The sequence below is a fragment of the Rhamphochromis sp. 'chilingali' genome (genome assembly GCF_963969265.1).
Source record: "Rhamphochromis sp. 'chilingali' genome assembly, chromosome: 6".
NCBI lineage: Eukaryota > Metazoa > Chordata > Actinopteri > Cichliformes > Cichlidae > Rhamphochromis > Rhamphochromis sp. 'chilingali'.
In genome coordinates, this window is record NC_137933.1 from 37,950,292 (window position 1) to 38,094,470 (window position 144,179).

Consider the following 144,179-nt stretch of genomic DNA (forward strand, 5'->3'; position numbering starts at 1 on the left):
TCAGAAACACTCTGCCATATCATCCTGCTGTGGAAGCTTTTATTATAATCCTTGACAGAAATTTGTATTAGACTATTAAAATAGACAGAAGCACACTATACAAAAATGCGAACTGGTTCTGTAAATGAGTGTTTATGGAGCACAGCACACTGCAGGGACAGAAGCACTTTGCATACTTAGCCAATCAGTGGACGCTCACTTCAGCTCTGCTCTACCGCTCAGCGCACCAATTCATGGCACATTCTGTCGTCAACTAAGTAATCAGTTAGCACTTCCACCTTCCACACTCCCCATGCTGCATTTGGAGATAGTGTGCCATTTAGACCAAGAAGAAAACAATTAAAATTTAAATGTGGAGTTAAACTCTTTGTGCTTTCCTATGTGTCACCCTTGTAGAAATGATCACAGTGTTAAATGTTATAATTCAGTGTGAAATCAACATTTGCCAGAGTTCCTTTTTCACATTCGGACAAAATCAAGGGATTCATCAGATTTCCTGTAAAAAGCAATCAACTGCAATTATCACAGCTTCATGTCTTGTAATTGGTGTCAGGGGAATGTTGCATGTTTCCCTTTTACTCTATTCAACCCATTAGAAATGAGATTTTTTCTTTTTAAAAATGCACAAACTAAGATGTTTTGCCCACTCAATCACAGATTCACTTCAATTTGAACTGAATAAAGGTAGCATGAAAGGGAGTTGATACATGTTCTGCTGTACAAGGAAATCCAAATAGATATGAATGGCTCTAAATGTACAAATTTTAAGCAAAAGTCAACAATTGTAGACTGCAAACACTCTCAAAGTCAATACTGAGCTTAGCTGTATTTAAATGAAAACAAAAAGCAAAACAAAACTTGATATAATGATACCATTTGCTAACAATTAACGAGGGTTGATACAGGAATATATTTAGTTCCTCACATCCATCACATGATTCTGTTTTCACTAGTCTTTTTTATTATTTATCAGTCAATGTGCATACAGCAATAAACTGATGGTGTGTCTGCAGTAAAACAAACTGACCAGGTTTCTTTATAGTTTAACATTATAGTTTATCTGAAAAAAAGTGTTGGCATTTCCATTTCTAGGGTTGCTTTCCCCCTCTTTTTCTCCCTATTTCTACAACTTTATAGGACTATAATTCACAAGTTATTAGTTCAGTTCGGCAAAACATAGTTAGTACTGGTAATGGCAAACACATGTCAGTGTGGCAGGTGGAAGAGCTCAGTTTCAAATTGACTATTGCATTGATCACTGATAGCAGTAAACACATTCTGAGCTGACTGCATGTTAGCTTATTTTAAAAATGTTGCCTTTTTTTTCACATTGGAGAATAGTTCATTGTTGCTGATGTTGTCTTGTAAGCCAAACATGACAAGCTTGAGGTCAGCAGTCATTATAATTATATCACACACAAAAAAGACCATTAATATAACCATGCAGGTTTATTACACGAGTGCAGCACTGATGCTGCAACTTAATGCTTACCATTCACTGCAAATACCTAGTTCTACTGTATTTACCTATGATGGGAAATTCCTTTATTGGTGTTGAATGTTCTGGCTGGCTGTTTGCCCGAAGGTTGATACAGAATAGATGTGAATGAGGCTTTTAGAAGATGTGGGGATTTTTGGACGAGGCTATACTGGCAGCCATCAATAGCTGCATGTTGGCACCACAGTAACTGTTATGTTTAATATTAGATTTTCTGTTTCTTTTTCTTTAATTATGTTAAAAGATTATTATTCACAATGAAAAGTCAAGGAAAGTAGCCCAAGCATCAGATAAATAGTTTGTTATTCGTCTGATACTTGTGCCACCGCTTCATTATTCCATGGTAAAGAAGCTGAGTTCATTTATTTCTACAGGAATAAATAAATATACTGATTCTTTCAAATGCTATAAACTTTGTTCAAACATGATTTTTTTCATGAAAGAGGTATTGAATGAGTAACAGTAAACCACAGTTTATTACCCCGAAGGTTTCATGTTTGTACTCAATGATTGCCATCACACTCCGATTGCTCATGATAGGATGCCAAATTGACATCTGTTGAGTGGGAGTCCTACTTCTAGAAGTTTAGAGGGGCCTGTATGCCTTTAAAGTGGCATTGAACTGTAAAGCAGAGAGCATGTTTTATTCAGATTTCAGACTGAGGTGGAATCGGGTTCCCTTCACATCCATCTGCAGCTGAGAGATAGCCAGGGATTGATGCACAATCAAGAGAAGTGGGTTTCAGTGTAGTGGAAATCATTTCTTTCTCTTTTTCTTTTTCTGTTTTTCTACTTCCCTTTCCTTTCCTTCATCTCTTTTAATACAAAAATTCTGTGCCGTTCATGGAGGTTTGGGGTTTTTTTTGTTTTGTTTTTTTAAGTTTTTTTTTTAGCTTGTCTGCCTATCCTTACCTTTATTTCTCTCTCTCATGAACACCACTGTAGACAGTTCAAGCTGACTTGGGTTATTTGGGGGGGCAGGGTATGTGAGTGTTGAAAGAAAAGGGAGTCTTGAGTGTCTATTAGATGAGAGAGAGAGAAAAGAATGGTCTAAGCAAGAAGGAAAAAAGAAAAACAAAAAAAAGAATAGAGGAGAAATAGAATAGGGAAGGAAAAAGGAGCAATGAAGACCATAGAAGGCGAGAGCAATTGTCCCCAGAGACATAATTAGGTCTAAGAAGGCTAATGATTGGACATAAAATACAACCTCTCTTCCTGTATTAACACATAACCTCTTCCCTCCACTGCCAGGGGGATGGAGGACCCTATAATCACTTATCTAGTGTCACATCTCTTCTAAAGAGGATGTGCAAAGGACTAGGACAAGATGCTTTGAGGTAAAAAGAAAGAAAAAAAGTCAGAATCAAAAGCTTCCAAGTGGCAAACATATCTATGGAAAAACTGTGGTGTTCATTTTTTCTCATCTTCAGCCGCTAGAGAGTTTATGAAACAAGTGAATTGTCAGACATATTGCCTATATGTCTGACAAATTAGTAAGCCCGCCCTGTCTTCCTATGAATGAGTTTTAAATCTGGCTGTCAGTTCAGTTCCTCTGCTCCCCTGCTGTTTTGTTGCATGGAAGGTACCAGCCATTTGCCAGCTCAGCAGGGTGCCTTTAGATCTGTCTCCCGATGGCCATATTGGAAAATACATGATCTCAGGGTGAGAACATATTTGTAATGATTAAAACATGCCACAGTTATAAAAGATTCAAATCAATTTTTTGAACTTTCAATCTGTTTCATCAATTCCTGGTTGTTAGAGGGATTTAATAGATTTTTTAATGATGCATGGATCGGAGATGAGTCAATACAGTATCTGAAACAAGCTGGTGTTGACCTGAATACTGTATGCTTTCAGGGTCAGTGGAGCAGAGAAATTGTAAACTTAAAAAAACTTGTTAATTCAGCGTTGAGTGTCTCTAGATGGCAACATTTGGCCTAAAATAACCTTAGCTCTCTTCTATTTTTTCTTAGCCTGCTATCACTTCATCTCCATGTCTGCTCTTTGTCTCGTTCTTCAAATACTTCTCTTTCTGACTATCCCTCCCACTATCTCACCTCCCGCTGACGTCGTGTCCCTTGGTCCTGTCACATCTTTCTCTCTCCCTCTCATAAAATACAATATTTATCTCAGTCTGTTTGAGTTCACTCACCCTTATCATTGGGTGTGCTCCCAGTGGCTCTGAGGTGGATTAGTCGAGGACTCATTGACATTACATTGGCCATGAAATATGCATATCACGATCAAAGGTGATGGTGTGCAAGGCAGCATTTCTACAAGAGCTCACAACCTGGAGTTTATGTGCTTCTTGAAACCCGAAGCGCCTTTGGACCATTTTGTCCAAAGCTGCAATTTTACAAATAAATTACTTATTTAAAAATAGTTTTAGTTGATGTGAAAGGGTTTGTGTGTTGTCTCTGAAGACTGAAAGAGAGAGAATGGATTAATGTACTTACCATACTCATGGAATACTGTGATCTGGAGGCTTTGGTTTTGATTTGAATATAATGGTATTGATTGCTTGTAACAGAGTCCAGCTGGAGATTAGCTGCAGTCATCTTTTTTTTTACCTGAGGCTTTGGATAGAGAGGCCTGCATGCCAACTCTTTTATTTCCCACATCAAAACAACTCACAGGATGAATAATACATTTGGAGGGAAAGAATATTACATTTGAACCAACAGGATTACAAGCTAGGGAACATCAATATATACATATAACCTGTGAAACCATTTTCAACAAAATAAATGGTCAAATAAAATGTTGGGCATGTAGAGTCAGATTAGCGTAGTAATTCATGTGGGTATCATATGTCCATGGAGTACATATATATGTATATAGTAGTTAATGGATCCAAGAGCACAGTAACCTAAGTAAGAGGCTAAAGAGGCTAAGAAAGAAAGAGTCTTGGACAGTACCAGGCCCTGACGCGATTCACACCTACTGGCTAAAGATGCTAACTACAACTACACTTCATCAATCTCTAGTAGCACAAACAAACAAGCTCCTTATGCACAATACTCACCCTGAATGGACAGTCCCGATCCACAATGATCCCCAAAAGGGACCGGGCCCATCCAACTACCTCCAAATAACCTGCCTCAGTACCACATGGTATCTCCTGGCAGGCATCATAGCATAGCACAAGTTACCATCAAGTGCAAGATTTAGCAAGGAGACGCTCTGTCCCCACTGCTGTTCTACATAGGCCTGAACCCCTTCAGTGAGATCACTGACAAGACTGGCTACAAAAACCAACTACAGAATAGGCCAGTCATTAGCTATCTCCTCTACATGGATGACTTAAGGTTGAATGCCAGGAGTTAATAAGACATCGATTCACTGATCCACTCCGCTAGGATCTACAGCATCAACATCGCAATGTTATTTGAACTGGACATTGTGGACAGTTACAGGTACCTGTGAACTCCACAGGCACCTTCCATCCCAAACACCTCCCTAAAAGTTAAACTTTTGTCTCATCAGTACACAGATTTTTTCCCCCTTACATATACACACACACACACACACACACACACACACACACACATATATACATTGGGGTGCACATAAGTGGTCCGCAGGTGCGCATTCGCTGTCAAAATAAAAGACGCGCACCAGATAAGAAGTTGCAACGCACGTTTGTGTACGTAAGATTTTCTGGAGGAGGACAGACATTTGTTTAGATCTCCTAGCAAGCAAGCAAGCTCCTTTAAGCAATTACTTCGGTGTTCCTCCACCTCCAAAGAAATGTCAGAAAGGGGTCCGAACCGCAAAAGAAGCACGTATTCTCGGAAAAGTAGTTGCAGGAGGTGAGCTGGCTTCAAACAAATGATGAACGCACAGAGATGAGGTGCAGAATATGCAGTGAAAATCCCACTCTAGCGGACAAAAACAGTGCTTTTTATATGGACGCAAACGTGCGTTGCAACTTCTTATCTGATGCGCATCTTTTATTTTGACAGCAAATTCGCACCCGCGGACCACTTATGTGCACCCCCGTATATATATATATATATATATATATATATATATATATATATATATATATATATCTGTCCATATCTGAGGCCTTGGAAACTGCCAAGCAAAGACTCACAGCCTTGGCCAGCCGCTTGAGGAGGTACACAAGAGAGATAGAAGGCAGAAGAATAAACCAGCTGTTCTCCACAGAACCAGCAAAGGTGTACTCTCAGTGGCAAGGGAACAATAAGAGAACAGCACCACCAAGGCTGGAGACGGAGCAATACTGGAAGAGCATATGGGAGAAGGACGCAACCCATAACGGCAATGCTCAGTGGCTAGAGGATCTGAGGGCAGACCACAGCGACCTCCCTGAACAGGGTCCAGTAACCATCACAGTGGCAGATATCCAAGAAAGGGTCTCCAGTATGAAGAGTTGGACAGCACCAGGGCCCGACATGGTTCACGCCTACTGGCTAAAGAAGCTGACTGCACTCCACGAGCATCTGGCAGCACAAATGAACCAGCTGCTAGTTAACGAGAGACACCCGGAATGGCTAACTGAAGGCCGGACGGTCCTGATCCCCAAGGACCCCAAGAAGGGACCGGTCCCCTCCAACTACCGACCAATAACCTGCCTCAGTACTACATGGAAGCTCCTGTCAGGCATCATATCGGCTAAGATGAACAGGCACATGGGTCAATACATGAGCGGGACACAGAAAGGAATTGGCAAGAATACCAGAGGCGCAAAACACCAGCTACTGGTAGACAGAACAATCAGCCGAGACTGCAAGACCAGACTGACCAACCTGTGCACTGCCTGGATTGATTACAAGAAGGCCTATGACTCAATGCCCCACAGCTGGATACTGGAATGCCTAGAATTGTAAAAGATCAATGGGACCCTAAGAGCCTTCATCAGGAACTCAATGGGGATGTGGCGTACAACACTAGAGGCCAACTCCAAGCCCATAGCACAAGTCACCATCAAGTGCGGGATCTACCAAGGAGATGCTCTGTCCCCACTGCTGTTCTGCATAGGCCTGAACCCCCTCAGTGAGATCATTAACATGACTGGCTACGGATACCGACTACGGAACGGAGCAGTTGTCAGCCACCTCCTGTACATGGATGACATCAAGCTGTATGCCAAGAGTGAACAAGACATCGATTCACTGATCCACACTACCAGGCTATACAGCAATGACATTGGAATGTTTTTCGGACTGGAGAAGTGTAGTCGGATGGTAACAAAGAGAGGGAAGGTAGTCAGAATACATTGGGAAGATGGCCCCAACTGACCGAGTGCTCAGTGAATACCTCAGGCAGCAGAAACCCAAGAAAGAGGAGGGAGACGAGGAACCATCATGGAAGGACAGGCCCCTGCACGGTATGTACCACCGGCAGATAGAGGAGGTGGCTGATATCCAGAAATCCTACCAGTGGCTGGACAAAGCTGGACTGAAAGACAGCACAGAGGCACTAATCATGGCAGCACAAGAACAAGCTCTGAGCACAAGATCCATAGAGGCTGGGGTCTATCACACCAGGCAAGACCCCAGGTGCAGGCTGTGTAAAGATGCCCCAGAGACAATCCAGCACATAACAGCAGGGTGCAAGATGCTAGCAGGCAAGGCATACATGGAACGCCATAACCAAGTGGCCGGCATAGTGTACAGGAACATCTGTGCCGAGTATAACCTGGAAGTCCCGAGGTCAAAATGGGAGATGCCCCCAAGGGTGGTGGAGAATGACCGAGCTAAGATCCTGTGGGACTTCCAGATACAGACGGACAAAACGGTGGTGGCTAACCAACCGGACATAGTGGTGGTAGACAAACAGAAGAAGACGGCCGTAGTGATCGATGTAGCAGTTCCGAATGACAGCAATATCAGGAAGAAGGAACACGAGAAGCTGGAGAAATACCAAGGGCTCAGAGAAGAGCTCGAAAGGATGTGGAGGGTGAAGGTAACGGTGGTCCCCGTGGTAATCGGAGCACTAGGTGCGGTGACATATATATATATATATAGTAGACCTTAATGAACCAGTGTACAATAAACCAAATTTAAAAAAACAACAATAGATGTGAAGATGTAGGTGTGAACAGCTGTAACTCTCAATAGCGCAGTGTCTAACCAGCTCTACGTGTCTGCTCATAAAACCTGAACTGTACTCCAGCAGGACCAAGTTTCTTTCATCCCAAGAGCAGCTGTGAGGGTTCCGATCTGCTCAGGAACCAATTTGGATTCCAGCAGGTTTTTGGCTGAAGCTGAGAAAACGGTGCATGACAGAAACGGCAGGACAGTTATGGTGCATTTCTGCTGGCTGTGCTATCCACCAACAGAGGTGCTAATTAATGCTAATTGCAAGAGGGGTCAATTATACACTCCATGGTGCATGATTAGGACCACCGTGTTAGCGACCAATGAATCAAAACAACAGCTATCCTCTCTGATGCTAAAACTGGAGCCCACACACAAACACACACCTAAAAAACAAACAAAAAAAGCCCCCATATTGGTGCTGAATTAAAGGTATAATAAGAGAGACTTTATGTTTTTCCAAGGAATGACCAGAATATTTTTGAAAGATAGATTACAGCTGAAAACCATAATTTAACATATACTTGGATTTGTGAATACATTTCTGACTAAAAACTACCTTCCAGGCTCTTGAACAATAAATCCACATAAAGAAAAATTTAGTTTCGTGTATGTTTGCCTGCTTGTAGCTGAGGATACTGAAAAAAAAGAAAATAAAGAGTCTGAATGAATGAATTCTCTGTTTTTTGTGGCTGGATTTCTGCTGTAGCTTTTTTTTGTTTTGCATTCTTGGAACACAAAATTTATTTATATATATTTTATTAGTTACCGTCTGACACAAATCAACAAACCAGAAGGAATGGAAGTTCCAACTGTAGCTTAACAGAATGTCAAAGTTTGCTGACTGAGATTTGGTCACACAGTCTTGCATGTCAAGAAAACTTTGAACAGTGCTAGGAGAATGAATTAGTCCAGCAGCTGGGACCATATGGTGTTTGTGTGGTTTGGCGGTTCAGTGACCAGTGGTGAAAACACAAGATTAGTTAGACCATTCTCATGATTCTTTTCCTGGTAGGATTTAATCCCTTCAAATCGCTTTCCATTCTGGAAACAAGCCTAGAGACAGTTTTTCTTTAATGTTGGGTGTTTTCTTTTCTGTTTTTTGTTTTTTGCTATTATCATTTGTGTAGAAACATCTATGTATTCCATTATCGCTGTACCTGAATCCAGTTTTTACTTTGATTTTCTTTTGTAGTGAAGATCAAAGTGGACTAAATTAGATATGTAAACACTGTTTGATGGAACATAATTAAAAAGCTACTTTTAAGGTTATCCTATCTGAATAAGTTCAATCATAATGAAGGAATAAATTCATAGACTAAAGAAGCAGGTTTGTTTGTGAATTCTGTTGGGATTTTATTGAGAGAAAAGGTAAGAAAAGTATTTAAGAGAAACTGTACAGGGCTTAGTTTTTCATACAGTAATATGTACAGTATGTATTTGGAAGGTTAATGATTTCTTTTAGCAATATCTTTATGAGCAGCTCAGTGAGTTAGATTACAAATATTTAATTTTTTGAGTTATTTTCAATCCTAAGACAGGGGATGTATGTGCTACTACTACTACTACTAATAATAATAATAACTTTATTTATAAAGTGCTTTCAAACAAAGTGCTGTACAACTAAGAGATAAATAGAATAAAAGTGATACATAGCAATACAGGTAAAAGACACAATACAAATTAAAAACAATAAAAATTTAAAAACTAAAAGCCATAGAATTAAGACATGTAGGATAGGGTGAACAAATGTGTCTTCAACTTAGTTTAAAAAACCTCCACAGAAACGGGGCACGAAAAGAAAAAGCACACTCTCCAATTGTTTTTTTTTTCTGGCTCTAGGAACCTTTAGAAGGCCAGAGTGCTGAGATCGTAGAGCATGAGATGGAACATGAAGGTGTAAAAGGTCGGAGAGGTATTATTATTATTATTATTATTATTATTATTATTATTATTATTATGTACTAAAAGGCAAATGAAAGTCCTACTAAAAGCTGCACAATTATTGTCTTTCGGTTGGTCATTGTTAATTTAACTTTGGGAACTAAATATGCAGCTAAAATGTTGAGAACATTAGGATAAATTTATATATTACTTATATTCAAATTCAAATTCAAATTTTATTTGTCACATACACAGTCGTACACAGTACGATATGCAGTGAAATGTTTAGACAACTGCTCGTGACCTAAAATAAAAGACTATAAATAGGATAGGAAATAAATATGAAAATTAAAATGAAGGGTAAATTTAACTAGGAAAGAATAAAATAAAATATAACAATTAAAGTTAAAAATAAAATAACTGTACAACAAAATACACAATACACAAAATACACAATATAGAAAATATATAAGAATATATGAAGAAATATAGAACAATAAGAGCAGCTGTACGAGTAATAAATGGTAATGAAAGAAATGTAATGTCCAGGGTTGTATCCACATATTTAAGTGTCTTGTGCAGTGCAAATATGCTTAAAAGTGATTTATTTAAGTGACTTGTGATAGAGTGATTTGATTAGATGACCACGCAGTGTAGTTGTGCAGTGGCCACTAGTGTAAACAAATGTCCAGAATGTCCAGTGTGTGTGTAAAAACCATATGTGTGGGTCAGTACTATGTGGTGGTGTGATTGAGAGACCGTATTGCCTGCGGAAAGAAGCTTCTTCTCAGTCTCTCTGTGTTGGTCTTCAGAGATGTGTTACATTTGATTTGTTAAAGTTTTTAATTGTCATTACTGAAATTCTAAACCATAACACTTTTTTAAAATAGCAATAGCTGATAGGATGAATAGTGTTCTGCAGCAGTATAGCATGTTTGAATCAAGCTTTGTTCTTTTCAAGCTCATTAGCTCTTTGGTTAATTGCTTTATCATGAAGTTTAGTGTTAGACATGATCTTGCATTAGCAAGATGATTCCTAACTCAAGACTTCAGCTCACTGAAGGAATTCCTCCCATTCAGACTGCTGGCAATCATTTGGCTACCGTACTTCTCATTCCTCTATTCTCTGACACTTTTAAAATTAGATCAGTGGAAACCACCTCCAATTTTCCCTAATCCCCCATCAGTGGTCCTCACCCGTCCCAACACTACCAGTAAATATTAATAAAGCCAAGGTGAATATGAAATAAATAAATAAAAAAAACAAACACAAAAAACTAAACACACACACAAAAACAAACAAACAAAAAAAAACACAAGAAGAAAAAAATGTGATATCTGTAGCTCAAAGCCAGAATAGAAAGCAGCTTTCTTAATTTGTATGCACCAAAGTTTGTTTATAATTGGGGGCATCTCTGCCAGGCAACAGTAATTACAGTTTCTACACCACACGAGTTGGAGCCACAGGGCTGCCATATAAAATCTGGCACATATCAGCAGGGAACAACGAGCGCAAAGTTGTCACCCGAGGGACACTTCCATTACGTGACAAAAGTGAGAAGGTAATTTGATTTACTCTTTAGTTAGGCAACTTCTGTCAAACCTGCAGCCATACACAGCAGTGGGGGAGCATGAAGATTGACTACAAATGAGTTTGCTGACCTGCCGGGGTCGCACATTCCAAAAAACAATTTGTGCTATCATTTAGCTGAAGATATCGGTTGCTAAAATGTGTTCCATGGCTGATTTTGACTAATGGTTCAGGTGCATAAAGATAGCAGCCTTCAGGCTTAACATTATATCCAAACCCAGAGGCCAATAGCATCTGAAAAACTAAGACCACTCTGGCAAGTTTGGAAAACTAAATGGTGAATAATAGTGTGTAGAATCAGATTTTTTTTTTGGTTTTTAATTTAAATGTAACTAATCACTATAGCTAGTATTTGTATTGTTTTCATTGCAGCAGTATTAGCTGTGCATGTGCACTCTTTAAATGCTGTAGGCATTTGTGCAAGCAGATTAGCATGATTTTTTTGTCTTTCAGTTCAGTGAGGCAGTGTCTGTATTTGATACTATCAAAGATTTTTTGTATTTATGAGAAACCTTGATATCAGATAAACCCGTAAAAATTCCAATCTTCCAACAAGATTAACAGAAAGAAGACATCAAGAAAAGGAAATATCGTTAAGAAATAACGCTATAAAGGCCAGGAAACAGGAGATCTTACTCCAAAAACATAAATAAATAAATAAATAAATAGCATGGTCAGATGAGCTTTACTGTAACACAATAGAATCTCTCTGGTTTATATCTGAGAGGAGTAATAAATCAGGTTTAATACACAACGGTATCTTGATATGGCACAGTTTAAATGTTAAGACTAACAAAATGTTTTAGATATTGACAAATGTGTAAAAATGCACACAGCATGTGTAATGCTTCTTGATTCTATCCTTCTTTCCCTCACTGACTCTGCAACCATAAATGACTGCTGTATTCCAATCTGCATGACAAAGCAGTACAAAGTTCAGTCCTGCTGCACTGTTGGCTACATTCTCGCAAAACTAGAACTATTCCATCTTCATAATGTCAAAATGATAAACAAAATTCTTAAGACGGCACAATTTCTTCAAGTAAGTGGCAACTTTTAAGGATGAAAGGTTACCTTCAACATGACAGCTGTTTTCAAGGAAAGTAAACTGGGAAAGGGGAAAATGATAAGCACTGACATTCTTTTTCTCTATTGATGTATTTCCCTATCTTGATGCTGCTTTTAGGATGCAGGTTTAGTCTAAGGCTGTTTTAACAGAATACTAATTCAAGTGGGTTAGAAGTCCATTTTTGCTTTCCAAAGCAACATCAACAACACAGCAAAACTGACTTTTATAGCATTCAAGCAGCGCAGGGCCAAAGTATGCTAGGTGACTAAGTGAAGAACGGTGTGGGAAATATAATGCTACAGGGCAGCTTCTGTCTTTATCATGCTGTCTGATGATGCACAATCTTGCCAGAAGCATTTTTAGAGAACCAGCACAGCCATCCCGGTGTTTGGAGAATGGGTCCACTTGTGTCTGCTGATCTTAGATTCTGTTGTTTTGTATTTGTCTGTTTCTTGAACATCCAAAACATTGCAGGAGCTATTTTGTGCTGATGTCTTGCAGTATCCCTTCTGGTGTATTTCCTTTAAATCTGAGTGTACTTTTGTGTAAAAATGTAAATGATTTTGCTTTTTTAAATAGGTCTTCTTCAACTAATTTATATACTTGAATCTTACTTTCAGGGAGTTTAGGAACTTGCAGGCACAAGGTAATGAACATAGCTTAAACAACAGTGGTATCCTAATATTTCAGTAGTCAGCCAAGTTGGCCCATTCTCAGATGTCTTACTGACATTTTGTCAAAGCTGCTTGTATCTTACAGATTGGTCTCTCACTCCCAATTTATCACATATAGAGGTTCGTGAAGGAGTCCCATTGAAAACCATAGGTGGTGGGGCTACCCCTGTAGCATACCTGACAGAGCTGCCTAGTTGTTGCTGTAGCTGCCTGGGTTTCAGTCACCCCCAGGCCATTTGCTGCATGTCATTCCCTCACTTTGTCTCCCCAGCTTTCTCTCTGTTCTACAATATCGCAATCAAATGTACGCGTTCTTGTTCTTTAAAAATGGCAAATTAGCTCTCAAAGTCCAGTGGTGGGGCAGTCCATCAGTAGTGTACAACTTGTGTCTAACGTAGCAATGCCTGTGACACCAAAGAGAATATCAGTATTTGATGGCCGTGGTCCTGTTTTGTTATGTCTGTAAAACGTGCTTTCTGCTATACTATTTGTAGTCTCCAGGCAAGGATGACCTTGAAGTAACTGGCATGATGTCATCAGGGTTACTTTTTCAAATATTTGCCCAAGGATGACTCTGTGCTTTGTGTCACTGAGCTGACCTGAAAATTATCTTCATACACAGCAAAATCTCCAGTGTTAAATTAACACTAGAGAGTGTCTACATGGGTCCACACCTCTGAGTGTTAAATACAATACTGTTGAGTGTTAAATTAACACTTTTGACAGTGTTATATGTTTAAAAGTAACCTGGTCAGTTTTGAAGATTAACAATGGCTAACACTGAGCAGTGCTGATTTTCTAACACTGGAAAATAACTCAAAATGTTAGAAATATTCCAGTGTTAGAAAATCAGCACTGCTCAGTGTTAGCCATTGTTAATCTTCAAAACTGACCAGGTTACTTTTAAACATATAACACTGTCAAAAGTGTTAATTTAACACTCAACAGTATTGTATTTAACACTCAGAGGTGTGGACCCATGTAGACACTCTCTAGTGTTAATTTAACACTGGAGATTTTGCTGTGTAGCACTGTCTTCAACGTTTTGTAGTGTTGACCTCTAGCCTGTATAAGAAAAGCACACTCATTCGGCAATATTTATAAAAATATATTTCACAAAGTAGGAAACAATACAGGGTATCTTAGATTACAGTACAGGGAGTAAATAATTGAACATACACATTTATAAGCATTAAAGCACAGTAGAAAATATGATCTGCATGTAGGACTATTCCATATATATTGTTTAGTCTACCGAGAACTGCCATAATACTGTATCAGTACAAACTGAGTATGCACGCAGCTGTAGTGCCATTGAAATTCTCATAATGTGCAAGAGCTAACGTGCAGAGACAAAACCTACCACCTCATTGAAAGCTAATGACGTTAGCAGTAACTCTATGTACAGTACAAGTCTTTTTATTGATATCATACAGTGTAAGCACAATATGCACATGGTCCTGATCCGCAAATTCATTTTTCTTGGGCTAACACAATCTGTGTTTCCTAAATGAGATTTGATGTTTAAAAAGAGTCACTTAGTTCTCAATTGGACTATTGTGCTCAGACGCTGCACCTCGGAATATATTACGAAATATATTTTACACAGAATTAGCATGTGTCAGAAAGATCCCATTTCTGAAGTCCCAATTAATGAATTCATCTGCATTGCTACAGTAACCTAGAGGTCTTGTTTGCCTGCTTAAATCTAATCTACATCATCAACTGCAATAGGTTTATGATATGGTTTGGCTGTTATGAAATAGTGTTTGAGTGGTTAGAAAAAAACTGTTGAATGTGAAATAATCTGAACACACTCACTTCAAATAGTCAGCACAGAAAAAAAAGACTTAGGAGCAGATATACAAAAACTCAGAACAATAATGAAGAATCAACACATCTCTTGTCAAAAACAGTAGATTACAATTGTATTTAATGTTGCTTCTGTAAAAAGAAGGCCTCAGAGTTTCTACATTTCTCTTTTTTGTCTTCACTTCAGTCTTTTATAGGCTAGTAACGCTTGCAACCCACACCTGTAGCATGTAAATACAAAGAGTTGTATAAAGCAAGCCTTTCTGGGCTTTAGATAGTTTATAAATGTGGCCACCAGAGAACATATCAAATGATAACAAATTCACCTTAAAGCCAATACTGGTTTGTCTTTTTGCTTTTTTTCAAATCATACATACATTCATCATTGTAATGAAGACCATATATTGCTTTGTCATTGTCTTGTTCCTTGCAATCACCATCAGCTGCGTGGCTTAGGGAGACAGGAAACCCTCTCCACCTTCTGTAGTCCAGCTTGTTGTCCATGGAGCATCGAGCATGGTGTCCGCTCAAGCTTCAGAGAACCCACAAATATCTGTTCACTGAGCAACTACCAGCAATGCCAGGGTTTTTCTGCTACTGGTAGTCACAGTAAATGACTAACACCCAAAATACTGCTAGACACTCCACAACGGAATCTAAGTTACACTCCACAAGAATCATAGATCTCCTAATAAAGACATTGTTTGGCTGAACAATTATAATGCGCTTGACATAGTAGATGACAACTGCTATACCTCACTCTAAAAAGATTACAAAAAGGTGGCCTCCCTTGTTATTAACTGTTTTTTTTTTCTTTTTAAACACCAGTTTCTAAAAGCCAACAAACCCCCTAGCGTTCAATACACAAGTATGTGGACAGAAAAAAAAAATCTTAAGTCTTTTTTTTTGTTTGTTTGTTTTTAAGAAATCAAAGGTCAGGTCTCACGGTCACTCTCACCCACAGAGTAGAGCTCCCCAAGTCTTCTGAAGCGTGGACCCCATTCTCTGAGATAGTCATAGTTCTGGTCAGAGTCTGATGACGCTGTCTCCAGTGAGCTGAGGGAGCCAGCAATGGATCCCCGGCCCTCGTATCCATAGATCTGGATGGAGTCGTAAGGTGGTGCTGTTGGATCATTGTCTGCCTCGTGGAGCCGTACGTTGATGAATTCATCTACATCCACACCATTTGGACCCGAATGTTGACCTGCCCGTGGCATAAACTGCAGGTCAGGCTTGATATCCTTGCGTGGCAGGTACCCATTGATGCCATCCGGGTTCTGCAGCGTGGCAATGTCAAATGCTTCGGTGTCCTCCTCACCTCCTCCTTCATCATCATAACGGATAATATTCTCCCTCACATCTTCGTCATCCTTGATAATCAGAGGCTCATTCTTGTGTCTCCTCAAGGTCACGAATAGTACTACTATTACTGTCAGAAAGAAAGATTGAAAAATAGGTAGAAAAATACACGGGAAACTAGGTTAGGATTGGTCAAGTGGATTTTTGTGTTAGTACAAGTACATCTTTTATGGAGGAAAAAAATCTATGATGTCTACAACATCCATTAAAACCACTTCAATGGAATGATGCACAACAGAACGGATACCTCACCTAGCAGTAGTATAATGCAGGCAAGGATGGCAATTAAAGCCCCCATACTAAGTCCAATGGGTAAGACATACGCCTCCACGTTGCAAGACTGGACAATGCCATCCTTACTGCACCCACAGACTCTGATCGTCAAGGTGTTGGTGCTGCTCATCGGCGGATTCCCATTGTCCGTCACAATGATTGGCAGGAAGTACATCTCCTGTTTCTGTCGTCGGAAGGTATCATGCTTGGCTAGGACACTGATTGAATTGTCTGTCAGAGAGATGTAAAGCCAGAGATGAATTTTTGCAAGGGCGTGAGAAAAACCCATTATTATTCATGGTGGTGACAGACTGAAGTTCTATTATTAAATTGTGTGAAGATCAGTGCAGCATGAGGGTAAACTAATTTCACATCAATCGCCATTAGGCTTTTTAGCATTCTCACATTCCAATGCTGTAGATAGATTCCAACCACCTTCCTTCGTTTCTCTACAGTCCAATTTGAGGATTCTGAAGAAAGGTGAATCTGAATTCGCCGTCCCTCTTTGAAAGTGAAGGAAATGAAGGGACCACGGCAGGCGACACTGGCTAAGAAGATGGCACATGTCGACCCAGAAAGGTGCCAGCTGCTCTTTGATGGCACTTCTGTGAAGCTGTCTGCTCATTAGCTGGCACTCCTTAGCCTCCTCACATTATCAAACACTTGCAGTCCCATAAGAACCTACTCCTGCTGATCTTATGGAAAACATACAAGATTTCTGATAGTCTAACCTTTGCCTCGCAGCTTGAGGGTGATACAGAGAGAAGGGCCAAGTTGAAACATTCGTGTTGACAGAGCAAACTTAATCATAAGATGGAAGACTTCATGATAGAATTATTTGCTTTGCACAATCTGTAATTGATGTGAACATATGCTCAGATTTATTTTCTTATGAGTGCTGCCACAAAGTGATACACTCTGCTTTGTGAGCACCGACATGTCCCTTTTTATTTAGATCATTGAGCACTGCATAGTAAGAAGTATAAACTATAGTGAAGTAAACCATTGGGGCATGTTCTGATATGCAGATGATTTGCATTTTCCTAGCAACTATTGATGGTAAAAAATAGAATTGCCAATCGACATACGGAGTTTCTACTCAAAGAGAAAGACAGCTGTGCACATAACCTTCAAACAGACTGAACTCACTAGGTTTACAACAATGCTGTTTTTATTACCTTTTATATATTAGGCCACTTGAACAGTGTTTCATCTACTGACTGTTAGCGTTCTGATGAACACTGTGTACATTGAAATATTAATTGTCACTATGACAAAAGCAAAGCCTTATTTAAATTAAGATTTGCTATAAATAACGTATTATGTGGGAGGCTACAAATGACAGCAGTGACAGCAAAAGTGACACCAACAGTCTAAACACTTTCAAATTCCCGATGCCTCTGAAGTTTCACAACCTGCATAAATTAAATGTTTTATAACCTAACATGAAAGGATCTAAGAAGTGAAAGAGGTCATATTGGTAGGACCAAATTTGCCTAGAAATAAATATACAAAATGGTTAGGGTGTCAGTTTGTGTCACAGTTGTATTGTGTCCTCATTATTGGCATGTCATTGTATGCTGTATAATCACAGACACTAATAATTAGTCCCTAAAAAAGCCTTTCCTTAAATCTGAGTGTAAGACTACATGTCTCACTGACAATCTTTCAGCATCACAACATTAACAAAATTAACATGCAGCAGTAAATGTTGTTTATAGAGCCGGAGACAATTTTGTGTTAACATGCAGTAAAGGCTCATTCAGCAGTGGTGATGAAGAATAAGGACTACAACAATTAATATTTAAACTGACTGACACTTGCAGGTAAAGTTTGAAGCTGTTCGGTGTACAGCTAATTGGCTAATTAGCCTGCAAAATTACATTAGCAAGCATTTTTCCTTTGCTAACCTTTGTCTTGTAGCTGGTTCAGCAAGTCGGGGTGAAAGACACAATTCTTTGGTGTTGTAGGAGGAAAGAGGGGGCATAATGACAAAACTTTGGGCAGTCTGAATAGTTACACTCTTATTTGAAAAGTCTGTTTATATTTAAATTTTTAAGAGACGATTTATCAGCAATGTATCATAACCAGTAACTGCGATATGGACTGTTGCAGTTACTGGACAGTGCTACTTGTCCCGCTCACAATGATGCTAAAAAAAAGTAGAGGTAAAGTGAAGGAGCAATTTTAGAGAAAATTATTCAGCATCTAACTGTCTGTCTAACTGTATTAGGTCCTGGATTACAAGGTTGCAGTTTAAATTTGGATATACTGTGTGGATTGCATATGTAGAGTGTGTGCAGCAGGCACTCTGGCAATCAAAAGCAGATAAACACATGTACGGTGCATGTATGTATGACATTTATTCATAATATATCTTGATGGTCATGGAAATAGGAGGGCACCTAGAGATGAACCTCAAATATTGGAGGCACCCAGGAAAAAAAGTGTTGCCAAGTAGGAATTAAATTTTTGATGGACCCTTTAATTTTTTTAATAAACAAGGATCACTCTGAATAGTCGCAAGTATAAAGATAATGCTAAAAGGTGATGTAGAATTGAAAGGAGATGATTCTGTTCTATTAATGACGATAAAGTAGTACCTGTCAAAGACTATTTGACATTAGCCACCAGAAACTGTAGCGGTAAAACCCTTGAGCATAATGAATTTAGCAACAGTACATTTTATTCCTAATGTGTTGAACATTGCATTTGTAAAAGGAACATTGTGTTATTTCCTCATACAAATGTTAGTGTGAAAATAATGTCTATCAGCAGAATTACATTTTTTGCATCATGGTGAGTATGTTGTCTCAGCTACCAAGGATGGGAAGCCCTGCTCTGTTGCATCCCGCCTACTGAATACTCAGTTGTGAGGACGCTCAGTATCTTCTATATAGCTGGTCAGAACCTTCGCCATTTTCCCCATGGCAGGCTACCCCTAACCTCTTCACTGTGCATTCCCTACAATTAGACTCATCATCACAAACAAAAGCAGCACACAGAGGCTCACAGGAGCCCGGCGCTCTTCACTGAAGTGTCTCCCACAGCTGCCGCCTCAGATAGAAATAGTCACTCAAGTGCAGAGGAATATGGTGCAATGGTGCTTTTTTCTGTTTAGAATTAACATTACCATAGACAAGTGGTATGTAATATATGGAACCAAACCACAACACATATTTACTTTTGTTTCAGGCATTTGAGGAAGAGAGGAGGCTTTTTGTTCACTGGTCAAACACAGAGCTGTGCTTTTAGAGGTGAATCATTTCTAGTGGAGGTTTTATCTGTTACATCATCTTAAGAAACTAATAAATCTCCTCTGCACAAAAGGACAGGATTCAGGAGCATGCATGTTTTATAAACTTTGAAGTTGATCCAGAGTTAAGACTAAATAATCTGAAGCAAGTCTGTGCTGATGCAGCCTTTTATTCATAACACGTTGGGATGTTATGCACATATCCTGCCAGTGCTGTTCAGAAGCGCAAGGTTTGTTAAAAATATTATAATAAAAAAAATGGTAGCCCACTTGACCTGATTTATACAAACTCATCTTGCATCAAAGAGAGGTAGCAGTAACTTTGCCTACAGCTTCCACATCGGAACAGAAGGGTAGTACCATATGAAGATCTTTCTGCCCCAAGCTGAAACTATTACACAACTCATGGTGAACACAGTCGGTTCAGAGTCGGTAATGAAGGAAAGGCAAGAGAAGAGGAATGGAATAAAAAACATGAGAAAATGGCAAATAAACCATTCAGAGTATTTAGCAAATAAATTTAGTACCATCTGCCACACTGCAACAGCTCCTAGGAAGTCACCCTACATTTAGCTGAAAGAATACCAGGAAAAGCCATTTGGATCCCATTCATTTAGTTTCCCTCAAAACGCGCTGGGGAGTAAAAAGAAGCTGGTGTCCAGACAATTTCACATCTGCTAATTGTGAGCTACACTGATCCACCAGATTTCATCTCCAGTATGGCTAACGTGCCGCGGGTTGGAGATTAGACTGGAAAGCCATTGAAAAAATTTGGAGAAACTTCAGTCATTCTGCCACAAAAGACTTATTTTTCTCTGATGTCACCTGCTTCTCACCTTGGTTGTTTTTGATGGTAAAATTGGGGTTGTTTAGCATCTCAGGGACTAAACGATAGTCAAAGTAATGGCCCTGGATTGGGTCATCTTTGTCCACCGCACTGACAGTCTGGATCACCTGTGTTGAAAACAGATAGAAAAGCAGATTTACAGAGGAGGGCTCAAAACCATTAGAGGAGGCAGCCTATTCATTACTCTGTTTTTGCCACCGCAGATTGCCTCAGTGTAATAGTGGCTGGATCATACCTGATGAAATATGTGCCCTATTCATTCCTGGAGTTTGAGATTATTATCAATGAGGTCCTGTCTAGTCTGGCACACTTTCAGGCTCCTGGCTCTATCTGTTAATCTGTCATCATAGGTCTTATCACACTGTATGTCTTTATGATTTATTGGAAATTAGAATTCAGGCCCGGCAGGACAGTTTCATCTTTTCTCTGTTTACTTTTTTTTCTCTCTCCTCCTTTCAATAAAACTCCCTATGGTATATACACAGGTCCCGTGAATGAGGTCGATTGATGAAAAGGAGAATGCTAAGTACTTGTCCACGATTTTTGGCTGGGGGAAGCATTGTGCCATCTGGAGGAGGACATGAAAGACAGTCTTGAATTATGATCCACTCTGATCAATCCTGACTGCTCTCATTTCCCCTTTGCTCAGCGCACACTGTGTGGAAGGAGGACTTTTGTGGAGAAAAAAGACCGTACTCCCACCTCTGTAGTTTCCCACTGAAATAAATAGCCTATAATTCACTGTGGCCAATCATTACAAAGGAGGAGAAAGAGAAAGAAAAGGACAGAGAGTAAGAAATTGATAGATAACTGCTTTGATGAATGAGCGTCTTCTTTCCTTACCTGTCCAGGCTTTCCATTTTCACATAAAAAGGCCTCGTATTCGGTGGCAAATTCGGGTGCATTGTCGTTAATGTCCATTACTCTGATGGCCACAACTGCCCTTGATATCTGACTGTGATTTCCTGATTAGATAGATAGATAGATAGATAGATAGATAGATAGATAGATAGATAGATAGATAGATAGATAGATAGATAGATAGATAGATAGATAGATAGATAGATAGATAGATAGATAGATAGATAGATAGATAGATAGATAGAATCATAAGGAATCAAAAGATGTAGAGGAAAAGTGGAGATTAATAAATAAGAAGAGCCAGTGATAGAAAAAATGTTATACTTGAAATCCCAGGTAAATTCTGTGACCTAGTTTTAATTTCCTTTATTTTCCATCTTTATTCTCCCTTCATTTCCTGGGCTGATGGGAGGACAGATGATAAGCCACATCAATCTAAATTTCAGCCAGTATCAACGATGCAAAACAGGATTCTAGGCAACAGAAATGGAAAAAAAATCCTATTCAAAGTGCTTTTGAAAATCCCCTGTACACTGTAATGTTTAAAACATGAGGGTTAAAACATGCATATTAATGAGTCATTGGTAACTGAAGTCTAAAAAGACAATAAAAGGCAGTTTAATTAGATTAGATTTTGATTGGAATTATTCATCACTGGTAATTGACAGTCGCTTTCGAGAGTCTCTGTGAATGGTGTATTTATTAATCAGTGGTGCAAATGCCAACTTTAAAAGCAATTATCTATTAATGTGGACCCAAGACGGTTGTGTCACCATGGCCAGTGACAATAGTGATTTTTGTTTAAATTATTTTTATTGATTTGGAAAATTATCAATTTAAGAGAATGCTTTGCAATGTTATTTTAGACGTACACTACATTTTTCTTGAACCGTGTGTGTGTTTTTGTAATTTCCTTTCATTTTTACAGATTAGCTACACTGAGGACATGCTTATATACAACATACTTTATGCTGTATACCAGGTACCACATCATAAAGTCAGCATATGTGATCGCATTTTCCCAGAGTTCTCAGATTTTATCTGCTAAAAACATCGGGCCATACCAGACAGAGTGAAGCTGCAGCAGCAGAAATCCTGAGTGCCGTGAAAAGTGCCAGACTGCCTTTCACTGCTTATGTTCTAGGATAAGTCCCGCCATTCCAACAGCTGTTGTCTTTAAAAGTTACACTGTCACATTTCTATGAAGAAATTAAACCACTGTCACAGAGGATTACATTAATATACATTTCTGAGCATGGAATACCAAATTATTTGCATAAAAGCATTAGGTTTTTTTCTCTTTCATAATTTCAGTAAAACCTTAAAATGAAGCAGTAGACGCAGTAGAAACTCAGGGCCTTCAGCCTTTCCAGGAGATGAATTGAAAAAGAGGTAAGCAGTGAGGTGAGTGGAAATTGACAGTCTGATAGACAGTGATAGATGGATTAGAGCAGAGGGAGGGGAGACAGTGTGCCCTCCCCTCGCAAGCGATTTCCCCCTAGTAGCAGACAGGGAATAGAATCTGATTAGTCAGATGTCAACTGGTGCGAGGCAGCAGAACGTTCCTCAGTTTGGGTGGCAAATGGCATCGGGATAGAACTGGGAACACATCTATTGCTTTTCACGCCAGAGAAGACACCGGCTTCTCCTCCCCATCCGTGAAGAATAGCAAAACTGCTGTATTTATTTTGGCAAATTCCTATTAGGTGTTCTCAGAGATGCCACTATCTCAAGCCACAGTTACTTTGCCAAGAGGCATGAAAATGTGCTTTCAATGTAAGGGTGCACGACATGACAAGGGAACCAGCTTATCAAATGAGACACATTCAGTTTCTCCAATAGGCTGCTGCGACGGTGGGATTTGTCTTTACCGCATGGCCAAAACATTGCGACAGTGTACGGACTTTTTTTTCTTTCTATTTTCTGACAATTAATATGTGTTTTCTTTGATTAAAGAAAGAAAGCGACAGATAGATGATGAGACATAGAGAGGAGGAAGAGATAGAAGAGACGAATCGGACAGAAAAAAGTTACAAGCTGTGTAAATTTCTATTCCAATAGCTTAAAGGGGTACATTAAGCTTTATCACAACATACAGCCCCCCTGAAACAATCTGTATGCAAATAAAGCCTTACATATGGTTGGAGCTGTTTGTAGCTCTGCCGGCAAGATTTTCTACATAGTCAGTGAGTTTTGCGGTTCGCAGATGTTCTCTAATCTGTAATGGATGCTGGCGTTGGAGCAATCCACTCTGGAGCATGTCTTTAAAACTGTTTATTTGATACGTCTTAATGTTCTTGCACTTTCACAAATTGACTACTGAGCTGTTTAATTCAATCAAAACTCAGCAAATTAACGTATTTAATGCCTCTGTGGATTCAAATGCTAATTGTTTGTGCCATACTCTTGGAGCGATTAAAAGTGCTGGTTTAGAAAGCAGCTCTATACTGTTGAATGGAGAACTTTGTGAAGCAGGTCAGTGATTCCTTTGACTGAGAACACCCATAAAGTTGTTCAAAGGAGTAAGATAGCATACATGTGTTTCTGCTGTTACCCATTAAAAAACAAAAAAACCCAAAGCTTTATTTTCTAAAGCTTTGGGGGTAAATCATTACGGACAGTGTGCACAGCAGGGGAGAACAGAGCCAGCAAATGTTACTTACTGACTTCTGTGGCTGTTACTGTAATATTGTGCCACATGTCTGTCTCTCTGTCCAATGGTTTGGCCAGCGTGATCCTGCCATTGTCCACATTGATGTTGAACTGCCTCTCCAGATCTGTGTGTCGATCAATGAAGTACCTACCAAGATAAACAAACACCAGAAATTTGAGCCAAAACACTGTTGCGGCAGCACCACTGAAGCATCTTTTCTAATCCTTGGGGTGTTGTGCCTAACAGGAGAAACCTGTAGATCAATATTCATTTAAAAACAATTGGAAATCAATAATTATCATCTGAGGGATAATTATTGCCTCCCCATGAACAGCAGGGGGCATTACAGCCTAGAAGCCCTCCCCCCCATCTAGGCGATGCCTCCTTCCTGCAAAAAAGACCATTAGTACATGTTATGTCAGGGTAAGAGATGTGGTGCTGTTAACCCTGTTTGGGATCTGTCAATACTCAATGGCTCCCAAAGGCTTTGCATTAATGAGTTAGGACAGCATTGTGTCACATACAACACCAACAACAGAGGGGCATGGGGGTGGGGAGGTAATGAATATTACAGGAGTTAAACAGTGACCTGCCTATTAAGAACCCTTGTCCGATTTCAGCAATTTTTTTTTTCTTTTTAAACTAGTAGAAGGAGATGCTTTATTCATTTTTTATTTACGTATTTTTGTCAAGCTGTCCTTTTTCAGATTGAAATTAATCTATGACCCTGCCCGTGACACACTGACTGAGACTTCTATAGTCTTCCAGTTTAAAAAAAAATAGTGCAACACATAAAACTCCCCACCCCAAAAAATAAAAAAAAAGCAGAAGCACTGGAATGCACATAAAAGAGAATTTTCTGATGCCACTTGAAGCTGTGAAATCGCTCTTTCATGTTGCAGCACGCACAGCGCCAATTCTTGGGACAAGCCCACACAAAACTGACTAAAAAAGAATCTGTCATTATGGGTCATCTTTGGTTTCACACATTTCATTTGCCATTATGTGTGACTGTCATAAACATCCTACTCACCCAAAACACAAGGCTGCAGTGATTCACGTAAACTAATTACATGTACTGCACAGCACAAGGGTTTCCATACCTCCAGGACACATTGTCCCTGTTACTTTCTCTCTGTTTCCTCACAGTACCCCACCTACCCACCCACAATATTGCAAAAGTATTTTTTTTTCTTCCTTTTCTATCCAGCTGGGTCACAAGCTCTTACTAATCCAATCCCCCTATCCAATTCTGAGCAAACCCCCTTCCCCACACAGACATCACGGCCATCAGGCACACTGCTCACCCTGTCTCTCCTCCTTCCTCACCCTGGGTCTCATTCTGTCTCACACTGGAACTGCTCATCCCTATCACTGTAGACCTGTTGGCAGGGAGTCTATAGTATTTATGTGAGAGAATGAATGAAAAGACAGAATGGAAAGGAATGCAGAGGAAAGGAAAGAAAAAACAGAAAAAGAGCACCAGAAAATGGCAAAGACAAAGTCACAATAACTATTTATATGAAGAAGGTTGCTGCTTATACAAGAATGGTAGGGAATGAAATAAATAAACCACTGGCCCAGATTCCAATTGTTGGGGAGATGTACCGAGCTGTGACATTTCCATTTTTGAGATGAAATGGTGTAAAATCCTCTAGACGCCAGGCTGGAAGAGGTCCATAAGGACCCCACCCCCCACTACCAACACCCCACCGCTCCTTCTCTTTCTCTCTTGGCCTGCAGACGCAAAGCACTTTCAAGACAGGCAGACAGCAGCAACCCACCTGGGAGCAGCCTCTCTCCTGCAGACTGAGTGGATCCCAGTCAAAGTCTGACAGCCTCACGTGGAAGAGAGGAGACAGACCCTGAAATGTTCTGCCACCTGTCACTCAAACTGACAATGTGATGTGAAAAGAATTAAAAGCAAATAAAAAAAATGATCTCCAACATTATACGTTCGCAGCTTTCCCGAGTGTGATGTGAGAACAGGTGCAAATGTATTCACGCGTCCGTGTATTTCTATCACATCATTTCAGCTTTCCTTTATGTTTCAGAAGATTTTTTTTTCCAAGGCTCTGGACGGGCCTAGGTCAAACAGTTATCCATCATGTTGAGGTTGTTTGTGCCAAATATTTTATAAGTGCTGCAGCTGACATCCAAAAATATTCAGAATCACTATAAACATCATCATCATACATTAGTGGAACATAAGCTCAAATAGCAAAATAGCTACAAGCTATAATTAGACTGTTTTTGTTTGTTTTTTTGTAATTAGAACTTTGATGCACTGCATTTTTCACAGAGTGTCATCTATCAAACAGTGTGGCCAGGGTGGGACTTCTCTGTTGCAGTTTATGAGGATGGCCCCTTTTTGCCATGCTAGCTATCATTGGTCATGCTTACTATGCACAGTGATGTCTCTTTTCTGTCACAAAATTTTCTTCAGTCAATAACATAGACTAGGAACAAAACCTAATTACATATTATATATTATTAAAAAAATTTCTTTATGTGTTAAAGGAACAAAAAAGTTAAGTTTGCTTTTGTTCACATTGCTGTGCAGTGGGCCTACTCATAAAGTGCAAAATGAATCATTAAGATGACACTAATGATTCTATTATAAAATGAGTATATTATGTTTTTTTCCTTTCCCAAAATTAGGCTCTAATTCAGTTTCTCTATAACCAATTTTATATGTGTGTGGAAAAAAATGTACACATAAAACAGAAGCATTTCCTAAAAAATTTAAATTAAACAATTTTACATATGGCTTTGGCAATGTTGGAGGGAGTTTTATAAAGTACGATGAATTAAAATATTCAAATACAATGAAAAACCAAGAGAAAATGTTATGATAATAATAAATGAAACATTTGTAAAGTTTTCATTAGTTCAAATCGGTTAGAGTTAAAAGTTCAAAAAAGTTATTTAGTCGTTATGGAAGAATTCTTATTACTCTTATTTCAAAATGAAAGACATACATGAATGGTTTACTGTGGCCAAACTAGGCATGATAGTGATGCCTCCCACTTAACTGTTACCGCTAATTGTTTGATGTATCATTATGGAAGCGTCCGATATATCATATAAGCATGCTACACAACATGTGCTGCAGATATGTATGTCTACCTGTGGTTATCTATTATAGGCTAAGCAGCCATGGAAAGGTTTCTATGTCCATTTGTGTTTTTTCACACCCCTGACTGGCTGGGGTTTTATCTCCATTACAGTGTGAATGTGAGTGACTGAGCGCCTGTACAAGTTGGAAGACTATAAGGTGAAAAGATTGAGAATATATATATATATTTTTGTTGGCAGCAAACAAAATGCCCCTGATAATCCTGCTTGCTATTACGTCAGTTATTCCCCTGGGAGGATCACAGGGGTAAAATTAGTTTCCCCGACTCTTAAATGCTGACCATTTATGTTTGAACACAACATCTTATTTAGTTTCATTTCCAAGTTCTTTTAATGGAGATGGTGATTTGCTTGAGAGTTAGAAATAATATATAGTATAAATAACAAAATATTAAAAATATAGGAAAATATCCCTGTGAAGTAGAAGGTGTTTTCTTTAGTGACATTACATTTCCATTTGTTTCAAAACCATCTCCTTTGCTTGACTACTTGTATTACCATACATAGTATGCCAGCTGTCAGCTGTGCCGTAACATATTGAGCCGGCATAAACAAACATTCTTTAGAATTTCATTATGCTCCTGTAAATTACTTCAAAGTGAAAGTAAAAGTAAAAAAAACAAAACAAGAATGAACAAAAAGATGAAAATCAAACATGTTTAAAATCTTTTGCCAATGCTTGTCACTGTATCAATATTTCCGATATAAACTACACATATTATATGAAATCAAACAGTTTGTGTCAGACAAACTTAGTGACTGCCAGATGTCACATTGCTTTTTATTTGTGATCAGTCAGGTAGAAAACGACAGAGCACAGGCTCCAGAGAAAAGCTGTACTAAGGAAGTATTTCATGGAGTGCACCTGAAATGTTATTGGTTGGATGCATTAAGTACAGCTAAGGGGTAGTTTGTCTCCTGAGTGCAGAGGACATGGCAGCCCACCAGAGCACTCGCCTCGAGTGGTTTTGACTCAAACTGGTTTGGTCTGGTCTGGCAGGGGGGGATTAAGACAGAAAGTGATTCTAATCAGAGGGGTCGAATCAGGAGCTTGTTCAGATGATGGCGGGAGAGCGTCTAACTAAAGCTGCTATTACTGCTGCCACTCCAAAGACATAGATCCGACTTTACTAACGACAGCTTTCTTTTGTAGGAACCTGTTCTTTTAGAAAACCGAAGAAATTAAGAGACTAAGAAGAGAAAAACAGAGAGATAAGAACAAAGGAAAACACAGATTAATAAAGTGTATATTTTAAACCAGTGTTTTAATCATATATTAACTGGCTGCCTCAAAGCTCTGGGAGACGGCTGTTACAGGTGGGGTCACAATAAGGTCCTTGCAGTAATCCCCAAATATACAGACTTCCACAGGGTCAAAGGTAATAAACATTAAGCCCTACCAATCGAAAATATTACGTTTCAAAGGAAAGTAAACAAGACTGCAAAGGCAAGAACAACAGCCAAGTATTTTTCCTCTACGCTGCACCAAACCTTTGACTGAGGCGTTCAAGTCAGTCTTAGAAGAAAGCCTCTCTTTCCAGAAGTGTGGCAGTCAGGACATGTTTACTAAAAACATCTCGCCAGCTGGACCTCACTGTAAGATGGAAGGATGACCTCTCAGTTTCTCATGTTATAAAGAAAGCACCAAAATCTACTTGAATAGGCCATCGTCAATGGATGGCATAAAGCCTCATTTGTTATCAGAGTTGACTGCTGTGGATTCAGTTCAATTCACTTCAGTTTTATTTATATTGCCCCAAATCACAGTGGCACAGTAACACAGTGGTCAGCACTGTTGCCTCACAGCAAGAAGGTCCTGAATTCAGTTCCACCATCAGGCTGGGGTCTTTCTGTGTGGATTTTGCATGTTCTCCCTGTGTTTGTGTGGGTTCTTTCCAGGTACTATGGCTTCCTCCCACATTCTAAAGACATGCAGTTAGTGGGGATAGGTTAATAGGTAAGTCTAAATTGCCCATAGGTGTGAATATGAGTGTGGATGGTTGTCTGTCCCTATGTGTTAGACTGGCAACCTGTCCAGCCTCTTGCCCTAAGACAGCTGGGACAGTCTCCAGCACACCCACCATCCTGACAAGTTGTGACAAGCCTGATAAGCGGATATGAATGGATGGATAGCCCCAAATCAAAACAACTGTTGCCTCAAGCCACTTTATATCGTAAGATAAACACCCTACAATAATACAGAGAAAACACCAACAAGAAGATGAGCCCCTATGAGCAAGAACTTGGCAACAGTGGGAAGGAAAAACTCTGTTTTGACAGGAAAAAGCTTCTGGCAGAACCAGACTCAGGGAGGGGCGGCTATCTGTCGCGAGTGGTTGGGGTGAGAGGAAGAAGACAGGCCAAAAGACAGGACAGAACTAATGATTAACTGGGCGTAATGAGTGAAAAAATGTGACTGAAGCAGAAACACTCCATGCATCATGGGAGGCCCCCAGCATGTTATGCCTATTGCAGCATTACTAAGGGAAGATTTGGAATCACGTGATCCAGACCTAACTATATGCTTTGTCAAAAAGAAACGTTTTAAACCTAATCTTGCAAGTAGAGAGGGTTTCTGTGTCAATGCCATTTCTTTGAGAAGATGAGCTTAGACTTTGAAATAATCAGGGTGACTTTGGAATTTAGATTATCCTGAACTTTTAGAATTTTCAAAAAAAAAAAGAAATTAACTTACATTTTCACCAATAAGAATAGTGTGTTTGATTGCAGTCTACTTACAGTTGGGCTGAAGCCACATTTATGAATATTTACTTAGCATATATTTGTTTTGTATTTAGTGACTGTTTCTATTTAGTGTATATTTTGTATAACTTGTACAGCACTTTGGTCAAGAGAGGTTGTTTAAAACATGCTGTATATATAACTTTTGACTTTCATGGAAACAATGGTTGTCACTTTCTGGTTGTACAACAATGTTCAACATGTTCATTAAGATTTAATTCATTCAATTTTCATTTTTAGTTCTTTTTTTATTGCTTTGACCACTCAGCTGCCCCAACTAAAAATGTGTGGGTGTATGTGTCACCAAACACAATGTGTGTTAAACCAATATATCACCCTGTTCATGAACATGATTTCTGCCTGAGGTATGACAGATTTTAATTGGCAATATTCTCACACTACTTGAAAACATCATTAAATTATCTATTTTATTATTTTGATTGAGAGGACCCCAGCAGAAGAAATTGGATACTGTGAAGAAATTGCATACTGCACATTTAATGTTTATCAATCATTCCAGTTTCAAAACATGGCTTCTGTGGTGTGTAAATGTTCTACTTTGGTTCAGTTTTCTATCATTGTGAGTCACTGAGCTTTCATTTGGTTTTATTGGACAAAGTAAATCATTTGAGAAAGAAAATATGATTTATATGATATTCTTGAGACCAAATGACGACTCAATGTTTGACTTGTTGTATGATAAGTCTTTGTTTAGATTTTCTGTACTGTAGAAAAGACTTGGGATCTCTTATGAGGCATGAAGCTATAACCTTCTGTCAGCCAATATATTTACAAGGACCAAAAACTCACTGAATTATTTTCTCAGAAAAATGCTCAGAGTCACAATACATGCTAACACCAAACTCCAGAGCTGGAAGTGAAATCCAGTGGTCTTTAGTAAGAGTGGTGCAACATACTGAGACCCCCATGACAATAATTTGCTCCATCTCACCAGACAGATCACCTTAATGTGCTAGTTTAAAGCAAATTGTTCTGGCAAAATGCAACCTGGTGTTTGTTTGTATTTTGTTTCCCATGAAGAATGGCACATAAAGTTTTTTTTTACTGCATTCTATGACCTGGTCACCATTTCTTCTGCTTTCTATTTTAGATTAAAATTAGCTTAATTAAAAAAAATAATCTTGAAGCAATGCAACCGTTTCACTGCAAAATATTAAATTAGTGATTAAGAGCTTAGAGATTTTTTCTGCAATAAGTTCAACTAATAAAGAAAGAGAAATAAATATAAATTGCAAATATAGAAATGATCTAGTCAATCACTCAATTTTCACTGTCTCATGTTCAAAATAGTTCAAATGTGCCAAGACTGTGCCAAGAATGTGTTGATATGTGGACAGTTCCATTGCAACAAATGGCCAAAGAGATCATGTCAGCAGGGTTCTGCCATCTGCAGCCACACTCATTCATTATTTAATTACTTTTTCTTTCAATAATGATCCACTGAAGAGAGCAAATAGCAAAAGTATGTGAACACAACTAGCTATTAAAGCTACACCCACTTCAGAGTAAAATGCAATTATGAGATTATTGTATTTAATTATGAAGTGGACTTTCACACACTTAGAATATAATTTCACTAATTTATAGACTACCTTGTCACTCTCCCCAACACAGACTTTCACTAAAAAACATAAGAGCACCGTGACGTAAAACTGAGTTTTAAGGCCAAGGATGTCATTATATATGAAATATCCTTCTCTATTTACCAGGGAAGCAACATGCATCTGTGGGGTTCAATTCCTCCTGGCAATCTCATCACTAAACATGAGGATGACACCAGAAAAGAAAAAAAAATAGAACGAACGGCCACTGCTCTATAACCTCAGCCAATCTATGAAACCCAGCCTGCTCTCTACCATGCAATTACACACAACCTGTTGAGTGTTGTCCCGGGAATGCGGTCAGCAAGTCACTGGAGAATTAATGAAATGCCAAGATGGAGGGAGAGAAATTGCCTGTATAACCTATCCTCAAGGTGCCCTTGTGGTATTTCCAAGACTAAGTTACACTAGAAGAGAGTACAGCAGGCCTGGTCAAACAATGAAAGATAAAGTTGTGCGGCCTTCAACTCATAATCTACTTTTTTTCTGTACATTTGTGGAAATGAGAACAATCATTGAGTCCCTTCCTCACTGCAGAAGACACTACCACATTCTCCAAAGGTCAAAGACATGAGGCGGTTTAATTGCATGGCTCACTGTCAACCATTTTATTAAAACAAGTCATTATAGCCTGAAAAGGTTCATTTTGTTAACCTTCTCTCCACTGTTTGAAGTCAACGTACTTTTTGTGTGTGTGTGCAGATTTTGCTACCATTCTGCTGTGGTCAGTTAACAGCAAATAGTTTTGAGGCAAAGGTGGAAATTCTGTCACAGGCTTAATGTTAACTGCATCTTACCTGATAGGGCTCCCAGTAGCATCCGGGTCCCTGGCAGTGACTGTGCCTATGATCTTGTTGATGGGCGCGTTCTCATCCACTTCTAATAAGTACATAGGTTTGGAGAAAACAGGAGGCTCATCTGAGTCTTCAACCACAATTTTCACTGTAGCTGTGTCCTTAAAGGGCCCATTACTCCTGGGTTCTGAGCGGATGTTGGTAGCTTCAACTTTGAGTGTGTAGTTTCTCTTGCTCTCATAGTCTAAAGGCTGTAATGAGAAGATGAAACAGAAGTTTTATTTTAATTAACTAACCCTGCACCAAAATGTAATGTACAGTCCAGGGGTAAAAAGTAGAGTGGAGTGCAAGTGTTTAAGGATTGTATATCCTTGGCATTGATAACTTTAATACTGATTGTCATTCAACGCAAAACTGAACACCCTTGACATATGATGAAGACATGTGGTGTTATATTATGTATTCAGATAATGTTTTAAGCTTTTGAAAAAAAATTTTAATTGCAGCTGGTGTTTGAAAGGTATGGATGTTCACTATGCAGTAAGGGTCCAATGAAAGACAATGGTGGGTTTTATTAGGTGACATGTAAGAGCCTGTGTTTTTGGAGCTGGAGTATAGGGAACCTACATTTACCCTTTTAATCTAATTAACTATATACAATCCAATTAATATTACCTCGAACTCTGCCAGGTTATAAAAACATAAAAAGAGTCTAAAAGTGTTTACTACAACTTTTTATGTTTGATAATTAGGTATATTTCTCTAATGGGGTGATCGTGGCTCAAAGAGTTGGCAGTTCGTCATGTAACCGGAAGGTTGCCGGTTCCTTGGGCAAGACGCTTCACCTACCGCCTACTGGTGATGGCCAGAGGGACCGATAGCGCGATATGGCAGCGTCGCTCTGTCAGTCTGTCCCAGGACAGCTGTGGCTGCAACATTATTATTAATGTTCCTAAATGTAAAATTTTAAATAATTAAATAATTTTATAATAATACATTATTTTAAAAAATCTGTTAAAATTAATAATATTATTATAATTAATAATAATGTATTTGGTGTAAGGTACCAATCAATCAATCAAAAATCTAATAATGTTATCATTAAATTGTTAAAATGTAAATAACATGGCTCGCACATATCTCATCAATCACACACAATATAAAAAAAAAACAACTATTTATCTAGCATTAAAGTGGCGAGAACCAATATATTTGTTTTTTACGTGTCCCCAAACCCCTGGCAGCATCGGTGCCAAGACCAGCAAATCACACTCAAAGTCTCAGCGTGTAAAAACTTACCGTACTCTTAACGGCACTTGCTTTAACCGGCTCTAAGCATATTCATATTGCACACAGACATTATTTTTGAAGAGATTGTGACTGCCTATGATAATGTCTAAGCTATTTGTATATTCTAGCAAGCCATTTTATTTGGCCAGAATTTATTTCAACATCACAACACATCAATTAGTCACTGTGCAATTTTCAGAGTTATATAACCTGAAAATATTTTTCAACCATTATCAACATGAAAGAACCGAAATCTCATCGCTAAAGCTTTCAGTTAGAGTAGATTATTGGCACTTTCATACTGCTATCACAACCAGCTCACAGAACGTAAATGAGACAGGTGTTTATAGAAGACTACCAATGAAAGGAGTAATTTTACAGAGGGAAATAAAAACACTTTGTACAGGAACATCTCATTGTGTGACTCGAATATCTATTTAATCTTTTTTTTTTTTCTCAATTGATGGCCCATCATTAATATTTCAAAGAAAGAGGATAGTAACAATTTTACTCTCTTGGCATCTCTGAGGGCACCCCAGACTGTCACGATTTCATTCTGAATCACCTCTGGTCGCTCTCATACTACTAGAATAATGGGATCAAGTCACTTCCACGCTCCATAACCAGGATTTATAGGAAAATCAAAACTGGGCCTTGCCGCTTGAGGGGACAAGAGCTGGCTTGGGGGAGAGAGAAGGACTTGGAAGAGAGAGATGAACAAAACGAGAAATGTATTCAGTTAGAGAAGGTAGGAGTGCGAAAGAGGAATTGCCCCTGAGCTCCTAGAGGGCCAGTGCTGAGAGATCAGGGGCCAGAATGTGCAGGTGGGTGGAGGAGTGTCTTGGGGCCCAGCTTTGAGACACCAGCAAGAGCCGGAGGGACGCTGGAAGTGACCTGAGGCTCTGACTTCCACACTTCTACATTTCTGTCATCAGGCCACTAGTAGACCAAAGGCTCTGAGGCCTCTCCACGGTCGGAGGAGCTCTTTGGAACACTCATTATTAACCTCCTCTTCTTTTCCTCCTCACCCTCCTCACTTGACACCCACCCTCTTCTGCCATCCCTTCTTTTTCTCTCTCACTGATCCTGCCTTCTGTGCTGAGAAAGTACAGAGTGTGGCTGGATCTTGAGCCAATGGATTACGCTTTAATTCAGAGGTAGTGGAGAGTAAGAGCTTTTATAATGTTTGGCTGGACACTTGAAAAATATTCTATGGAAATGGAGAAATGGGGAAGACCTAAATTTTTATATGAATTATTTTTGGAATGGCATTTCATCTGTATATCATTATCATCTCAGCAAACATTTTGGCCCATTAAAGCTGTGGTTTCATTTTGCTTTTTTAAATTTAACACAGATATATGTAATTAAATTATGTTTCAGCAAATGGCTATTCTATGCTTTAGCAGGTGTTTAGTTAATATAATTTTAGAATTTTGTTGAGGTTAAAAAAATGATATGAGTCTAACTTTGAGAAACCAATTCCATATTATAAAGATGGTGATTATTGCAGGCTTAAAAGTACTTTTCTGAGCTGCTTCTTATTTATATAGCACCAGTGGCACTTAATATTACAAGCTTATGATCCAACAAGCTTACAAAGAGATCCCAAAAATCACACAACTCTCTATGAGCAAGGACTTAGTGATAGTGGGAAGGAAAAACTCCCTTTTAAAAAGACGTCCAGCAGAAACAGGCACAAGGAGAGGCTGTTACAGTGGGGCAAAAAAGTATTTAGTCAGCCACCGATTGTGCAAGTTCCCCCACCTAAAATGATGACAGAGGTCAGTAATTTGCACCAGAGGTACACTTCAACTGTGAGAGACAGAATGTGAAAGAAAAATCCATGAATCCACATGGTAGGATTTGTAAAGAATTTATTCGTAAATCAGGGTGGAAAATAAGTATTTGGTCAATAACAAAAATACAACTCAGTACTTTGTAACATAACCTTTGTTGGCAATAACAGAGGTCAAACGTTTACTATAGGTCTTTACCAGGTTTGCACACACAGTAGCTGGTATTTTGGCCCATTCCTCCATGCAGATCTTCTCGAGAGCAGTGATGTTTTGGGGCTGTCGCCGAGCAACACGGACTTTCAACTCCCGCCACAGATTTTCTATGGGGTTGAGGTCTGGAGACTGGCTAGGCCACTCCGGGACTTTCAAATGCTTCTTACGGAGCCACTCCTTTGTTGCCCGGGCGGTGTGTTTTGGATCATTGTCATGTTGGAAGACCCAGCCTCGTTTCATCTTCAAAGTTCTCACTGATGGAAGGAGGTTTTGGCTCAAAATCTCACGATACATGGCCCCATTCATTCTGTCCTTAACACGGATCAGTCGTCCTGTCCCCTTGGCAGAAAAACAGCCCCATAGCATGATGTTTCCACCCCCATGCTTCACAGTAGGTATGGTGTTCTTGGGATGCAACTCAGTATTCTTCTTCCTCCAAACACGACGAGTTGAGTTTATACCAAAAAGTTCTACTTTGGTTTCATCTGACCACATGACATTCTCCCAATCCTCTGCTGTATCATCCATGTGCTCTCTGGCAAACTTCAGACGGGCCTGGACATGCACTGGCTTCAGCAGCGGAACACGTCTGGCACTGCGGGATTTGATTCCCTGCCGTTGTAGTGTGTTACTGATGGTGACCTTTGTTACTTTGGTCCCAGCTCTCTGCAGGTCATTCACCAGGTCCCCCCGTGTGGTTCTGGGATCTTTGCTCACCGTTCTCATGATCATTTTGACCCCACGGGATGAGATCTTGCGTGGAGCCCCAGATCGAGGGAGATTATCAGTGGTCTTGTATGTCTTCCATTTTCTGATGATTGCTCCCACAGTTGATTTTTTCACACCAAGCTGCTTGCCTATTGTAGATTCACTCTTCCCAGTCTGGTGCAGGTCTACAATACTTTTCCTGGTGTCCTTCGAAAGCTCTTTGGTCTTGGCCATGGCGGAGTTTGGAGTCTGACTGTTTGAGGCTGTGGACAGGTGTCTTTTATACAGATGATGAGTTCAAACAGGTGCCATTCATACAGGTAACGAGTGGGGGACAGAAAAGCTTCTTACAGAAGACGTTACAGGTCTGTGAGAGCCAGAGATTTTCCTTGTTTGAGGTGACCAAAAACTTATTTTCCACCCTAATTTACGAATAAATTCTTTACAAATCCTAACATGTGAATTCATGGATTTTTTTTTCACATTCTGTCTCTCACAGTTGAAGTGTACCTCTGGTGCAAATTACTGACCTCTGTCATCATTTTAAGTGGGGGAACTTGCACAATCGGTGGCTGACTAAATACTTTTTTGCCCCACTGTATCTGCCACATTATTGTAAACAATTGGGGGTGAGGGGAAAGAGGAGGTGGCAGAGAGAGAGACAGGACAAGAGGCAAATTTAGGAGAGAGAGTTTAGCAATTGCTAATGTTTAAAAAAAAGAAAAAGAAAGAAAAAATGTGTGAAAAGGAAACATCCAGTGCATTCTGGGACATAAGCATAATTAGCATAACTAAGGGAGAGTTCAGGGTTACCAGTTTTCAGACTAATCTTAATAATACAGAGGGTGTCTGCCTCCTGAATCCAAACTGGAAGCTGGTTCCACAGTATAAGGGCCTGACAGTTTATGTGTCTGCCTCTCATTCTACTTTTAATTTTGCTAGGAAACAAAAAATAAGGCTGCAGTCTGAGATTAAAGTGAACTTGGTATAAGTACAGCAATTTTCTTTCTTTACAATATAGTTACTCACTACTACTACTACTCTAAAAGTAAAGATGGCGCCGGTGTACGTGGCTGCTCGTCTGTCGCTGTCAGTTTTGTTTGTTTTTATATTGCTCCTGTCGTGTGTCACTCAAGAAATCGGGTCATTACTGGTGTACGATCGCCAATCGCTTCTGAACCTCCGAAGTTCTGGACAAAATACAGCTCCATTTTCTAACGGAGGTCAGAATTCATGGTGTCCGTTGCTGTCACATATCCCAACTTGCCCATGCCGTGCAGTCATGCTACCTCCCCGGCGTAGACGTCGGGGTAGGCGCAGTGGTCGGCTGGTTAAACTCAAGATCTCTTTAGCACACCATCCCACTACCGTCAAAGGAATACAGAGATTATTTCCTGGAGTTTTTGTGCACCGACGTTTCCTGGACCCCGTGGGTTCCTGCCTCATCCCCGTGGTCTGCCAGGATGATGCGCCGCTCCTCCGTGACCCCTGTCCCCCTCGGCTCAACGTGCGCCGGGCGAACCGCCGCAATCTGAGGCCGCTGTGTCGGACCCCCTGTGCCGCTGGGGTTTTTACCTCATCCCCGGCTCCTGTCAGGATTGGGCTGGTAAACGCCAGATCGCTGGTGAACAAATCTTTTATTCTGAATGAGTTATTCACCTCCTGGAGACTAGACTTCATGTGTGTCACGGAGACTTGGCTTAATACTGGTGAGTCCAGTACTTTATCTGAACTCTTACCAGCGGGTTGTTCCTATTTTAACACACCAAGGACATCAGGGAGAGGAGGAGGTACGGCGGTTGTTTTTAAAAAGGATTTTAAATGTAAACAGTGTGTTTTACAGCCCTCGTTTTCCAGCTTTGAGCTCACGTGTTTTGAAGTTAATCGCTCTAACTCTGTGCTCTTTGCTGTTATTTATCGTCCCCCTAAATACAATAAGAATTTCATAAATGACTTTTCAGAATTTCTAGCTGGGATTATGCCCAACTACGATCATGTTCTTATTGTGGGAGATTTTAATATCCATGTCTGCTGTCCTGATAAACCTCTGGTGAAGGAGTTTTTAAGCCTCATTGACTCTTTTAATCTGGTCCAGTCCGTACCTGGTCCCACACATGAACACGGACACACACTAGACCTGGTCTTGTCACACAGTCTACCTGTGTCTAATGTGGAAGTGACTGACACTGCTTTCTCTGACCATATGGCTGTATTATTTGATGCTGTGTTTTCACGCACTACAGCTCAAACCGGTGCTCCTGTTCGCCGCTGTCGGATTATTAACCCTTTCACTGCTGCCCAGTTCTCAACTGCTTTTAACCAGCTGTCTATCCCCGCCGATCGTACTCCCTTGGACACAGAGAACCTCAGCTCCTGGTTTCAATCTTCTTGCCTAACCATTCTGGACTCTGTGGCACCATTAAAAACCAGGAAGCCCAAGGCTGAAACCGATCCTTGGTTTAATGACGCCACTCGGACTGTGAGGAGGGAGTGTCGTAGAGCTGAACGCAGATGGAAGAGGGACAAACTGCAGGTGTCTCTTCAAATCCTAAAGGACTGCTGGCGCCTCTATCAGGATGCAATCAAAGAGGCTAAAAGAAAATACTTCTCAAAGATCATTTCCTCCAACAGTCACAATCCACGTGTGTTATTTAAATCTATTGACTTAGTCTTAAATGCTCCACAAAGTGACTGTTTGGAGGCCTCTCATAAACTGTCTAATGATTTTATGTGTTTTTTCATTGAGAAGGTTGCAACCACGTGGGCTCTCATTTCTTCTCCTGAGTCTGACCCCTCTGTCTTGATCCCTTGCTCTGCTGTTTTTAACCAGTTTGAGCCTGTGTCTCTTTCTTATTTAGAGGATGTGGTTGGCCACCTGAGGCCCTCTGGTTCCCCAAATGATCCTGTCCCACCACAATTTTTTAAGGAGATTTTTCCTAGCATAGGCCAGGCTGTTCTTAGTGTTATAAACAGCAGTTTAATATCTGGTGTAGTCCCTGCTAATTTTAAGCATGCGGTAGTACAACCCTTGCTTAAGAAACCTGCCCTGGACCACACTGTATTGGCTAACTACAGACCTATCTCCAAGTTGTCTTTTATGTCTAAAATCTTAGAGAAAATTGTACATTGCCAATTGATGGATTTTTTAAATGAGAATGGTATCCTGGAGGTCTTTCAATCAGGTTTTAAAAACTTGCATAGCACGGAGTCAGCACTCTTAAAGGTTTTTAATGATATCCTCCTTTCCTGTGACTCTGGCAATCATGTTGTTCTTGTCCTCCTTGACCTAACAGCTGCCTTTGACACTGTAGATCACAACATTTTACTGTCTCGCTTGCACCATCTTGCAGGCATTCGTGGTACTGCTTTGAAATGGTTTAGGTCTTATCTTTGCGACAGAACTTTTAGTGTTAACTTTTTAGGGTATGAGTCTTCCTCTGCCACTTTTCAGTCTGGGGTCCCGCAGGGCTCAATTTTAGGGCCTCTGCTTTTTTCATTATATTTACAGCCCCTGGGAACCATCCTCAGAAGGCATGGAATATCCTTCCACTGCTATGCTGACGACTGTCAGATCTATCTGCCTCTGAAGCAGAACGATGCCTTCTCTATTAAGCCACTTTTAGCATGTCTAGAAGACATTAAATCTTGGATGTCCCTAAACTTTCTAAGATGCAATTCCAGCAAAACTGAGGTCATTCTGTTTGGTCCTAGTGGACCTTGTGAACCCTCAGCTATTGATTTGGGACCCCTGGCAGAGTATTTTAAATCTGTTGTTACAAACCTGGGTTTTAAGATGGACAGTGATTTTAAATTAGATAGTCAAATTAGGGGTACTGTCAAGTCCAGTTTTTATCATCTAAGGCGCTTGGCAAAGATAAGACCTATTTTATCTCAGCCGCATCTTGAAACGGTAATCCATGCTTTTATTTCATGTCGTTTAGATTACTGTAATGCACTATATTGTGGAGTTAGTCAGCATCTTCTCTCTCGTCTGCAGCTGGTCCAAAATTCTGCTGCACGACTTTTAACCAGAACTCGTAAAAGAGAGCACATAACTCCCGTCCTGGCTTCACTCCATTGGCTGCCTGTATATCTTAGAGTTCACTTTAAAATTCTCATGTTTGTGTTTAAATGTTTAAATGGTCTTGCCCCAACTTACCTCTCTGAGCTTCTGCATCCTTACTCACCCCCCAGGTCTCTCAGGTCAGCTGACAAGCTGCTCCTGGAGGTACCCAGGTCCAAGAGGAAGCTCAGAGGGGACAGGGCCTTCTCTATTGCTGCTCCTAATCTGTGGAACAATCTTTCCCAGCACATTAGAGAGGCCCCTTCACTGTCCACTTTTAAAACACGTCTTAAAACTCATTTTTACTCTTTGGCTTATGACACAGTCTGACCCTGATTTTATTGTTTTAATCTAATGTGCTGATTTTATTGTTTTAAATGTGTTTATATATATATTACTTATCTTATATTATTATTACTATTTTTCTCATTTTTTTTAACATGCTCAATGTATCATGTTTGGCATGTCAAGTGTACAGCACTTTGTGTTCAGCTCGTGGCTGATCTGAAAGCGCTATATAAATAAATTGCTTGCTTGCTTGCTTGCTTACTACTCACATGGGTTTGCTTTTCTCTTGTTAACATATTTCAGTATAACTCCCATGTGATATTATGTAGAAAGAACTCATTACATTTGTTTCCAGTGTCCTAACAGCAAAGGGGAAGAGAGAGGCTTTGAGGCATATTTAATTATACCAAATCCACTTTAAGGAAAACATAGTTGTAAACAGCTTCTTTAATTACCCTTGTTACTAAGTAATTTTAATTATTTTTTGATACAAATTGCAAAATCAAATAAAGCATCTATTCAAACTTCTATTTTAAAACTATTTAATAGCATGAAAACAGAATACAAGTCATATTATGACCAGTTCAAATTATTAATTCAATAAACAAACAGAGTGCTTTCACTGAATAGTCCAGGGAGAGCCACTTTGATTTTTATTAGCATGCATGGCGGCACTGTTATGGAGCTAGTGTTGAGAGATTCATGAGTGCAAAATCAAATGAGTAGAACTACGAGACATTACGCAGCAAACTTTGCATAGTCATGCTATATTCTCCAATGTTCCCACCAAACAACATAGCTTAATTGAACATCTGCAAGTATTTAAAACAGATAAAGAAAAGGCACAAACAGCAAAAGAAGAACCGTTCCTGTTTTTTCAGTGTTAACACTATCTTTGCTGTCGTGTCCCACCCCACCGTGTCATTCTTCTTTCTCACTCAAGCGTTAGCATCAAATCAGTATGTACACACAGGCCATTTAGAGACTTCAAAGTTCAGCACTGGCTGCAGGGGTGAAAGCTCAGCATCCCACTAACATCTCTCGACAGGCCTGGGGGCTAGTAGATAAAAAGCTTAAAACTCAAACAGAAAAGAATCTCTCCCCTGGTTTGTGCCTCTCCAGCCTCAGATCAATATGATTTAACCTTGCCGCAAAGTATCTTTAATAATTTTAATTCTGCATTAGATGGGAGTTCATAGACGTGTTCCCTTGTTGACAGAGACTAGGCGTGTTTGGGAAAAAACGTTATGTTAAAGGTTTAATCTGTCACACTGGATGGTGGATAAGTGGTGAAGGTACAGAATAGAAGAAGAAAAGTGAAACAACTGCTTCGTAAATTCCTTTCAACTTGAGACACTGTCATCTGGAGGGATGAGAAAACAGTGAGTGTGCAAATGTCTTGCTACTTTCCCAGTGCATTATCATCTATCTTGCTTCAGTTATGTAGGCAGCAAACTCAGGGCCACAGAGAGAAAACTGAGTAGACATGGGAAGACTGAGTGTCTCTGTGGGACATGGAAGTGGAGGTTGCCTAAAAGACTAACACATTTGACATTTGCTTTGTCAACAGTTAGAGATTTTATGACTTTGTGTCAAGTTTGTTCTGCAGCGCTGATGTTTTCTTTAGTGGCAATGAATTGTAGTCCCAGCAGATTGCCTTAGCTCTTATACATTCCACCCCCACACAGTTCATTGTTCACACTTTGACAAAGTCACACCACATGTCCTTGGGGTAATGTCATTTTACATCACAATGCAAAAGCATTGTGCATTTGAATGATACGTAGTCCTCAGCAGACACTGAACCAACCATGACTTAAGACTTAAAACCCTCCTCCATCAATCATGTGTATGATTCAGTCTATGTAAATATCTTCTACCAAGCTGAGCTTCTGTGGACTTTGAATATATAGAATACATACATATATAATAGATTTATAAATAGCATGTGCAGTGGTATGTTTGATATTGTTGAAATCTCAGTTTGATTTTCTACAGATGTCCTTGTGATACAGGTGCATCCAGATTTTCCTGCAGGTTATTAAAATGCATTGTACTTTTCAAATTTGAATTTATTATACTTTGGTATTAAGCACGGTATGGGAGGGGGTGCTCTAAGTGTTTACTGGCAAGTGATGACATCTAAACTTCTCAAGCTCTGAACCTGGAGGAAATATTGATATTCCGTGGCTAAAAATGTATAATAATGTATAATAATGTATGAAAATTGCTGGGATTCTTGGATACTTGTTCTACTAGCAGCACGGGATGAGTCTTATATGCTGTACTGTTGGCCTGATGTACTGCCTCGAGGTGAAAGGTTACATTTTGTGACAGAAATAATATTCTTTGATTTTTCTCAAAACCATACATCTGAAAACATCTTGATGAACAATGAGCATTGCCTTTTCTTCTCTAAAATATTGCAACTGTACCTTTGAACAAGGCGATTAACAAGCAACTGTTTTACTAAAGTTACTTTAGGGCCAAACTTTCGCACTGCAGTTTTGTGTTCAGTCCATCTGCTCTTATGGTGATGATGCCAGCAAAACTGAATTTGAGCAAACTTTGAATGTGGGGAGAACAAATTTACAATATGTACCAGTTTACCTTGAGCTAAGAGAAATACAACTGAATGGACTGTAATGCAAAATAAAAGTGTCTTCTCTCAACTCTTAGTCCAACGTATTCTCCAACTTAATGTCAATTCACACACAGTCTGCATTACTTCTGGCAAAAAGAATATTGTTAAAAATTACCTTTAAACTTATTCCTACTATTTATCTTCTTTCATAGATTTTTCTGAATAAAAGAAAAGTAGGTTTTAGAAATGTATTAAAAAAAATGCTCCTTTAGCCTCCAAGCTACTCAGGGGGAAGGCTTTCAGTGTTTAATATTTGATGGTGTACTGTTGAGTACTGCCTTCTCTAAAAGCATATGAAAAAAAATCGCTAGAAGAAGTACAGAAGAACGAGACCTACTGAGAAGGGGATTTAAACATCAATCTTTATACTGTATTGACTTATATGTATGGGAAGTAAAATAACTGATTTACTTAAATTGATTATAGAAACAGAAAAGAAAGAGACAGAAAAAAAGCCAATCAGCTCTTATCCTGACATCATCTAGGTCTTACTTTTCTGAGCTGTAGAATCCCTTCCTGTGTCGTTGCGTTCGTAATAATCTCAAACACGCCTTGGTCGTCTCCTTCGATGATGCTGTACGTCGACTTGGCATTCTCACCGATGTCGCGGTCATTTGCTTTCACCTTGCCACCCTCTTTCCCTAATGGTAGGTCTTCAGGGATCACAAACTCATACAAACCTGAGGATGAACAGACACAGCTTTTTGGTTTCTAGAAACGTTGATCAAATTAAGCACAATTACCGAAGCATATTACACTACTGCATCATCATTAGACATTTCACAGTTAGAGGAATTAGTTTCTGAGGAGCATGTATGATGACATTTACAAAATAACATTTCTTTTTCCTAATTATTACCAATCAGAGAAATGCTCATTTAGAGCAGCAGTAATTTCTTTTCCCTCTTTATTCAATTTGGGATGGGTAAGGTTATGAAGTTACTTACTTTTAGAGAACTTTGGTGGATTGTCATTGATGTCTTGTAGTGTGATGCTGACAGTAGTAGTTCCAGACAAACCACCCATGTGACCTCCCATGTCTTTAGCTTGAATGACCACCTGATAATCCTCTCTCATCTCACGATCCATCCCATGCAGAGCAATTCTTATGGTTGCTGGAGGTGGAAACAGTTCATAACACATTCACCCAATTATAAATTTGACTGATATACTCTGCACATAATTGTAATGATGCTCATGTGAGTAAACGTAAGGAAGCGCAAGGAAAAAAAGGCATGCAGTCACCTTCATGCTCACATTATTCCCCAGTTTATAACATGCATTATTTTAGACCATGACCTTACCAAACATGAACCCCATACCCAGCAGGGTTAAAGATTTCCCTGCAGGCTTAGTCTCAGAAAAAGCACAGTCTGAGTGAATGTAGTAAGGTGCCCACGACTGAGCCAGTCGCAGCACTGAGAATCAGCTGTGTTTGTTTTTGAATGTGTTGTTCCACCGTCTGAAGTCATTTGTATTCTGATTGAGTGTGAATTATGCTGTCTGTCTTGTATAATCTTGAATATTGTATGCAGAATGGACCTTATTGACTCTGCCGCAGCACTGAATATAAAAAGGGCTCAGCACCGGCATATACGGATAATCCACTCAGGAAACAGAGGCCCGCAGGATCATCAAATGAATATAAAACCCCTCATAAAAGCCAGGCTTTGGCATGACACCCTGCCTTGGTCCTGAGCTGCCTCAGACAATGATAATATGCTTGGCTATGATGGGAAACATGGGAGGGGTTAGAATGTTGTCTGTGTCTGCATTTTATTCTACAGATAGATTTTTCCTCAGAGAAATTTCAGGGTCAGTTGTGCTTTTGGAGGTCACACACGACACAGACGATTTAAACAAAAAGAGAAAATGAAGGACAATAGTTGGACACCTCTTCAGTAAGACTGTACTGAAAAAAAAACAATGCCCTTGTTGTTCGAGTAATTTATTAAAGGAAGTCTTTTTCAAATATGTTATTATTATTTTCACAAGAAAAATATACATTTAGTGACTGTGGGGTGGAAAGACCAATGTGACTTGGACCAGTTGATAACACTGGGGTAATTGATTACTACTCCCATGTTCTAACTTTGAATGGGATTTTTCTGTCCACCAAATATGATGTCTTGATTTTTGCTCGTGTTTTATTAGCAGTAATTCTGCTTGACTTTTTTTCCTGCTTCTACAAACAGCTGAAAGTATAAAACTTACATTTCAAATTAACTCATTTTCTAATTAAACAATTGTATAAAATTTAGTTATTTTGTGTTGAAGGGTTTGTGGCGGAGGTGTGGTCCGGGGCGCGGCTGCACGGGAGGAGTGGTGCAGTGAGCTCGACGGGGCGGTGCTGGTAAGAACAGCTCATGGCGATTTTGGACTGATGGTGGTTTTCCTTCCCTTTATATAGTGAGGCGGAGAGGAGTGGAGGGCGCTAAGGGAAAAGAGACACACATCAGCTGGGATCGAGAGCTGTCAGTCTGTGCGTCATATTATCTGCTGTGTTAATATCAATAAATGTGGTCCTTGGCAATACGGATCTGCGTGTGTGTGCTTGGGCCTGGTATACTCCACAGGGTTCAATGTACTTTATTTTTGTTATTTATTTATTTTTGTTTAACAAAGGTTATTTTCTGACCTGGATGCACAATGTCAGTCCTTAACCAATGGGATTGTTTTTCTCGCCTTGACTGTTCCTGTTTGGTTATGCTAGTAAGGCTGCTTAGCCCACACCCGCCATAGCTGCACCTGTAAGAGGAACGTGGTTGCTGATTTGGAGACCCGAAGCTGTTTTTATGAATACACAGTGCTGTTATAGCCGCTGATCGGCTTGCTGAAATGTTGATGTTGTTCGCTTGGGAAACAAATGCTAACGGTGAAGGTCCTGCGCAAGTAGCTAGCGGGTACTATCTAAACTCACAATCCTGTTTGTTCACTGTTATCTGAGAACTTATTAGCTATTGTAGGTTAAGAAAAACAGCATGCATACCTGTTGCATTGAAATGTTTTGTTGTGTTATTTTTATTCACCATTGCTGTTAATTAACAAGGAGGAGAGTATATTGATTCTTCTGCTAGGAGCAGTGTGGATTAGATCTATGGACCTGATTAATTTTAGTTTTATGATTGGTGATAACTACATTGCCACGTAACGCAAAAAATTTTGAATTTGATAGTTGTACAACACGTTAGAAACAGAAATTTGAAACTGATTTTGTTCATGCTTTTTCCCTGAAGCAGAAATGTTTATGGATAATTGTTAGTTAAGTATGTACAATGTTCATTTGGAGTAACTCTGACCTCACTCTTAGGTCAGGTTTTTTGATTTGGAGATCAAGGAGCTGAGACTCTACAGAGAGCTTCGAATTACAGACCTTCTGGAAAATCCATAGAAGAAGAATGATCTTCCATTACAATGGATGGCAAGCCACAGCCCATATGGAACTGAATCTTGCAGTCTGGTTGCCTGAATTGTGGTAGGACAAACTGTGCAAATCATACATCGATCATCGGATTGAGCTCACACCAATAAACTGCCCAGATCACCTAACAGGCCTGAACTGGATCACACTGACAATTTAAAAGATCCGGGTCTAACTTTCTTTTCTTTATTTGTTGGGGGTCTCTGTGTCCGCACACTATTTTGGTTATTGTTGTTAGTTGTAATACAGTGCACAAAAATTTCTAATACAACTTAAGCATTGCTTCATCGTTTATATGGTTGTGTTTTCATTGTGGCGTCCTCTTGGCTCCTGACATTCCTGAAGTCTTCTGATTTGGCCATCGTCTATTATTTTTGTTACACACTGGTTACAAACATGCTATGTATAAAATTATTGAGGAAGTATCTTGGGTAAAACCAAACTTCTACATGTTTGTACATTTAGTGAACCGCATGTATTGTCACGTCAACAAAATAAGCTTGAAAACATTCGAGAATCTTTTTTTTTTCTTTTTTTTAAATCAGTGAAGTAGAATGATATGAATAGAGCTATAGATGATTACACCAAGGACACACTTGTGATATTATTTGAAAGAATACTTACAGAAAATCTATTTGAAATTGTTTTTAAAAAAGTAACACAACAACACAGCTCTTGTGTTACATGTATATACTCTCTCTTACATGGGACACCCTTAGATGGCCTCAAAGATGAAGTGTGTAAAACCAGCATTTCATCAGCATCACCAAGTCATTGCAGTTTTAATGAATAGGCAGATATTATATAGAGAAATAGGATTTTAAATTACTTCTCTCTAATTTTAGCTCTGAGCTCTGATGTGCAATAACAAGGTAGACCTACCATCCGAAATGCAAACAAACAAATCAATAAGGAAAAAGAGCTACACAAACAAGTTACTTTTCCTCCTCCACACACACACACACACACACACACTCTTCCGTCATCCTGCTACAAGCAACACCGTCATCTCTGTTGATCATTGTTAATTATTCAAATTAATTCCTAATCACTGAAAAGGGAAGATAGACAAACACTCATTTCCATAGATATTTGTTTCAACTTTTTTTTTTTCATCGACCATTAACCAAGTGATGAATTGGGGCATGATGTTTATTTATTTATTGAATGCTTTTCATTTCCAGTGTGGTGTTGTAAGTGTCAAATGCATTCTAATGGTTGTTTTCCCCTTACCTTTTATTTTTCATTAACATTCATTAAAACATCTGGCTCACTTGAATGAGCCATCTGCATGTGCACAGCGATCACACAAAGCATGAATGTTAATCCTTAAACTGTCCATTCAGCCCCTTCTCGACAGCCCAAGGTCCAGCTGTAGAGGCTTCGAGATTACGACACCTATACCAGTGAGGACAAGCCCGGTTTTTATGTGTTGAAATTATGAAAGTTCATTCTAATTATGTACATAAATTTTGAGTCCTCCTTTCTTGAAGCTTGTTTATTGTGTGTTGTTTTCCAAATTGTGAGCCGTCAATTTCCATCTCATTTCTTATTAATGTAATTTCACCATTATTTAATCATATTGCTTACAGACACATGTTAAAAAGTCAGCTGAAAAAGCAATTAAAGATCCAATCTAGAATATGTTTTGAGATAACTTTATGCACCATGACGCTGCTGAAGAGTCTGCCTTGTGAAAGGAAGAAGTAATTATTATCATTGCCATTATTTGGAATTCATAACCCAGTGATGTTATGGACCACAGCATCATAGGAGTGCTGCCCCATTAGGACTTAGGACTTGAAGTCAGCTGAGCAAAACATGCAACTCACTGATGCAAAGCTCTCATATAAATCTCATTTGGGTTTCAATAATGAATTCCACGCAACTCGTGGGGAACTGTACAGTACCGTTCACTGTTCAAATGTGTTGACGTTACTTATCCAAGTTACACTTCATTGCTTGATTTATCCACTGAAAAAAGTTGGAATTGTATCTTTAGCCACATACATTCCCACTGTGGCCAAAGCACTTGCTGATAGCGGGTCATATGATTGTTGGGGTTTTCTCTGTTTTCTTTATAATATTGTAGGATCTGTACCTTCCAACATTAAGCACCTTGAGGGAAATGTTGTTGTGATTTGGTGCTGTATAAATGAAATGAAACTGAATTGAATTGAAAATTCATGCAAATTCTATCCTTCCTTTTATAAAAGGTTATGAATGTATAAGGTCCATTTAGTATTGTTCAGTGCCATCCCGAGTGACTGAGTACAAAAGCCATGGTTAGTTAATTTATTATAAAGATCCCCCTTAATTAATACTGCCAATATACAATATTTTATTTTTATTTCATGAAAATATTTTTGCATACTTAGATAGTCTTTTTGTTAAATCAAAATGATATGTTATGCAATATATTATGAACCAGTGTGTGTGGACTATATTTGTGTTTCATTCATTTCTATCAAGTTGCTCCATTACATTCATATCTGTTGTTTCAATCAAATCTGTACACCCCTTGGAACAGTTACAATGCTCCCAGGAAAAAAACTTGTTTGCCACTGCGTATGGTATAAATATTGAAACATAAATGTACATGAATGAACAGCTGTAGAGGGGAATTGTAGCAAAAGGGAGTGAGCCAGGAAGCCACATTTAACAGCACCCCCATGCAGCAATAACCTACAAGCATAAAAAAAACAGATGGTCTGAGTTACCTGCAGAACTGATGTTTTTACACAACTTTTCAAACTATTACATTGTCAGGCTGCCTTTTTACAGACATGTAATTTTGTCCCTTACAGCTTTGTTGAATAGAGTTGAAGTTGCATGATAATGGAGACATACAGCATTTGTTATAATAGTTAAGTGTCAGACTATATCCTCTTTTAGTCCTTACAGAAGGTGTTTGCACTTTATGCATAAATGCAATGCAACAGACTGCTATCACCTCAGGTGGGCAAGCAGGTGGGGAAGCTGTTGCATCTCCACCTGTTGGAATTAGTTCAACCTGTAGCACCTGCTAGCAGTGCACATGTTAAAAGCAGGATATCACTCTCAGCTCTTCTGTTAGTATTTATTTTGTATTTGAATCCCAAGTATTGGCAGCACATAGATATGAGGTACCAGAAAGTCGACTACATTAGAAATGAGCGGTTCCAAACTAAACTAAACTTCCATTAAAATATATTTTAGAGTGGATAAGTATACAGCCTAAATAACACAATAAAGGGGAGCTTCCTCACAGTATTTCATATCATGAATGGACCTTACTGCAAAAAACTCCACTTCAAGTCAGCCACCGGTTTGCAGTGGGATCAGGATCAACTCATAGTATGCATCAGTGTTTTATTATAGTGATTTTAAATGGGAAAACAATTAAGCCTTGTGACTATAAAGGGCTTAAAAAATCCAGTCAAGTATTAATGCAATTTGTGCTGCGTAACCCTAAAACCTCTAAAATATTATCAGCTATTTAGTGAGATAACTTTCAAAATGTTTCAGTTACTGTTTAAACTTTCAATCTTTTTGATAGCTGATCAGATACAGAGTTGGGTCCATAAAGCTTAAAGCAGTCCCTATAGTTCAGGTGTGTCCTTAAAATACTTAGATTTATGCATAAGCTTGACCTTGGTAAAGTTATTCCTGTCATTTGGACATACTTAACCAGAAACTTGTCCACATAGTGATATACCACAACTTGACCTGAGATGACATTGTAAGCTCATTTATCTAGCTCAAAGCAGGTAATGAAAAAGGACAGTGTTTAAATACTAAAAGGTTCTGGCCTGATGTGCATGGCCCTGTCTAGAAGAAAAAGCCTTATGAAATAATCCTTAGATGGAATCACCATCTCTCTGTAAAACCTATTTCTTTCCTTTTTGTCCCGTTATGAACGCCGTGTTCATTCATTGCATTTTGTAATACATTATGCTCTCCACTGGTTAGAAGCAGACAAAGGACTTGCACATTGTATTAGCTCCCATTAAATTTAATGAAGCAACGTTTTGATCTCACAGAAATCTTCGTCAGGCTTTGTCAAGCAAACAATGAATAACAGCACAAAGGGCTTTGCCTGCTCCATAAAGGTGCCCTCCATTTTTTTCTCCTTATTTAAAATCACTCTGATTACACGAGACCTATAAACTATTGCATGTTTCCTTTTTTTTTCTTTTGTTTTTTACTTAATATGCAACTAAATGTCATCCTGCACAGATGGCTCCTAAAAACAAAGGAAATGTAATTAAAATAAAATAAATTCCCTAGTTTGCATGTGCAAATATTTTAAATGCATGAATTTTTAAACCCACATGATTGTTAACTCACACAAGACTTGGAATCTGAGGTTTAATCAGCTTTTCCTTCATGAACGCAATGGAGTATTTGATCAAACTAATACTTTAGCTTAAGCCTAAAATTCAGCAATTATCAAGAAATTAGACTTACCTGAGTTGGGGTCAACAGAGAAATATGGTTGTCCCTCCAGTATGCTGTAGACTAGCTTAGCGCTGTTTCCGTACACCGGATCATCGGCATCTGTAGCTGTTACTGTGATAACTGAGGTACCTGTGGTGCAGAAAGACAAATGTATAAACATCCCTACAGGAAATGATCTCCATGTCTCTGTAAACTAAAATTCTAAGTGCTGAGTGAATCCAAATGAGACTCTAGTCCCATTTATCCCATCTTGTTCCACGTAAGGCCCCAATCACACAGGCCTAGAAACCAGCCTAGTGAATGCAAGTGGTTGCCAGTGGTTGCTTTAAAATCAGTTGCTAAAGGCCCATTCGTGGAGGCCTGGAGAACAATCCTAGTAACCACCTTTTGCAAGATATAAGTGTGTATTCTGCAACCATTAGCCTAGTTGAGCCTAGTTGAGGTTGCTTGTTGTCATAAAATTGGTCATTGTAGCTGGTTTCTGAAGTGGTCATTTACATGGAAAATTTACATGAAAAACACTGACTAGTCTGCAGACACTACTGGCCAAGTATTGAAAACTGCAATACAAACTGGAAATAACATTTGTTCTGTCTTACTACTGCGACCAATACATTTTAAAGTGTGAAATTTCTGCTTTGGAAGCAAACATTCTCTTGCCGGATTGGATGAGTGTGTGCAGACATGTCAGTGTATTCCATTCAAACTATGGGTAACCGTAGCAATCTGTTAGCAGTAAAAGCAATCACAAGGAAGTGTTTGGTGCAGCACCCAATTGTGGGCGATTTCACATGGCAACAACCAGGAACCTCCAGTAACTACTTGCCGAACAGAAACATTTTTCTGTTTTGACCAGAGGTTGCCAGTGGGCAGTGTTGGGAAGGTTACTTTTAAAATGTATTCCACTACAGAATACAGAATACATGCCCCAAAATGTATTTCGTAACGTATTCCGTTACGTTACTCAATGATAGTAACGTATTCTGAATACTTTGGATTACTTAATACATTATCATGCTTTTTACAACTACATGAATGTACTATTGCTGTATGATTTATTATTTTTACTGAAGGTTATTCACCATATCAATACCAACTAGATTTTTAAATCTTAATATAAAATGAGTAACAGTAGGGTGGACATTAGGTAAGGCTGCACTTTTTGCAGCGATCTCAAATATGGCATGAAAAATGGATCTGAAGATTTTATAATGAAAGTTTCAGTTAAGTGTGCAAAGAAGTTATTTAATTGTTAATTAACTGTCCTTTCTGTGGCATCTAGTGTGTCAGTGACATATATTTGTGTGTTAGATATTAATATAGCAGGCAAAGCAATTGCAGACATGTATGGGCAAATTAGACTACTTTTTTCAAAGCTTTTGATCTTTCAGAACAGCAGACAGCATAAGTATTACTCTGTTGATGGTTATTTGATATTTGGATGTAACCACAAAGAAAACACTTCTCCTTCCATTAAAGTAGCGTGTTTATTAAGTTTAGTTTGTCAAATAAAAGTTTTTAAGTTTAAAATTAAAGGCTGTGTTGGTGTAAGTGTTGGCTCATGTATTTTTTAATTCTTATGGGATATCAAGCATTCTTTATCAATTACAGCAATTAAGAATTACCTTCACACCATCAGTATTCAAACATAAATAAACTTCTTTTTTACACCAGCTTTATAAGGTCTTTATAAGTAAAATGTATCCAAGGACTTTCATCAATATTCCAAGTCAGTCAAATGCTCAAATCAGGAAATACATTAGTGGCAATTCAATCCACCATTCACCTGTCCATCAAAAGGTATCGGGACAAAACGAGCACTGAAAATATTGATATAAAGAGGCAATTCGCGTAATTAAAATCATCCATTTTAATCCAAAGTGACCTAACTCCTCATGAGTCTCAGGGTGTGGGAGAGCATTTGAGAAGAAAAAAGAGAAAAGAACCCGACGTGCTGACAGTGAGCAACAAGCTGGCAGAAAGCTACAGATGGTATGGTAATTGTTTCTGTGAAAGATGTTTAGAGGTGTTCTGACAACAAAGTGAGATGTCCCCAGTCACAGACGGCGGAGGTCCTGCCACAGGCACCTAAATCTGTCCGCTGCAACTGAAAATGCTTGTTGCGCAAAGACCTGTGACAAGTTAAGTGCTCTGGCTCCAGAACTCTGATTCAGATGTTCGGCTATGGATTAAATAACGAAAAATAAAAAAAAAAATAAAATAAATTTGCCAGATGTAATATGAGCAGTTGTTCCATAGTTTACAAAGTGTAACCCGCAAATCAGACATCTGTATTCTGTTGGTGTATCATCTTCTGCTATTTCTACAAGCACCGAAACAATTTTCATCAAGCCTGCTCACCAGTGTGCACCACAGTAATGACTTACTACTTCTAACCAATAAGGACTCAAACAATCTGAAAATACATGTTTAATATTCACATCAAATAGCTTCAGTAGTGTTTACCAACTGCAAAATAAAATGGGTTAAAAAATTGCAAATAAGATGACTTTCGCATCCATGTGGTGCAGTTTTTGATCTTATCTCCCATTTTATGCCGTCAGCTACACGTGTCACCTGCTGATTAATAGTCACAGCCGTGTCTGCGGTCTTGTAACAGCAAAACAAAGCAAAAGCCCCTTTGCACTCTAACTGGTGTAGCAGTTTCACTGTTGCAACCCAATTATTTCACAGGGAGAGAACCTCAAGTGGTCCTCTGAGACTGAGGTGTTCCAGTAATTCATAGTCTTATGATGACCCGTGCTGTTGTGTTGCCAAGGCTTACCTTGTAAATTTCCTGAGCTTGTTACACCCCATGCCTTTTGCAGTGTTTAGATCATAGCAGATCAATGAGCTCTTTTTCTCTGTTTCTGCTCACTGCACTAGCACTGACAAAAAAAAAAAAACAGAAGAAGAAAAGAACCAAAACAAAAAAACAACAACACCCAGCGCAACTTGAGTTTCAGCTGCTAATACACTTAAATAGATGCATTGCTTTTATCTGCTGAAACTGTCATTCACATGAACTGTTCTCAGTCTACATTAAATAGAAATTTTTCACATTTCAGTATCTATTAATGTTTCAAACTCTACTCAACAGAAACTGCATGTGCACTGAAGAAAAATCAGTATGAGGGCCTCTATGTGACAGCCCTGCCAGAGCACCTGATGTAAAGTGGAAATTTCCAACAAACGTGCTACATAAGTGAATGAAGTATTACATAAATTGGTTGACAGAATTTAAGGAAACATAATTATTTGAATTATATCTCACAGATGTGTGCATTAATCCAAATTGGAGCGCTCGTACTGTATTTTCAGGAAGCAAATTATATCCTGCGTGCCATAGGTGTTTGCCAATTGTCAAATGAATAAAATGAAAGACAGCAAGGAAATTGCACCTCCCTTTTTCAGAGATACAGAGCCTTATCTGCCTTAAAGTTAAATTACTACTACTGCAGAGGGAGAAGGCAGCCATCTACACATCCCTAATTATGAAAAGTACCTTCGTACTTCTAAAAGGTGTCTGACTATTGCAAACAGGCTTTAGAAATTCAGTTACACTATGGATTGAAGTAGGGAAGTAGGGGTAGGAAAAAAATCTTCATAAAAACAGTGGAACCAGTGAGGCATGAAATAGCTCCCTCTTTCTTTCCCTCCCACAGGGGTAAAATGCTCCTCACTACCCCTGATAAAAAAAAATGAGGGATTAGGAAAGCCAGTGTTTTGGTCCTGTTTCAAATCAGTGCAGATTAGCTCGTCCTTCCCCTTGATAATGCAGAGAATTCAGGGACACTGCAGAAATGGATGCAGCTGTAGGCCAGGCAATGGGCACAGAAACTCAATTGTAGGAGGAATATTGTCTCTGGCTTTTATTTGAAGCCTGTAGCATTGTGGCGACTACAATAATAGCAACACAACACCTACAGTATAAATGTCCAGGGATGAAAAATATGAATGGTTGCTAAAAACAAAAAACATGCAGGAACGGATTAAGGATGTAAAAAGCCTACAATGGAATATGAAAACTATTCAGTAGAATGTCTTGCACACATCTTTCTTCCTCAAAAGTGTTGCATATTCTTGGTCAGACCTGTTACATACATGGAAGAAACGTGTAATTGCGCTATTTGGTGTCTAAAGGGATTTGTCTCACCTGTTTCCTACTGCTTAGCACATGCAAAGACTCAGAAAGAGTGCACAGAAGCTTCTCCCGGGAAAGCAAATCTCCCTCTATTGGTTTGGGCAGTGGCCCGCAGGGGAAAGCACATTAAGCCTGTATGAAAATACAGCCTGCGTTTACGGGTGTTTTCCCACATTAAGTGTAATCTCATTAATCATGTTCTGAAGTTCACAGGATTTAATACCACACCAATAATTTAAACACAAACTCATTCTCAAAGGACATCATTACTGTACAGTGTGTGAAAATTTACAGCCGTAGTGTTTTGGTTGAAGGGCATGTGGTGGCTAAAAGGTTCCTCGTGATAAAGACACGGGGGTCTATCCTTATGTTTTACCAAGCGACAGAAATAATAGGGCTCACACTTCCTATTTACTCTGTACACTGGCTCGGTGATAGGAAATCAATAGGAATCTTTCTTGAACCAGAGAGGGGATAAATTGGGAGATGCAGCCCAGTGTGACACACAATGGCTGTGGAAGGACGCTGCGGCTTATTTTCAATAACACATTGTACTGTAACACAGCTTGATCTGTATAGTTTGCTTATTTCCTTAGAAGAAATATAAGTATAATCAAACAGACCAAAGTAGTAAAACTTGCTGTGCAGAACAAGGAAAAAAGACAAAGTTTTAGCATTAAAATCTTCTGAAGCTTTATCTTTGAATCAAGATTTTATTTCACCTGTCAGCAGAATCTTCACTTTTAAACCACAAGATTTCTGTCAAAAAGAAAGCATTATTAAGTTCCATTATTATGCTCATTTTCCACAACTAGGATATACTGTAGGATCAGCTGCTGTACAAAAACCTTTGCCCAGTTTCTGACACTGCACTAAGTCTTCGTTATAATGTTAACTGCATACACATACTGGTTGCATTTTCTAACTGATAAACTCCTCTTTTTCCTTTATTGCCCCAAATTCACCCTCAGCATGCTTAGTACAATTCAGCAAATCGCACCGCAGGAAAGCACTCCTGAGTTCAAGTACCATCACACCTATAATCACTCCAAAGAATGTGTCATTACAGTTCATTTACTAACACTGGAATGCTACAATTCTCCTCCACATCTGTCTGTCCAACAAGCATGGCAGCTGTGTAACACCTCAGCTCTTCTCAGCTTGGACCAGCTCAGAACCGTGAAGGGTAGAAGACAGGGGGCATTCATATGTATGCAAGCACTGAGCCATGGAGAAGGGATATCACTGAGGCATGGGGAGAGCTGTGGGCTGCATGAGGCGTGGTGCTAACAGTGCCCTGCTGTGAGCCCTACCCGGGTAAAACAATACTGTTTATGTCTGACTGGCTTTACACTGTGGGTGTTGAAAGAGAGAGAGAGAAACCAGGATGGATAGACAGAAAAGAAGATGGGCGTACACATAGGTGCACAGAAGATTAAATAGCTTGTTGCTTAATATGCAGATTAGACACTGATATTACAATATTTTCTTTGAGGAAAAAAATTGATAAAACAAAATTTAATTCTATTAAAACAACCTTTTTCTGAGGAGAAAAATTAAAAAGTCGTATTTGAAAATTTAAATATTTGAATATCTTAATACGATTTTGTTAACTCCCAATGGCTATAGTGTGTTTGCTATAAAGCTGTCTGATTTTCTTTAGCTATCTGCTCAACTAACTAATTTTATCAAAATGAAACTAAATCAATCAATGAATAAATAAATCTTGCCCAGCACCAAAAAGCACAAACTCAAAGCTACCAATCAGGTGGTGACCATAGTGGAGCAAAGTAGAGCTTAAACAAGATTGAATACTGGACATGCATTCTTCTTCTCATCTGAAACACAACTGTTGATGTGTGGTTTTTGTCTATATTTTACTGTATTATATGTTTGCAGCAAGCAAAACTATCAGTCACTTCAGTGTACACGATTAAGAAAAATGTGAAAGGGATACTTCAATTCATTGAAGTGCTGTTGTATTTATCATTACACCCCGTATACTTACATCAGCAGATTGATGCCAGCTGTACCAGCACAGAATTGAATCAATGTGCTGCTCTGGACAGTGCGAAAGTAAAATTGTAATGTAAAAAGTAATGTAATCACGTAACTAAATCAGTATGTGTACAGATATATATATATATATATATATGTGTGTGTGTGTGTGTGTGTGTGTGTGTGTGTGTGTGTGTGTGTGTGTGTGTGTGTGTGTGTGTGTTTCCAAACAAGAATAAGATACTGTTTACAAAATGTTTTCTGAATCTTACATCATGTTTTAAATCCCTTTGTTTCCCTCAGCTATATGACGATGTGCTAGTTTTTCATAAATTGCAACATTATAATAGTTTTAAATAATCTGTCTGAAATCCAGAGGGACTTTTGAGTCCCTCCAACCCGTTCTCACTCCCAAAGCGTAACATTTTACGCTAGGTGACAAATCGTCACCATATTACGTTTTCGGCTACCCACCACGTTCCTAAATGACGACCTCGGAAAAAGAGGAAATATGAGAACCGTCTGGACTGAACCTACACATGTTCGCTCTTTTTCTTCAAATCGCTTAGAAACACGCTATTTAACATCATTAAAGTCCTGGTTACGGTCTGGAATAAGGTTATGGTTAGGGCTAGGGATAAGGTTAGGTTTAGGGCTGGAATACAGGGCTGGAACGTCTATTACCGCGGGAGCGTCATTGCACTGGATTCCAGCCATAACCCACCGCGTACCATAAGAACGCCGAAGGTCTCCTTTCGCGTTCCTCAGGAACGCCGCGGGACGTGACAAAACGTCGACATGTTACGCCTCGGGAGTGAGAACGCTCTGGTCCCTCTGGATTTCAGACAATTTGACAGTGTATTGGAAAACTCTTCACAGAAATTTCTTTTTTTTCCAGCTTGCTGCCAGGAATTATTTCATTACTATCAGCAATACACTTTCAGCTATGGAGTGCAGATTAAATGAATTAAAATCTATTATGAAATAGGGAAGCAACAAATGGAGTAACTGGTGACAATTGTCAACTGCATGTTTACTGTAGCTGTAAATATCTTTATTGACGCTGTCTTTTTCAGAAACTATGTTTAAAGTCTTATAAGCATGAAACTTGTGCAATTTATCCAAGCATACTGACCATGTAATAATCTTACTGGTATTTACTACATAGTATTTACTGATTAAATGAATCCAGCCCTCACTTAGCCATCCGACCTAGCCTCAACCACTGTGACCCCCACCACCATCACACACACACAAAACAACCGAACCTTTTTTCTAGGTCAAAAACGATGGTCTGCCAAATCCCTTTTTGTGAAATGGCTTGTCTATGAGGCTGGACTGTCCCCCGATAGCACCATTGCAGTGACAGGAAAGTGATTATGTATTGATCATGATCACATAGACACTGGTGTAGCTCTCCCTCCTGTCTGTGGGCAGAGAGGATAATAGCTCATGATCAGACAGGTAGACTGACAGCCCATCTCTCCAGGCAGTGCTGCAAGCACTATTTTTGGACAGTACCACCTATGCAATTGAAATTCATGTTCACGGATGGGGAGTAATGCAAGAATTAAGAGGCGATTAGCACTGTGAGGCAGAGTATTGTCAAACACAAAGTGTAGCGCGGTGCTGTAGTGTGGCAGGCCAAAGCTCTTGATAACACAGAAAACGGTTGTAACGAGGTGGAGAAAACAAGCGTGTCGAGGCATCCTTTCATCCATCCAACCATCCCCGTCCATTTATTCTCTCAGAGGAGAAGATGACATACTTGGAGCACTGCCAGTTGATTTTCTGACAGTAGTCAAAGCCACTTTGAGATTCCTGGGCTACAGATGGGCATTTATGGCAACAATGCAGATGGGCATTAAGAAAAACCCTTAAACAAATAAGCATGCTCATAAACACCTGGCATGTGAGAATCTTTCTCATTTACCAGTGCAGCCTCACAACTCCCGTGCTTTCATTTGTCACCATTTTCACTCATCTACAGCCCAGACATCTTCACTAAGATGATTTACATTAATATGAGGCAGATGTAAGTATTTTACAAGGCAGGATGGTGAGGTTAATAATTGCAAAGCAGGGGAAAAAGGGAAAAAACAAAGTCTCCTGTAACACATCAGTGTTTATAACAGAATTAATGCATACTCATGGTAAGCTGCATATTTAGGCAGGGCTTCAGCATGCAGGTGAAGAACGGGTTAAACGAATGAGGAACAGCAAGGAACAACTTGCACCAGATTTTTTCTTTAAAAAAATGTAATGGCTATAATTATTTGTCTCTCGCTCATGTTCCGCGGTAGGCTTGGGTAGCATTGGGTATCTAGTGTGCATGACCTGACTGGGATTCAAACCCTGACCTAATGTTGCAAAAACAGTGATGCTGCCACTACAGTTTCCAGCTGTATCATCATAAACTCAGCAGGACTGTGGAAGGCAACACTGGAGGCCAACTCCAAGGCAATGACACAAGTCGCCATCTTATCACTAAGAGTGAATACAGATATAGATTTAGAAATGGAGTGATCATCAACCTGTATGCCAAGAGTGAACGAGATATCATCTCACAGTGATCCATGATGAGGAAATCATGATATCACTCTGGTTTGGCTGAACGATTACAAACACAGGGGAAAGCGATTGGGACTGAACGAGTGGAGTTTCCAGAAGGCAGAATAGCAGATATACGGGACAGCTAGAAGTACCTGGGTATCCTGAAACTGGAAGAGTGGCTTCAGCAGATTCCCCTTGAGGGGTGAGATTGTTTTTTTGTTTCTTTTTTTTTCTAGATAAGATATGGTTGTCAGCATCCAAGAAATAGTTCCCCAGAGCCAATGATGGATAAGGGATGCTGCACCTTTGAAGAGTATGGGGACCGTTACACTTAAGCACTTACATTGTCATTGTTGTAGTACAATTACTAGTCTTTTATAAGACAGAGAGGGAGCCGTCACAGAGAAACCGGAGCCAGTGTTTGTGTATGTGTTTATGTGCTGGTACGTGTGTCTCTGTGTGTACATGACATCTCCTTTTCAAGTAGTCGGCTACTGAGTCTGCTGCCTTGACAAGCCATTTACAGGAACGGCAGGAACAAAATAATTAAGAGGGTCTTTTGTTCCCCACTGATGGCCCTGACATATGCCGCCATTTTAAAGGGTTGTGTCATTGATTCACTTTAATTAGTTCATAGGAAATGTGTGCAACATGCAGATAGAGTTCAGGACTGGAAGTCGAGGACGGAAAATTGGGCACTTCACATATTTAATTGCTCCCAAGGCATTTACAATGGCAAGGTAATAACAAAGAATAAGGCAAAGTATATTGTCTAATGAACAACTTTATCATGGGTAAATGAACAAAATGTTGCTTAATTTGGGAACTCTGCCACAGGGGCGAGGGTGTTTAATGTGAATTATTCTTCCTCAATGGAAGAATAAAAAAAAAACCATGTTTCAGCACAATGCAAAACTGAGGTAGGAAATGAACTTGCGGTTAATATTTTTACCACCAGCTCCTGAGTGCGGAAACCAAAGATCAAAGTTATTACTTAATATCAGAAATGAATTGCTTGTGTACATTGTGCCTAAAATACCCTTAACAGTGTATGTAGCCCTGTACTGTTCCAGCGGAGCTGCTCAGTGGTCATGAGAACACCAGGGAAGACAAATCCCTGTGTGTACGCTGATTTATTCTGTACATGCTCCCACGGACAGTATTATAAGCATCCTATCAATTGAAAGCCACAGTAGAATAACACAGTTATTGGAATATGGTATATTTATATATATATATATCTATGCATGATATTGCACAGTCTAACATCCTATTTCAAAATCCTTGTTTAAACACAAACACAAACTGTGCGGTTTCCCTACTGATCAAGTTCAAGCTCCTCACAGTGCATTAACAGCAAATGTCCTCAGGATCAAATCTTCCAGAAAAACATCAGGCCACATCAGTGGGGAGAAAAAGAGCAGCAGATAACTCAGCAAGGTTCCCTTGAAACCCAGACAAGAAAATAGACAGTACTGTGCAGACATGAAGAAGACTTGCTGATTCAATATAAGGAAAAAGCACTACCAAGCCAGAGGAACTTGAAAATGAGATTTTTTTTCCTTCAATGAGTTATGTCTCTTAATGTTCAGTTGTGGTTATGCTTAAAGGCTCTTTAACCATTTTCTTGCAAGCTTTTTATCACGGGTTTTCAAGTCCTAGTCTAGATAAACATAAAGAAGTCTGACTGTTTGGGTTATTTTCACTGAGATATTTCTGAGTGTGGGTTTGTGTGCGTGTGTCTGTGTGTGTGTGTGTGTGTGTTTCTGTCCTCTTATCTGTGTTTTGAAGCAAGTGGGGGTCAGTTATAATGATCAGAATTACAACAGATTTATTTATTTAAATGTGACTGGGATGACAGTTCACAGGTGTTTGATTATCTTACCAGGCCTCCGTCAATCACATGATGGTGAATCTTTCAAATGTTCTTAAAAGTAAGTAAAAGGCTAAATTTAATCTAAAAGCAAAAAATAAATATTTCAAAAAGTAGATTTTTATATGCATTAATACATTTTATAATGACACTCAAGTTCTTGTAAAACTGGATAGTATACTGATCGACAATAGCCTTTGCAAATGAATAGACTTAGTTTAGATTTTTCTAATGAAAAAAAATTGATTTGCCTTAGTTGCCAGCGTGAACATTGACATTCATTCAGAGTGTGTTATTTTAATATTCTAGGGAGAGCAGCAGCAGTGATAATAATATAGCATTAAAAACAAAGGACAGAACTGGGGGGGGGGGGGGGGGGCATTAAAATCCCTCCCTCCGCAACGACTCCCTCAGGCTGCCACTACTAGAGGATGTTCTCTGTCGATTACATATTTTCTATTCGTATAGCTTGCAGAGGTAAATAAAATAAAATAAAAATTCAAGCCTCTCAGAGACAGTCATAGTACACAGTTTGCAGCCCATAAGCAATTGGCCCATCTAAAAGTACACACAACTGCATTAAGACACCAAACTTAACTGAATCCAGCCATACTGTGGGTCTTTGCAGGGAGCACCTTCTAAGTAACATACACTGTCGTCTGACAGCTGTGCTGGAGCGGGAAGGGTTAAAGCATTTTCCCTGAGGAATCTTGAAACGTACTACATCTACGTGACTGGTGACTTAATGTCTCCATCAGCCGGTAAGAGCGGTGCTATGCTGGCATCTGACAAGTAATCCATCACAGAGAACACACAGACAGAAAGCTGCACGCAGCCACATAAAGTGTCCGCACATAAGACATGCTAAAATACATGCCTAGAGTGTACGCCTACTGATTCGTGCCGACAAAGATGCGCATGCAGATCTATAATGAACGTATAGGCACACAGATGTGCACTTGTTATCATGCTTGTTAACATGTCACAAGTCACAGTGACACACAGAAACCCTTTCCAAATACTGAGCAAACATCCAGCACAGCAATAAACTCTCAAAAGGACGTGGCCAACAAACAAAAAGGGGGGGGGGGGGGGGGGGGGGGGGGTGACTGAAGAAAAGAAGGTACAATGTGGATTTACAACCCCAGTAATCCCAAGGTTTGTTTACACTCCCAGAAGTGAAGTGAAATTTTAAAGGGCTATCTCTGTTGCGTGCTGGAGAGCAGATTCACCCAATTACACAGCAGCCCCCAGTGTGACATAGCAAACCTGCTGTAGGATTGACTGTGTATTTGGTTGTGCGTGTGTGTGTGTGTGTGTGCGTGTGCGTGTGCGTGTGCATACTCATGTGTACACCAGACTGTGACTGTGGTAAAACTACAAACTGACTAAATCCATACTGCAGTGTTGAGAGCAATACAGCTGCCAATGCTCCAAAACACAAAAAGGTAGAGCTCAACAAGGTTGCCTGATGCCAAAAATCAGCAGCCCGTGTGATAGTAAGACAGGAGGGTAAAACACACAGTAACACAAGTGGAAATATGAATTTTCAGGGACATATGTTTTGATGACAAACACTGCAAAGACTTACTTGATTTATTTAATGTTCTACTTTCTCGTCATTGTATCAGACAGCTGAGCCGTGGCAACGACTGTATGTGCCAAGCCAGGGCTTTAGTTAATGGGGAAAGACATCAAGAGTAAGGCCTCGCCCGCACTGGAGATTTGATCCTTTCGTCTTATCAGCTTCTTTTTCAAATGACCTTGCTGTACAGACTTTTATGCCTCTCCCCTTTATTCTCTACCAGTGATTGGATGGGACTCTCTAGTCTCAAATCTCTGCCACCTTGATGAATGTGTTCCACCCTCATTTATGTTGCATTGACCAATCCCTCTCCACTACAAGCTACAGTAGGCTGCACAAATCTTAATGCAGCCACACACACACACATGAACACTCACACACACACACAAACAGCTAATAAAGATTTTTGTTAAGACTTCCTTTTTGTCTTTCTTTATGCAGTTTCTGCTTTATTTCTTCTGCAGTTAAATTAAGTCTACGCTCTTTTGTGGGAGCAAAATGTAACTTTAAAGAGTGTTATTATGGCATTCATTGGGAAGCAATTGCTGCTTTTAATTTTAGGTACTGACTGTTGGGTGCCTGCGGGGTCCAAATAGCTATAGTTGATAGCTCAGACAATTAATAATGCAGACATGGAGGGATGAGAGTGTGGGGATTCTTTTCTTTCTTTTCATCACTGTAAAATTAGATGCAAAAAAAAAAACATGCACACACAACATCTAACTCACACACTCACACACGCATACCTGCACACGCTATGTTGAGTGGAAAACCAAGGAGCAAAATCCTTGCTGTTTTTGAAGCAACAAAAGTAAGTGGGATTGACGGACACAGTGCCAGATGCAGCAGGAAATAGACACAAAGGAGCAAAGAGGACTGAACACACCACAGGAAAATTGCACCAAAAAAAGGCCCTACAACAATACATTAAAAATCCACAACATTCTTCTTGAATAATTAAAAGGTGAGCCATGGCTGTGTACTGAAGTAGAAACCTTTCTGGCATCTCAGCAGATATGAGTAAGCATGCGCCAAGTTTAAGGTGCGATCTGGAACCATCCTCAGTTTGCATGCTATAGCAGTATTGTAGAAAAGACCTTCCACTCACCAGCATGACTTCAAACAGTCTATATCAGCTGCTATGTATCACAGGTGATAGTACACACACACACACACACTTTTTTTTAATATCTTAGTGAGGACATCTAACTGACATAATGCTTTCCCTAGCTGCTTACCCTAACACTAACAATAAAAAATGAATGCCTAACTCTAACCCTTAGCCTAAACTTAACCACAACCTAATTGTAACTCTGGCACTAAAACTGCATTTGAGCCTAAAATATGCCTTCAACCTCTTGGGGACGGGGATTTGTCCCCATAAGGACTGCTGGTCCCCACAAAGATATGTAAAAATGGTACATGCACACACACCCATACACACATTCACAAAGTGTTTAAATTTCATCAAAAATATCTGAAAATTAACTTTTGAAGTGTGATATTGAAGAAATAACAGATCTAAACTTTAAAAAGGGAAGAAAATCTACATCTACATGCTAATAATCAACTTTTCCCCACTGTGTTTATGCTTTTATAAGTGAAGAGATATCAAAACCAAAATGAACGTGTAATCTGTGTAAAATTATAAAAAAGAACATATTGTACAGTTCAGCATAGCAGAGAATGTGCAGCAAATGGTCACATCTCAGTCTGTTATCTGCAGAGCAGGGGGCCTGTAGGCAATTAGTGAGCAAGTATAGGATTGGCTGTGTAAGACAATGACTGTTTCAGCTGAGCTATACCAGATCTATTTCCAGTAAGATGTGACCTGCTTAATAAATGTAGCTGATGGTATCCACAGTAAACTTCACAGATCTCGGATGAAGATATGAATTCTAGTACTGTCAGCTACACCTGTTGATTCAAGGGTGATGCCACTGAGTTTCTTTCTATTTTCGGGGCTGGAATAGCCAGTGAGGTAGGGCCAAACTACATCCAAAAACAGTTAGCGTAGTGCAATGATTCTTTTAAGAAATTTGCTTTACATCAGTACCACAGTAGTGCAGTGGCTAGGACTGTATGTTTTCCTCATGTCTGGGTGATTTTTCTTCAGGTACTTCAGGCTTCCTTCCACAGTCCAAGCACAAGCATGTTAGGTTTATTGATGATTCTAAATTGGTTGTGGGTGTGAATGTGACAGTGAGTGTGAAAAGTTGTCCGTGTCTCTCTGTGTTAGCCCTGTAATAGATTTGCAACCTGTCTGGGTTGTACCCTGTCTCTTTTCCCATTACAGCTGGGATAGGCTGCCTAGACCACCAAAACTCTAAATAAGCTGAAGAATCTGGTTGGATGGATGGATAACTTAACATGTTGTGTGCCCAATTATTTCTCTAAACCCCTGCACATTTGGCCCATATTTTAACAGCAAAAAGACTCAGTAACAAAGTAGACATAGTCCAAAAGAGAACCAGAGAAACTGTGTTTAATGAAACATTTACCACAAATGGGTGCAAAATGACACTTGAAAATTGTCTGTTTTCAGTTCAGTTCAGTTCAGTTCAGTTCATTTTTATTTCAAACATTTCAAACATGTGCCTTCACAATCATTACAAAATATCATTCCATTATTTGTTTGAAAAGGAGTAGGCTGAAGTATTTACTTATTTGTCCCTACCCCCTCAAGTTTTACCTCTCATTCATTTAATTTTTTTTTGTCTTAAATTAAACAAACAACATATGAAACATATAAACATATGAAGTAAAACAAAACATAACATACATAAATCAAAAACAAGAAATTAGCAAGCCCCACCACAGTATAGTTTCTTTCATATGAAAAATACAGAATGTGTATATTTGCAGATACACAAGTTATGGAAAAACAACAAACCAAAACAAAACAAAAAAACAACCAAAAAAGAACCGCAACACCATTACCAGCAACATTACCGTCCTGGGTTAACCCCGTTTTCTTCATTCTTATACTTATTTAAAATTAGGTTTTTATATTTTACTTTAAACTGTTTTATGTTTTGACTGTCTTTTATTTCTTCTGTTAGACTGTTCCATAATTTAACTCCTGCAATTGAGATTGACATAGTTCTTAAAGTTGTTCTAGCACTTTGTATTTTTAAATTCCATTTCCCTCTTAAGTTATACCCACCTTCTCTTTCTATGAACAATTTACAGATTTCTTTGGGAAGCAATTTATTTCTGACTTTATACATTATTTGCGCTGTTTTAAGCTTCACCAAGTCTTGGAATTTAATAGCTTGCATTTTGACAAAGAGTGCATTTGTATGGTCCCTGTACCCTACATTATTTATTAATCTAATGGCCCTTTTCTGTATTATAGTTATTGTTTGTGTGTTACTTTTGTATGTGTTTCCCCAGACCTCTACACAGTAGCTCATATATGGCAGTAGTAAAGCACAGTATAAAATGTGCAGTGCTTTCTGATCCAACATATGCTTTGCTTTTCCCAGGACGGCAATGCCCCGTGCCAATTTCCCCCGAACATAAGTAATGTGTGGCTTCCAACAGAGCTTGTGGTCAATGATCACCCCAAGAAATTTTATTTCATTTACTCTTTCTAAATATACATTGTCAACACATATTTCTACTTCGATGTTTTTCTTTTGGTTTCCAAACAACATAAATTTGGTTTTATCGAGATTCAATGATAATTTATTTATATCAAACCACTTCTTTAATATCGTTAATTCCTGTGTGATCATTTCCAAAACCTGTGGCAATTCCCCACCTGCACACAGTATATTTGTGTCATCTGCAAATATTACAAACTTTAAAATCTCCGATACTCTGCAGATATCATTTAAGTACATAATAAACATTTTTGGACCCAGTACTGAACCTTGAGGTACTCCACAAGCTATATCCATCAAATTAGATTTATATTCATTTATTTGTACATATTGTTGCCTATTCCCTACATAGCTTTTTAACCATTCCAAAACCACTCCCCTAAACCCGTACTTTTCCAGTTTTTTTAATAGAATTTCATGATTAACAGTATCAAACGCCTTCTTTAGATCTAAGAAAACTCCGAGCGCATACCTCTTATTATCCATACATTCCGTTATCTTTTCCATTAAATCTATCAGTGCCAAAGCTGTTGATCTGTTGTTTCTGAACCCATACTGACTATCTGTCATTAATTCATATTTTTCCACAAAACTGTCAAATCTTTTTATGAAGAGTTTTTCCAGTATCTTAGAGAACTGGGAGAGTATTGACACTGGTCTATAGTTTGTAAAATTATGTCTTTCACCGGTTTTGTAAATGGGAATAACTTTAGCAACTTTCATTTTTTGTGGAAAAACTCCTTTTTGAAACGACAAGTTGAATATATATTTTAATGGTTTTACGATACCATCAATAACTGTCTTTACCGTTACCATATCAATATCATTCCAGTCTGTACTGGTTTTGTTCTTAAGTCCTCTAACCATGTCATAAATCTCTTTCTCTTCCACTGCTCTTAAAAACATTGAGCTACTATTCCTTTCAATATTTTCACCAGTGTCCCTTTCTATTCCATCAACCTTTATTTCTTCTGCCAGTTTTGGCCCTATGTTTACGAAGAATTCATTAAAGCCATTTACTATCTCCTCCATGTTATTAATACTTCTTGTCCCTTCTATAAAGTACCCAGGGTAATCATTATTCCTTGATTCATTTTTGATTATTCTGTTTAATACATTCCATATATCTCTTGTGTTATCTTTATTGTGTTCTAACCTTTTAATGTAATACTCTCTTTTACAGGATCTCATTATATTAGTTAATTTATTTTTGTAAGTTTTATACTTCATTTCAGTTTCTATTGTTCTCTTTTTTATGAATTCTCGATATAAGGTATTCTTTTTTTTGCTGGCATTTTGTAGTCCTTTTGTCATCCATGGTCTTCCTGCATAGTTGTGTTTCCTATTGATTTCAATTACTGGGCAGTTTTTATCAAGTAATGTGTTAAATGTTCTTAAAAATCCTTCGTAAGCTTTATTAACTTCTGTTTGTTCATACACAATATTCCAATCTTGCTTTAAAAGTTCATTTCTAAGACAATTTAAGGTCTTCTCTGTTCTTATTCTTTTGTAAATAATCTTATGTCCATCGTTGTTCACTTTATAATGGCAATTATACGATGCAAAGACTGGTAAATGGTCACTTATATCATTGATTAACAGCCCACTTTTTATCTTTCCTTCTATTATATTTGTAAATATATTATCTAATAGAGTTGCACAATGAGATGTTATTCTGGTCGGTCTTGTTATCAGTGGAAATAAACCTATGCTGTACATGGAATCAATAAATTCTTCTGTACTCTTATTATGATTTGGATTCAATAAGTCAATATTAAAGTCCCCACAAATAAACATACTTTTCTGATTTATATTTGTAAATAAGTCCTCCATATTATCCTTAAATATCTCAATCTTAGATCCTGGTGTTCTATATATACAACTGACAATTAGGTTTTTCCTTTTTTCTATACTTATTTCCACTGATAAACATTCCATCACTCCATCAATAACAGTTGTCATTCTTCCCATTCTTTTGTACTTTAGGTTTTTATCAATGTAAAGTGCCACCCCACCTCCTTTCTTGTTGATCCTGTCTACATGAAGGAATTCATATCCATTTATTTTAAAGTCTTCTTCTTTTCCAGGAGTTATCCAGGTCTCCGATATGGCTATCACATTGAATGGCTGTTCAAACTGTGTTATGTAGTCTTTGATGGATTGAAAGTTTGCATATAAGCTTCGACTATTAAAGTGAACCATTGTTATACCCTGTTCTACCTTGAATTCCTTTTTAAGTTGCTCATTTGTATAATAATTGCATTCATTTGTCTTATTGTTAAAGAAATTACAATCAGGATCTATGTTACTGTCATACATCAATGTCTTATTTTCAATATCTATATGAGTTGTTAGTTGAAAATTGTCAGACATCTGCGTTGGTTGTGCACTTGGACGGTCCCATCATATTTAGCACTGCTTTGCATTTATCAGTTATATTTTTCTAGTTCAGTCATCTCTTTGATGACTAGAACCTTAGCCTGCTCTGGTGTTCCATTTAACTTAATGAATATTTTACAGTCTGACGTCCAAGTTGACTGTATTTTCTTCTGTTTTCTTAATATTCTTGCTTGTCTTGCAATGTCTGCATTTTTCTTGATTAGGTGTTCATTTAAATAAACATTTGTACCTTTTAGCTTTCTTCCTTGCTTGAGCAGTTCTTTTTTCTGTTTTCTATTAACAAAACGAATGATAATGGCAGGTATTTGATTTTTTCTCGGAAGAGGATGGCATCCCTCAATATTTTTACTGTCCATTTCTATACCTTTGCTTTTAAAGAAGGCCATTACCTGCTCTTCCAAAGAGCGTAGCTCTTGCTCGGGTGGCTCCCCTCTCTCTGCTGCTGCTACCCGTGCGTATGTCTGATGCTTGGTTTCCAGTCCTGTCACTATCACATCATTTACTCTTGAATATTGTTCCAGATCTGACACCCGTCCTTCCAGCATAGCAATCTTCTTGTCCTTTTCCTCGCTCTGCCTTCTTAGTTCTTTAATATCATCCATTAAATTGAGTATCAGTTTTTGTTGTTTTGAAATTGTTGTTATTTCTTCAGACATAAAGTTTAGGGATTTCTTTATGTCCTCCAGTTCCTCCTCATTAACGTTGCTCCTCTTAGGCGGCATCTTAACGCTCCTGGGCCTGGTGGAGCAGGAGGATCCTGGGCCTAGTGGCTGCTGGAAGAGCCTGGGCCTGGTGGCTGCTGGAGGATCCTGGGCCTGGTGGAGCAGGAGGATCCTGGGCCTGGTGGCTGCTGGAGGATCCTGGGCCTGGTGGCTGCTGGAAGAGCCTGGGCCTGGTGGCTGCTGGAGGATCCTGGGCCTGGTGGAGCAGGAGGATCCTGGGCCTAGTGGCTGCTGGAAGAGCCTGGGCCTGGTGGCTGCTGGAAGAGCCTGGGCCTGGTGGCTGCTGGAAGAGCCTGGGCCTGGTGGCTGCTGCAGGATCCTGGGCCTGGTGGAGCAGGAGGATCCTGGGCCTAGTGGCTGCTGGAAGAGCCTGGGCCTGGTGGCTGCTGCAGGATCCTGGGCCTGGTGGCTGCTGGAGGATCCTGGGCCTGGTGGCTGCTGGAGGATCCTGGGCCTGGTGGCTGCTGGAAGAGCCTGGGCCTGGTGGCTGCTGGAGGATCCTGGGCCTGGTGGAGCAGGAGGATCCTGGGCCTAGTGGCTGCTGGAAGAGCCTGGGCCTGGTGGCTGCTGGAAGAGCCTGGGCCTGGTGGCTGCTGCAGGATCCTGGGCCTGGTGGAGCAGGAGGATCCTGGGCCTAGTGGCTGCTTTATTTCTATGACACTGCTGAACTGTTTTAATGTAAAAATTGTTTTTCTATGTTTATTGTTGCACAAATTTGCAGAAGCTGAGGGGAAAAGCCCCCTAATGAAGGAGCTTTCCTTTCTGATACCATTTCCCATTTGAAATCACCTCCGGCATTACTAGTAAGTCAGATAGCAGCATTTTCTGTTTGAATTATTAGTTGATTTGTTCATTGATTATGCTACAGCTCTCTGTGGGAGTCTAGCAAAAAAATCCCAAAAAGAAAAACCCAAAATGGGGCAGTCAGCTTTTTGTGTGGCTGTACAGTTTTCAATTCTATCTTTATCTAGAAGACGCTGATTATCTGATCAGTCATTTATCATACTCCTGCTATCTCTCCCATACACAGAATTCATTCAAGGTGCTTACAGGACTCATTTTGAGTTTTACAATTTATTCAGGTCTTTCTCTGAAATACACTCATCAAGTTATCAATCATTAATCAGATCTCCCTATTTTTCGCTCTCTCTTTCACACACAAAAGATGCTATTGCTTTCTTGAAGATTCATTGCTGTAAAAAGCACTATTTTGCAGTACTACTTTTTGAAGGTATAAATTTTTTAGCTTAATATTAGTTGGTTCCCTGTTACTGAGTATGAGGCATTAGTGTATTTTGTAAGAGGCTAAAATGGCCAAAAAAAAAAACCTCCATAGTTTTAAATACACTGCAATATTGTGGTACAAAAGGATAAATATAATATTCAGTATTGTAGAGGTTCCATGTCTGTGGCTACAAGTGCTTGAGTACTGTGTAAAGAAATAACACACTCAAGGCTGTGCCAAAGTCCTGTGTGGCATCGCTAGAGTTGATATGCACAATAGCAGAAGGCCACCCTCTGCAGATGTGTTGTAACAAACTTGTAAAACACATACACAAAGACCCCTTACATTAAATAGGTCACGTCCATTAAAGAGTAATTAAAGATTGATCGCCATGCTACAAATCTTCCTCGACAATCACATCTATTGCTTTCAATGCAGCATCAGTGACAACAGATTGAATATAAGCTGATACAGTAAGTAGTTGATTGATCTAAACAATGGAACTATTCCCCTTTACATTAACAGTAATTATAGTGTTATTTAAAGTGTTACTCTACCAACAGTCTACAAAAAAAACAGGCACATGCACTAACTGAAGGCTTACTTGGCCGATTCAAATTTTCCTCTTTTTGGGACAGTTATATTTTCTTTCTAAGAATATTTGATCAGATGTGTTTTTAAACATTGCTCTAATTAATGTTTTAATGTATGTGCCGAATAAAACAATGACTGGGCCCTGGTCACACAGGCCGAAACACTTTTTGTTGGCATCTGGCAATTAGTGGTTGTGAGGGGAAAAGGTGTATCCATCACTACCATTTATATTTTGTGTCATACTTTTTCAAATTTTAGTACAGCTGACAGAGTAAACAGTGTGTGCTTGCAGAGCACCAGTTGACATCTCCCATATAAGCTTCTGACAACTGTGGCAATCTGCTAGCAAAGCAATCACACTGAGGTTTTTGTATAAACACCCTCTTGATGACTGATTTAACCTGGCAGCATCCAGCAGCCTCCAGCTGGCTGCTGCCAGGTGAAGGTTGCAAGCCCATTTACAACTGGACAGGGAATACACATTTTTCCCTAGCGACCAGAAGTTGCCAGGGGGTTGCCAACTGGTCTTTAGGTGTATGTGACTGAGTGTTTACATGACTTATGTGAAATTACAAGTCATTTGCAAGGAAATTGTCATTTTCCCCACAGATATACATTAATGTGTTTCGTAATTAAACCTCCAAAAGGCTAGGAGGCAGTGATGGTTTTATAATACAGTGTTAGACTTAAGAGTGTTTCAGATGCCTTTCAAATGAACTGGATGAATCGCGTGGGATTTACAGCTAATAAATGTTGAACTTAAGCGCTGTTTTACCAAAATTACTCTAACAAAATGATGACAACAGGGAGAATGACCTTGGAAAGTATGTACATGGATTGGCATAGCTGTGAATATGACAGACTAAAGCTACTGTTTTAGCATTATTCGACCATCACACCCTATTGGATATGGTCTTTTTTTTTTTTTTTTACATGAAAGATATAGTTTTGTTAAATTAAATGAATATGTCATGTAATACTGATTTGGGATTTTATCCAGGCAGCCTGTTGAAGTCTGCACACAGTCTTGCACACATCTTCTTACATTTCTGGACATGCTCGCAACAGGATGCACTGTGGGCTACACATGATTAGCCTTGTGTACTGTAAGTGCTGATCATGCTCAAAACTAATAAAAATGTATGCATTCTATGGAGTGAGATTATGGGAGTTTTAGGATCTGGGGTTTTTGTTTCTCTTTAGACAGTATTTAGGATATTTCGCCCTCCTTCTGATTATTTTTTTATTATTTTGCTGTCTTTAAATTTCCAACTCCAGGGAAATGACAGGAAGGCCAACTACATGGCTGTAGTAGCCTTTTATAATGAGAAGTACCCATCTCAATAAGTGTTTCATTCACAGTATTAAATGAGTCTTTCATTGTGCATAAGCCGTCTCTAATGCTGGCATCAGAAGCATGCCAATTCAAAGCTGATGCATGACAAAGGCTTAACCATCCAAGTAAAGGACAGCGATGGTTAGAGTTACTACTGCAGCTAGCAATTTCATCACTGATTCATCATCTGTTTATTCTCCTAAAAAATCCATTAATCGATTAAAAATTTGTTCGTAGAATAAGGAATGGCTTAAACAATAATAAAAACTACGACTACCAGATTAGTTACTGATTCATTTTCTTCTCATTGAATAATTAACTAATATTTTTGACCCTTAGTTACTGGTGCATCAGTTTGTGTAAATTTTATTGCATTAATCTGTACAATGCAATATTCACAGTTAGTCTGCATGCCCACCAGTGGCCATTGGAAGGCATTACACTATCTTTAGATGACACACTGAACTGAATCAGCCCCTCTCCTACTCTGCACTGATGCTGAATTGAGGATGCTGCGTCCTTGTTTCTGTTCTCAGAATAATTAGCTGACCTTGAAATAATGAACAGCAGTGTGTGATAGTATGACAACCACAAATCATCCAATTTCAAAGCAACAAAACTTTCATGACTAATACTTACCGGTAATTGAAAAGCAAGAAACCTGGAAATGCGACAGGTTAGTTGTATGTGATTAAACTTTACCGCAGCCTTATAAATATTTTAAAAAAGAGCATTCAGACAAACAAATTTAAAATTTAACCTTTGATTTTCTCATGTCCCATTGTACTACTGTTGACCCTGTTGCATGAAATTCATTTAATCACATCCACTCAGTGCGACAACACAGACGGTGACACTCATGACAGCCTCAGTTATTCACATCCGTCTCCCCATCATTACAAAAAGATGCACACAAGAGCCACTGCACATGCTCTCACACATAAATAAACATGCACTCTCTCTCTCATTTACCTTCCCTTTCATGAACTTTGTTGGTTATTTATCCTCCTTGCCTTTCATTTTTCTTCTCTTTCTACTCCATAGGAAAAAGAAAAAAAAAGAAGTCAGACTTTGTTTGAGGAATGATGCTGTGGCTAAAGAGAAGGCAGCTTTTTGTCCTTATTCTCATTGAGAGCCTCTTGTTATTCATTGGGGCAAGGCAGCCAGTCCAGCAAGGGAGGCAATCTTATGCAGATCACATTGAAGGGCTTCATTACCTAGAAGCCAGCTACTTTTTGTTCTCCCTCGAGGGAAGAGTGAAGGAGAGCATTAGCTTAGCAAAGGAAAGCAATGGTGAGCAAAAGGGAGAGAGTGCGAGGGTGGCAGAGGTACAGAACAGGAGGAAAAATATGTGCGGAGGGTTGCAAATAGAGTGCATCTCTGCAGGCTACACAGGGGAGAAGGGACAAATTACACCTGAACAACACCATCTTTACATCTGCACTGTGGGTTCATGCTAACAGAGATGCATGTTAGAGATGTATCTGCGTGTGAAACACACAGTTTAGTATGTGTGTATGTGCGTGGATGCCTTTGTGCATTCTCAAAAAGAGAACATACCCCAGGGGGCTTTAAAAGGCTCATATTACTGTATCTGGACCAATGACTGATGATGTTACATGCATAATTCAGAGGTGCATTGGATAATAAACAATATTTGATGAATTAGTAATACACATTTGTAGGTAATATTGAACAGCTATATGTTTTTCTTTTTTAACTCTTGAATACCATGTGATTTGCAGCTTAGTCTGAAACAAAGAAATCTAAGTTAATAACATACAAGCGAATGTAAAAAGAATGTAGCAGTAAAAGGAAAAAAGAAGTGACTGGGCAATTAACTGGTATCACAAGTAACCAAATCAAGCATGTAAATACACTCAGATATGCAGAATGCTAGTGCCAAATGAGGTGAGATAAATAGTCGTAGCAGGTTATTTACAGACAAACTCCTCCATGTCAGTTAAATCCTTTCTGCCTCAGAGGCCTGTCCTATTCCCATTTAGCATGGCCACAAAAAGGGCAGGCTGGCATGGACGCTTCCTGGCAGTTAGACAGGCCTGAGAGAGTCAGAGCCTTGGCCAGGTTCACTGCTCTGACCCCTTCTCACCCCAGTTCAGCCTGTGAGCCACCCACCACCATCATCATGGTCCCGGTCTGCCGCATCCCTGTCCAGCCCAGGAGCCTGCTCGTCAGATGTGCCCCAGCCCGGCCCTGGCCTAGCTCTGGCCCAGCTGCCCACTATGTTAAAGGGCCAGGGGCCCCCTGCCACTCAGCCCATCTGCCAAGCTGCAGACCAGAGCCTAGGATCAGAGAAGAGAGACACAAACACCAGACACCCTCTTTCTCAGCTCAAAGCTCAACTGAGAAATGCCAGATAAAAGATGCACTATAAATGGGCTTCTTTTGCTTATGTGGGTTGCTGTGACCCTGAAATACTGTTAGGGTTTATTCAAGTTAAGCTGTTTTTAATGCATTCAGAGCCATACTTTCCAAGAGCAAGATATGTTCAAGATTTACTGCAAGATCAGCACAGAACAATGATATTTTTGGTATATCGAGAAAGAGGATTTTTATAGAACATCTGGCCCAAGTGAAGCATGAAATGGTCTGAAAATATCTCAGCTGTCCCTGTATTGATCTGACCAACTGCAATGTGCAGAAAAATTCATGAGACGAAAGAATAGATAGATAGATAGATAGATAGATAGATAGATAGATAGATAGATAGATAGATAGATAGATAGATAGATAGATAGATAGATAGATAGATAGATAGATAGATAGATAGATAGATAGATAGATAGATAGATAGATAGATATGCTCGAACACACAGAAAGGCACAAGCTATGACAAAATATACAGCAGTATTTAATATCGTTACGCTTCGTTGAGGTTATGTATCTGTGGATCACTTTGAAAACTGCAAGCATATTAAATCAGCTGTGATCACAGTGTACTCCTGTATGTTGGAAGCATGAGACGATCAGCTCTGATAAAGGTCTGCATACTGCTCATTTCCATACGTCTCCCCTTGATCAAGTCTGCTCATTTATCGTCCAAATCTGAGATGACAAGCCTTTACTTATTTTCCCAGCTGCCGATGGTGATGAGAGCGTAATCAGAAACATCATTAGGTCCTACATAGATGGCTGTGCCTGTTAGTCCTTTTATCCGCACCCATAATAACTCTGAAAATGCAAATCAACTCCAGGTAATCTATTAATGTCACTTCAATTTTATGTCTACACTCCAATTTAGCAGATCTTGACACATTTGGCAGGGATCTGTGCTCTCATACAGGTATTCATTTTGCTGAGGTTTCACAGAGCATGGCCCACGCAAAGAGGAGATGGGCCATCTGTCTACGTGCCCGTTTATTAACCCTTTAAGACCTACCATAGAACCAAGTCCGCCAGAGCTTATATTATATTTTTACATGCTTTGGAGCCATTTTTGGGAGCATTTCAAGTTGATGTACATCAATACAACCATTATAGCCCAGATTTTAATAATATGTATTCATTAAGTGCATAGTAATTACATAAATTGCAAAAAGGTGCAATAAACTACAAAAAAATTGAAAATCGTTTTTGATTTTTTAACATATATTTGTAGTTAGAGAAATTTAAGAGGCTTATCCCTCAAAACTGTAAATACAAAAAAGTTGCACAAAATAGTTTCCCACCACAGGAAATTTATTTTGAGTGTCTTCATAGTTTTATTTTTGAAATACACCAATTTTTATACACTGCAGGAAAAACGAAAATAAATATTATACTGCAAATTTGCAAAAAAGCAGCATATGCATCAAAATAAACTATTTCCAGCAGTGCAATATGAGTCCTAAGCATCCCAGAAACGACACAGAAAGTCATAAAGTCAAAGATAACTTTTAAAAAGAGCAGTATAGGCCCTGAGGCCCTGATCGCAAAAAAGACTACATTTCCGCGAAAATGACGTCACTTCCGGTTTCGGTCAGGTAATGGCGGAAATGCAAAAGTTCGCGCTGACGTCTATTCCAACGTAGGAAGTGTTTTGAACAGCTGATCGGACCGGCAAAGCGTGTTTCTGGAATATTATGTTTTTGTTCCTGCAAGCGCTTTTTATGCAGTTTTTGCAAAGCTTTATGTGGAAGGAAACCGTGACCTAGGACAAGCTGATGGCACAATATGTAAGTACAACTCCTCCGGTTTCATATGCAAAAAAAATTTTTGCGCTAGCTTACGTGGTTGCAGTGCTACCGGGATTTAAAAATAGTTATGCATAACAGAGCGTTCCCGCTCCGATCGGCTCTAAAGGGTTAATCGCCCTGATAATGAAGCGAACTCACAGCCCAACACTCCTGGGGCAACTCTCACATGAGTTCCAACCGGCAAAACAACTTTCAGCAAGTTTGTTTCGCAATGTGGCAATTATTGTCATTTGCACCCCCCTTAGCACAGGAAGGAGGGTCTAGCAACCTCCTCCTAATTACCTGTTGTGTCACTTCAAGCAGATTTTGTAATTTCCAACTACATCACAACCCCCTTGTTAGCTGCAGACGGGTGGCAGAGCCTCATAATTCCAGCATATGGTCGACAGACATACAAGGGAATTTGTCAGCTTGTACTGGCCTTAAAGTTGAAGACCCCATTAACAGGAGAACAAAATCTGTTAATCTTGTGAGCTCTTTGCAATCCATGTGAAAGAATTAAAATTCTAATCATGGACCGGCTTGCAACAATAAGCAGCTAACTCCCTCAAGTGGCACTAAAAAAGTTACAATGTAATGAAGAAACTGAAGTAGTATACCTACGTATATTGTTCATTGGATCAAATGAATGGATAATAATTTGCACCCTATTTGTCTGAGGATTAGAGGATATTATAAAAACATAAAAAACAGAATTATCCAGATTATATTTAGTATCCATTATTAAAACGGCAATTATTAACATTTTTTAAATCTATAAAATAATTTATTAGCATGAGTATTCTGGGTATGGTTTCTCATAGTGATGAACTGAGATTGCTCACAATGTTAAAGCAATAGTCCCTAAAGGAATTACAAGCAACAAGATACAGTATCAAGAAATAAACAACAATTTTGTAACATATGGCACATATGTCGAAGTAAATAAAAATGCAAAAATATAGGAAGACTACAAGTCATGCGCAAGACAACTGAATTACAATAAAGTTTTCAGGGGACACCACATAAGACAATGTTCACAGTAGGTAGAGGTGAAATTTGAGGGAGGGGGGTTTTCAGGTGCAGTCGTTTTATTGTTGACAACCGATCCCATTCAAACCAGAACGCAGAGGAACGAACAAAAGAAAAGAAAAGATGATACCGAAAGCAAATTGAGTTTTGAAAGTGGCCCATTTTTGTGATCTGCCAACTTTACCATGAGTTTAGGAAAAATCTAATTTTCAGAAAGCTGTACGTGATTTGCTCAGATATTCACTTTTTATTGTGCTTAATCATAAATCTATCAATTTTAGGTGGAGAGTTCATAGCTAGCATGAGCCACAGTAATGGGAAATGAAGTGGAATTATTCATAAAGGGTTTGAGCAGCCCAGAAAAATAAAAAATAAAAAATCAGTTAACACAGTTTTGAAGAAATTTTGTAGAAGCATTTTACCCCTAGAAAACAATTCAATGTAATGCACTCACAGAAGTTCTAGCAGCTTATGCTAATGGTTTCAAATGTGTTCTGACAGATTTGGCAGATTTAGTGAAGTTAAAACCTTTGCTTTCCCCTTCATCTTATTGTTCCACTGCACCTACAGAGACAATTCACTAAACAATTAAAATGTGAGTCACCTCCATTTTCAGCTATTCAGGAAAATGAAAGTCAGACAAAAGTCACAGAAAGCCACACGTCTTATCCGACTGGCCCTTTTTAAAGGAAGAACAAAAGGTATTTCTCCTTCATTTCCCATTAACCTCTATGCTCCTGCGCACACAGGATACATGGCGACCTCGGTGACCCGTGTCACATATCTCATGCGGCTGTGGGGACCGTTTCCTATGGGGGATGGTGACATTCAGTACGAGGATTCTCTATCTAGCCATAGTCCTTGACAGATAAAAGGTAGGTGTTGATATTTGTCCCTGGTCCCGCTGATACTGTGTGGATACACTCCCGATAAGCAAGGCGCTGCGAAGACATTGATGAAGTCTGAAGTGGAACTGACAAGCTCTGTAAGTGGATAACATCGTCAGGAGAAGCAGGCTGTTACGGTCTGGATTAGATTTTGATTATTTGACACAGGTGGGTTCACGCTAAGCAGAAATTCATCAGCATACTCAGCATTGTCTCAGCTTAGTACCAAATGTAATGCAACGTTTTTTAGCATGTGCAATATTGCATTTTAATGTTTCCCAGTTTCTTGTCACTGTGAAGATTTGCTCATACGACTTGACCATCTTCATCTCTGTTCTGCTCTCTTTCCCGTGGACTTTATTAGTTATGCGCCACTCAAAACGCAGGAATCCACCGAGTCCTGTGCAAATTCTAATTTACTGATGATTTATGAATATGAGGCGAGCAAGATGAACGACTTATTGTTTGTTTGTCCAGAGAGCTTAATTCTCCCCATAACACCACAGCACATGAAAACTTAACAAGAAGGAAACCAGTTGCTAAAAGAAAAGCCTTTCAAGCTAACAACTGAGCCTTCATGAATGTTTAATTAATCAGTAGTGACAAAAGGGAACAACAATCAACAAAGAGATGCCGATTTCCATTTCTTATGCATTATTCCCACTGGCAAATCACAGAGTGCTGTCAACTACCACTTTGCGCTCTACCCTATCACTATGGTTGTTACCGCACTCCACTGACAAAACCCTTGGAGAGCTACAGTACATTTCATTTGAGATCCAAAGCTGAGCAGCAGGGATCAAGTAACAGAGTTCAGACAAGAACAGTTCACTGTTACTTTGTGTTTACATGGATACTTTTGCATTGTGTTTTGTTCCTTTTTGCTTCCACAGCAGCAGCTAATAAGAGTCAGATACAGTTATCATGAGAAGCTGCACAGAAATATATATTTATATAGCTTTCCCTCTGAGAACCGATGCAAAGACTGCATCCTATGGGATGTACCAAATAGACTCCATTACACTCCTAACACCATATGTCCTGGCGAGTTATGTCAGCTTTGTGACAGGTAACAAGAGGAAGCTCACTGAGGAAACACAATAACAAGTGTATACCACCCAACAACGGACCCCAGCATCCTTGCTGAACTCCTGCAATGTCAACACAGCGTAAAGACACACTCTGATCTCCTTCCTGCTACTGATGGAAGCATTTTTTTCTACAAGACTCAGCTGCGCCGGGGTTAGTAGTGAGGGTCTCAAAACAGTGTAACAATCCACTTACAGGCTTCTGTCTGTCCTAGATGAGCTGCATTATCATCATGCAGTGGTCATTTAAATACATGGATGAAATAAGAAGGAGAATATATGAATATATTAGCATACAGTGCAAGGGCAAAAGTTTTGCGTACCAGTTTGAGGGGGCTTGAGGAATAGTAGCTTGCAATTGGCGTCCGTCAGTATTGTCGCGCTAACTGACAGTTTATGGGTGCACATGCAAACATGTTTCTCAACCATGATATTATTATAATGCTTAAATCTTGAAGTAACAGCCATCCATATCAAGCCTTTCCTACTTTGAGGACTGTTAGGCTTTACTGTTGTGAAAGATGGGAAAAAAAGACTAATTGTAAATGCTTTTGACACAAAATAATGCAGTCCACAGAGGTTCACCCTCTTAATCTCCTTGCCATTGCTTTCAACATCAATCAGTATTATATTCTGCACTTTTAAATCCTTGGATAAACATCTATTATAGTGTGCTATAATAATTTTACAGTAACTGACAGAAAGTGCAATACCCCCGCCCCCCACAAAAAAAAACTAACCCAAAAATGGCCCCTGACCTACACAAAGTGGAGAATAGCAGATTTATGCCCTAAGGCAATATCTACATATGCTGCTGTAGCCTGTCCGAAATGTACCACTGGTGCCTTTCAGCTTGTGCAGAATTTTGATTGTGTATGAAAATTTTAAGAACTCACCACATGCTTGCCACATGTGGTGAGTTATTTAATTTTACAATCTAATATCTGGCTCATGTTTCCATATTGTTAGTTCTTTTTAAGTGAGCTGTTTGTTGAGAGCCTTCCCTAAGTGTGTGTCGACATTGACGCTCGATGTTCAGTCACAGCACTGAGCTGTGGGTGAAGTCCTAGTGATTTGATTTGATTTATCATTCTTGTATTTTCATTTGTGGAAAAATACTCATAGCAGGCAAGCGTGTAAATAGGCATACTCATTTCCTCTTGTTCTTATTCACTCATTATTTTTATGCAATAGCCCATTAGAGATCAGCCGTCTCGGAAATCTCACAGACTGATTAGGCTGCTGTGTGAGGCAGGGAGCAGAAATGAGCTCTGTCTGTATTGTGACTTACCAACAGCAGACATTTCTTCAACAGCGGCATGATACGGGCCTTCGGTGAACTTTGGTGCATTGTCATTTATGTCCTGGACTTTGATGATGAACTCAGTCATGGGCTCCAGAAGCTGGCCTGTAATACCATTAGTGACTTTGGCGGTTAGTGTGTATTCAGCCTTCTCCTCGCGGTCCAACCTCTTCATCGCGTGGATGTCACCTGTCTTCTCATTGATGGCAAAGATGGTGCCTGCCCCCTCACCTGCAAGGCTGTATCTGGCTGTGTCATTGTCCACCTTGTCTGTGTGAAGCTGCAATTAAAAAGAGAAGAAAAATAAAGGATAAGTTCAATTTTGTTACAAAGTTCTCAGTTTTTTTCCCAGAGTGTAAAGACAAACTTAGGGAGCCGGGTGTGAAGAGCTTTTAATGAATACAAGCTGATATGCTCAGCAGATTCTACAAGTTCTCACCACATAAATGCAGTTAAGTATACAGTATGACCATAATGCGCTGTTTGCACTGCTGTACTCTGTGGAAACTAGATACTAAACGTGGCTCAGCATAGCCTACACTTTGCTAAATGAGGCCCGCTGGGGACAATAACTTTATAAGTTGCACAGGAAATGGACCTTAGTCTAGGTTGTTCCTCGTTATACATCACAAATACATCACACAAACATGTGTTATGGGGTATATTGCTCCCTACAGTATGAAATTTACCGGACAAAGACGTTAGATGTCCTTTCAATGTTCATCGTACTACACTGGAAAAATAAGAAATCCATTAAAAATTCAACAGGAAACTCTACACACAATGATGCATTCTCTCAAACTAGCCCCAAAGATACTGGACGATGGTTCATATTTCTCATTATTTTTGTAATTACCGTTTCATTAGTTCACTAGAACTGCATGCCCGGCTGAGTGGTTGGATCCCACTCATTGCACGGGCTGAGTATAACTAATGAATTTGACGATGCGGCATGAAGCTGTTCAAATATCTGCGCTGAGAAGAGCAGGCAAAATATTCTGCTGTTTCAAGTTAAAAGGGTCAACTGAAAGGGCACAGGATACAATGGTATGGACACAAAGAGGTCAGGGAAAAAGAGAAAGAGCCGCCTTTTGACTCAAAAGAAGCAAAGAATTAAATTTTTGCTCCTATAAAGAGACAGAGCATTTCCTGTACTTGAAAGTCACCTTTCATATAAGCCTCTTGAATCCTAAAGTGAGTGAGTTTCAGAAGGGAGGAGAAGCAACATTTACAAATCCAACAATATAGCTGGGACATGGCTGGCAGCACTCTTCTTTTCAGTTTGTATTTTTGTCAACTTATGCGTCTCTTAAAAACACACACACACACACACACACACACACACACACACACACACACACACACACACACACACACACACACACACACACACACACGTGACCAAGTACACAGTCATACATCAAAACATCTGTATTCAGCAGCTTTAATTTCATTCCCTGCCACGGCGTTTCAACAGAGGTTCCTGTGGGAGCACGCTTAGGGTATAGAATAGCAAGGTAGAAATGTGTTGGTGACTACAGACCCCTAAACCCCCTGCAATGTTTTCAGAACCTGGCTTTTATGCATATACTGTCTCCGAGTTGTTGTTTGCAGACACTGACAAAGCACATTCGCTTAAATTGTCACACCTTGCACTTTTGTTTTCCTAATTGTGCCATCATTTCACATGAATGATGTAGCTCATTAACACAAATGCCTCGCAACATCCTGCACACTGAGAAACTCTTTAAATGAGCTCAAATTAATGATGGTCTGTCATTGTTTTTTTTGTTTTTTTAAATCCCATGCATGACTACTTATGTGAAGTCTAAAGCCTGCAGCTCAGCATATATGACTGCATGTTGGTGCTTCCCGCAACGGGAGGCAAACTGACTATTTTAGCAGCATATTGGTTTTGGTTTATTCATTAATCATAAATATTTTTAGGTAAGCATCCTGGATTTAATCCTGGTTTGTTTCAATGTGACGCGCCACTTCTTCACTCTGTACTTATGTAAAGAAAAAAAAGAGAAAAAGAAAACCTTTTTGATCAGCTGCAGAGCAATACTGCGATTTTATAGTACTGTGATTGTGTCTGTTTCCATATGTAATGCCCACAGAGAGCTTACAGAGAGACATTTTCAACCAACGCAAACGTGCTTCTGTGCTGTCATCCAACTGCACTTTGCTCTATATAAAAGTACAGGCAGGGGCTGCAGTGGACACTGTTTTATTGTTGTTAACACTCTGTTTCACTTCAGTACTGTGTCTGCTATAATCCCACTCTTCTCTGCGGCTGGCTGATGGACCAAAAACAGTTTAAAGAAGAGTAGCCCAAAGACTGGTTGTATATTTTTGACACTTCCCCCACATATTTTAATAATACCCCATTTGCCCCACTACCTGCTCTCTCCAGATAGAAAGCTGGCAATAGCTGCTCACACACTGCTTAGGGACTTCAAATGTGCTACCACCGCTGAACCATAATTTGGCCTTGAGGCAAGCTGAATCCTGCTTGTCTGCTAGTTTTGTCTTGAGGACTGGACCACTTTTCATGTCTGTCTTCCCCTGCCTCCATCTCAGTGTCTGAGAGTCTTAAAAATAAAGCCCACTGTTGCCTGCTTGCCCCAAATAAAATTCAAATAAAATTACGGCCCATGTTTATTCCAAGCTGGAGGTTGCTCCACTGAGTCACACTGCCATGTACATCTGTGCTGTGCCTGTTCTCCTATTAAACCCAGGGGACTTGCACAGGTGTAGATAATTTTGTGGAGTTGTATTTAAGAAATTTTAAACATTTTCAAAAACAAAAATGCAATAAAAAGTGTCTAAAAATCTACTCTAAAGAACAACAACAAAACATGCAACTTATAAAGCAATCAAAATATTTTAATAAAAAAACCACACCATAAAAATCACACTGCGAAGTGCTATAATTACTACAACCTCATGACACTTAAATAGTTTGAATAAACAAGTGAATAGAACCTAAGTAAAAATAAATAAATATTTAAATAAATAAATATTTATTTAAAAATAAACAAGTTTGTATTGTATTATGGTCCCAGTACTGGCTTAATATGTGAGGAGTGTGGAGATTAATTCTTGCTCTCTGAAATGCTTATCCATGGTTGTATGCTATAAACTCATCGCATGCTGGAAACGACCTACAGTATTATCATGTGACGAAATAAGATGCTGTGGTTTTCTCACATACAGTTAAATCATAAAAGCTGATTTTAAATTAGATTTTAGATGTATGGATATTGGTGCCTGTCTGTGTTTCTCACGTACTGGTCAGGATGCGCCTTGTACAACACCTTGTACAACACCTTGTACACATGGATGCTTGAGACATGGCATGTCAGATTGTTTTTCCTCATTAATTAACCAAGAAACCAAACATAATGAAAAATATTAAAATTAAGTTGCTAAATTAAATAGACTGCGTCAAACACCTAACCCCTGTTTCCCACCCAGCAAACATAAGATAGCAAAGACAGTTTTGAAGCTGAATAATCTAAAAAGAAAAAAAAAACATTTAGAAAAAAATTAATGCCCACTAAAGATGAGTACCACTGATTAAAACACATTTTGAGCTAAGATGGGGTTAAATCTTTTTGTCTCTTCTTTTTTTTTTTAAAATGACATTAAACCATTGTATAGATTCAAGGTAGAGCAATGTTGCCTTGTCACAGAAACCTAACAAAAATTCAGAAGATGAATAAAAGCTTGATAGAAAGGCATGCTGTGTTTCTTTTGAAAAAGAAAAGTCACACATTCAGTCATTTTCCCAGAAGCTGCCACTTTTGACTTTAAATTCACGAAGGGTTGAGTTGAGCTAGCTATAACCAACAACAATCCTCAAAACTGTCTCCTCTAAATGCCCTGGGAACCCACTTCGTACACAGCCTTCACACTAGAGTGCACAAATTCTCATCAAAGAGTACAATTATGTGAAAAAAAAAAAGGTCTGTCACAGGTCCCTGTCATTAACTGAGTTGCCTGGGCAACTAAAACAGCACCAACAATCAGTGACATTGACTGTGGCATTCAGGAAACTAACAGATAATGGATAACAACACTGTAGTTGTGATGATTATGTGCTACACTGGTGTCAGAAAACAACAAGTATTCTGAGCACAGGGTGAGGAAAGCTTACACCACAATGTCTGTTGTGTCTGTGTTGATTATGTATTGGCTTAGTAAGAATGGCATTGACGATATTCGCATCTGTCTTGGCATCGAGTCAACGAGTTGCTAAAACTCAAATAATACGCAAACATACTACTGCTCTCATGTGTATGTCCAGTCTTCTCATAACTAAAGTGAGCATCGACTGCATTATTCCATGAACGTCAACTAAATCTATCACAAAGAAGAAATAACGTTGTCTGTATGTGCAGCAAGTGCATCCAGGCTCTGGAAGTTATTATATCTCTCGCTCTAGCCGCTGTAGGTCAGGTTGTTGAAAAGACAGACATCCATATGTTTTGAAGCTCCAGTTCAGAAAAAAAGACTTGGGTGACAGAAGATATTTTCCTGTGGCAATACTTGTGTGCTCTGATGTCTGCCAGTATACACACACACACACATAAACATAGAGTACTGCACACCTCCATTTGCCAACCGCAACTCCCAATCAGGGGCTGCATGGGACTGCTTATCCTGTCAGCGGAGGAGGAAACATGTCAGTCCCTGCTGAAGATGAGCTTTTATGGCAATCACTTGAACAATCACTGTGTCCTAATGAGGAAGATTCTACAGATTCTACTCCCACATATCCTCCACCCCCGCCATGGGCCTGGGCTCCTGATGCTTAAGTGTAGCCCTACAGAAGGAACTAATGATTTCCCTAGTTGTCAGGCCAAATGGTAGATAGGACATGTTCTCCTCCTATGTATGTACCAGTAGGACTGTAGAGGGAGAGAGAAAGACTGACGCAAAGAGGGAAAGGGAGGAGATACTGTCACTGTGATGCTTGTCAGCTACCGTCTGCAAGAACAGACTTCACACAGTACGTCGGATTGCTTTCTGCAAAGTCTACTTCAGTTGGAGTAAGGGTCAGAGGTTGATGAATTCGATCTGCAACTGTGTTGGTTTTTTATCAGTGGTGGAAGAAGTCAGATCCATTACTTTTGTTTACGGAAATGTACAAAAATGTAAAAATGTTCCAGGTCTGCAGTTAATATTATACATGGAATCACAGTGATCACAAAAGCAGGAAAAGTAAAATAATTTTTTCCGCCAAAAAAAGAATGAATGATATTTAACAAATTATCATATGATACAAATACTAACTACATTCTGTTACTGACAAACACACAATTTAAACTACTGGGTAGTTTAAAAAATATATATATTTATAAATATATAATTTTATTCTTTACAGCCATTAAACAGTTGCAAACAATCTGAACAGAAGATTCATGTTTTGCCGCTGCTGAAAAACAAATGTATGTAGCTACAGTTTGCTGAAAAGCTGAAAAGTAATAAGATATATAGTAACAGTTCAAATACTGTGCTATTTAAAACTACACATTCCTTTCTAAAATATCAAAGAGTGGAAACTCCAAGAATCAGAAAGAGGTACCAATACAGTACTACTACCCCAAATTGCCCACTAACTCAGGAAAAGCACTTAGATTCTTTCCACTGTTATTACATAATACAAGCATTCTGAACACATTTAATGTAGCACACTGCCAAAAGTGCAGGACAGCATGAAGAAGTGCTGTATAATGCATCACTGTGTTGACTCTAAATGTCATGTTTAGCACAATCCCGATGTGGGTTTGTTTAGCTGAGGATGCGAGGTCTGACTGGCCGATAATGTGGAGTAGAAATGCCATGTTAACCATTAAATATGGAGACGACGGCATGTTGTTATGTAAAATGTATACGAACCCCTCAAGGCCGTGCACTGCATGAACTAGTTCGCATAGCACCTTTTGTAAGAGCCAGATGTTGACCTTTTTCTATTCAGCTCAGTCAGTTAATATGGCCCAGTTCTCCTCATCTGTTCAGTGTAATGCCATCTCACAGAAGAAATCCAAAGAATTAATTTGAGAGGGCCCCATACTGCAATGAGGGATCAATAGAGGGTAATTCATTGCCACTGATAAAATTAGAGCTTTTTTGTTCCATCTGTACACCCTCAGGCAACTGTAGCCTAAATAGTTACTCCAGATAGATTCTACTCAAACATGTCGGGAATTAATTGTAGCTTCCTCCCATTTGTTGGATTTTGACTCTGTTAATTACACCTACATGAATAATCTGTAATTCTAAATATTGCAATAACATTTTGAATGTACGGAACAGATGGTGCGATGCATGATATATGATACACTTAGCTATTCTTGGAAACATTTTCCCTCCAGTCTGTCTCATGGCACGTAGCGGTTTATCAAATTGGACAGAAAAGTTCCCTTCTGGTGTGAACCACAAAAGACTTTATTGGAGGAAATCATATAGTGAAGCTCTGTGATGCTGGGGCATTGGAAATAGAAAGTTTAATTCAGAAATATCATAACGTGAAATGCTGTCAGCTCTTCAATTCTTTACACCACAAATGAGGCCAAATTTAAAGGCGTTAAGTAAATGCGTTCAGATGCTATGTGACTCAGTCATTTTTACTTCTGTGGTGAGCAAATATAGATTTTTTTACATACCCCCAATCAAGATAAACTGTTTTAAAGGATCCGTTATCTACTGCTGCTTCCTTGCACATGACACAAAGGAACTGATTCCTTTGGGATTTGTAGCCATTGGTTGCTATATAACAATAATCAATATTGCTTTTTTTCAGAGGTCAATCACAGTATTCACGGAGGCCAAAAAGAGAGAAGAGAGCCTCACATATTTTCCTCTTCATTTATTATTACTGCTGACACTCGTGCTTTATTGAGACAATGAGAGAGAGATGGTGTCATGACCCATATACAGGGAAAGGTGATGGTCTGTAATTGAAGCCAACTCCACACAGAAAAGGTAGAGTAATTACAATCAGTAAAGAGTCTCCCAGTGTTATACCCCCTTCACACACATGCACAGAACTGAATTGTCAGCAAGCTATCACCTTTTGCTTTCGTTCTGCTTTCGTTTTTTTTCCCAGACAACAATGAATTAATGAGACAAACAAAAAAGGCAACAATTTGTACTGCATTTGTGCGCAGTCTGTACCAAGGTCAATCAGGGCTAATGTGTTTCATGTCTATCCATGCACTTTGAGCAATGGCACATGTGTTCCATTCACTGCCACTGGCACTTTATTGCTTCTGGAGAATAAGTCAAAGTCAAAGCAGCTACCTTTAGTAAAAGAGGGCAACACAATTAGATTAAGCCACCCATGAAAAGCCTTTTGTTTGTGAATGTTGATACATTGGAGGATGCATTTTAATCATAGCGGGGTACAGTGTCACCGCAATGAGAATGGGAAACAGGAAAATAAAAACAATGGCGCATTATGCATTCAGGCTGTCGGCAATATTGGCTCTCAGTTCAAGAAAGACCTGTTGTATGCAAGTAATCTTCAGTATAGATTTTTACCGCCTGCTCATTATATCCTGGTGTTAGAACAAGAGAGAACTGGACAATCACTTTGTTGGTTGGTGTGTGCTTGATATAACCAGAAAACAAAGGTAAATTAAAGCAACACGACTTCTGATATAACACATTTGTCCAATTCATGGCTGCTCCACATGTGGCCCCTGAAGAGCTCAGCAGTCAGATTTAAGCCTTTGTGAGAAAAACCTGTGATTTGCAAAAAAGCAAACAAACAAAAAACGAGGAAGAAATATTGTGAACAATAAAGAGACAGTGTGTGAAAAAGTGTAAATGAGCTCAGCTACAGGGCTACGGCACACATGCCGAGTGTTAAATAGAGGGAGATTTTTTAACATTAACCTCAACTGCTGCCATTACCCTACCTGTGGGCCACAAACTTATCGGTATACACAGCATGCCGAAAATGGGTGGGTGTGGAGAGGTGCTAAACGAAACAAGCTTAATCAAGGACCACAACAGTTTTCTCTTTCTTCTGTGTGGCCGACCTAATCAAATCAAGGAATGAGATTGATTTCACGAGGTGCAGATGGATCCCGTAGCAAGTCTAATTCAATGTGCCGGCTCTCCACTATGATGTGTGTTTTCTCGGTCCAGATGGTGCTGCTCGGGTTTGTAATTCATATTTCAACATTTTACTCCCCCTTCCTCCCTCTCTCTTTCTTCCTTCCACCCTCTCTCTTTCACTCTCTTTTTTTCTGATTTTTGCTCGTCGTTTAACAACCAAGTAAATGTGTACTGATGTGGATAAGTATCATAAACTCATCTGTCAAGCTTGCGATCCTCTGATCTTGTTAAATGTCACAAACAACACATGCCGGCTGGTGAGTTTTATGGAAGAGATCTTGGAGCTCAATTGTTGGAAAGCAAAGCAGGAAAAAGCGATCTGTATAAACTGAAAATATAGCCTTCGTATAGAATTATGTTATGTGGTAAACTATTCAAAAAGATTTCTATAGAATTGTTTCTAACCCTGTAGAAACAGTTCAAATGTAACAGTGTTCAGATATCCATCATTTCAGGTAAATAACTCAAATAACAAGATGGTTTAAAAAAGAAAAACCTCAACATTTTCGTACAATCCTTTAACCAAAAACACTAAAACAAACTTACCTCTCCTAACGGTGGCAAGTCATATTCAGATTAAGGATTGTATAAGCGTGATTATGAATATTTGATAAATAAAGAAATAAATAAAGCCACAAATTGCTAGATAAATTAGTGGACAAACCTGCAATGTGCAATTATCAAAGTTTTAATTTTGAAAACATAGTTTCAAATGTGTTTCATGTATAGCATATGTAGATATGCTCAGATTTCCATAATTGGAAGGCACGCAGAGTCGGAGCCATTCTTTTGGGCTTATTCCTGTGGAAAAATGCAGATGTGCTCCACAGTGCCTGTTCGAGCTGTCAAAGTCATTGTTCTCAACCTGAGAAGTCTTGCAAATTAGCCAGTTTCAATGCCAGCTGCCACTGCTGGAAAGGCATGCATTGCTGGTGTTGAATATTCCTGCAGGTATCGTATACAATACATTTTCTTTATGTAACTTTGAATAATGGGTTCTGACAGCCTTGGCTAACCACCTTTTTGACTTGGAGCAAAATTCTGCTATATTTCATTTCATCTTCATTCTTTCTTAAAACAGACACAGACTATGGATTTATTATTTGTTAATGATGATAAATGCAAGAAATTACTCTAATCTTCTTTGAATGCCAAAAATCTTCCCATAAAGTCAGAATAGCTTTTACAAGTAACTGTTGCCAAAAAAGAAAAACTATATCATGCATGTGTAAAAAACATCTAAGGATAGGAACATCGATCTCATGTCCAGCAGGATCAATATCGCAGCTGCAACTTTTTTTTTCATATCAGTAATCTATGCCAGATTTACCAAGAGATCCACAAAGTCCAAACTCATAGAGTCACAAAAAGGCTTTGCACTTATCAGCTGTAGTTTTACCGTATTCAAAGCTAGCGTATCTCTCTATGGGATACGGCTTTAAAACTGCAGGTACTGGAAAGCAGTATTTGCACAGACCTAAGAACAAAAGGCAGTATAAATGAGGGCTTCGTTGGCTATATTAATAATCATCTGTGCCTTCTCCTTTGAGAGGCCTGTGATATCGAGTATCATTAGACATGCAAATAACAGCTCCATTTTCCCGTCCATGGGATTAGGAAGGAAAGAGAGAAAAATGAAGAAGAGGCATGGCTGTGGCAGAAACAATTAAGCCATCCTCTTCGCGGAAGCACTTGGCAGCCAGCTTCAGATTGGTAAGGGAGGACAGGAGGGGTCTTTTGGCTAGGCAGCAATGTCAACACGCTTGTCTGAGTGAATGTGCAATTGCACAGAGCATTGCTTTAAGATGTCAGATCACCTTGGAGTGGACGGCTGCTACAAGAACAAGCACTCCTTCTGTGTGTCATGATGCCACTATACGTGTTTCACACTCTGTCTGGAACACAGACCCAGAGACATAGAGTGGGGAGGGAGGGAGAGAAAGAAGAACAAAGGCACAAGGAACAGAGAAAAAGTAGACAAGAGAAAGGAGACAGAGTCATTTCTGTTGTCTTACATGGCTGATTGCAATGACATTCTTTTTATGCCTTAACTCACCTAACACGAACAACCATCGAGTGCATTGCCACATCGCTCAGGGACAAAATCCCCGAACTTAATCTGCCACAACAAACAGCTAAGGACTTTCACTTACATAATAAAATCTTTTGGCTAAAAAGGGGGCAACTTTTGCTTCTAGTTGCAACATGCCAAAAACACAAACTAGAAAGAAAAATTATATCAAAGGTTCTCCTAGAATGCTGCACTTGCATTGAAGTACAACTAAATATTTTTATACAGTGAAGTAAAAGTCAATTACTCTTCCCTTCGCTGCACACAGGATGGGAGTGGGCATGAAAATTGCCTCTCATAACCCATTTCCCTGATTCCCTTGTTGCCTTCACTTCATTTCCAAGTTATCCTCATCTTTTTACTACTTGCTATCATATAACAAAGATACCATCTCTGGAAAAAAAAAGAAAAAAAGAATCAATCTTTGTCTGTTAAAAGGTTGCCTAGCAAAAAGTAAGAAAGCAGGTTAGGCCTTAAGGGTATTATAACAGTAAGATGCAGTTGAATTAAAGAAGCTTTTTTAAGAGCCAAAAAAATGGCAGTTTCTCTCTGTCAGCTTATAAAGAGTAAGGTAAAAATCAAGATGCCAAATCACAATGCAAGATTGGGGTTGACAGCACGCAGCCTACTGAGTTCAGTCCATCATCTTGGAGACGTGGGCAAGACAGTGAGTCAAAAAGTAAGAAAGTCAAAAGTGACTCTCTGAAATGCTCACGTCTCCTCACATCTCTCTCTCCTTCGCTCCTTCCCCGTCTTTATCACTCTCTTCCTCCTCTCCTGCTCTCGCACTGTGTCTTTTTCTGGAATCGCCCGTCGGTAATGTCAACAGAGATTTCACGGCACAGTGCCGGTGCATCAGCCAGGCTCACATTTCTCCTACCTGTGATTTACATCAGAGAAGAGGCTCATGGGGGATTTTCCATGCCAGCAGAGAGATGGGAGTTGTGACGGTGATGGTGGTGGAGGGTAAGTAGGAGGTGGGGGTGAATGGAGCCAGTACCCTGGGGCTTGACGCAGTAAGGCACTCTAACAATAGTGGCGTCGACCACCCGGCTGAGAGATGCTTTTACTGCAAAGGGAACCAGCATGACTGCATTCAGGCCTTCCTCCTTAAATGTCACCATTCTCCCTATACAGCACACAGGGCTGACTGAGTTATTTCCAGCATATAATCAGTATATACTGTGTTTCCGATGGCTTAAATTTATGTTTTTACCTCATATGTAGACCATTTTTTTAGATATATTCAAAAGACAAAACAAAAAAATCTGCACAGCAATTTTTTTAATGGTTTTAGCCATATGGTGGCATGGTAAACACTCCACCAAACCAATAATACTGCGATTATTTAGCAATTAATATGTAAATTAAAAACTGAGGTAGACAGTAGTGATTATATACTGAGCACAGTTTTGGATTTCCAAACATGCCCCTTCAGTGAAAGACTTGGTATAAGGTGAGCAGAATACTAACTCACACCAGCCAGTCACAGACACTGTGGATCCTCTGGGATGAAATTAACTGTGTGTTGTGGTTTCATGCCTGCTGCGTTTTTGTGTCTGTTAAATTGGGTAAGATGAGGAACTGGATTATAGTTTGATTGTTACGTCTCAGAACTTCAATAAAAAGATGGAAAAAACATTTTGTAGAACACCTGTAATCATATCTATCAACGAAGTGGCGCCGCACTAAATCTGGGCCCCATGCTAGACGAGTCTCGATACTCCATTTACTGCACCCACTGTCATGCCTGTAAGAGTAACTGCATCATGTGCAAACCGATGCATCCAAGGTGGTTGTTAGGGGTTTCACTAACTAAGTGTAGCGCTGTCTCACATAGTTCTGCCTATTTTCTCATTGTATTCTATTTACACTTTCTTGCTTTTGCCATAAGGCTTTACAAAATTGTTTATGTCAGTTTTTTCCAGGTCTTAATTGAATCATGAAAATATAACAAAATTGGAAAGTCATATTACTTTGATTCCAATATTAAGAAAGGCTTACATAATGTTGTGTTTTATGAGCAAAAAGTAACCTCTTTACACAGATGCCTAGTTTTACTGCTAGTGCTGGTGGGGAGTTGATTCTGCTTTTGTGTGCTAAGACAGCTAGCCTGAAACTGAATGTTACATTCTATTACATGGAGTAAGCTCTGTAAAAAGAAAATCATAATGGACCTTATCTGTGGACTGCATCTGTAAGTCATTTCTGAATTTATTTCTGTTGGCCCACCAGAACCACTGGCAGGAATTTTAATTTTGCTATACCGCTATATTCTTTTTTTTTCTAGCATTTTTTGAGGGAAATCATGACATGTATAATAGACTAGGATCCATAAGTGAGTGCTACCCTCATAATATGACTTTAGGCAAAGGATTAGAGAATGCTATCTCTTTCAAAATGATTTCCTACTCTTAATGAGCTACTTTCAGCTGCTCCCTTGTTCACGAGGGGTTGTCACAGCAGGTAGCGCCACATATGTGATTTGGCAGATTTTTACGCTAGATGCCCTTCCTGACACAACACTCACGGGATTTGTGTCTCCTCCCAGGATCAAACTGGGGCTCTTTTCCTTATTAGGAAAATGTGTAGAATACAGCAGTGTGGAGCCACATTTCCTAATTTTAATACAGCTAAATAATAGTGCCATTTAAGCTGTAAGGGACTTATATTTCAGTTGCTATCACTAGGATAACCTTTTGAACCTATCATTCTAATAACTACAAAAATGTATATATTAAAAGAATGTGTACATTGTACTAAAAAATATCAGAATTGATGACTGTTATGTGAACTTCAGAATAAATATGATCTATTCCTCCTTATTTCCAGGAAAAAAAAAAAAATAACTGAATGGTGTACATTTCAGTCACATTTTATGTAATGCAACTTGGGTTCAAGACCTCTGCAATACTATCCTACATGCTATTGTCTATTAATTAACTGAAACTCCAAATAAGCTGCATATATTTCAGTGATTACATGTCGAATCCCAACATGTGTTCTGTCTGACTGCTTCAGATGTTTAACCAACAGAAGAGCGCACACAGTGAAGTGAAATGTGTTGCGATGGTTGTCATGTCCGGAGCTAACCAGTTGGGATGCGCCGTTGGTACGACATGCCATTTGTCTCCCGTAATAAGACATGAGAGCTCGCAGACATTTGAAGAAACTCAGCACTGCAAAACGACTCCTTCCTGGAAAGACACACAGTGAAGCTTGCCAGGAAGGCTTTTTTTTCCTCAGTGAGTCACAGTGAGTGTGCATGTGTGCTTAAATAAATGTGTGTACAATTTACCGTTCTTTCTTTTTGTTTGTTTTCTGTTTTTTTATGCGTGTGTGCGTGCGTGCGTGAGTGAGAGAGACAGAGACATAAGTGTGTGCATCCTTGCTTGCTAAACTGTGTGGAAAACACAGCCTGTAGTGTGCATATTAGTTTGTGTGTATTTGTATGTGTGTGTCCCTGTACAAATGCCCCCTCCCTATTACAGCTGACTAGTAGATGGATGCTGGCTGTCACACCTGCCTGACTTTGTTCCTGCCAGATGCGGTGGGGTCACAGGGAAAGCGCCCAAACACTCATCAATCTCAACCATTGTCCAACATTCTTTCGGCTCCGGCAACAGCTTCCAATATCCATTTAGTCGCTCCAGATGCTGGCAAAAATGCTTACATACACAGAAACCGGGTGGCCAAACCTATTGACCTGCACTCTCAGTACGGGTGGATGAAAAAACAAAGGATGTCACAGCATCAGGGATAATCTCTAAGAGTCTGTAATAAATAAAAGTTTAACTTTGCATTTACTCTGTGAGGTCGTCATTGTCATTAGGCTGGCAGTAAAAGAAATTGAATTTGGTGTGTTCCCAAAGGCTGCTGTCAAGTGTGATGCTGTGAGCAAGAGCCAGCATAACCACTGCTACCTGAGGTCTTTTCATGTAATGACATCAAAGCCAACCGGAAGAGCTTTAGAGTCACTTTGGAAGAAGAGATTACGGTGGACTGAAAGGTCTAAAGGACACAGGTATGAAACAAAACCAGCCACATGACAGTGTCGAGTCCCAGGTGGATTTTGGAAGGAGGCAAATATACTTGGGTAAAAAGTTTGGCAGCATATCCAAAAGTGAAATAATGTGCAGATTTTCACTAGCACACTATTACGCCTTTGTGAACGAACCAAACTCAATTACATTTGAAATACACTCCAGGCATGTTACGGTTGCCATAGAGAAAAATAGAAGCCAGGAAAGTCATTTTCATCATTCTAGTTTGTGCGGTTTTGTTGTTCCCTTGATAGGAAGCAGCACTTAAGTAGCCAATCCACTAATGGGAGGTTGGGAAATAGAGATAGAAACTATAAACCTGACAACTAAATTTTATCCTGTTGAAGTTTTTGCTTCCTACCACTCAAAGAAATGTTTTAGATGAACTTGTATTGCCTGAAATATTTATGGAAAACTGTGCAATAGCAGAGGAAAATTTGAACATGACTGAACAAAGACAAGCTACTGTGTCGTGTCTTTGAGATGGGAAATTATTCAAGTTCTGTTTATAGTTTGTTGGTCAACTGTTGTTGCTGTGGTCACACTGTTGTCTTCCAGAAAGATGTTTTTATGCAGTAGCACATCTTTTTTTGGGAGGTAGCGTAGTTTCTCAGGGTGCTAAAATGTTCTTCAAACAGTAATAGTGTGAAAATACAGCCCTCTCACATTCTCTTAGCTTTGACTGCCTCTCTTCGTCTTCCTCTCAGTTTCTCTGTGTGTCTTTTCTGCATTTTCACCCCTCAGCTCTTCCTCTCCCTTTTTAATTCTCCATCTCCTCCCCTGGGCCTCCTGAGGGTTGGGAAATAATGTACACAAACATAGCAGGCAAACGGGAGAAGCGCTTGAGTTGTTTACGATGCGATAGAGGAAATAGAAAGAGAGGGTTGAAAAAAATAAGGCGGAGGAAATCATCACAGCGTGCATTTCCATTCGTGTATACACTTTAATTGTGAAGAAATCAGAAAGTTGGGAGAATTCACTTCAGTGTGCAGATGCACTTTGATGCTGTCACTCACACGGTATGAGACTTTTGATTAGGACTTGTCTGTACACTGGAGGCTCATGACCACACTTGGCAGACAGGAGCCATTAAAATCCCAGCAACCTTGGCCCCCCTCTCAATCCCACCGTCTCTCTTTGTCTCCCTCGCTCTCCCAACTGGGTCAGCCCTGCGAGAAACGTGATACTGAAGGTAATAGGTTGTTCTTCTAAAAACATTAAATGAGTTAAAATTATTCATAGAAGAAGAATTATTTATCTTGAACCAAGCAGATCATTACTGAAAGAACAAGTGCAACTTGTATCTCTTCTGATAGATTCTAGTGTATTCAGTATTACTATTTAAATATTTGTGTATATATAATATGTGTGTGTATATGTATATACCAGATATATTTAAATTTAAATATTTTAATTCCTCAACTGCATTTTTCCACCATTACTGGTGTATTTTTTAAAGGCAGGACTTCTATTTTTAAGATTTTGTTTTGTACCTGACACTGGTCTCTCATGATTTTTAAAGACTTTTGTCTCAGCAAAAAAAGATATATCCATGACTTCAATGGTAAAGTGCATAAATAAACAAGTATTGATTTCCAAATATATGCAATGAAGGTAAGAAGAAAGCACACATAAAGTCTAAAAAGAGAAACTAAAAGTAAATAAATAAAGTAAATGCAAATAATCTTGTCGTTAGCAGTTAGTGGTGTTAAAAGTACACCTCGTGATTTAGTAGCCTGTAGAAACACCTTTAAAAGTAGTAAGGTCAAGTAATGATTTTCTGTATGACTTTATCGGCCTCTCACATTTTAAAGAACTTTGACCCACTCTTCTTTACATTACTTCAGTTCATTGGAGTTTATGTGTATTAATCTATGCACGGCTCTCTCTCCTGGCACAGCATTTCAATCAGTTCGAGGTCTGGACTTTGAAGGGGTCATTCCAAAACCACGATTCTTTTCTTTTTTTCATCCAGTCATTCTGTTGTTGATTTGGTTTCACATCTGACTCTAGAATACTTTGATACACAGAGCAGTTCATGGTCAACTCAATGACTGCAAGGTGCAAAGGTCCCGTGGCTACAAAACAAGCCCAAATCATCATCCCCCACCACTGTGCTTACAGCTGCAATGAGGTGTTTGTGTTTGTGCCGATATGTCATGACACTGTGCATTACAGCCAAACATCACCACTCTGCTCTGATCTGTCCAAAGAACATCACAAGTCTTTGTTTGTTTAGATGAAATTTTGCAAAGCTAACCTGTGCTGCCATGTTCTTTTCAGAGAAAAGAGAATTTATCCTGGCAACTTTTCCAAATAAGCTATTATTCTTCATTTAATTTCGATTTTTACTATCATGGACATTAATATTTAACATGCTAATTGAGGCCTGTAGACCCTGAGATTTAGCTCTTGTGGTTTTTTGGAGGTTGCATGCTCAGACCATGGGGTCAATTTGCTGCGTTATCCACTCCTGGGAAGATTGATAGCTGTCCTAAACATTTTCTACTTGTGAATAATCTCTCTGTAGAATGAAGGACTTGGAAATGGTGTTATAACCCTTCCCAGATTGATGAGAAGCAACAGTTGCTTTTTTGAGATCATTGCTGACATCATTTCCCATCTTTCCAAACTACTACTGCTTTTCTAGAGGCGGTCACTCTGATAATTCGTTAATGAAGTGCATGTGATTATCAGCACCTGCCTGCCACTTCCCTTCTATGGAAGTGAAAGTCATTTTTGTTAAGTAAATAATGGCACAGTGTAACATGTCATATGGTGTTGGTCATCCGAGGTTGTGCTTATAAGGTAAAAATTAGGTTGTACTTAATTTTAAGACCTATTACGGACCATGTGAGTTATTCTTTGTACTAAGGCCTAAGACTATTTTCTTCTAATCTTTTGTTGTCTTATTTGTTCTGTTAGTGATACATATATAGTGTGTTTTGGAAGCCCACGGACGTATGAGTGAACAAAAACCAAATACAAATACCCCCCTTTATAAAAAGCACATTCAATTAGTGTAAAACCTTTATTTCTATGAGCAGTGTCCTCAGATACACAGGGCAACATCCTCAACGCTTTTCCAGCATGGACCTTCATCCTTCTGTTCCTTTCCTATGTTTCTCATCTGAAAAACTAATCTATACAAGTGTTCTCAATGTGAGCTATCCTTCACTCTTCAATAGTTAGAATGATCATGTTTGTGTAGTGTTTACTGCCTCACAAGGATTCACAAGCAATTGAATACTCCCTTCAAAATGCTGCCATCATTAAAAATAAAAGTCCATTAAAAGTTCTATTTACTGAAAATGTGAATTGAGATATATTAAACTTTGTATGTCATGAAGAGCTAATTTGTTGTGGAATATATTTTCCTTAATCCAATGAAATAGAACACTTAAAAGAATTGGTTGGGTCCTCGGGAGACAGGAATCAGAATTTTGGACATATTATAAGCAAAAATATGTATATTTCCCCACAGCAAGAAAAACTGGTGTGGCAAAAGTGGTGATAGTTCCTAACATCTAAGAATAAGCAGCAAACTGGACCCTTCAGTCCTTTCATTCATAAGACTTAGTGTCACGGCTGACGATATATTTCATGGATATGTATTTCATAGGCCTGGGGAGTAGTCCAGGGTGCAGCAGGTTATAAATGTTTTTACAATAAAGTGGCTGGACATTTAGAATGTGACAGAAAATCTTAATCAGGAATATGGTGGCCATGTGTAACAGAAAGACAACGAACCAGAGACATTGACACTTACAGAGAGAATGACACTTCCTACTCTTCTGTAAGACCACACTTCCTCTGCCTTTGCCGAGTCCTGGGGACATCTCCCATGCATGCTGGGTGTCACAGCAGACGGATGACTAGCTTCACTAGCACCATGCCATTTCCCCTTCTCACACAAAACTGTCACACCCCCCTTCTCCACTCATTCCCAGCCTGCCGGGCCTTACTGTTTCTTGGCCCGGACTGAGATCGGCACAGACACACACACACACACACACACACACACACACAGGAAAGTACATGGATATTCATACATACACACTCTCACAAGAACAAGCATCCATGCCTTTCTCTTTCTCTCTGTGATTTACACTTGGTGGGAAACTGCATAGCCACACATTCATCCCACTAAACAACTCTTGGAGCCTATTTTCTCTCAGGCAAAGTGAGTAACTCTACAAGACTGGATTCACACTGAAATGCTAAAGGTCACGTCACTGGATCTTACCAAACAGCCCATATGGCAAAGAGCGGCAGCAGATGTCGGCCATCTCCTCTTTTGCATAATAAGAATAGACTTTTCCTAAAACAGCTGAAAATCCAGCAACACTGTCTAAGCATCCAGCTTGTTTTACTGACTGAACATTCCTGACCTTACATGACTGTTACTGAAGTATAAATGATGGATGATTTCAAGTTTGAGGACTGCTCTGAACGAGTCCAACACAAAGACACTGGTCCCTGGTACGTGCACACACATGTACAAACCCCTGAGCTGTGTGCCCCAGCAGCTTCCAGTACCAGTAATAATTATTAGAACAGTTGCAACCGCTGCCAGGAAATTATCATAAGTAGCCTATTGCTGTTTTTCTCTGCATTCCAATGATTGGAGAATAAACTGGAGAAAAAACAAAACCAGGCATAAAACAAACACTACCCCCAAGACATCACACAACAAACAGAATATTCACGAGTGGGGGAAACTACTGTATAGGAAGGGATAAAAATGTCTCGCTCTGAGAATTCAAGATTTGCCAATAGGAAAGCTGCACACTCTTACAAATCAAAATTTGCCACCAATTTGCTCTTGTTCAGACTTCTGGAGGGGATGTTGGCTTGTTTGTGTCCCCTGTCAGAGTCTGGAGGGTTCTGAAATTAAGCTTGTGACAAAACATGCAGTTACTGTACTAGAAAAAACCATTCTGCTAGTGCTGCATAGCAGCATTTATTCTTATCAATACTCATGCATTAAAGTTCATTTGCAAAACCACATTAACGCCTCTGGTAAAATCTACCCCGGTTCTGTCTCCCCTTTAAATCTCTCATAAATCTCGGAGCATCCCTTCTTCTACTAGCACCACTGCAGAGAGCCACACTTTTCAATTTCTGGAGTGAGAAAAGGACAGGGGGTAAAAAGCCTCTTCCAGTATTACATCTTTTCTACTTTATTACCAGTCTTCTGGGAAAATGGGGGCAGCTTTGCAGCCTGGCTATCTGTTTACATTTTCTTTACAAGACTATATTGGAATTATAATTGTGTTCTATGGCGCCTTCTTTTGGTGCCTTGCTCTGTTTAAAGGTCCTATGGACCTGGGGAGATGAAGAAAAATGGACCCCTTTTGAGGGATTTGATTACTGAGGAAGAAAATGCAGCTGCACACTGGCCCTCTTTTTTTCTTTTTCCCTCTCTGTTTTCCTCCAGGTGCCAATCTCTCGGGATGCTCGATATTAGAGCTGGAATGGCGCTGACACAAGCGCATTGAAAAAATAATTTCTTTCTGCGGCAAAGGTGGAAACAGAAAAAAGGAAATATAAATGGTCCTTATGAATTAGGTGATTAAAAAGAAGTCTGAGTTTGTCCTGCTGACCAGAGAGCCCTCCTTACTCGCTTTGTGAAGCGTTTTTTTTCCAACCAAGGTTATCAAAGGTCACAGTGTTCAAATGCTCTCTGTTGATGAATGCTTCGACGTTCCCTCAGAGCTGATATTACACTAACCTTAAAAAACAATATCAGATATATGGACATATTCATAGTTTTTGAAGCCAGTCTTTGATTTATATTTTAACAGGAGAAAATGCCCCCTGCCAAAAAAAGAGGTAGGTGTGACTAAGAGTTGAAAAGTCTCATTTTAACTTTTTCATATGCACATTCTGAGAGTTGTTATTCACTTTCAAATATTTTGCATTTCTCCAGTTTTAGCATGTTACAACAAGTAAAAAAGAAAGTGTTATCAGCAGGTAGAACACAATATGACATGCAGGGTACACAAACACAGCATAAATATTCCATCACTATATGGATAATTGCTGATATTCCTGCAGCTCAACTACATTGCGTAGTGCAGTCGAGTGAGACAGTGAATTTGTATCCTTAATAATGTTTGGAATTAATTAAAATGCAAAGCCACGAGCCCAGAGTGCAACCACAGGTGGCAGTGAAGTGAGCGCACTAAGAGCTGTGATGAGTGCAAGCCCCCATAACTCATGTCCATTTAACTGATGACTTCTAATTTTATTATTCTTATTCTTATTATTTTTGCCACCATTTCAATGAGATGAGTTTGCCATTTTATACAACAATTTCCTGTGTAATATCATTCTGTCAATAAGTAATTACTTGCTTGGCAAATTGCTGTGCAAAATGTTCATCGGAGGGGAGAAGATCCATATCAATTGTTCATTTGCATAATGCAAATGAATCCTCTGAGAGGAAAAAACAACTTTGCTGCCATCGCTGACAGTTGGATACCAGCACTGCTGCTGGAAAAACATAAGTGTCTTTACTACAGAGCAGCGCAAAGGTCTACAGCATTTCACTGTTAGAAGCAGGAAACTAAACTCTAAGACGCAGCTGATGGAATTATTTTTTTGTTGCTGTTTAGTTATTTTCAGATACAGTTTCAACTGGCAGGAGAAAAAAAACTCCAAACTGCTACCAATATTTGACAAGTGGATCGGGGGTTTCTGAGTAGCTGTCCATTTGCTGACACATTAGCAGAGGATGAGCTACCAGCAACTCCATTAAGCTTTCTCCTGATAGAGTAACACCATTTTAGCCCCCTGTTTACTTAATATGCAGGATCCGGCCCCCTCTATTTGTTTCTAATCAACTGATAAGACAGAAGGCCTTTTCTGCAGTCCCCGGAGGATGAAAACCAAACTCTTAATGGTCATTAGTAGCAATTATGTTCCGTAACTGGCACACCCCCTCTGCTTTTGCTGTGTTGGCTGCTTAGGCACATGTGGATCCGATGTGGACGCAGGGGACCCTGAATGCAGTTTTAGAGCAGGATACGCTCTGATACGCTGCGGCTGACCACAGCTTTTATTTGATGATGGATATGTTTAGTTTCCTGTCTGATTGGGACAAGTTGTTATTTGTGCTTACACATCTGCAGTATTGAGATAGTTTGTTAGCTATATTTAAAAGCATTGTTACAATGTGTAAATTGCCTCATGACCCAAAATACCCCCTAGTCTCCTCTACTTTGAAATCGTCATTAACACAGCACTCTGAGTTTACAGTAATTGCAGCATTGTCAAAGGCATCTTGAGGACACCACATGAAGTCCAACCCAGCATGTAGCAGCACCCCACTCCCCCCCAATTAGCTAACTCAGCTCCTTTGCTACAGGATTCTGGAGACTTGTGATTTTTATGCAAAACCGCTAAGATCAAACAGCCTCTGCCCTAATCCCCTGGGTCGAACCTGGGGAGTGTGATCCTTATCGACAAATGCCGAGCCAGTGCAGACCAAGATCCCATTACGTATTCACATAGACCTTTTTGACATGCATTTTCCCTACGCACCAGTGATGCAACAAAGACAGGAAACCCACTTCTATTTTTGCATTGTAAATGTTAGCACACATTTTGTGTTGATAAAACCTGATCCGAATCCTATCTTGATCCGATGTGGTATTTGTTGAAGCAATGCCGCACACTCACACATCTGCTCAGTTAAATCCCTCCATCCTATTTTCATCTGTGTGTTGGACTGGATATGATCCATTTATGAATCCCCAGAGATAATTTCTAAGAAGCTCCTGTAGATGAATAACTGGATAAGAAATGGGATATTATGGATATTATGACTATTGTTGAGCTACACTGACATATAAATAGAAGCAACATCACACACTTAAACCACAGAGCAGCAGCACGAGAACTGCTAGTGTACTATAGGATTCAGCTGTGCAAACAGGACAACAGAATACCCTGTCACACACTAAAACACACACATACACAGAGTGCTCAGCAGTGATGAGGAAGGCCATTGTCAGAAAACTAATAAAGAGGCAGTGTGTTGCTGCAGTGCGGTAATTACACATCCCAGGATATCAGCACAGTATTTATAAAAACACTGGGCATCAACAAAGAAGAGAAGGTCATCAAGGCAGATATGGCATTAGCATTTTGACAGTATACACATTAAGTGTGTTCACACATGGACAGAAACGTGCTTGTGTGAGTGGGCATGCATTGGTACACGGGCACACCAAAAAGATAATGTCATGTTTTTCTTATCTGGCCACTCAACGAGACACATAGACAATGTGTGTTTGTGTTTGTGTTTGCATGTGCATCTGTGTTTATGTGTCTGCGTGTAACTGTGTGCAGAGAGTGACGCTGATAAACATGCCACATCTTGGCAAGTGGTGGTTCAAGCAGGCCCAGCTTCTGTAAACATTGAGAGGGCTGCACAGATTGAGATGGAGAGAAACGAGGACCTGTGTGACTGCTTCCATCCAGATGGAGGCTACAATGATTTTGGGGTTGGCCCAGGTCGTTTCCCCCAATGACAAACCATTCAAAGATCTGTGGAGGCATTAAAATATTGCTGCTTCACCACAGCTGTTCATTGTCTTCATCAGCTAACAGCAGAAATGCGGTTTCGTGACGTGAATAAAGCAGAGAAAGTAACATAAAAAGGGCACTGTGCCATTTGGCAAAGGGTTCTTTTTCTTGGTGTCGAGGAGAGACATCTCAGGAGGAGGGGGGGGGGGGTTCCCTCTAAGACACAGCTCTTTGATTTTGTTACCTTTAAAGCATCTTTGCACTTTCTAGTCTCACTCTTCAATGCTTGCAAAGAATTTCCACAAAGCATACTATGTTATTGATGCTGCTACATTTTTTGGATGCATTTGGTTCAATGTATTACTCAAATACAATTATTAATGACAAATGTGAAAAAAGCTTATCTACTTTTCTTTTCTTCTTTGTTTTCTTTTGTTGTAAATTATAATTTCCAAAATGTAATTCTAAAAGATAGCATCAGAAGTTGAATTGCTATGCATCTTTGACTTTGCTCCACTCACAGATGTATGTTGGGTGAACTGGAAATTCTAAATTGCCTGTAGGTGTGAATGTGTTATGTGTGTGAGAGAGTTTGTGTGTTCGACTGTGATGGATTGGCAACCTGTAATAGTGCCAAACTATCACCTCTTGCCCAATGCGTACTGGGGCAGGCTCCAAGCCCCATATGGCTCCAAGCTGTTTGTAAGACATATTGGTTCTGCATTGGTATACAATTACCAACATTTAAAGTGCCATATGTAAATAAGAACTCAGTATAAAATATTAAATTCCTTAATTTTACTTTTAGATATTTTAGATATATCATGCTATATTTAGATAATATAGCATGCTTTTGTTGCCTACAGACAAACAAAGTCTCCAGAGTGCATACACTGTTGGTTGTGCTTTGTAATATTCAGTCATTTGATATGTACAAATTCTGTGTGGGTGACCAGTAAAGCTAATTTTGCTTCAGTTTCACTGACCACACAGTCTGCTAACCCTGCTAGTGGGCTGAAATTGTTACCAGTTCTCAGTCCCATCAGCTATTTGACATTTGAACACTTCATTTGTTCCTCTGTGTAAGGATTCAATTACAGGGTAACGTACAAATAAAAATAACTGCATCTATATAGGGCTTTATTGATTACTCAAATTGCTTTACACTACAAGCTCCATTCATCTGTTCACACACACACGGACACACACACACACACACACAATAATTTTACTGTATACATGCAGCACTTTCCTTATCATGTATCTTATCCGAGGACTCTGACATGCAGGCCACAGGAAGCAGAAATCAAAGCACCAACTCCTTTGATGCAGCCAGTACGACTGAGGTAACAGGACAAAAAATTAAAGACACCCCCTTTGCATAATGTGGGATAGACAATGCTGCTCTTACTTTGAGCTCATCACATGCTCACACTTGGGCATTAAATCAGAAGTTCCCTTTTAACATGACAACTGACATTGTGAATATTTACCAAAACCATGATTTTTGTTCTCAAGTATCTCATGATGCCTAAATCTAATCAAGAAGTGAGTGAAACAATCAATCTTCTTTATGATATTACTGTAATGCTGAATGAGAAGGAACTATGGCTGAATTAACCTCTTAAGGTGCCCAAGGGCATAAAGATTCTTGTTGGCTTGTGCTGAAACTACTAATTATTTCACTTTATCTTTTTTCTTTGTTACCCAGAAACCAACCGGCACTCTTGATCTGACAAAGAAACAACTTGGTAAGTAATCCATCCACTTCAAGTAATTAAAAATGCCACAAATTGTGAACATTTGCCAGATTTCTTGAATATGTAAATTAGGCCATTTATTACTAATTTTACACAGTGAACAATGCATTTTTAAAAATGATTAATGTCATCATAGAAGTACAAGACACATATAATGCATCACTAAAGAAATAATGTAACCTTGTGAGATGTTTTCTGTGTGTTAATTGCAGAAACAGGAAAAAAAATAAAGCAATTTGATTTGAAACATCATTAGGACAAATGAGTTCATTACTAAATAAATTAAATAAGGTCTCTGAACAAGATTGCACAAGTGGTGCCGTGAGGTCTGTGATGATGTAATAGTTCATACTCTTCATCAAAGTTACAAATTTGTAACAAATTTGCAGTTAAAGAAATTACACGAACATAAATGAAGTAGACTAAACCCAGGGCTCTGGGTCTGGAGGCTGAGGGCAATAACCCAGTTGGTAGTCCAGCCTTCGGGGCAATATTAGATAACCGGCTTTTGAGAGCTTCTTGAGAGTCTTATGTCAACATTCATGTAACACAACATTTTTCAATCACTAGCTTACCATAGAAAATAACTCTGGCTTTCAGATATCACTTGAGTGCTTGGGCTCTCAGTGCTGTTTCTACATTTATGTACAAAAATGGTTCCAACCTTTTTGTGTAAAACCAAAAAACAAACAACAAAATAAAAGTAAAGAATTCAAACATCAGTTTGTCTGTGAAATCATCCTTATTAGCTTTAACCAAAAGAAATACTCGTGTTTATTCATGTATGACATCACCATTAAGCCATAAGTAATCAACCTCTGCAATGATACTACATTTAAACGCTTTGATAACTTAACTAAATGTTCACCCTCCTCCAACATTACATAAGTCCAGTCTTTCATCAAACTCATTTACGATGATGTTACACTAATTGGATGTTCTATTATTCATAATAGCAGCAGTTTTTCTTGGAACTTTGCATTTCATTAAACCACAATAGAGAAGACCACGCATTGGTGAAGATTTTTTAATATTTCATCAGATAGACCATTGGTGCATGTCCGCTCCACAAGCAGAACAACAAGCATTTACCGCTAGGATAAAGGCAATTAGCCAGACTTCAGTAACAGACGGCCTATAGCCCCTAAAAGCTTTTCACATGTTTCTGGCATCCTCTATTCGGTGTCCCTCAGCACATCATTTTGTTGCCATCGAGAGCAGAGAGCAGCTGAGAGAGGCAACGTAACATGCCGTGTCCCTCGTTGTGCATGCTCCAATAGTAGACACACATACACCAGGAATCTTTGAGAACACTTTCAACATCCTGCATGCTCGGCCCTGATTCCCATTAAGCATTCATGATTCATCTGGATTTTATATTATAACGTTTTGAATTTTTCATGCAGCCCCCCCCCCCCCCCCCCACACACACACACACACACACTCCATCCCCCCTTCCTCTTCACATCCCACCCCCTTTTCTGATCTGACAGAAAAAAGAAGACTTAATCAAACATCAGAGGAGGGGGAACTATCCAAAGTGTCACTTTCACACACACAAAGACGCATGTGTTTCCATCATCGCCACCTGCTTCTTACATATACATATACTTTTTTTTCTTGAAGTTAGTTGATTTATAAGACACAGGCTAGCTGTATCGCATGCACCTTGGAGACACAAACACTAGGAAGAAGGATTATTGAAGGGATACAGGTGTATTCACAGGTAGAATGCAAGTAAGGTTGGGTAGTAAAGTATGGCGGGTGTGTGGGTGCTGCCCTTTTACGTTCTCTGTCGCCTCCCTTGGCTATTATTTCAGCTATCTTTTTGTTCTTTCTGCAGAAAGGATCATTAAACCAAAATAATTCATTTGTGAGAAAGGTCAAAGCCACAGTCTGTTGGCACCCAGATACCCGAGTCAGGAGTGGTTGCATTAAGGCAGAAGCAAGCACAAAGGATGGCGCCGCCAATTCTCCTTATGTATGTGTGTGTGTTTTCTTTTATTGTCACATTCGTGATTGAGGTGAGCAACCCCGAGCCTTCAACTCAGCAGTAATGATAATCATCATCTTTAACACCCGTTATAGGTGAAGACACCAATCTTCAAGTAAATGTCACACCCACTGTTTACTAAGGCCACTTTGTTTTTATATTGCATGAGGCAGGTGAGGAGGGGGCTAGGGACTAGCTAGGGAAGAAATAGGAGGGAAGCCAAGGTGTGCCAGTAAGGAAGCAGAGGAAAAATGTTGAGGACTGTCATCTTTTAAGTGCCAGAAATAGGCACTCACCCTCCAACTGATCCAGAACTCCTTCCCCATTGTCTCTCCTGCTCCAGCCCACGTGTGCTCCCAGCTAACCGTGAAGCCAAATGCACAGCCAGTCACACAATAACAACATCCATTCTTAACAAGATTACTCCGGCAGTCCCAGTTTGGCTGATGGGACGTGCATGGCAGCAGAGGCGCAGGGATAAGCCGCCTGCAGCTGCCTGCAGCGTTTCACATACGCTGGGATCTGTCCATAGGAGAGGAGCTTCCTGGGGAGTTGAGCCAAACATCCAGCCCACAAGAGCACACTGGCATGGAAGCAAGCATCTTTAGCTACTACTGCTGGTTCTGTGCCTTATGCCCACAAAAGACTATGGCAGAGGCAAGGGCCAATTAGCAGGTTTCAGATATTCATAATCTGTTCATCTGAAAAATCAGATTTGAATAATTGTAACCTCATTTACTGCTACTAATGCTTGGCCAGCGATTTGACTTGAAAACACAATCCATATTTATAAGTATGCAGAATGTCCAACGTCATTCAGATAACTTGTTGCCTAATTTAGCTGCGCATAATATTTTGCCTAAGAAATCAACAAACTTTTCAGCAAAGACAAAACTCGAGTCTGTTAAATTTAACTCTTGATGAAAAAAAAGATGTAATCAAACAAAGCAAAATTGAGCCCATTTTTAAAAGAAACATGGCTAATTTAGACAAAACAATGCATCAGCCAAGCCTGTGAGGTGAACCGCTTTAATTCCTATAAATTAGTTAGAGCAAAGTTCAAGGCAGAGTGCCAGATGATTTAGCCCACTAAGCGCTCCACCTCCGCACAGCCAGCACAGGCCAAGCCCGGTGAGCCAGGGAGAGTGAGGGAAGCAGGAGGAGATGAGAGCTGAGGGGAGGGAAGGCAGTTAAAAGAGGGCTGGGGTAGTTAAGATTCGGACTTAATGAGAGGATAGTGTTTCTCTGGATTATAGCTGGAAGAGTTCGACACTGTTGACTGACAAACAGTGACATGGGAGCAAGCTAATCGCAGCAATGCAGTCCAAGGTGAAACCATAAAGGGACCATTTGTTATGAATTAGTACTGATGCAGAAACTCGGAAAAGTGGCCCCCACATGAGCTACTCACTGTACAACATGGATTTAATCATGCTGAGCCACAGATGTGAGTGATAGCAGCAAGCTTGTTACTTTGCTCAGGGACTCTGAAGCCATGTGAATGGATGTGCTTTCCTGTTAAATTATTATTGCAGCTGATGCATGTACACAAGAGAGCTTCCAGGGATGGCGGACGAGGTGCATCCCCTATGATACACTGAACTGAAACATTATTTCAGCTCCCATAAGAAAATACACAAGGAGGAAATATAGTGTGTAATTGTATGTAAGCAGTGGCTGTATGTGAGAGGAGAAGCAGGAAATTGTGATCTGTGGAAGTCTGGTTGTGAGGTGTGTGTGAGTGTGTGCGTGTTTAAAAACACATAAAGGGGGAAATGAAATCAGTGATATTTTTAAATATGGCATATCATACTTATACTAAATGACATGCTGGTAAAAATAAAATTCTTGGCAATAACATTTAAGCTACAAGCACTGTCAGTACACTGGAAAGGTAATCAGGCCAGTGAGGATGAGATCACCTGGAAATTTGAAACACTGTAGATTTCAACCTGCAATTTCTGCTCAAAGCACATATCGTGCAGTTTAGAGAGAAATCTTTCAGAAATATGACCACAGTGAAAACCCAGCAAATGTTTGCTAAGATAGACCAGCTATAAAGCTTCGTGGACACACTGTATTTACTCTTGCACACATAACCCTAATGTCTAAATATACTCCATCCAAGCTGGTGTCCGCTCATCTCATTTTAGTCTGTCTCAACACTCCTGAATGGACTGGAGTACAACACACGCATGCACATACACATATGCAGCTTGTTAATGGGAACCAGGATGACAATACAAAGCCATAGACAACCTGTCAAGCTCTTCGAGGGCAACACTAATGTGATCCCACAGCTCTATCAGAGCCATCACTGGGCCCAGTATTTTATTACAGACTGAGAGGGACAGACAGAGAGAGAGATTGGAAAAAAGGAAGGGGGGGGGTGACCATGGCCCATTGATATAATGGCCCTGCTGGCATTAGTGATGTACTGTACAGGTGAGGCACACAGGGAAAGAGGAGAGTGTGGTAACAGGGCAGGGGAAGGTGCAGGAAGTAGTGGACAGGGATATGTTAGAGTGTTTTTAATGTTTGTTTGTTTGTTTGTTTTTTAAGGGAATGGGGGGGGGGGGGGGGGGTTGCTTTTTTCTCTAAACTGCAAATGAAAAGGGAATGGAGACCTAAGAGCTGGAAGACAGAGGAGCTGTAGCTCAATGTGGATCTGTGTGGTGCTGCCTGAAGAGAGATTACAGAGCTGTATTCCAGGAGCTGTTGTGGGTGTGAGAAACCAAATGGAATGGAAAGAAGTCCAACAAACATTGATGGGCTTTCCTTTTCTGGATTTGGTGACAGCTTTTTTTATTCAACCCTCTCACTATGGCACTGGAACCTGTGTCTAATTTGGGCTATATTTCAGAATTAATTATATCTGAGCCAATGCTTATAATTTATGTGTCATAATGGCTATCAATCACTGGCAATAAATCGGCTAATATTCTCATTAACTCCCACTCCTCATCCATCAATCAAGGACATAGCCAGATATCCGTTCAACAGTTGGAGCCAGAGTAAATTCAGATAAAGGTGGGCGATCCTCATTAACGTCAGGCCAAATCGGCACTACTGAGTCAAGGAGCAAGCTCAACCTTTGATCTGCTCGAGCGGCAACAGTGGCGCCTTTAGCGGGACCAGGGAGTCTGAGGTTTCTCTGGCAGCTGTATTCAGGACTCAATCTCGCCTTAGCTTTGCCTCACTGCTTCACATCGCCAAAGCCAAACACTCTGAGAAATTTTAACAATGTCATTGTACCACACCCCATCAGCCCCAGAGGCAAGCTTACTTGGGCTCAAGAGCCACTCTCTCCATAATCACCCCTTCACAGAGAGAAAGAAGGAGAAAGAGGTGGAGGTAGAAGTGGGGGACAGAGACTGAGAGAGGCAATCCAGCTGAGCAAAAGTAGCTTGCATCAGTATTTATAGAGTGATATGCCACATCTTGTAATAGCAGTCCAAAGCACAGAAAGTAACAAAAAGATCTGAACCGAATTCGAAAAACTGTGCTAGCTAATCGTAATCTATTCAGGTCCAGACTGAGACAATAAACAGACTGAAAAAAATAACATTCTCTTCTGATATCATGTGAAGTGATGGGAATTTTACCTTTTCAAATACAAAATTCAAGAAATAAATAAACACATACTGGGGACACATTTTTTCCAAGGAACACGCGGATGGGTTCAAGCTGTGATCTTTCAGTTTCACCTGAACGTACATCTGAAGGGGAAAACAAGAACGGAAGATTGAACCATTTCACACAAGTCAGTACAAGAAAAAAGGTCTTCAATTTTAGGGGGGAACAGAGCTACAGAATATCACCTTAGCTTCCAGCAAAACACCCAGCAGACTTATATTACACCACCAATCTGATAGTGCTCTGGCTCTTCTCGTTGGGAGTTCTGTCAAACAGCTTGTTTGGAAGAATAAAGCTTGCATTTTCTTCCCCAAGAACCTATGTGAAGAAAGACAAAGCATTTTCTTTTCTTCTTTTTTTTGTAGAGATTCATCTGTTGTCTTTGCTGAATCGGTAATCAAAGCCAGATTTTTCTTTCTGCATCACTGTCACTCTTGGCAATCTTATAGTTTCACCTGAATTGATGAATATTAATGGTCCATTATTCTCTTTGTGAAAAAAACACAAAACGCATTCAGTCCTGTGGTGAATAAAAGTGCTAGACAATAGGATGAGGGATCACTCAGTTTAACACATTTTGAGTACAACTCAGCCCTGGAATCCATCATTAGCAATACTACACCGTATGCTAAATGATTGCCTGGAAGTAAAGCTAAGAGTTAAATCTGAGACTGTGAGATTGTTCCTTCATAAACTGCCATCAATCTGCCTTGCACTACAAAGAAAACACATTCTGATATCTCTTTGGTGCAAACACAGCAATTTGTTCAGTGTTTGTCTTTTGTTCTAAGGAAATGTTTTGCCTTTAATGGCCTGGTGTAATTGAGTTTCTTTGTTGTATGTTTGAATAATTGAAATTGCTCTGATTAAAGATGCAAAATGGTTGGTAAACATGGCTAATGCCTTGCCAGGCATTGTACAGAAACGCAGAAAAAAAAGTCCGAAATTCGACTACAATACTCTTTTTTATACTAAAATAAAAGCTATTTTTCACCATTGTGATAATGCAATGGTAAATCGAGAGCTGCTTTGCCCAAAATTACCCTCTGCCTGGTTTCCAGTGGTCTCCATAAGAGTCTTTACGCGCTCAAGTGGTATTGGTATCTCCCACTCATTGTCATCGATGAGCAAACATGTGTCCATATGAACTAGCTCTCTGTTCTTAATGATGGGATATTTCTGAACCATCCTAGCTGATGATGAGTAATCCTAAAATCCCTTCCAACGCTGTTCGTTTTAAGCTACAGCAACAAGATTTCACAGCTGTCTCCCTGACTTCACTTTAACAGGTACTGCATGTCTGCTTCCGCGACACAAGCAGGACTGACGGGGGTTGACGAGCACGCCGCTCAGTGAATCACAATGTCGAGAAACGATGCGCTGAAGAAGAACACCAAAAGGGAAGGGGGCTGTCACGCCTTATGGCCGTCCTTCTCACTCTTCCACACCTCCCTGTCCTCCCCCTCCTTTCCTGCATTTATGCTAATAGTCTCTGCTGGGAGAGAGCACTGTGGCTGACACACAGTTAAAAATCAATGGCACAATTTCTCTCAAATACAATCTCTTACTCTTGTTACCAGTATTTGTATAGTCATCAGAGTGCACCAGCAAAAAAAAAAAAAAAAAGCTATAGGATGGAAAGAGTCCAGTCTTGGCCTGGACTTCGCTGACAACCATCCCGCAACTGCAGACACAGGCGGCCTCACACAGCAGAGAAAATTGTGCAAAATACACAGAGAGCTTTGTGACCCATTTGAATCACACCTCCCACCCATTTGATTCATTTTTTAATTAAGCACGAGAAACACTGGGAAAGGGGAAGAAAAGGAGACAGAAAGGAAGAGAGATTTATAGTCTTAAAGGGATGCAGTGCCATCTTGGTCTAACACAGGACTTATCTTAGCTCTGCCAGGCATACTCATGAGCACTTAACCTTGCAGTGAACGCTACCCATCATCATCGCTTTACAAAAAAAAAGGCTAGCTGCCTTTTTCTCTGCCCAGAGCTGCCCCCCAACCCTACCCCAATCCTTGCACTGTCCTTCAACAGGAAGATGCTTATATCTATGACTAACCTATCCTACAGTCAACTTTGCAAAGCATTAACTGAGGCCTTGAGAGAACACATCCTTCATGACCGAGAACATAACTTGATTTTGTGCCACCAATTCTCTGCTGACAATGTGCAGAACATTTGACACTCTGGCCAGGGCCACACAGCACAGTATTCAAAGCAAAAGTGTGTGTAAGCTTGGAACTGAAATCACAACCGTGTTATCCACATATTTATCTTTATTAAAGGGTGCTGACTTTATTCTGTTTTTAGAAACTTGTTTTATGTGGCTAAATATCTGTGGATATATAACTGTCTGGGTGATGATGTGTGAAATGTTCAGTTGCAGCTGTGAGCTACTGAACATCTAGCCTGTGAAATCCAGGCTCAAGAATGGAAAATGTGGATCCGTTACTGTTTGTTTGTTTCAGAATTCCGATGAGCAGCCATTGTTAAATTCAGCAGTGGCTGCCTAATTGATACGGTTGAAAGATTAATGCATCACTTAACAGCATTTTTGTGTTAGCATGGTATTTAGAAAACACAGGTGCAAATCCCACATGGTGGTAAATGTTTAATTGATGCAGCCATATGACTACGCTCAGCATAAACGAAGAACAAAAAAAGACGGAAAGTGAGAATAAAATGATGCACTTGCCTTGTTTTTTTGTTTTGTTTTTTTAAACAAAAAAAAAATAGAAACAACTTTTTTGCATCAGTCCAGCCATCAGTTATAACAGAGGGAGTGAAATAAAGAATTAAACTCACTGCAACGGCAAAAAGTCAAACAAAAAAGACATACTAACCAATTATCAAATATTAGCTGTGATAAACTGTTTGCAAAAACTACGACTGAACAAGATCAAATATTATGCTTGATGGCCTGAATCCCTGCCCATGCCAGAGTGGCTGGGTGATATTCTGAGGGAGGGATGTGAGCGTGGCTGCCAGCCTTACTCTCCCCAGGTGAATCCCAGCAATGAGCTGTGAACAAGCTGCTTTGGCTGGGCTGGCCAGCAGCCTTCCCCTCCCCTGAAACCTGCCTGACACTTCCACACAGGCCAGGGAGCAGGTGGCCTTTAGCTGCAGGATTAGCCTGCAATTCTGTCCATCACACAGCCGCAATGGAAAATGTAACCAGTGCTAAAATAGACCTATTATTTCAAAGGATTTTATCGATGCTATAAACTGTGTCTAAAGAATGCATTTACATGTCAAAATACAACACTAACATTTTAAAATGAAAAGAAAAAAAAAATCAGGGACTGCAGTCTCATCGTGTACCTTTACTTTTTGCAAAAAAAGTAAAAGTTAAGAACTAACAGTTGTGTTTGTTTCTCTGTTTCTGACTAACTTGGATTGCAAAAACATCCACATGTAACAGCAAGAAATGTGCCACCATTATTTGATGGGAGCTTAATTATTTCTATGAGCATTTTCTGACCCTCTCTCGCTGCCTTCCGCTCTCGTCCCCATATCTCTGTTTCCCCTTGACAACCACAACCCTCCCACTGCCCATGGGAAGAACAAAAAAATGGAGGGAGCATTCAAATGGCCGAATTAATGTTTCCACATGATAAGCGAGCTTAATATAATGCTGACAATCACAGCACTCACCCTGCCAACTAGAATTGGATCTGGTCCAGAAAATTCCTCCAGCACAAACATTTGATTCCAAACCCATCCTCTCTTGGCGCGGCTTAGTAATCTTTGTCCTTCGCCAACACCGCTCGCCACCACTGCGGACCCACCAGTTTGTGTACTTTTGGACTGGCCTATGATAGGAGTCATAGACACGGACAGAACACAAGTAATCCACACCAGCAGCAAGGACAGCCACAGATCCATGAGCATCTCCTCAGACCGCTTTGGCATCCTGTCGCTGTGTGTTTTGTTTGTTTGTTTGTTTGTTTGTTTGTTATACGGGATTCTTCTCTCCGCGTTGTTTGCCCCCTCCTCTCTTCAGATCAACCGCTCCTTGTTAGATAACAAGAAAAGGTTACTTGTGTCCTCCTTTAACAGCAGTGCTTGCATTCATGGTGTGGTAAAGGTCACTTGCACACCTTGGCATACCTCCATAGCATTTGGTGAGGGGGTAACTCTCTTAGCACAGCATCCATTTGGCATTATTCCGAGGGGGGGACCTGCAACGAAGAAATCACAGTTTGTTAGTTGTCTCTTGGTTTTGTGGGGAGCTGTCAGAAGATGATGAAGACAGAGAGAGGCAGAAAAAACAAAAAAACAAAAGCAAACTAAAAAAACAGAGTCAAATTAACATTTGAAGAAATCAGATGACACAGATAGCATGAGAGGCAAGAAAAAATATTTCTAGAGTAGCAAAATGATACAACAAAGATGTTTTTAATAAGAAAATAAATTCTCATTTTAGGATAAGAAGTCTGGATGTCACTTCATCTTTACAAATGATCTATCTGTAGCAGCCTGACCCATTGCTCCAATCTTGTTTTCATATTATTCTGCTACAACAGAACAAATGGTTATGTCTCCACTCTGAGGCTATTCATCCTGAAATATCAGGTTGCTTTGCTTTAATCTGTTGTTCTGGGGATTATCCTGATAGATTTTGAGAAATTACACGTTCCTTGTGATTAATGTTTTGACAATACATTTCGGGTTAAGCATTGTTAAAGCCTGCGGTCATATTCCTTAGATATTGGTGCGTGCATGCATGCAATAGCACCAGGTTTAAATAGAGAAGCTGGCAGCAGGTGAGCCATGTCAACAGCACTGCAGCTCACTGATATCCAAGTAATCCAGATGAAATAATTGCTGTGGTATTTAAAGCCATGTTTACTCACTGAAACAAATGTGCAATATTACACTTGAACTGCTGTTTTCTGATAAGCGTGAACATAAAGTTGTTTCCGTAAACACAGAAACACAAACACACAAAATTGGATACAACAGACTGATGTTACAGGAACACATAATAGAAGAAGTGAGTAAATTAATGTAAATTTTGCCCTTCAATCAAGAACAGTTTCGGCTCCTTAAATGCTTCGCTCAGTCTGACGGGCAGTGTTCAGCTGAATGCAAAATCAGAGGGTAAAACAGGCACAGGTACAAAGGGTTGGCTTTGAGTTGTCCTCAGCTAAAACTGATGGAGGTGGAGATGCTACCGGAGCACAGAACGGCTTACTTTCAGCGCGGTTTAATCTTAGTTTTGGTAACTTTTACTATGCACCGAATCTCACTGTGGTCATATGCTGTGTGATTACAGCGTCCCATTCCGAAGGACAGTAACGATGAATTCCACCTGAAGCTGCACTATAACAAAGTGTGAAGAGATCCGAATTACTGTGACACCGACCCGGAGACTAAGAGATCCTGGACCAGGTTAAGAAAAAAAAAAGATTAAAGAAGAAGAAGAAGGAAAACGGAATTGTATACAGATGAGAGAGTAAGTGAAACTGGTAAAATGCCAAATCGTAGCCAACTTAAAAATCAGTCACATTAAATCACTGACATAATTTCTTCGGCATTTTAAGTCTCTGTGGTGCGTGACAGAGCAAGCGATTTCAGCACCAAGAAGACAGAACAGCTCCCCGCCAGAAAGCAGCCGGTCCAGACAGCTCAGCCGCGAACAGAGCGGCGAAGAAGAAGAAGAGCTGTCCAAGGTAGGAAATTCCCACATAGGGAGATTTTAATTGCTAGTCAACGAGCAAAATGAAAGGATAAACCCCCAAAGTTTGAGCTTACTACTCGCCTTTCATGGCTTTAAAATAGTCTGAGGCAGTATCCCGATTACCCAAATTTGCTCTCTATCTGAAGTTTTACCCTTTGAGGAGACAGTCACTCCGTGTCATCGCATTAAACGTGCATAAGAATTCAAAAAAACAAAACAAAAAAAGCATTCAGACATACACGACCGGCTTATACTGGTGACGGAAGCATGAATTACAAAAGATGTAGCCTAAGTTGCTGAGCTCTCTGTAGACTTGCTCTGTCGCTCCGAGTCACCTCGCTCCTGTAAACGAGCCCGGCAAAATGCGCTGAAGCCACGCGTTGGAGAAAGGGGTTATAAGAAGTCCTGTTCAACCTCTCCACAAAACACCAATTTACCTCAATAATACCTGTTAGGTTTATATATTATGGTGGTGGGCTGTACTTACCAGTGAGACTTGCATCCTTTTCCAGTGCTGCATTATTTCTCCCCTTAAAACGCCAGAAACTCCAATGCATTTCATTCGAGGCGGTGGATAAATAAGCAAAAGCCGGAGAGTCAAACGGCTAGAAATCCTTCCCGCAGTTTGTCAGTGCGGAGTGACAGTGTTGGTGTTGTAGTTAAGAGCTCCTACAGGCTTGCTGGCCGACTGGAAAAGTGAGGAAGAGATGGAGGAGAGATGCACGGTGGCGAAGAGAGCCTCCCCTCCACTGCGCTCATTGGGTTGATGAGGAGTTGGGTCAACAGGCGCACAAATGAATGCATGCCGCTCTGCCCAGGCACGGACGCGCAAAGGTTATCGTCTCACATTGCCGGCTGCAGCTGTAGGTATTATCTAGATGTGTGCAGGTAAAACGGTTCTTATCGCAGTGTGTGTGTTTTCTCTACTCTCTCTTTTTTTTTCTTTTAGTAAGTGACGCATGTGTTGGCCTTCGGTTCTCCGGGTTAATAATGAAATTAAATAGGCCAGACGACCGGTGAAACGAAGCCGAGTTGCTCATTTACAATGCCATTTGATATGGTTAAACAATAAACAGATGGACACACACACTGCGGGGCTACCATGGAAAGCAATGGTAAGCAAAGAACACAGAATACAATGGTCACATTTATTTACATTTTTCGAAACTAAAGTTGGTGTAAAAAAAAAGAAAGGAAACGAAAAGCATAAAAAAGGGCGTAAATCCCAGAGTTTTTGAAAACAAGGAGAAAGGAAAAGGTTAAACAGGTCTTCATTAAGACTGTTAGTGAAAAGGTCACGCTCATCATTGCATGCCTGAATGTGCGTGTGTGTGAGTACAGAAAAGTGCATGAGTGACAACAGAGGCCCGTGCTGCTGTCCACATAGAGAGCCCTCTAGTGTTTGTATAGCTACCTAGCAGCAGTCACGGGGGATGGGGGGGCTTCATTAGCGCAGCGGGAAAAGAATGTCAGTATACTGTCGTATTGCTGTCTTTTTCCCCGAATCTCTTTGTGAAACTCACTTCCTTCCACTGAGCACTTATTTGCCTCCTCTTTGTTGCAATGATAAGTCACGTTCCCATCACTTCAACACAAGAAGTTGTTACACCTTACTACCTTAACACACGAGAGTTGTTCCTCTTAGGTTTTTCCTGGTGGAGCCCTTTTGACCCAAGTGCCAGACATCCCAATTAGCAAAGACATCAAGTCTACCATTATATATTTTTTGTACCATTTAATTTTCCTCCCACTCGTGCTTTGATGTTGCAGCTGCATTTCAGATGGGAATTCTCCAATCATCTTTTTTAAAAGCTCCTACTGCATAATGCATACGGCTGTAAATCTTGAGCTATGTTACTCTTTCTCGATATGAATGAAGATTTCACCGACTGACACTTGAAGCGTAGCAGATATGTGTGGACAGAGATAAATGTATAAGAATGACTGCTTGGGAGGGGCTGTGCATTTAAAAAACAGAAATTACTCCAAACTTTAAAGTAAATAAAACAGCCAAAAGGCATATTACAGTAGCTGAAGCTAATATTTCTTAGATGCAGTCTAATCTTCCTCTCTCTGTCACACACACGCACGCACACACACACACACACACACACACACACACACACACACACACACACACACACACACACACACACACACATAAACACTGCCTAACACAAGATGTCAAACTTCAAAGCGCAAGCCCTAATTCATGTTTAATACAAGAATATACACTTTCATAAAACTTGCATTGTCGTTATTCATTGCACGTTCTTTCAAAGGTAGGGTAACAGCTCCACTGACATCAGGTGAATCTGAAACTAACTAATCATTCAAAAATCTCCTTCTGTGAGCAGCGTTTTGTGCAAATTAGAAGGTTTCAACTTTAAATTAGTGATTAATTCCACTGACATGGCCCCTGCCAGTGATCAAAATATCAGATGGCTTTGAAAAAGGCAAAGTAAGTGAAGGGGAAATGGTCTTTGGAACCCAAGCATCCTCAATCGATCATTAGTTACTGCTTTGTCAGTACTATTAATCACAGAGCTGTTGCAGCGTGTGCCACATTTCCACGTCTCAGACTCCACATAACAAGTCATCACCACAGGGATTGTTAGCATATATAAAGTTTGTTGTTTGTTTTCTTCTGCTATTTCTTGACTGTTCGACATCTAAAGCACAAGCTTGTCCACACTTATAGATAGTCACTCCAGGGTATTCTCTGTTTAGGAGTTCATGAGTAGGGATAATTTTGCTGCCCCCACTAATTTCACAGAGTCTCCAACCCAACACCTAGAACTCATTTTAATAAGCAGTGAGCCTTGAAACAGCACTGGGCTAAGGTTGAGATAACTAGAAACTTCAAACTAGCCCATTAGCTTGACATCCCTCCTGTGCTCTGCTTGACTTTATTGGTGTTATTGCTAATAGCTTCTAAGTGTACCTCTATCTTCCCTGCTGTGTTATCTCTTGAAAATTGTAATCTTCTTGATATTAATATGATCCTGATCACCTGATCATCATACATTTTACTTAGTACTTTGATCACTATTGTTGTGCCTTGCAATGATGACTCAAACACACGTCCCCACTTGCTCTGTTGGCAGTCTTTATCCTTCAAGTTTGGGTCCTCTACCAGAGGCCTGGGAGCTTGAGGTTCCTCTGTAATATCTGTGCAGTCCCTAGGACTGGGTTTTTTCTGGATAGCGATATCTGATGTCATTTCTGGGGTCTGTTGGAGCTACTCATCAAATTTGAGGGTCAGTGCACTGAGTTCTCTGATTACCATGGGAACCATTGTTCTTTTCTCCTTCCACATCGTTTCTAGCTCCTCTCTATGCAGCCAGGAGACAACAGTGAGTGCTCACAGCCAATAATAAAACACAGTGGAGGCTCTGCCATAGTTTGTGGCTACATTTCAGCCAACAGTGTTGGGGAATTAATTGAATTATTAACATAGAAAAGTAGAGTCTGATTCTAATCCATTACGCAATACCATGTGGAAAGTCTCTGACTGATAACAGCCTCATTTTGAAGCATTACTGTAATCCAAAACACATTGCCAATGCAGTAAAACACACCTGTATTAAAAACAAACAAACAAAGGAAACAAAGGGGCAAAAAGAAAATCCTAGCAATCATGGAACACTTTTAATTATCGATTGGCCTCCTAAGATCTAGGACCTCATCAGTACTGAATCAATGTGAGATCATCTTGAAAAAAATGGAACAAAGGGAAGCCAAAGAAGACCTTTTAAATGACCTCCAAGAAGCCTGGCCATGGACTATTCCTGAAGACTACTAAAAGAAACTACTTAAAGAAAGCTTGCTTAACCCGTAAAAGTTGAAGGGAGCCCCCACAATCCCATTTGCATATATTTTTTAAATGGCAACCAAATAAGTTAGAGCAATAATTCTTTTTGCATATGAAAAGGGAGGAGCTTTACTTATATATCATGCATTCAATTTCATAGGACTTCCTGTGTTGGAATAAATGTCATCACCTTATCAACACAAACTATCACATGGTTTAATGTGCGCCATTACCTGCGGAAACCAGAAGTGATGCCATTTTCGCTGGAAATGTAGTTTTCTCTGGGACCTTTCAAAGCTCCACTGGTGCTATTGAAAGTCATGTTTGACTTTGTGCCTTTCTATATAGTTCCTGGGACACTTAGAACTTTGATTATACTTTTGAAAATAGTTTATTTTGTAGCACATGCTGGGTTTTTTTTTGCAAATTGTGCACAATAATATCTATTTTTGTTTTTGCTGCAGTTTTTAAAAATGTATGTATCTTAAAATAAACTTATGAAGACACTCAAATAAATGTACTTTCAAACTTATTAGCACTGTATAAACTCTGCTTTTGTACTTATATACTGTACCAAAAATGTGCATCTGGAAATGTGCGTGTGTACCTGTGTGGGTCTAGGAGTTTGTGTATGTGTGATTTTCATTTTAACTATATACAACAGAGAAAGGCAGTAAATCCACACAATACAGAAACTAGAGTGAAACAATTTAAGGCATTTAGCTTAGAAAATTATTCCTACTATTAACTGATTATCAGATTAGGTCATGTTTTTGTAGTTCTTATATAAATAAAGTTTAAAGTGAACCCTGTAAGTCACTGTCACTTCAGTTACTAAGGTATCAACACTGCAATGGTCATGTTCAGTTTGTGAACAGTGAAAAAGACACAGTACTATTTTACTGTAAAAAAATAAAATAAATAAAAAAGCTTTAAAGGAAGTGGGACTATTGGGACCAGTGCTTAATCACTCTCCTCCCAGGATTTCCCAAATGATTGAAAGATCAAAAGTACCATGGTTTTCCTTCAGTCACAAACTTGTCTAGCTAATCTTTGTGCTATTTACACAACCTGTAGGCCAATAGAAGGGTTACAATAGGATATCAGTGTGTTACAATGCACTCTGGAAGCTGGGCTGGTCTGCAAAATGGCAGTGGGTGGAAGAACTCTGCATTAAAAGTGACAACATTTTCTTCTCCTTTATTTCTTCCTCTTCTTCCTCCTCTTCACCTTCTCTTGCTGTCTTGGTCAATGGAACATTAAAATAGCATATCAGTAAAAGAGCTCTACTCAATAGGCATGTGGCGGGTAGACATGAAAGGCTTGGAAATACTCATTGTTCTTCATTGTCAAGTGCTGCCCTCTCCATTTGACAGTATGATATTAACAGCACAATTGAGTACTCAGGCTGGTTCCTTCCATTCGGCTCCTTCAAAACCACTCTGGCTCATTTCAGGCAGTTTTTTAAAATCCTTTTTAGAGCTACTGTGAATTGTTTAAAATGTCAAAATATGCAAATCACTTCTGACCTCTTTTGAATCATGAAACACAGCATAAAAATCCAACTTAAATTTGAGTATGAGAAAAAATTCTGAAAAAATACGGCTCTTGCTTAAACACTCAGTGAGCAGTAAGCAACCAGTCCCCCATGCTTCAAGTCACTGAAAAATTTGTTGGCGATGTATGTGCTTGAGCAGACCGATATATACTGTAAGTACAACATGTGGCACATTAGCATTCCTAAAAGTCACACTTTAATTGGTTACAGATTAAAGTTAATTGATTTAGCTGATAGTTTTAAAGCTCCTGAAGATAATTAAGTGCAGTGCTGAGAATTCTGATATGTTGACATTTTGAGAATGAACAACCTGTAACGTGTGGGTACAACATAACATTAACTAACATCTTAATCATGCAAATTGAAAAACACGGCAGATTTAATTATCACCGGTCGAATCATTGGTCCTCATTAATTACATTGGGCTTATTTATTCATATTCACATATCTATTCCACTTACTTCCCAATTATGCAGGACAGTCCTCAGACCCCCGCTGATATAACAAACAGTGATTCCATTCCTGCTTCATTAGAGGATGCATGTAATAGGACGCCGAGGGGATGGAGGGACAAATGAGCATCCAAGGTTGAAAAGCAGTAGACAACAAGAATCCAAAGCATCTGCAATGACTGATAGATTGCCTTAATAGTCACATATCTATATATATTGCGCCTACTGGAGGGGGTAATGAAATGTGTAAGGAGGAGGCTCAACTTTTATCTCTACTAATGCAAATAAATTAACTCCACATCATCCAACAGCCTGCCCATACTGCAACTTTATAAATCATTAAAATCGCAAGGTGATTCAATCAGTAGTACATAGCTGTTTTCCACTATACTACTGTTAAGAAATATACTCTAAAACACTTCTTCAGTAAAGACTCAGAGAAGAGAAACACACAGAACTTCTTGCTAGCAAGGGCAGTCTCCAGAACTGAGAGTCGCACTGAGAAACTGCCCCAGTCTTTATTCATACTTCAGTGAGCGTTTGTTCCTTACATTGGAATGTGGAGGTGTACGTACGTGTGTGTGTGTGTGTGTGTGTGTGTGTGTGTGTGTGTGTGTGTGTGTGTGTGGTGTGGGGTGGGGTGGGGGGGGGGGGGGGGGGGGGGGGGGGGGGGTCAGAGTGTGGCCCCATAAACGACTTCCCTTAACCTGCTGGTCTGGAAAATCCAACAGTTCATCTATATGTAAAGAAGCACTTAAACTAAAACTGACATAGCTACGTTAATCCTACCGTAAAACAATAAGACAAGGTACGACCTCTCTCATGCTCCTAGGATGTGGGGGTGAACACCCTAGAATGTTACAGTCCTCCTAGGATGAGACATTCTTTCAATATGCCACCAACTATATACTTCTACACACAAATAATTACATGCAGCATTCTACCATATGCAAACTTATATCATTAAAAGATTATGCTGACTACTAAGCACAATTTTCCTATTAACAACTACCTATCATTTGCCACTATACAACTGTGGGAAAGTCCAGATTAAACTGGAATTTTATTTTTAAGTTGTAAATATTTATTCTTTAACAGACAATGACCTGCAATTCATTTTAGCCATCTTAATAACAAATAACTCAGTGGCTTCGCTGCATTCTATGAAATCACTAATGAGGTCACCGTGTTTTATATTTTACTGTGAACAAAGGCAATAAGTTTATTTTCTCTTGAGGGGCTCCTAATATACTGTTGCTGCCGTATGGTCCATGCAGCATTGTGAATCACTTTTTGACGGCACCATATCATTACATTAGCCAAAATAAAAAGACATTAGTCTCTGAAGTCATTAGTATTCATCATTATTCAGGGTGAAACAGCACAGATGTGTTACTCATGACAGTGCCACACTTTTATGGTTTCTAAATCTTGCCCAAGGTCCTTGCCAAACAGATTAACATAAATGAAATGAACTATGATTACACAGAAAAGAACATTGAAAACAACCATAAAAAGCCTGTGGTGCTCAAGAACATGCTACTTATTTATTTTTCTTTTTTTAAAGGTACAGTAAGTAATTTTTTTTTAGATTATTAATCAGAAAAATTAATGTTGTACTCATAAATATACATTGATTACTGAGTAATTTCAACTTTAAACATACCTTGATAGAAAAATCTGATTTAATTCATTAACAACATATAGGAGTGGGCACTGGCATAGTAACCTCCTCATAGGAAGTAGGCTATATCTTCCACTTACTTAAGAGAGGGACAGAGTATGGCATGGGCCCATGAAAAGGATAGAAAAGAAGGTTTGGGGTTCTTCCTCTAGTTTCCCATGTATGAGTGGAGAACTATAGCTGAAGAATCTAACTCTTTGTGTAACACTAAAGGTAATAGTTTGTGCCTTCCATGGTTGTTACCAGTCACTCAAGCCCTTAAAAATTAGCAGATCTCTTGGGGCCTATTCTTTTCCTGGCCAATGAAGTAGTAACCATCCAAATTACCAACAGCAAGCATATTGAGGAGAACTGCTGTTAAGGGGTGTAGCTGACAAATTGCACTTAACCTGCAAGCGTTCTCCGGGAAGTATTTTGTCGAGTTTAGAGAGGGGCATGCACAGGTAGACAGTTAGAGCTATGCAAGTATCCTCAAACATTTCTGCACTGGGGAATACCCCTTGGAATCAGAGAGAGAGAGAGAGAGAGAGAGAGAGAGAGAGAGAGAGAGAGAGAGAGAGAGAGAGAGAGAGAGAGAGAGAGAGAGAGAGAGAGAGAGAGAGAGAGAGAGAGAGAGAGAAAACCTTCACCAGTCTCTGTAAGGATTCTCCTCACATTGTGATTGTTTGGAGGCACGTAATCTCCCACCAGTTGATCTGTGCAATCGCCTTGCTATCTAAATGGCTGGAACCCTTCCAGCTCCACTGTAACTTGAGTTTCATTTAAGAAAATGGATGGATGAATAGATGGACATAATGCCATACATGTTTCTGCTGGTCTAGGCTTAAAGCATGTCTAGGAAATTGGTTTTATTTCAAACTAGTTCTGCAACAACATTAAAACCACTTGTCTAATATTGCATAGGTCCTTCTTGTGCTCTGTGGTTTATCATACAAGCAGTATATGGCACCAGGTTGGCAGTGGAGTTTTTTGTGTCTTGCATGTTACAGTTTGGTGCCTATGTGGATGTTTGAGTTGACTGATTGGGGGGCACTGATGAAGCCAAGCTGCAACTGACAACATGAGTGTTGCTATGGTGTGCTTTCCCAAAAAGTTGATTCTGTTCATCTGGGCATAGTGTTTTTAGTTGGAGAAATGTTTCGTCACTCATCCAAGTGACTTCTTCAGTGTGCTCTGTTTGCAAGAAATCTTTACATAATTGGGATTGTCAAGGTAACATTCACATGAATGCCACTACCAAGTTTTCCAAGAGAACATTGCATTGTTATACACACTTACTTTGTTATAAGATGCTCATTTCATCATTTAGTGTTGCTGTGGTTTCAGTGGTCTGGCTAATGTGTGTATTCACACTCAATATGAGCATACAGAGCATGTGTATAGTTGTATTAACCTTTTGAGTTCTAACTACCTCTTTTCTCAGTTGACCTTAGAGACTTTAGCGACAGAACTTTCAAGAGAAAGTTGTATCAGAACTTCATGTAAACCATCTCAGGTTATTAACATGAGTATCTTTCCATTTGTCTAGCTCGTCTAACAGCCATGTTTTGCGAGCACAGTGCAAAACTAAATGCAGAAAAAGGAAGTCATTTGACATTAATCTGGCGTTATGTGAGGCAGAGGTTATAGATGAAGACAAGTGCTCACAGACAAGTTCTATGATTAGATGAAGAAAGACATCAATAGACATTGATGGCTGTAATGAATAGACACAGTAATCCAGTAATGACACTTTACCTTTTATAGTTCTCATTAAGAGCACTAGCCACTTGGTTAACAAGAATGAGAGATGCAGGCCCTGTACAGAAGAAGATCATGGACACAGGTACTATGAATTTTTTGAAGGATAATAACAGAGATGAGAAGGCCCTTGTAGCCAAATGCAAGCATTTTCTGGTCTAGAAAAATTTCAATAGGGCCCAGTTTGTGGTTTTAAGCAGCTGAAATGACAGCAACTGTACTTCTTTGTGCAAAACTGAAGAAACCTATTGGATGAGAGGTGAAACATCTTCATAAACTGAAATGAAATGCAGGTTTTTCATTTCATATGCTCAGACTACCATGAGCTGGATGACTGAGATTCTACACATACTAGGCTGTGGTATACACTCAAACATCTATACTTAGCCAAACTTAGGAAAAAAATAAATGTAAGAAATGTTAGAAATCACATTCTTTCTTCTGAAAAACTGGAACTGTTGTCCAACTTAGTCTGCATGTGATCACAGTACAGCAGGCTTTTGTCTGACTATACTATATTTGCACTATTTACAACATAGTAATAGTGTCTCATATGTGGCTGTAGCACAAATACAAATGATTTAGATTTTATGCTGTTTCATGAGAGCTATATATGCTTATTTCATTCCTTCTCATTAAACAACAATACTCAGTCAGAGATAGCCTGCTGTGCAGTTATGTCCACATCTTGAATAAACAAATCCAAATTTATGAAGTCCTTTGAAACAACTTACTTTCCTCACCAGCGGCTATATCATTTATTAAACGCAATCTTAACCATTTATTCCTTTGTAATTTTAAATCTACTATTCTACATATTTGGTTCATATTTTGAAATATGCACTTTTTGTTTATGAACTTTTGGCAGTCGTAGTGAATGATAAATTGGGAACTTCTTCAGATCTCCGTCCCTTTCCTGCAGCCTGGCTTTCCTGCTTCTGCCTGTGTCTATTGCTGGTGCAGCCGTTAGTAAATAGTTCTTGCAACCCAGATTTTTTTCTTTAATTTTCTCTCTGGTTAATGGTAGCAGTAATGATTTGAATTCTCTTTTCAGCAGTATACATACCTGAACCTGATTCTTTTTGTACAAAACTGATATGAGATCAACAACGATTAAAAATGTAATAAATTACAGCAACCGCTGTCCAATTTCAAGTATATATAGATAAAATATCGACAGAACTGCATAGCTTCACTTCATCTTTATAAAGCTATGCATTGTGTATTTGTCAGGGCTCTGTGTGCAGGCGGATGGAGAGGAGGATCCAAATGCGAGACTCGGACACTGAATACAACTCAAAACCTCAACTTTATTGCTGGCACGAAAACAAAACATGAAGTGAACACTGAATACTGAGAACAGAAACACACAGGCATAATCTGATGGTACGACGCGACACTGAGCACAGGAAAACACAGGGCTAATATACACAGGGTGGTAATCAGGGAATGGGCAAGAGGAGGGAGACACAGCTGGGAGAAATTGGACTAACGAGACTGAACACACTCACATGAGACACAGACCTTCACATTAAAACAGGAAACCAGAAACCACTAAACAAAGACGCAGAGAGGCAGACAGAATATAACACATGCAACTCAAACAATACATGAAACAACAAATCCTTAAACACGGATAAACAGAAACATGGAACTCTAATAATAATAATCATCATAGCATCAGAGAAACAAAACAATCATTCAAAAATAAACCAAAACATAAGAACTCAAAATGCTGGGTCGAACCTTACCCAGAACCATGACAGTATTTTCTATTCATCGAAAGTTTGTCTATATTACTTGTTCCACCCACTTTTTCAGTAAAATATGCAAATTCCTTGCATATGTTAACACATAGGGCTTTGAAGATCATTTTACCAAGTACCAGTAAAGCTTTCCTGTACTGAGTATACTTTCATGAGAAAAATAACGTTTCCACAAAGATGTTCAGTACTATGCTGTATTGATTCCCCACCCTTGGTTTATATTTGGTATTTACTTCGGTTAGAGCGCATTTATGACTAAAAGCTATTAATTTTTTATGACAAAAAAGAAAAATCAAAAACCAAGATATGGATGGAAAAACATGTAATGTAAATGTGTAGGGAGGGTACAGTGTGACATCATTAAACATGCATTAGATTATAGGTTCTTCACAGAATGTGAATCAAAGTCTGAGACTGAACAAACAATAACTTTTTTTTTTTTAAATAAGTAAACACTGAAAACCTTGCAGTTTTTGGTTTGACCACAAACTCTTCTTATTATCACAGTATTCTAGAGTCAAATCTGGGGCCATTTTCTGACATCTAAAACTTGGCTGTAGTTCATGTAAAAGGACAACGGGGTGAAGCACACAAGCAAATCCACAATAGACTGTCCGAAAAACAAAGGAATCAAGGTGTTGCAATGAACCTTCACCCCCCTATGAGGCTGTGCATAGACAAGTGCCTGCAAACCACAATAAACTGAAACAATGTTGCAAAGAAGAGTCCACTCTTCCAAAATTCTCCTACAAAAAATGGTTCCAAAATCCACTCTGCCAAAAATCCCCCACAGACTAATAAAATCATAAAGAAAATTATTACTTTAAGTAATTGCTGCTAAAACCTCAAGGGGTGTACTTAGTCTTTCACATAACTGCATAGGAACCTGTGAAAAAACTCTGTTCACGCTTTTGGACTCCATCTATTTGCACTGTTGTATACAAAAAACATCTATTCATTTTTTGTTGATCTGCAAGTTTAGAAAACATCATCTGTCACTCGAAATACAACATATTGCCAAAAGTATTCACTCACCCACCCAAATCATTGAATTCAGGTGTTTTAATCGCTTCCATAGTTAAAGATTTCAGATACAGAAAGTTAAGCACCTGGGCAAGCAGACTGTTAATGGTAGTATTAAAAAGTGGAAGTGACTGGGAATGACAGCCACTCAGCCAAAATCACAAAGTGGAGTCACTGGTTGCTTGGGCAAATACTAAGAAGAGGTCGCCAACTTTCACTTACTAATGAGCTGTGAGCCAGGTCTTGCCATTAACATCAGTGTCTGACCTCACAAATATAGTTCTGAAAGAATGGTCAAAAAATCCTGTAAACACTTGTAAATATTGTGGAAAGGCTTCCCATAAGACTTAAAGCTGTTATAGCTGCAAAGGGTGAGTCAACACCACATTAAACCCTATGTAGTACTTTGTAGAACCACCTTTTGCTGCAATTACAGCTGCCAGTCTTTTAGGTTATGAGACTGAAATCTTTGCCCATTCTTCTTTGCAAAACAGCTCCAGCTCAGTCAGATTAGATGCACAGTGTTTGTGAACAGCAGTTTTCAGATCTTGCCACAGATTCTCGATTGGATTTAGATCTGGACTTTGATTGGGCCATTCTAACACATGGATATGTTTTGTTTTAAACCATTCCATTGTTGCCCTGGCTTTATGTTTAGGGTCGTTGTCCTGCAGGAAAGTGAACCTCCGCCCCAGTCTCAAGTCTTTTGCAGACTCCAAGAGCTTCCAAGATTGCCCTGTATTTGGCTCCATCCATCTTCCCATCAACTCTGACCAGCTTCCCTGTCCCTGCTGAAGAGAAGCACCCCCAGAGCATGATGCTGCCACCACCATATTTGACAGTGGGGATGGTGCGTTCAGAGTGATGTGCAGTGTTAGTTTTCCGCCACACATAGCGTTTTGCATTTTGGCCAAAAAGTTCCATTTTGGTCTCATCTGACCAGAGCACCTTCTTCCACATGTTTGCTGTGTCCCCCACATGGCTTGTGGCAAACTGCAAACGGGACTTCTTATGATTTTCTGTTAACAATGGCTTTCTTCTTGCCACTCTTCCATAAAGGCCAACTTTGTGCAGTGCACGACTAGTAGTTGTCCTATGGACAGATTCCCCCACCTGAGCTGTAGATCTCTGCAGCTTGTCCAGAGTCACCATGGGCCTCTTGGCTGCATTTCTGATCAGCGCTCTCCTTGTTCGGCCTGTGAGTTTAGGTGGACGGCCTTGTCTTGGTAGGTTTACAGTTGTGCCATACTCCTTCCATTTCTGAATGATCGCTTGAACAGTGCTAAGCCTGCTTTAAATTTCTCAATAACTTTATCCCTGACCTGTCTGGTGTGTTCTTTGGACGTCATGGTGTTGTTGCTCCCAATATTCTCTTAGACAACCTCTGAGGCCGTCACAGAGCAGCTGTATTTGTACTGACATTAGATTACACACAGGTGCTGTCACGGTCCCCGTGTCTCTCTGGTTGGCCCACGCTGGCTACAGGTTTTGTTGTTGTTAGTTTTAGTTTTTTGTCTCTCCTCCTCCTCTCTGCCTGGGTGGAGCTCATTACGGGCTCTCACTCTTGGCCCACGCACCCCTGTGGATGGTGTCCACCTGCGGCTGATCTGGCTGATTTCCCCAGCTGCTATTTAAGGCAGTGGCACAGAGCAGCTCACCGCTGGAACGTCGAACCACCTGAGTTCGTGCTCGCGGCATATTCAAAGAAGAATCGCTTACACGTGTTTTATGTTGTGGAACTAACCTTTGACCTTCTGTCTGTAGATTCTGGACCGAATCACCGGACCTGTCCAAGTGGGGCAGTGTGTGGAGTGTTGGAGCGAGTGCGGCTGAAGAGGAGTGCGTGTGTGCGGAGGAGCGGTGGCGGTGACTGAGTGGAAGAGGAAGCGTGTGTGTGGATTCCCCCCCCCCCCCCCCCCCTTCTCTCCCTGGAGCCCTGGACCCCCTCCCAACTCACTGTACATATATTTTGCACTAAGGTGATCCCTATTGTAAATAAATCCCCTTTTGTTTCCTTGAAAGAACTGTCTGCGCGTGGGTCCGTTCAGTAGCCATGACAGAACGTTCCAGCCAGAATATGGACCCAGCAGACCTTGACCCAGTCCAGCGAGCCCTTGCGTCACAGGAGACGGTGCTGGTCCGCCACGAGGCGATGTTCTCACACCTGCTTGGCCAGATTGCGTCCCTCACCCAGGCAGTGGCTCGGCTTACACCGCTGGAAGGAACGCCCTCGGCGGCTCACCCCGCCCCGCAAGGCGCCGAAGCCCAAGCTGTGGAGCCGGCAGCAGCTGAAGTAACAGCCCCCTCTGCTCTGGAGCCAGGCACCGCAGGACTCCGTCTACCTGCCCCTGAGCCCTTCTCTGGTGAGCTGTCAAAGTGTGCAGGATTTTTGACGCAGTGCTCTTTGGTTTTCCGCCAACAGAGACGTTTGTTTGAAGATGATGGAGCAAGAATCGCATTCTTTGTACAGCTGTTACGTGACCGCGCGCTGCTGTGGGCACAGGCAGCGCTTAAAGCCAATCCAGACATAACCTATGCTGTTTTTCTCTCGAAATTTAAAAATGTTTTTGAGAAGGGATCCGGCGCCGAAGCAGCAGCTCATCGGTTGCTGAACCTGAAGCAGGGGAAGCGGAGTATGGCAGACTACTCCATTGACTTCCAGATTCTGGCTGAGGAGACCGGCTGGGGTGAGGATGCATTATGTTGTACCCTGCTAAATAACCTTTGTGAGGAGTTAAAAGATGAATTAGCCATGCGGGAATTGCCCTCCTCGCTAGATGCTTTAATGAGTTTGTGTGTGAAAGTAGACGGCCGCCTGCGTGCACGACGGAGTTCCCGGCTCCACCCCTTTCATGAGCCTTCGGGGCGGCCCAAGACGGTGCCCGGAGGAGCCCAGGCAGAGCTCCGTGAGCGAAGGGAGGAGTTGGACCAGGAGGAACCCATGCAGTTGGGGCACTCCCGGGTTAGCGCCACTGAGCGCCATCGCCGTTTGGTTTCGGGTGAGTGCTTGTTTTGTGGCAAGACAGGCCATTTCGTGGCAAACTGCCAGTTGCGATCAAAAGGGCGCGCCCGCCAGTAAAGGCAGGAATACTGGTGGGCGGGCTCTCTCAAGATTCTCCTCCACGTCTTCTGCTGCCAGCCAAGATAACTAAGCAAACCATGACACACTCTCTCTCCGCTTTAATAGACTCTGGCGCTGAACAAAACTTCATTGACTCACACCTCGCCAAACGCTTAAACTTGGTCTCCGACCCGTTGCCACACCCCCTTCGTGTTTCTGCTTTGTCGGGGCAGCGCCTACCAGACATCACTCATGTTACGGAGCCGGTTACCCTCACGTTATCTGGCAATCATTCTGAGACAATCAGCCTTTTTGTGTTTCAGGCTCCGCACGCCCCCCTGGTTTTGGGCCACCCCTGGTTGCAGCAACACAATCCGCGCATAAATTGGAAGAGGGGGTGCGTGTCTGGGTGGGGGGAGGAGTGTCATATGAACTGTCTTAGATCAGCCCCTCCCCTCGCCTCTACTGTCGAACCGCCCCCGGCTTTGGAACCACCGGACCTCTCCTCTGTGCCGCCAGTTTATCACGACTTGGCCGAGGTGTTTTGCAAAGACAGGGCGAGGTCGTTACCCCCCCACCGGCCGTACGACTGCGCCATTGAATTGCTTCCTGGGGCTCCGTTACCTACGAGCCGCTTGTACAGCATCTCGCGGCCTGAGCGGGAAGCAATGGAGACTTACATCTCAGAATCCTTGGCTGCTGGCATAATACGCCCTTCCTCGTCCCCGGTAGGGGCTGGTTTTTTCTTTGTTGAGAAGAAGGACAAATCGCTACGTCCTTGCATTGATTACCGGGGGCTGAACAAAATTACAGTCAGGAATAAATATCCTCTCCCGCTTCTCTCATCTGCATTCGAACTCCTTCACGGGGCCACCATGTTCAGCAAACTGGACCTCCGAAATGCATATCACCTGGTCAGACTCCGAGACGGCGATGAGTGGAAAACCGCTTTTAACACACACCTCGGTCATTTCGAGTACCTGGTGATGCCTTTCGGGCTAACCAACGCCCCAGCCATCTTCCAAGCGTTGGTTAACGACGTGCTCCGTGATTTCCTAGATCGGTTCGTTTTCGTCTATCTGGACGACATCCTGATTTTCTCTAAGACTGAAACCGAACATGTAACCCATGTAAAACAGGTCCTGCAGCGGCTGCTGGAGAACAGACTCTTTGTAAAGGGGGAGAAATGTGAATTCCACGTTCAAACAGTGGCGTTCCTGGGTTACATAATTGACCAGGGTAACCTCAAACCGGATCCGGCCAAGATCAAAGCTGTTGTGGAATGGCCGGAACCAACTGATCGCCGTCAGCTTCAGCAGTTCCTCGGCTTTGCCAACTTTTATCGCCGGTTCATTAGGGACTTCAGTAAAATCGCTCTGCCTTTGACCCGCTTAACCTCTCCTAAGTTCTCTTTTCAGTGGGATCAGGCGGCCCAAAAGGCCTTCACACAGCTCAAGGACCGATTCACCACCGCACCCATCCTGGCTCAGCCTGACTTGCGACTCCAATTCATTGTGGAGGTGGATGCCTCCGACTCGGGGGTCGGCGCGGTGCTCTCACAACAGCGAGAGGGTAAGCTACGGCCCTGTGCCTTCTTCTCTCGCCGCCTCTCCCCAGCCGAACGCAACTATGACGTGGGAGACCGGGAGCTCTTGGCTATAAAACTGGCCTTGGAGGAATGGAGGCACTGGTTGGAGGGCACGGCTCAGCCATTCATTGTATGGACGGACCACAAAAACCTGGCTTACCTGCAAACAGCAAAACGTCTCAACGCTCGACAGGCCAGGTGGGCTCTTTTTTTCACCCGTTTCAACTTTTCAATCTCTTACAGACCGGGCTCGCGGAATGTGAAGCCGGATGCCCTATCACGGCAGTTCTCGGTGCCTGAGGAGAGGCAGGACCCTGAGCCCATCCTGCCAGCGACTTGTGCCGTTGGTACAATAACATGGGAAATCGAGTCGGCCATTCGTGAGGCTCAGCGGGCTGAACCAGATCCAGGAGGAGGACCAGCGGGGCGGCTCTTTGTTCCATCGGCCACTCGGTCTCAGGTACTGCATTGGGCTCACACTGCCCGCTTCACATGTCACCCAGGAGTACACAGAATGATCACCTTCCTTCAGCGCTACTTCTGGTGGCCCACATTATCACGAGACGTTCGGGAGTACGTCTCTGCCTGTTCAACCTGCGCCTGCAACAAGCTGGGACATCAACCTCCGGCCGGCTTGCTGCTACCTTTACCCACACCGTCTCGGCCGTGGTCCCATATCGCGGTGGATTTTGTTACCGGCCTCCCACAGTCAGCAGGTAACACCACTATAATGACTATTGTTGACCGCTTTTCAAAGGCTGCGCATTTTGTTGCACTCCCCAAGCTCCCGACGGCCCTGGAGACGGCTCGGCATCTCACGCATCATGTGTTCCGCCTCCATGGCATCCCGGAGGACGTGGTCTCGGATCGTGGGCCGCAATTCACCTCTCGTGTGTGGAAGGAGTTCTGCTCGGTGCTAGGAGCCAAGGTCAGTCTCTCCTCTGGTTACCACCCACAGAGCAACGGACAAACTGAGCGCACTAACCAGGAGCTGGAGACCGCTCTGCGCTGCATAGTTGCTTCCAACCAAACCATCTGGAGCGACCAACTGCCCTGGGTGGAATATGCCCACAACAGCCTGACGTCTTCAGCTACAGGGCAATCTCCGTTTGAGGCCTCCCTGGGGTATCAGCCTCCTCTGTTCCCTGCTCTGGAAGGTGAGCACTTTGTCCCTTCGGTCCAGTTTCACCTTCGTAGGTGTCGCCGGGTTTGGAGGGCCACCCGTGCGGCCTTGCTGCGCACGAAAGAACGCTACAAACGTCTGGCTGACCGGCGCCGCACTCACGCTCCTGAGTACACCATCGGTCAAAAGGTTTGGTTGTCCACACGCTTCGTTCCTGTTCATGCCGAATCGAAGAAGCTCACCTCAACCTTCATCGGGCCTTTTGAAATTGCTGCTTTGATAAACCCTGTTTCTGTTCGCCTTAAGTTGCCGCGCAACATGAAGATACACAATGTCTTCCATGTGTCTCAGATTAAGCCGTGTCTCTCCAGTCCATTGTGCCCTCCTTCCAGGCCCCCTCCGCCCGCTCGGGTCATTGGTGGCCTCCCTGCCTACACGATCTCCCGCATCATGGACTCTCGCCGTCGCGGGAGGGGTCTTCACTATCTGGTGGACTGGGAGGGTTATGGCCTTGAGGAACGTTGCTGGGTTCCCCGCTCCGCTGTGTTGGATCCCGGGATGGTTGCCGACTTTCATCGCCTTCATCCGGATAAGCCTGGTGGGTCGCCGGGAGGCTCCCGTTAAGGGGGGGGGGTACTGTCACGGTCCCCGTGTCTCTCTGGTTGGCCCACGCTGGCTACAGGTTTTGTTGTTGTTAGTTTTAGTTTTTTGTCTCTCCTCCTCCTCTCTGCCTGGGTGGAGCTCATTACGGGCTCTCACTCTTGGCCCACGCACCCCTGTGGATGGTGTCCACCTGCGGCTGATCTGGCTGATTTCCCCAGCTGCTATTTAAGGCAGTGGCACAGAGCAGCTCACCGCTGGAACGTCGAACCACCTGAGTTCGTGCTCGCGGCATATTCAAAGAAGAATCGCTTACACGTGTTTTATGTTGTGGAACTAACCTTTGACCTTCTGTCTGTAGATTCTGGACCGAATCACCGGACCTGTCCAAGTGGGGCAGTGTGTGGAGTGTTAGAGCGAGTGCGGCTGAAGAGGAGTGCGTGTGTGCGGAGGAGCGGTGGCGGTGACTGAGTGGAAGAGGAAGCGTGTGTGTGGATTCCCCCCCCCTCCTTCTCTCCCTGGAGCCCTGGACCCCCTCCCAACTCACTGTACATATATTTTGCACTAAGGCGATCCCTATTGTAAATAAATCCCCTTTTGTTTCCTTGAAAGAACTGTCTGCGCGTGGGTCCGTTCAGTAGCCATGACAGGTGCACTGTATGTAGTCATTAGCACTCATCAGGCAATGTCTATGGGCAACTGACTGCACTCAGACCAAAGGGGGCTGAATAATTACTCACACCCCACTTTGCAGTTATTTATTTGTAAAAAAGTTTTGGAATCATGTATGATTTTCATTCCACTTCTCAAGTGTACTCCACTTTGTATTGGTCTTTCACGTGGAATTCCAATAAAATTGATTCATGTTTGTGGCTGTTATGTGACAAAATGTGCAAAAGTACTTTTGCAAGCGACTGTAGTTAAGGGGTTTGCTCCTGGTAGGGACTCTAGAGACAAATTGGTACTGGGTAAGGGGCCAGACAAAGAGTAATTCAGAAAAACCCTATGGAGAAAAAAAGAACAATTGACAAGTTCATCCAATATTTGATCTATATGGCCACAAGCTCTGGGTAGTAACCAAAAGAATGAAACTGCTGATACAAACAGTGGAAATTAGCTTCCTGTGAAGGTTAACTGGACCCGCCTTTTGGTTTAGGGGGAAGAGTTGGTCATACAGAGGGACTCAGAGTAAAACCACTATTCCTGCACATTGAAAGGTGCCAGGAGGCTATTTAGTCATCTGATAAGGGCAACTATTGGGTTTTTAGGGCATGTCGGACCCCCCCCCCCCCACACCGATCTCCCAAATTGCTAATCTGCAACAATAAATGCCAAAACACAAGATATATTGAAAAAAAATGTTTTGTACGTTACTTAGTACTGTTTGTGTGTTTATTAACTTTATTGGGAAATGTCCTGTTAATCTACGTACTGATTCATACTCTCAAAGCACTTACATTTTTAAAGTGGATTTTTAATATATATACAAATGCAGTAATAAGCATTTAAATAAGACGCTACTGAAACACAGGACAAGAATCTCATGAAATTGTGTCACTGTGTAAGACACTACAAAATCTGAGTGAAGATGCCTTAATTTATCTAGCTATACACCTCTTGTACATCTTACATTTAAATGACTTGAAGTTTGAACTATGGGACAATGTACGCCTTGTTTTTCTTTTTTTGTTTTCTTTAATTTCACCAAGGAAAGCTCCCAGTGGAGCTTCTAGTTTCTAATTAATAATTGGTATATGTGGCTGAAGCTCTATGAGATTATTTGAAGTCATTAGAAAACACCCCCTTCTTTGGAATCTCAGTAGAGATAAAAAGGGACGAGACATCCTGGGGGATTTGCATGGCTGAGTATTTTGTTCGGGAAATGTAATTGCAGCATCTACAAACTTGTTCCTTTGACTATTACAAAAATAATGACTCTGTTGTAATGTAAAATTAAAAGCAAAATATATATCTTTATGTTATTGCCCCCCCAGGCTGGATTGTTCTTTATGGGAACATATTAATACACTAACACCCCAAGTCTTGTTGTTTTCAGTGCCTTACTTAATTGTTTGATAATAAATTGTCACTTGTCCTGACTCTCAATCTAATTCCTTCTGTTTGTTGCTTTCTCAGTCCAAAACTCCTTCTCCTTTGCTGCAGCTTACAGAAAGTTTCCTTTGTTCCCTACAAAAATAACCAAAACAAGCAGCTAAGTCTGAAGTACTGTTTGATGACAAACAGTGGAAACTGTGAAATACTGTATCATGGCAAATCACGAAAATGTAATTTGCAACAGCTTCTAGATCACATCTAACAAATAAGCTTAAAACCAAGATGCAAAAGAACAAAGGGAAACGGATATCAAAGGCAGCGTGTTGAGAGTAGCAAAGGGAAAGAAAGGTAGTTCAGGACAGGAGCGTATGGAAGGGGCTTGAGGAGAATGAAAAGCACCAGGACAAACACATCTAGGCTATTGATTTATTGGAGGGTATAGTCTTAGAGACGGGTGCAAAATTGATCAAATGGAAGGTTATCCTTACTCACATAGGCAAGCTGTTTGCCAATATCTATCACTGGCAACTCACAATGGCTCAAAGGATCCTTGACATTCTCCAACACTGTAGAGCCGGTAATAGGCCAAGTTGAGATTCTCTGTGTGAAAAGGAATTGTTTTAGACTTCACACTGACTGAAAGACTGCACACCATTCTTTGTGAAGACAAAACAGAGACCAGAGTCAGTTCCCCATTAAATATACCCTACATGTTTTTCTCTTTTTGTTTGTTTGTTTGTTTTAGCTTACCTGTAAGCCCCGCCTGCTGCCAACAAGTTTTATCCCACAGATTTGATATTTCAAGTGTTCAGCCCAGTACTCGATTTCTTAGACCTGATTTAGACTCCTGGGAATGTTTGTAGAATCTACAACATAACCCCCATAGGTGGTCAATGTAGGTTATGTGTTAATTACTGTATGGTTGTATATAATATAATCTCACTTATAAAATGAAAAAGAAGACGCGGCAATGGAGGAATAGATAGTACTGAACAGGCCAGTCACAATAGCTGTAGGTTACAGCATAAACGTTAGTGTAGTTGTGACAAAGATTTCCTGCTGAGCCATAAATCCCCTATAAGGGGGCAAGCAGTGTAGTAGGGATGGGAATCAAGAACCGGTTCTTATGGAAAACTGGTTCTCAGTAGCCCAATTCCTTGGAATTATTAGTCTGCCTGCCTGTCCATCCTGGTTATTGGTTCTTGAACTCACACTACAATCAGCTGATTTCAGTTTGAGTGTCAGAGGAGAAAAAAAAACCTATGTTGTCTGGAGCATGGGTATGGACATTTATTTTTATTGGACAACAGGACAAGATGAATGGTAAAGCGGATAACTGCATCCAGGACAGAAACAACTGTATTATGCTGCTAGACGACATGCTAACGCTAAGCTAGCAAGAACCCAGATTGAAAACTGAGTGAATGCCAACCCTAGCAGCCAAAGCCTTAACTTCACCAGGTAACAAGCAGATGAGCAGTCAGGCTGCAGCCTCCCTTTCTACCTGTTCATGTTATGGACGCAGAATCACCGTGATTGCTTTTTTGTGCTGGTTTTCGTCTTTGCTTTGTGCTGTCAGCTTTGTATTCTACGAAGAGAAAGATCTTAGAGATGTGAGTGATCGTTAGGGATTTGTGATGGTGTGAGGACCCAATAACAATCGATAAGAGAATCAATAAAGAATCTAATCTATAGACTATGTGTGCGTTAGCATATGCTACTTCCAGTGGGGAAACTACTGTATAGCGCTTCGTTTCCGGTGTGATTTTCGCTCCTTCTTTACAGTCGGGTTTTCCAAAACAAGTCAACCAAATGGATGAATCAAGTGGCGATTTACATTTCTCAAGATGTCTTGGGCATTTACCAAATATATCTGTAGATGATGTTCATCGATTTGTTGATATTTTTTCCCCCACGCCTCAGAGCAAAAGAGAGAAAGGATTCAAAATATATATTTCTCAGTATTCGTATACAGTGGTCCCTCGTTTATTGCGGGAGTTACATTCTAAAAATAACCAGCAATAGGTAAAATGCACTAAATAGCCAACTTTATTTTTTACAGTTATTATATATGTTTTAAGGCTGTAAAACCCCTCACTACACACTTTATACACTTTTCTCAGACAGGCATGAACATTTCCACACTTTACTCTCTTGTTTAAACACTCTCAAAGTTCAAACCTTTATATACTTTATATACCTTTTATATATCGAGACCCTTACCAGCAATCATTTATTCATTTTTTTTCTGGCTTTTATTTCACTGTTTGTTGACTAGCTGATATTGGCATAACGAGGGAAACATCTGGCTTTGACTATTGTTCACCTGTAGTTTGAATGCTAAACATTTGCCTTTTTAAATCATGAGAACTATCACTATACAGAGATGTGCTTCTGAACGTGGACGATGGTCTTCTAATTTTGTAATGCAGCTCTTCTTGTGTTGAGTGATGTAAACAATCAATTGATCTACACTCTTCAAATGTCAAAATTGATCATTTGATTCTTTTATGACACAGTAATGGAGAGTGTTCCCACCTTCTGCTCTTTGTAACTTAACGCAATCTTTCCGTTTTTGTGTTTTGGACAACTCTACATCCGGTCTTAAAACAGAAAGTTAGCATTTTCTCATGTGCAGGGTCTATTTCCATCCCTACCGTCTAGTGTATCATATTAGTGTCTTTGTGTCATTGTGCAGACATATTAAAAAAATTTTTTAAAGCACTAAACAATTTCCCCAATTATTAATAGATCACTTTAAAGTTTGGAGATGATCCAATGGAAAAGAGAACTTTTTCCAACATTGTGTGACCCTGAACTTTGACCTATAACCTTGAAAGAATGCATACTAAAATTGAGCTTTTGATTATCTTTATGATTGAAGCAGAACTGACTGAAAGCTAGGGCTTGTGCAAGCTGTAAAAACTAAAGACTCTAAGATGTATTTTTCCAGTGTGTGACTTTGTGAAACTTCACAGTGTAATTTTCAAATCATAGGGTGTCATATTGAGAAATAAAACAGGATGTTTTACAGCTCTCTCCATGCCCTTTTATATGATATATAACTCAATATATAGAATGGTTTCTTGAATTTTTCTTTCCAAGGTCAATTTTGACATGTAACTCTAACAATGAAAGTCATGGTTTAAATACGTAGGCCAGCTTATTAACTAATGTGAAGTTTGAAAATGTTCCATAAAAAAATTGTGGCTAATATAGTTTTTACTGATTTTTCACATTTGATGCGAGTTTGACCTTGACCAATTTATGACAAAAAAATAAGAGCTCAAGCTCTTATTGGTATCCACTATCGCGCAACGTTTGAAAATGATGTCTTGAAAACTGTGGACACTAGGCTGTTAACAAACAGGCAGATGGACAAACAAACCAATAACATACTCCCTCCTTTTGGGGGGAGAAAAAACAGCCATGCAGAGCATGTTTAACAGTGGGCTGCCTGACTTTCACCATATTTTTTTTCTTCTCTGGAAAACATTCACTATACTATATATTTAAGTGCATGTCTGTCTATATGATTATGTTTTATTTTTTATTTTTCTTTTGGGACTTTGTAAAAAGGGAAAAAAAGAAGAAGAAGGAAAGAAAAAAATATAATCATTACTTACAAGAAATCTACTACTAAGCATCACATTTCAAATGATCTGCCAGGTTAAAGTCAACGTAACTTAAATAAGTAGTCACTGGATTAAAGGCTTGTGTCTAGTGTGTGGTGTCTAATCCAAAACATGTGTTAACATTTACAGATTCAGCAGTAAATGTTTTATTGAAATGAATGGCCAGAATAGTTTTTAGAGGTTACAGTATAAATAGAAATATTTAGTTGATGCATGAGTTGTACACAACATTTTGACCCTAGCTGAGAGAACAGTTGAAGGAGAAAACCACCAAAACAATGTTTTAGTGGTGTCACGCCAAGAGTGTTTTTTGTATATCCACTATATCCTGAACCTGCCCAGACTGCTGTGGGAAGTTATGGCCTGTTGAGCATCTATTAATTTGCATCTGCGCTCGTGTTGACAAGAATCACCACCAGGTTTACTGCCCTGATTGTTTCGTCTGTCGGGGCATGGGAATAAAATGAGACACAATTAATTCCTGTGAACCAAAATCCACCCTGTCCATTAATCTTGTAATTGTAACAGAACAGAGAAGTGTAGGCAGTGGTGGCAGCTTGTCAAGTGGGGAGAGTGAGGTGAAGGAGATTTAATCATTCTCTAAATTGATCACAAAGAATTTAACACATTACTGATCAAATATTCATATATAAGACTGCATTTAACTGACAGTTATGCAGTATTAAACTAAATGCTTTGTCCATAAAATTTCTAAAAGTAGTGCATAGCATCACAAACCAGTTCTACCTACACAGGTTTAAAACATGAATTGGTTTATTTTGACCAGAGAAACATACACTCAATGGACACTATTTTTATATGGTATTTTCTGCACTATAAGGAGCAGTTAAAATCCTTTAATTTTCTCAAAAATCGACAGTGCGCTTTATAATCCAGTGTGCCTTATATATGAATTCTAGTTGTGCTTACTGACCTCAAACCGATTTTATATGATACCCGGCGCTCAAAAATCTGTCAAAAAATGTTTGAGTATGACTTTGGTAAGCTACGAAGCCGGACCGCTTGATTGATTGTGGGAGCATTACTCTACCATACCATCTTTAATAAAATGATCAGTGTTGCTGCTTTACCAGGTGTAACAATTAAGTTTAACATCCAGGCATCCATGAAAACTCAATTTATTAAATTTAATGGAGTTAGAGTTAGCATAAGTTAGCTGGCTAGTTTCCACCTAAACATGATATACATGATATACCATGTTCTGATTGAGGGATTTCTGAAAAAAATAAAAGGTATAGCTCTGCTATCACTTCCAACATAAATAAAGACAGAAAACTGAACAGCAGTGCCTTTTGCAGGGTTACTGAAGTTGGACTAGCTGGTATATAATGATGTGCTACGTGATCGCTAGCAACACAGCTATGTTAGCATAACATAAACAGAGTGAAGCTGGAGAATGAACGCTAAGTTTTTTCTACTGATAACGGGAGGGTTGCCAATGGTTAGGGACAAATGCAATGGCAATGCAGGATGCTGTAAACGGACCAAACTTCAGTCAGGAGAACAACTGAGATAATCTATCCAAAATATGAGGTTAGTCATTAATATACTGCAACAACACGGGAATAGAGCAGCTGCGAGAGAATTCAACATTAATGAAGCCATGGTACAGAAGTGGAGGAAGCAAGAAGAATGAGTTGAGTAAAGTTACACTTTTCTGACTGTTTTGTTTTGCTTAATGCGCCTTATAATCCAGTGCGCCTTGTATGTGAAAACATCCCAGTCCATCGACAGTGTGCCTTATAATCCGGTGCGAAAAATATGGTACCCACTTTTGGTTTTGGAACTAACTTAATTCCAAGATAGTCAAAAAAGACAGATTTAGTGCTGACACATTGCTTAGAGATTTTGTTTCGTATTGACACGATAATGTCATACAGTTGCACATTTATTGGTTGCACATTCATTATGTGAATCTCCCATTAGACTACACCCCAAAGGTGCTCTGTTACATGGAAATCTTATGATTGTGAGGCCATTTAAGTACAGTGAATGGGTTTGAGATAATTTGAGCTTTGTGAAATGATTTTTTATCCTGCTGAAAGGAACTATCTGAAAATGTGTACACTTTGGTTATAAAGGAAGGGACATGGCCAATTACTATCGCGCTTATATGACAGGCAGGTACACCCATGTGAGGATTAGAACTGGACCACAGAGCAAAGGAAGAAGGTGGCCTGGCCTGATGAATCACATTTGTTTACATCAAGTGGATGGCCAGGTACAATGCATCACTTGCCAGGGAAACATCTGGGGCAGGATGGGAAGAAGGGAAATTGGCAGAGGCAGTGCGATGCTATGGGCAATATTCTGCAGTGAAATCTTGGGTACTGCCAACAATGTGGATGTCACTTTGACATTTACCAACTAACTAAGCTTGTTGCAGGCTGTGTAAAAGCTTTCATAGAAATGGTATTGCCTGATGGCTGTGGTCTCTTTCAGCAAGATGATGTGCCCTACCACAAAGCAGCAATGGTTTAATGATGGTTTAGGAGCACCAAGTTTGAGGTGTTGACTTGGCCTCCATTCCCAAATTCTCAGTCCAATCAAGCATTTGTGGGATGTGCTGGATAAACAAGCCTGATCCATGGAGATCACACCTCACAACTTAGAAGATGTAAAGGATCTTTTGTCTACATCTTGGTGCCAGATACCTC

At 40.1% G+C, this 144,179-nt stretch overlaps 2 protein-coding genes across 2 annotated transcripts; one reads left to right on the forward strand and one right to left on the reverse strand.

The window, feature by feature from the left end:
* Positions 1-13,948: 13,948 nt before the first annotated feature.
* Positions 13,949-118,079, reverse strand: cdh8 (cadherin 8). The gene is made up of 12 exons (XM_080884300.1): positions 117,890-118,079; positions 115,374-115,900; positions 81,522-81,813; positions 51,020-51,139; positions 44,097-44,264; positions 43,642-43,829; positions 32,148-32,395; positions 23,859-23,995; positions 21,178-21,299; positions 20,324-20,441; positions 16,211-16,462; positions 13,949-16,028 (listed from the first exon to the last, which is right to left on the reverse strand). Exons 2-12 carry the CDS (start codon positions 115,629-115,631, stop codon positions 15,535-15,537), a joined length of 2,397 nt encoding a protein of 798 aa, XP_080740426.1. The 5' UTR covers positions 115,632-115,900; positions 117,890-118,079; the 3' UTR covers positions 13,949-15,534.
* A 13,253-nt stretch (positions 118,080-131,332) lies between these two features.
* LOC308398758 (uncharacterized protein) lies at positions 131,333-132,470 on the forward strand. Its single transcript, XM_080885542.1, has 2 exons — positions 131,333-131,802; positions 132,015-132,470. The coding sequence occupies exons 1-2, from the start codon at positions 131,493-131,495 to the stop codon at positions 132,092-132,094; spliced, it is 390 nt and encodes a 129-aa protein (XP_080741668.1). The 5' UTR covers positions 131,333-131,492; the 3' UTR covers positions 132,095-132,470.
* The last annotated feature ends 11,709 nt before the right edge of the window (positions 132,471-144,179 follow it).

Bases quoted from the DNA above. Each gene is read 5' to 3' on its own strand.
- LOC308398758 (XM_080885542.1), top strand. From the start codon at position 131,493: ATGACAGAACGTTCCAGCCAGAATATGGACCCAGCAGACCTTGACCCA. The intron at 131,803-132,014 runs GTGAGCTGTCAA...GTTTTTGAGAAG, and splicing joins TGCCCCTGAGCCCTTCTCTG to GGATCCGGCGCCGAAGCAGC.
- cdh8 (XM_080884300.1), bottom strand. From the start codon at position 115,631: ATGCCAAAGCGGTCTGAGGAGATGCTCATGGATCTGTGGCTGTCCTTG. The intron at 44,265-51,019 runs GTAAGTCTAATT...TTCCACCTCCAG, and splicing joins CTCTGTTGACCCCAACTCAG to CAACCATAAGAATTGCTCTG. The intron at 16,029-16,210 runs GTGAGGTATCCG...TCTTTCTGACAG, and splicing joins CTGCATTATACTACTGCTAG to TAATAGTAGTACTATTCGTG.